At 38.2% G+C, this 125,764-nt stretch overlaps 11 protein-coding genes, 1 long non-coding RNA gene, 1 other non-coding gene and 1 pseudogene across 17 annotated transcripts; 6 read left to right on the forward strand and 8 right to left on the reverse strand.

Moving 5' to 3' along the window:
• The first annotated feature begins 635 nt into the window (after positions 1–635).
• On the forward strand, positions 636–3,584 carry LOC133706927 (haloacid dehalogenase-like hydrolase domain-containing protein Sgpp). Of its 2 annotated transcripts, none has more exons than XM_062132474.1 (6): positions 636–707; positions 790–859; positions 2,056–2,170; positions 2,463–2,614; positions 2,691–2,952; positions 3,037–3,584. In XM_062132474.1, the coding sequence occupies exons 2-6, from the start codon at positions 825–827 to the stop codon at positions 3,232–3,234; spliced, it is 762 nt and encodes a 253-aa protein (XP_061988458.1). In that variant the 5' UTR covers positions 636–707; positions 790–824; the 3' UTR covers positions 3,235–3,584. The 2 variants fall into 2 exon arrangements, with proteins under 2 accessions (XP_061988458.1, XP_061988460.1); XM_062132476.1 differs by having other exon boundaries at positions 643–707; positions 797–859.
• A 177-nt stretch (positions 3,585–3,761) lies between these two features.
• On the reverse strand, positions 3,762–9,463 carry LOC133744067 (phragmoplastin DRP1E-like). The gene is made up of 15 exons (XM_062172198.1): positions 9,021–9,463; positions 8,844–8,907; positions 8,406–8,513; positions 7,753–7,854; positions 7,518–7,568; positions 7,354–7,415; positions 6,771–6,861; positions 6,593–6,657; positions 6,111–6,305; positions 5,888–6,007; positions 5,702–5,772; positions 5,026–5,251; positions 4,827–4,877; positions 4,371–4,742; positions 3,762–4,288 (listed from the first exon to the last, which is right to left on the reverse strand). Exons 1-15 carry the CDS (start codon positions 9,165–9,167, stop codon positions 4,160–4,162), a joined length of 1,854 nt encoding a protein of 617 aa, XP_062028182.1. The 5' UTR covers positions 9,168–9,463; the 3' UTR covers positions 3,762–4,159.
• Positions 9,464–21,601: 12,138 nt separating this feature from the next.
• On the reverse strand, positions 21,602–23,033 carry LOC133744768 (probable purine permease 11; annotated as a pseudogene).
• Positions 23,034–25,902: 2,869 nt separating this feature from the next.
• LOC133744769 (protein GLUTAMINE DUMPER 5-like) lies at positions 25,903–26,462 on the forward strand. The gene is made up of 3 exons (XM_062172816.1): positions 25,903–26,196; positions 26,311–26,364; positions 26,457–26,462. Exons 1-3 carry the CDS (start codon positions 25,903–25,905, stop codon positions 26,460–26,462), a joined length of 354 nt encoding a protein of 117 aa, XP_062028800.1.
• A 2,016-nt stretch (positions 26,463–28,478) lies between these two features.
• On the reverse strand, positions 28,479–28,550 carry TRNAE-UUC (transfer RNA glutamic acid (anticodon UUC)). The gene has a single exon. It is a non-coding gene; the product is annotated as a tRNA-Glu (tRNA).
• Positions 28,551–29,227: 677 nt separating this feature from the next.
• Positions 29,228–34,611, reverse strand: LOC133707307 (ras-related protein RABH1b-like). Its single transcript, XM_062132866.1, has 6 exons — positions 34,392–34,611; positions 33,487–33,557; positions 32,580–32,668; positions 31,786–31,897; positions 29,998–30,088; positions 29,228–29,625 (listed from the first exon to the last, which is right to left on the reverse strand). The coding sequence occupies exons 1-6, from the start codon at positions 34,506–34,508 to the stop codon at positions 29,482–29,484; spliced, it is 624 nt and encodes a 207-aa protein (XP_061988850.1). The 5' UTR covers positions 34,509–34,611; the 3' UTR covers positions 29,228–29,481.
• A 21,259-nt stretch (positions 34,612–55,870) lies between these two features.
• Positions 55,871–56,970, forward strand: LOC133741744 (probable protein phosphatase 2C 78). Its single transcript, XM_062169475.1, has 2 exons — positions 55,871–56,215; positions 56,281–56,970. The coding sequence occupies exons 1-2, from the start codon at positions 55,886–55,888 to the stop codon at positions 56,317–56,319; spliced, it is 369 nt and encodes a 122-aa protein (XP_062025459.1). The 5' UTR covers positions 55,871–55,885; the 3' UTR covers positions 56,320–56,970.
• A 5,861-nt stretch (positions 56,971–62,831) lies between these two features.
• Positions 62,832–65,533, forward strand: LOC133745801 (nuclear intron maturase 2, mitochondrial). The gene has a single exon (XM_062173936.1). The coding sequence runs from the start codon at positions 63,128–63,130 to the stop codon at positions 65,315–65,317; it is 2,190 nt and encodes a 729-aa protein (XP_062029920.1). The 5' UTR covers positions 62,832–63,127; the 3' UTR covers positions 65,318–65,533.
• A 165-nt stretch (positions 65,534–65,698) lies between these two features.
• LOC133745802 (putative invertase inhibitor) lies at positions 65,699–68,574 on the reverse strand. The gene has a single exon (XM_062173937.1). It carries the CDS (start codon positions 68,489–68,491, stop codon positions 67,817–67,819), a length of 675 nt encoding a protein of 224 aa, XP_062029921.1. The 5' UTR covers positions 68,492–68,574; the 3' UTR covers positions 65,699–67,816.
• A 9,499-nt stretch (positions 68,575–78,073) lies between these two features.
• LOC133745321 (putative invertase inhibitor) lies at positions 78,074–79,070 on the reverse strand. The gene has a single exon (XM_062173380.1). The coding sequence runs from the start codon at positions 78,772–78,774 to the stop codon at positions 78,244–78,246; it is 531 nt and encodes a 176-aa protein (XP_062029364.1). The 5' UTR covers positions 78,775–79,070; the 3' UTR covers positions 78,074–78,243.
• Positions 79,071–90,545: 11,475 nt separating this feature from the next.
• On the reverse strand, positions 90,546–95,768 carry LOC133744770 (uncharacterized). The gene is made up of 7 exons (XM_062172817.1): positions 95,648–95,768; positions 95,191–95,195; positions 94,975–95,064; positions 92,430–92,507; positions 91,418–91,657; positions 91,128–91,205; positions 90,546–90,946 (listed from the first exon to the last, which is right to left on the reverse strand). The coding sequence occupies exons 1-7, from the start codon at positions 95,766–95,768 to the stop codon at positions 90,698–90,700; spliced, it is 861 nt and encodes a 286-aa protein (XP_062028801.1). The 3' UTR covers positions 90,546–90,697.
• A 1,687-nt stretch (positions 95,769–97,455) lies between these two features.
• Positions 97,456–97,923, reverse strand: LOC133744771 (putative invertase inhibitor). Its single transcript, XM_062172818.1, has one exon. It carries the CDS (start codon positions 97,921–97,923, stop codon positions 97,456–97,458), a length of 468 nt encoding a protein of 155 aa, XP_062028802.1.
• A 9,948-nt stretch (positions 97,924–107,871) lies between these two features.
• LOC133744772 (putative cytochrome c oxidase subunit 6b-like) lies at positions 107,872–109,168 on the forward strand. The gene is made up of 3 exons (XM_062172819.1): positions 107,872–108,116; positions 108,884–108,965; positions 109,118–109,168. Exons 1-3 carry the CDS (start codon positions 107,872–107,874, stop codon positions 109,166–109,168), a joined length of 378 nt encoding a protein of 125 aa, XP_062028803.1.
• A 1,545-nt stretch (positions 109,169–110,713) lies between these two features.
• LOC133707059 (uncharacterized) lies at positions 110,714–115,061 on the forward strand. 4 transcript variants are annotated; one of them, XR_009844893.1, is made up of 10 exons: positions 110,714–111,111; positions 111,248–111,367; positions 112,145–112,255; positions 112,446–112,736; positions 112,991–113,047; positions 113,427–113,511; positions 113,617–113,710; positions 113,841–113,910; positions 114,202–114,284; positions 114,538–115,061. It is a non-coding gene; the product is annotated as an uncharacterized LOC133707059 (long non-coding RNA). The 4 variants fall into 4 exon arrangements; XR_009844894.1 differs by lacking the exon at positions 114,538–115,061 and having other exon boundaries at positions 112,446–112,472; positions 112,621–112,736; positions 114,202–114,515; XR_009844891.1 differs by lacking the exon at positions 114,538–115,061 and having other exon boundaries at positions 114,202–114,515.
• The last annotated feature ends 10,703 nt before the right edge of the window (positions 115,062–125,764 follow it).

Below are 125,764 nucleotides of genomic sequence, written 5' to 3' on the forward strand. Positions count from 1 at the left end.
TATGCGACAATTCCCTTATGCATTGGATGTCGCAAATCCTTCATACATCACCACAAAGTTCTTTTTGCTCCCCTTAATTTTGAAACACTCTGTAATAACTTCAGTAGGGACCTTATCTCCTATTCTCCTTTTCCACGATTCCTCTTCTCCAACTTAGACACAACAATCTCCTGTTGTTTATTAATCAAAGCCAACTTTGGAATAGGCGACGACAATGCTACTGTTCCAACATCACCTTGTCTCAACCCTCTAGTCCATACAGGAAGAAGCCACACGACAGACATATTTCATAGCACTTTTCGTACTTAAACGATATCTAAAGACACCTCCGATGAAAAATTGAAATTATGTTAGAGGTGGGTCTAATGATGTGTATTAGACCAGTTCCATCAGGGCGGTTCCTCTGCTTCAACGATCCTTGATCAAATTGGAAAATGCATCTTAGCGTACCTCTGATCAGCTCGAGAGCCCTCTCATTCCTCTTTGCACTCAAACTTTTGGGGTAGAGAAAAAAAAGAAAAGAAAAGTGGGGAGTTTGGTAATATTGGAAAACCTTTGGGTAGGCTCTCCAACTCTTTCACAAATTGTTTGTCAAAACATTAATTCCACATGTTATGATTAATAATAAATAAAAACTCATAACCAAAAAGAAGAGAATAAATATTGTTGGGAACAACTCGCATCTTTCTTCCTCTATTGATTCGAAGGTAGTTTCCTTCTCTCATTTCCCTTCATATATTCATACTTCACCTTCTTTCTTTCATTCTCAATCTGCTACCCATTTCCAAGTTCGCAGAGAAATATCGTCCAGAACCCATCAAACTATGACAGCCTCTTCTGGTGAAAGCTTTGTGGACAGGTACTCTCCTTCCTGGTTTTTCTTTCTTCCTTTCGTTTTCTTACAACATTCACATTGATTTTCATCTGGGTTCTTCTGATGTATCAAAATTGCAATGGCATTAGCACAAAATTGTATTACTCTGATCTTTTTAACGTTTTGAAATTTCCATTGATCTGTATTTCATAACATGGTTTCTTTGTTCAAATCTAAATAATTCTCGATGGTTCCCCATATGAAATCTGATCGTTTGCTGGACTATAATGTCTCTGTGATTGTAGAGATTTTATATGCATATGCACATCTAAGCTTGTTTAATAGCATTGGATTTTGTTGCACATGATCGGTTCCGTTTAGTACCACAATGGTCGTTTTTTAGTGTTGGTTTTTTAGAATTCAACTGTATCGAGCATGATATGTTCCCTGTTTAGTTACTTGATGTGGAGTATACTTGCATGGTTAAACTTCCATATTCATCCTTTGCCAAAAAAAAAAAAAAAAAAAAAACTTCCATATTTATCAAACTCTTTATGGTTTCTCTGACATGAAGCTCCCTAGGCATCAAATTAAGGAACATAGATTATTAGAAGTGACTACAGGGCAGAACCAGTAATGGGCTTGCCCAAATGGCTAAATTTATAAGAGCATACAAGAACTATGCATTACATGTAGTAATTCATGTCTAGGGTCAAAGTATAAAGAGTACATGGAAAATGTTGTCATTAGGAGTAATTCAAAATAGAAGTAGGGAGATTGCATTCATGTTGACATATCCTACAGTTACCTATTATGTTCTCCTTAATACTGAATAGTTCGAAAAAAAAAAAAAAAAAAAAGAGTTTGAAAGAGATACCTCTCAAAAGTGAGGCTTATCTTTTGTTATGTTATTGTTTTGTTTGTTTTGTTATTAGATATAGGTGGACATTACTGTTGGGAATATGGGACATGGGACTAATCTAATTCTATAAGGCAGCATTACACCCAAGGAATAGTTCTGCTCGACCATTTTCTCTCTGTATAAATCTGAGATTTTTTTTTTTTTTTTGTTTCTTTTTGTTGTTTTTGTCTGTGATTTATGTTTCATTGATTCTTCTTTACATGAAGAGTGAATTATTTCTTGCATTTGTATATATAAGTTTGTTTGTATTTTTCCTTTGGCTCTTATATCTTATTGCTTTCTTCTTTTTCCCACTTTTGGTGGGTGTGTGTACTACCAGCAAAAATGCACTCTCTGGCCTTGCTCCACTAGAAGCAGTACTCTTTGATATTGATGGAACTGTATGTGATTCAGATCCAATTCACTATGCTGCCTTCCGTGAAATGCTTCAAGAGGTAGAGTTTTATGTTTCTTAAGAAAAGATGCCTTCTGTTATGAAGAAATGATTTATTGTTTTTAGTTGCATTCCTAACAAACCATGGAAACTACAAATGATGCTTCTGCCGTTTAGTCGAAGTTTCTTGTAGTGTTGTATAAACTATATAACTGTGAACAATAGTCATATATACGTGCAAAGGTTCATGAAGGATCATTAACTATTGATTTAACAAAGTATGCAATTTGTATGTATTTTAAAGATCTTGAACTGTAGAGATAGTTGATTGACTGAAGTCTCGCATTTAACAGATAGGTTTCAATGGAGGGGTTCCAATTACTGAGGATTACTATATTGAGAATATTGCTGGTAAGCACAATGATGATGCTGCCAGGCTACTTTTTCCTGATGATTTTGAACGAGGCATAAAGTTCACAGATGAGAAGGAAGCTTTGTTTCGTAGGTAAAAAAGCCTGACCTTCTCTAGACTTGAAATATCTTCCGACTCCCAGCTTATAGTTTTGTTCATGTAAATACAGATTGGTTGGAGACAAATTGAAGCCAGTGAGTGGTCTCGATAAAGTGAGGAAATGGGTTGAAGATCGTGGATTGAAACGGGCTGCAGTTACTAATGCTCCCAAGCCAAATGCTGAACTAATGATCTCTATCCTTGGCCTCTCGGATTTTTTCCAAGCTGTTATTCTTGGGAGTGAGTGTGAGCATGCCAAACCTCACCCAGAGCCGTACTTGAAGGGCCTTGAAGCGATCAAGGCATCAAAAGAGCACACTTTCATCTTCGAGGTCTGCCTCTTCTTCATTTCATGTTCTTAAGAAAATAAATTTAAAGGTTGAAATTCATGAGATGTTCTTTTTTCACTTTGCCAGGATTCTGTTTCGGGGATCAAAGCTGGAGTTGCAGCTGGTATGCCAGTTATTGGTTTAACCACCGGAAATCCAGAACACATATTATTGGAAGCAAAACCCACCCTTATTATCAAGAACTATGATGATCCAAAATTGTGGGCGGCATTAGAAGAGCTTGATAAGAAGAGTGGTACTAGCAGTGCGACAAGTGGTGCTTAAAGGAATGAATAGCAGATTCTTAGTATGCTCAAAGGCAGGCTTAAATAATTTTGTTGCTTCATATATATTCCACCTGTAGCTGCTATTTCTGGGATGCTGTATTATTCTTCACTGTTCATTCAATCATAAAGACGTAGCTTTTTGTGGCTACATAAGAATGCATAGTTGCATACAAATTTTAGTTGAATTGGAAACAGATTTGTTCTGTTCACTCTACAAAAGTGAAGAACAGAGACTTGAATCTGAGTGAAAGAGACTGGTACATTAATAAGTGCAACTGTTTTTGTATACTTTTAATTTAAGTACAACTGCGTGTGCTGGCAATGGCACTTCAGTTCTGCGGTTCTACCTTCCTATATCTCAAATGTGGGTAATACTCTGCACAGAATGGTGTTACAAGCTATAGTTTCAATATCACTTTCACAACCATTAAATGATGTATTTATTGTGCATTTGAACAAAATTCAACAATCTTCTTTTCCATTCTATTACCATCTTCACTTCAGAGGCATTTTTACTCCAAAAGATTAGATTCAACCTTGACACAATCACCAAATAAGATGGAACAATACAAAAGAGCCAATTGGGCATTTCAAATATCAACATGAAATCATTATGGTATCACCAAGCCAATGATCTACTAATGCAACGACATGAACCTTCTAAAAATGGTCAGAATCTTTAAGGGAAAAGAGCCAAAAGAAGAAAAACCTCATGGTGATAACAAATGCCATATAAACAAGGATGATATCCCCCGACATCATCCCACAAACATATCCCTAAACCTTCAGAAAACTTCAATATTGCTTCTGTTTGGTTTCTATCTAAACTACCGGAAACAATTCTAATCCAACTAAAGAGTGTTTCTATTTCGATTCATGCTTTACTTATCTAGAAGAAAAGATGTATGCATTGAGTACGAACTTCATCTGGACCATGAGACTGAGTCAATTTCATCCCTTGCAGCCTTGCATAGTTGAAGCCTCTTGGCACATTGTTGTCTCCTCTCCATCAGTTCAGGATTTTCATCGAGCATTTGTGCAAGTTGCCTTCCCTGGAGGAGATAACAAAACTCAATCAGAGAACTATTAATAACTTTTAAGATTAAAACAGAGACATGCTGATTGTTGGAATACCTCCTTTCTGCCCAGTTGAGTGTAGAAGTGATCGAGCAAAGACCGCTTAGCCTCCCTCACTTGACAATGAACAACAGCCTTTGGTATAGAATTTCTCAGTGTCTCTGACACCATCCCAACATAGGACGAAACATTTGATCCAATCCTGCGGAAGTGCCCTTCAGAATATCGATCTTCAGAGGCGACTGATGAAATTGCTTCTCCCCTCTCCACTTCTTGAGGGAGTCTCCGGAAGAAATCCACTGTCAGATATGAGGATTCCATGTCCACCAATCGCACAATTGTTTTCTTGCTGTCTTCACGAAACCTCTCCAGGGCATCATAAGCAGCTGCTGCCAGTTCTGCTTGCAGAGTTGGGAAGCGCCTCAACTCCTGTTCATCCAAAACAAAACCTATAACTTCCCCCATTACTAAACCAGTACTTGGAAATAAAGTGTATTATACAAAGCAAGGAACCTTAGTTTCTGCGATTGACCTTCTCACAATTTCCTTCAAAAGAAAGTGAACCTGCAGTATTGGATCAATGATTTGAGAAAACAATATATTGCAAGTTCATGGATGGCTAATAAGCTCAACCACTAAGATTCGACTTGAATCCCGCTTTTGATAGCTGCAGAAACAAGAATATATGGTATATTAAATGGTGAACACGTACTTCATCTACTGAAGATTGGGCTGGGCCTCTAAAAAAGTTAAGTGAACTCTCAATGAGGCGCCGATAACCTTGCTCAGGTGCAATTAGATGAGGCTGGTAACCATCTGCCTGCGAGACCACTTTCCTTACATTTTGGAGTGAAAGATGACGGTCAAAAGGGAGCCTTCTCAAATCAACAGGAAGCTTGTAATCAAATACTGCATATATCCGATCGCCACCAGGTCGTCTGCAATTTAGCAAAACAGGAAGAAACAGAAATTTTTTCAGGGTATAATTTAAGATCAATAATCAGAGCCAAGGATGGAAATTCATTAAAGCAAGCAAATATAATGCAAAAACACAGGCTATGTCATATTAGAACTTAACTGCTTTCAATTTTTTTTATTTCAAAAGAATTTTCACTTGGAAAAGAAGATATGACATTGAAAGAGCAAACATATCCTTTCTAAACAGAAAATTGAATTCATAAATAAAATGGAGAGGTCAAACAAATTCTTTGATATGCTAAATGGAACATTGAATTCCACATCCGAAAATTGAATGTTTTGAGAAAGGATATTAGCCTCCATTTCTAAACAGCTATACATGTATATAGCAAATAAACGGATTGATTAATGGAAATGATTTTACTTCATATACTTTTAAATAAAAAAATACAGGGGTTGGATTACCCTACCCTCCATCCAAGTGTTCCTTGAATATCTGGTCAAATGCCCTGCACAGCTCTAAGATAGTATATAATTGGGCCTGATACATAATATATACAAACAAAATATTATCAGATGATAAACCAAAATATGATCCCAGTATGAAAAAAAAAAAGACAAGAAAAAAGAGGAGATAATATGCATAAGTTCCTCACCCCTGCATCAATAGCAACAGGTTTACCAAAATGATCCAATTCAGATTCAAGTTCGTCAATACTTTTATTGATCATAGAGGCAATTGCTGGAATTCGAGCTTTAATTACAGACTCTAAATGCTGAAATCATACCAAAACAAAAATTTAACCAGATCATGCTATATAAAATTAGAAAATTGGGTGAAAAGTATACAATATCATAAATTAATAGGACAGGCAAAACCTTTGAGAGAAGTTTTGCAAGATATTCTGAACCCATTTTGCTGGCCAAATGTCCATAATCCATACTAGCAGAAAAGTAGTCACCCTCTCTCCTTCTTGCAGCAACCATATCCATATTTGTATTAATGTCAGCTTGTGAACGGTTCACAATTCCAACCCAAGGGTGTTTAAGCCTATAAGATCTTCCTTCAAGAACCTAAATAAAGAAAACATTATTGAGAAAGATTAATTCTCTGCATCAATACATACTTTCTCAATGGTCAATTTATTTTATCCTACAGTTGGTAACAGAGCAATTCAAGGGTAGTGCATAATACATGTTTTGAATTAAAATGTTAAACTCTGTTAGTTATGCACCGTCTCTGAAAACTTTAACAATCCTTAAGTAGCTTCCAGCTAAACAGAGATTCTCAATAAACAAAGCTTAACAAAAAAGAATGAAACATAGTACCCAAAAAAAAGGAAAAAGACTAGAAGTCTTACATCCAAAGCATTAGTTCCCCTATCCATTAAATCAAGCTTTGTCAACACACCAAATGTCCTGTCACCTATGAAATAAACATAAGGCTCAATTCAAAATGAACAGGAGAATATACGCATGAAGCCCATATGAGATCATATACTTGGATAATAAAGCAGGAACATTGTACAAAAAGGATACCTGTAGGATCAACTTCTCTTGCTATCTTGATAGCATCAGATGTTGCTACGTCTTGATTTGCAGGAGTTATTGCTAGAATTATGCAGTTAGGCTGCAAGGTAGAAAAAACATACATTCATCAAGAATACATGATGAAATTTGTTCAATTGCACTGAACTTCAAGGCCAAAATCTACTCCTTAGTTCAAGTAACTGGCAACCCACAAATGTAATGAATATGCTTCATATGACTTTGCAGCATAAATCTAGCCCACATGATGAGCACCTCTAAATATTTAATCACATAAAAATAAGGGACACCATCCACAAAGTGAGAGATACATTAACTTTAGCAGAGATCTGTTGTAAAATTAGAGCATGCATAGGGAATAAACAACATTACAACTAGTACTTTAAGATAACTGAATTCTCTACTCAAACATGGAAGACGGGTAACCCAATTAAGTAAAACATAATTTGACTGAATCAAAGCTAGAGCATAAGACTTTCCCAAATACTTGAACATCCAAGGGGTATAAATAGTGAATATTAACAATTAGGAAGAGCTTTATCTAAAAGTTGAGGGAAAAGGACTTTTGTATTACCTTTGCTATATAAGAACGAACCATGTTTTCTATGTCTTGAACAATACTCTCTGGCTGCCCCTCTGTCAGTAACAAACATCTATAAGCAGAGTATTGAACAAATAAGAAATGAATGTAATTTTCACTTTATAATGTTAAAAAGGGAAACAGAAAATGAAGTTTACCTACAGCAACCTTAGTTAGGCCAGGCAAATCTATCAATGTTAAATTGACAACTGCCAAAAGACAAACCATCATTGTCAGATAACAGAATGGACTCCGGAGCAATTAAAAATCACTTAATCTAGCAAGTAAAAAGTAAGCTTTTCAAACTTTATCCAACAGAGCATGGAACCCAATGATTAGATACACCAGACACACACACACACACACACAGAAATACAGATATCATAGTGTTACCATTTGGGGAGTATATGCTGAGATGAATAGGAACATTAGAAATACGGTTTGATTTCCCTGTCATCCTGTCTGTTTCAACCTGAATTTCCTTCCGAACTGCAGCTGTTTATTAAAAAAAAAAAAAAAAGGTATTTTTGTTTCAGAATTAATAAAAGGGAAAACAGTTGGATACTTGTGCTAAATGTTATTGCTATACCAATCTTTAAGCATTCATTTTTAGAAACCTGAATATAGGCTATTTTGAAATTACAAGTAATATAGCAAAGACTTCTTTTTGTTTTTGAGAAGGAAACCTAGTAATAAGAACATCTTGATTGGCATGGAAAAAATATTTAGAGCTTTAGAGATCTAATGGTAGTAAAAAGAAATCAGAATTAGCACCCGACACATCTGAAGATCAATTTCTTGTTTCATCATTCATCATTTATTACCAATCACCTATAGCAACCTTTCCAGTTTTCCATAAGACAGTATACTATCTCACAAACACTACACATTGATGGCACTATGGAAAGAAAAGTCTGGATATCTAATGAAACTACAAGCCAAAAACCATTCAAGAAGAACATATTAACATTATCAATTCATCTGAAAAAAAAAAAAAAAAATCAGGAGTTCTATCTATAGCAATATCTGTACAACGAGTAACATACCAAAATCAGTGAATCTTTTCTTGTCCAAGTGGAGGAACTCAGCATAGTCCTGCATCCCCTGTTCTAACTTGTGCAGCTGCAACACCAAAGGCCTCCTTGTCACAATCCCTGAAAACCCAACCAACATCAAAGAGCTTCATCATTACCTACTTGTAACAGAAAACAGGGGCACTGATATAAATTAAAACTAATTCTAACCCCTTTACTCTGTGCCTTTATACACCTTCATCATTATTCTAATCACAAAGTAAAGCCTAACCATCTAACAACAAAATTAAAATTGCTCAGTGCCTTAGTTTGACTCAGTTGACTTCTAGTTTGATATACAATTGACCATTCCCTATATTATTCCACTTTCTTTCTCAACAGCCAAACAGCGCAAAATCGCAGAATTCAGTACGGCGAATATGAAATACCGGTCGGCATATAAACCCTAACCTGATCCTCTAGGAAGAAAATCGCGGCCGACAATGCTCTCCAACACCGACGACTTGCCGGAACTCTGCAAATTCAAAACCAGGCACAAAGCTCAAACACTCGCTTCGCCGGAAAAAAAGCATAACAAACTGAGAGTGTGAGTATGTGCAAAGAGAGAGAGAGGAGAAAACTACAGACCTGACCTCCGACGACGGCGACAGAGGGAAGCTCCTCCCAGAGAGTAGGCAAAGAAGAACCGGCGTCGCCACCGCCGTGGTCGCCGAGGACCGTGCATGCTCTCTGAATCCTATTGACGAGGCCGATCAAGCTCTCCATGGCCGCCATTGCGGAAGCGGCGGAGGCGGCGGGGGTGGTTGAATTAGCGAGCGACGAGCCGACGACGCAGGCTGCGAGAGTGAGGGAGAGGAGGAAGAAGTAGTAGCAGAAGATGAGTAGGAAACCTATTTTGCCTAATCTGAAAGTCGGTTATTATTGGATTTAAACGGCGGTTCCGTTTTTGTAGAGAGAGAGAGAGAAAAAAAAATATTGGTTTTGATTTGTGAGTAACCGCCGCGGTGGTGGAGGGAGGAGGAGGAGGAGGAGGCGTCGTTTGGTGTTTGGGTGCTCTCAGGAGTCTCGGCATTCACGTGACCGCCTTTTTATACGCTTTGTCGTTGTGGTCGAAGCAGGTTTCTTTTCTTTGACTCATTTTGAATTTGGTCAATGCAATTATTTATTCCTTTCTTTCCCCCCTGGCCTTTTTGTAATTTATTTCATGTTTGGGGTCACTTTCGATATGACCTTTGCTAAATTCTGCTGACTTGATCTTGGTTGGTGATGTATTTTAGGACGCAAGCCTCAACTCTTAAGTGATGCATGATATAAACCGATGAATTATAAGAACAAATATATACACAATGGTTTCGGTCCAAGTTATCTGCCTTTGTCTCGTACATTACATCAATTTGCTAATACATCAAGAAAACTTATTTGATTCACGAATAAATTGACTCAAGTATAGTTGTTTGGTACTTTATTTCTATATCAAACTAGTTTACCTTTATCAACAAAAAGAAAATAGCTGGTTCACTTTTGTATTAAATAAAACTATTTAATGTATCAGTGTATTGATGTACCATAAAAAATTTCTGTTCCCCATTTGAGATGCACATACATTTCGCTACTTTGTGATAAAGGAACTCTGTTGCAGGAATTCTCTGACCTCTTTGTGTAGTTCTATTTTCCGACATCGATACTCAGAATAGTCTTGCTCCCCTTGATGTAAGACATGCATGTAAAATTTATGTTATAGACAAGGATGTGCAAACACTATTAGGTAACAACTTGGTCACCATGAACCTGTGGGCGGTTTGCCGTATTTGAACCTACAATACCGGCCTCCTTTTTCCTCCAATCCCACCAGTGCTTAAACCTTAACATCTGAGTATCTGACTATACAATCATAGCACACAGTTAGGGGTCATCATGGGCCGGGCTAAGGCCGGCCCTACCCTAAATTTTAGGGCTTAGGGTCGGGCCGGGTCGGGCCTAGTCAAAGTCAACAAAATTTAGGGCCGGATAGGGTCGGGCCAGGGCTTAAATATGCTAACCCTTACCCGCCCGAAAAGCCCGATCCGTTAGGGCCGAAAGGGCCGGGTCGGGCCGGCCCTCAAATAGGACCAAATAGGGCCAAAAAAGGGCCTTATTTTGTTTAACAAAAAAAAAAACATTATTTTTTTCTTCTCAAAATATGGCTTAATGGTATATATTGGTAATAAAAGACTCATTGTTTTTTATTGAACATATTTAATACACACACCGAGGGTGGAAGTCACTGAAATTTTTACCACTACCATATATTCATATACGGACGACATCCAACGGTGCATTTTAAAAAATTCCATTTCGTCCCCCATTTTGCTCATGGAGGATAACAAGCCTAATAAACGAGTTATACTACATTACTAGGCATATAAGGATTATGTGCGATCCAAAAATTTTGAAATGGAAATCGACCAATCTGAAAATTCTCATATGTTTATACAACATTGATAGGTATTGTGTAAAAAAATTAGGCCGATCTGCCATGAAGAAGGCGCCCAACGTAGCGGTCAACGCTTTGCACAAGCAAACTTCCCTAAGGGGAGCGGCACCATGCGCGGACAAACGTTGCGGAATTTTGACATCCGTAAGTAGACCCTCTACTCATGAGAGTGTGGGAGCTGAAAGATCGAAAAAAGTGAATTGCCAAGGACCGGTTAAGAGCATATTTGTTTTATGTTCTATTTAGGGTATTGAGTTGACCGGGTAGATCGAGGTCCAACCGAATGCAGAAATTGTTGAAATTTCTACCACTAACATATATTCATATGCAAACAACATCCAGCGGTTCATTTAAAAAAATTCCATTTCGTCCCCCATTTTGCTCATGGAGGGTAACAAGCCTAATAAACTAGTTATACTACATTACAAGACATATAAGGATTATGTGCAATCCAAAAATTTTGAAATGAAAATCAATCAATCGGAAAATTCTCATATGTTTATACAATAGTGATAGGTATTGTGTAAAGAAATTAGGCCGATCCGCCGTGAATAAGGCACCTAACGGAGCGGTCAACGCTTTGCACAAGCAAACTTCCCTAAGGGGAGCGGCACCATGCGCGGACAAACGTTGCGGAATTTTGACATCCATAAGTAGACCCCCTACCCATGAGAGTGTGGGATCTGAAAGATCGAAAAAAGTGAATTGCCAAGGACCGGTTAAGAGCATATTTGTTTTATGTTCTATTTAGGGTATTGAGTTGACCGGGTAGATCGAGGTCCAACCGAATGTGGAAATTGTTGAAATTTCTACCACTAACATATATTCATATGAAAACAACATCCAGCGGTTCATTTTAAAAAATTCCATTTCGTCCCCCATTTTGCTCATGGAGGGTAACAAGCCTAATAAACTAGTTATACTACATTAATAGGCATATAAGGATTATGTGCGATCCAAAAATTTTAAAATGAAAATCGATCAATCGGAAAATTCTTATATGTTTATACAATAGTGATAGGTATTGTGTAAAGAAATTAGGCCGATCCGCCGTGAATAAGGCACCTAACGGAGCGGTCAACGCTTTGCACAAGCAAACTTCCCTAAGGGGAGCGGCACCATGCGCGGACAAACGTTGCGGAATTTTGACATCCATAAGTAGACCCCCTACCCATGAGAGTGTGGGAACTGAAAGATCGAAAAAAGTGAATTGTCAAGGACCGGTTAAGAGCATATTTGTTTTATGTTCTATTTAGGGTATTGAGCTGACCGGGTAGATCGAGATCCAAACGAAGGCGGAAATTGCTGAAATTTCTACCACTAACATATATTCATATGCAAATAACATCCAGCGGTGTATTTTAAAAAATTCAATTTCGTCCCCCATTTTGCTCATTAAGAAGTTAACATTACATTGGTAAAATGGTTTCAACTCGACCAATTGATTATTTTTAGTTATGTTGATTACTTGATTTATTTCAAAATTGGTATTACATGAATATATTGTCCAATTTGAAATAATAGCTTTGTAATTATTACAGTTAATTAGTTAACAGTAATTATTGGTAAATATTAAAATACCCATAAGATTATATTAAAACGGCGGCGTTTTTGCCGAATTAAAGGTTAATTCTTTAAAAAAATATATTTTTTTCTTCTCAAAATATGGCTCAATTTAAAAGACTCATTTCCTAATATGCAGATTGAAATAATTTTCTACACTTCCATAGTTTTATACATATAACACATGTAATAAAAAATAACAAAAATAAAATATAAATTTTAGGGCCGGGCCGTAGGGTAGGGCCGGGCTTTATTTGTGTGACTCATACCCTACCCTAAATAAAAAAGGGTCGGGCCGGGCGGGCTTAGGGCCCAAGGGCCATATGATGAGGCCTACACACAGTGTCCATATGTATTATGAAATATTGCATTTTCTTGGCCATGGTAAGAAGCGTCCTTTTTTTAATGTCATGTCACAAAATCTTATAACGTGGAACTATGATAATCAAGGTCACTTTTAATTCCTAGTTATGTTTTTGCAAATGCATTTGGTCGTTTACTATACATTAATTATATGCAGTCATGCATGATCCATCTTATAGTTTTTTGATCGAATCATAAGTAGTCGAAATTTAACAGGAAGTGGAATTTCGATCATCTTCAGATCTCATTTGCATATCCTCTATCCCTTAATTCTCTTATTGCTAAAACAACTGGCCAAACAGCTTCCGGGATGAGATCATTGGTGCCATTACTCGTCAACCTAAGGATGTTCTACACAAATAAATATTTTGTACGCACACGTCCATAAACATTTCCTTGCATGTTATGCATAGACAACCAAACGCAATTTGGATGTCGTTTGTTCGACAACCTCACAAAATGTTGCTGTAGATGACCAGAACTAGTGTTACTTGAAAAAAAAAACAAAAAACAAAAAAATCAGAACTCACAGCAAGGAAGGGAAACGTAGTTTTCACTCCAAGCTAGGCTCGGATCTGTATCTGGTTTTTATCCTGAGACAAAATGGTTTGAACTGCTCCAGTTGGGCGTTGGCATTGCAGGAGTATAACAAATTTAAATGCGACCAATACAAATGGTAGGTGGTAAAGTACTAAATAGTACTATAAAGGAAAAAAGAGCAATCTCACATGCTTGTTTTGTTTTCTTTTAAAATAGAATCCATTGTACATTTGAACAAAATCCAAGTCTTTAAATATAACAATCTAATTGTACTATAGAATCCAAGACCTGAAGTAATAACCGTACCATTTTTAACAATATCATTCATTGAATTTGTTGCTTCTTCTTTCAAACAGATAAAAATCCATGGAATTCAAGTCCTGGTTGAATAAGAAGAACAGTTTTGTTACCTTAATTACCATCCCCAAGAAAAAGGTAAAAATTAATATGTATGTAGCTGGTATATATGTAAACATAATGGAGGATGTTTTTGTTTTTTTTTTTTTTTGGTCAAAGTGATAATATTCATTAATAAGCTCAAAGGGATAAAACCCTAAGAAGGAGCCCAAAGCTCCGAATTACAAGCTAACAGAAGTAGGAAAATTACACATCAAACCTAATTCCACATGAATCTGGTCATATGATGGTAACCCTAAGAAATTAAAAAGAAAATATCCTAACTTGATATCACTGCAGCCGCCACCCCAGCCATATTGCACGCCGACGAACTGCCGTACAATCATCGACCAAGATGTCACCATAAGAGCCCAAATGAAGGGATATAATCGGAGAACCTGATGCCAATCAAAGCCCAGAAAGCAAATCCAAACATACCCAAACTACAAGATGATACGGATGAGGAGCCAATAACGCACACTGCCCATCACCTCTCTACCCGAACCCAACAATCCGGAAGAGAACCACTGCCACCAAAGGGGGACCAAAGTCAGCAACAAAGAAAAAATACAATGGATAATGGGGGGTGAAACACCCACGCGTGAGCACCCATACTCCGCTTGGTAAGTGATTTTCACTTTATAGAGGCAGCCATGGGAAACTCCAAGAAAGTCAGTGATAGAGGGATGAGAGTTGGTGTGAGATATTGGGTGGGAGGAATTGTGGGAGCTGTTGTCAGATTTGAAAAATTTCCGATCTAATTAACAAGAATATGAAATAACATAGTAAGAGGAGGAGCAAAGCCCTCTAGATCTAGACACAACCAGTATAAACACCACAAGAGGGCTAGATCTGGACACAACCAGCATAATCACCACAAGAGGGTGTATAATCTGGACAAAGCCAGCAAAAACTCCACCAAAGGATGCCAAGGACAGTCGCCGGAAAGAGCCTCGCAGCTCCACAACTGCCAGTGCCGACCGACGGGAAGAGCCTTGCAGCTCCACTACCGCCAGATCCGACCGCCGGAAAGAGCCCCGCTTCTCCACAACCGCCGTACCCGAACGTCGGAAAGAGCCTCGCAGCTCCACTATCGTCGTCGTCCTCGATCCGAGAGGGACAGATCGAGATATGTCAGCCGAACCGGAGATGAGATACCTATCCATCATCCGTGGATCGTGCCACCGCCCTGAAGGCCCGCCGCTACGCAGCTTCAGCATCCTCTCCCGGGCCGGAACGCAGCGGCAAGACGCCGGCAACGTTCAGCCGGGAGAGAAGAAGAACGTCTGGAGGTTTCTCTTTTTCGTCGCGTGTGGGGCGCGTTCTGCACAAACTTTAAAATAAGAGAAAACTAATGTTGCATAATGTAGGATGTTGCAAAGCAAAAAAAGAACTGAAGGTAGAGATCCTCTCAAGAAAAACCATAAGGGCATCCAACTCTTCATCACTTCAAATACTTCAAGCTCTCTCTTTTGCACCAAAGATGTCCTCCCAGTTTATATGTAAAGATGATTTTCTTCTAGCCAATAACAACCATAATGATGATTAGCGTCCCTTATTTCTGAAAGATCAAATCATCTACAGAAGTCGCTGTCGAAAAGCTTGGTCAGTTTCTATCAACTCGCTGGGCAGCTCAAAGATGCCGTCTCCATTGATTGCTATGATGAAGCCCAAATCCATTGCGGGAGAGGATCCTCTCCTGAGCAAATTAAGTTTTCACCTGAGCTTCCTAACCTTTTAATCAGATGAAGACACGTGTTATTATTTAATCCAATGGTCTACAATTACTCTGCCACTCCTACCACTCCTCATGTGTCCTTTTCCTCCGCAACTTTCTTTTCCTTCCCTTTCTCTCTCCTGTTCTTCTTTTCCTTCTGTTCTTTGTTCTCACAAACCAAAATTGCATGGAAGAAATTCGATCCCACTATTTGTAACATCGAATTGCAAAAGGTTTATTATGACTTGACTTGACAAATAAAGGGGATAGGAAGAAAATTTGAGATCATTCAATTTTCTTTGTTTCGAGGAAAATAATCTAGGATTCCTTTTTCAGTAAAGCTTTAATCATCTGTGGTTTAGATGTTTTTAGTTCCTAATTTGAGATTTCAACTTCACCCAAAAAAAAAAAAAATCGAAGAGTTCGTTGGGAAAAAGAATTTTAGCGATTACTCTACAGAGACATTTTATATATCTCAATCTGAAGATGCATCAGCCAATTCCTAACGACTGGACTCACTGGAGTAGGTATCGAGCTTTCTTCTCAGGATTTGGTGATGGTCGTTGTGTCTTGCTCTGCGATGATTTTGACCCAGTTTTATTTGCTTGAAGATCTTCTTTGAAGCTTCTCTCACCAGGTAAGATTTTCGGGAAATTCTAGTGTACTTGTGGGTATCTCATACCCATATTTACAAAAGTGACAACAAATTTGTTGTCAGAGTGGTAATGTTGAGTCCTATTTTGTGTAATCTTAGTTCTAATAATAGTAATTACACCTCTTACGACATTGTTACAAGTTTTTGAACAAATTCATTGTCAATGTTGTAATTTTTGTTTAACTATATGTAAATAGTGTAAATGAATATGGTAACTTTTGTTCTCAATGTTGTAATTTTTGTTTAACTATATGTAAATAGTGTAAATGAATATGGTAACTTTTGTTCTCAATGTTGTAATTTTGGTTCAAATAATTGTAATTTTTTGTTCAAATAGTTGTAAATGAGTGTATGAGATACCCACAAGTACCATAGCTTGTCTCAAGATTTTCAGTCTAAGATTCAAGATCCTTCAATTTGTTTGATTATTTTTGGTTGATTTTATCCTGTTTTTCTGGGCTTGTTCTTCATCCCTCGAATTTGGGGTCAGCATTTTGGATTGATTCAGTGCTTGTCTGGGTCAATCGCTGATGGCTTTCAATGAAGAGGAATTGGAAGAGGGTGCCATTCAAGGGAGTGCATCCCTTACCCGTGTAGATGGTGGTGAGAGCAAAGAACAGGAGAGAGGAAGGGAAGGAAAAGAAAGTTGCGGAGGAAAAGGACACGTGAGGAGTGGTAGGAGTGGCAGAGTAATTGTAGACCATTGGATTAAACAATAACACGTGTCTTCATTTGATTAAAAGGGTAGGAAGCTCAGGTGAAAACTTTGCTTAGGAGAGGATCCTCTCCCATCGAATGCCCACAGCTCACTCATAGATTTTCTCTCCCAACCTGACCCCAACTTACTTGATCAACATTATCTTCCCTTCAGTAGTGCCACTAGTAGGCCAAGGTCTTCGCTAGTGTCACAAGTGGTGGACTTGCGCAAAATAAAGGTGGCTTGGGTACCAGGCAATGCGATAGGGAATCTCTTTTTTGCATTCAAAGAGTTGATTGAAAAAACCGATATAGAATTACATGAAATGGTTGCCAAGATGAGGGAAGGGTTCCGAGACCTTTGTAGTCGATCACAAGGCAAATAGGTTGAAACTTGAAAGGGGAAGATGTTTTCTTATTTGTTTCTGAATCTCTTAAAGAGGAAAGTGAACTAATTGAGCAAGTTCACTCGTTGGGTCACTGGGTCAGTTACTATTCATTACTTTTTATGTTTATTTCCACCCTCTGGGTCACTGACACAGTTTTCAAACTGACCTAGGTCACTTTCTGGGTCAGTCCTGGGTCAGTTTCGTGACCTACAAACTAACCTGGGACCCAGGTTAGTTTGTAGGTCACTAAACTGACACAAAAAGTGGAAATAAACATAAAAAAAAAATAGTGAATAGTATTTGACCCGGTGACCCAACGGGTGAACTTGCTAGTAAGGTAAGAGTCAAGATATTTAGCTTTTCAAGTATGTGCGGATTGCCAATTTATGATATGGATTTCAGGAAGCCATTGTCATACCACTTCACCAAAGTGACCAAACACACGTACTCTAATTTCATTTCATTTGGTTTTGTGAAGAAGATAACTTCGATATTTATTAGGAAATACAGCCCTTATCAACTCCACTGGATGGAGACTGATCACTACGTTAACTCCCATGTCTAATATCGGTAACAGGTAACTCCTTAGGGATGAGAGTCATGAGTCAAAGAGGTTCAACCTGTAATCATGTACGTCACTCACCCATGTTCCCAAGTTTGATATTCAATAGAAGGCAATGAAATTTTTTTGCACGACTGTCAACCAACTCCCCATTGAGAAAGTAAATAGATTCTAGTAGTAATTATACGGGTTTTTATTATAGGTAGGGTCTAAACTTTTTCGGACCGGACAAAATGGTAACTGAACTTTCAAAGTGATCAAATAGGCACCTGGACTTCCAAAACCATATCACTAAGGTGCTTCCGCCTATATTCCGTTATTCCTCCATTAAGTGCAGGGGCAAATCATACATTTTACTCAAATTGACCACTAAAATTAGAATTGCAATTAATTTTTCTCGTTATGCTTCGTTTTTCCAGAATACTTTGTTGTATAATTACTTCTTTTTGGTTTCTTAATTTTACTTTGTAAAAATAAATAGCAATTCTGGGCTAATTTTTTAAGAACAATAAAAAGTATTTAAGAAAACATGATGTTGGAATGTTGGATATTGTTATTATTCATCGAGAGACAATAATTGGAGGTAACATTTGATGGAAAGTTTCACATGAATAATGTTTGGGGGAAGGGAGGGGAAGGGTTTGGAGGGACAGTAAGATAGAAAGGAAGGAAATGTGTTTGTCTATATCAGATAAAGTTCAGGTACATATTTTGTACCATTCTGTTCGGTCCAAAAAAGTTCAGATCCCACCTATAATAAAAATCCTAATTATAATGATCTTGATTCTCATTTCTCAAAAGTGGATCAAATCATGAAATTAATTATTATCTGATTTTTTGAGATATTATCACCAATCATGTATGATATATTTGAATGCAATCCGGTAACAATCATTCATGATATCCAATAAAATAATTATAAGATTTCATGGTAACAATTATCAACAATATTCGATAAGCACGATTTTTGTCCTTTATCTAGCTGCCAACACTTCATTGGCTAAACAAACAAGACCTTAAATATCTAAAATCCTAAACCCTAGAGTGAAACTAAACCTTGCTAAAACTCTATATATGCGCGCTTTTTCATCATGTGGAACCCTAACCCTAGCTGTCGCTCCTTCCAGCTCCTGGCATAGGCGATCTGCCATCAAGTTCATCATCTCTTCTCTTTTCTGTGGGTGCAGATTTTGCAATGGATTTAATCACATAACCATAAAGTAGCCCACCGTCGTTTAGGGTAGAGTTATACCTAGGGGCGGATCCAGGATCCGAACATGGGTAGGGCTACATATTTGGGTTTTTTTTAGGCGAAGGCCAAAATATTTTTTTTTGGTACAACTCTAAGCCCTGAAGAGCCGAATAAGTGTAATTGAAAGAGGTTGAAAATCTTATTATAGTGAAAGTAGTACAATAATGACTCACTCATAAGTGTCCTTAGAAAGAGTTATGTTAGGATTGCGGCTCAATATCTAATTCCTTGTCTGTTTTGGATTCTTTACTTCTGAAGGCTTTGGGTAAGCAATTCTAGTGTATCTAGGATTTATGGAGTTTTTCCTTAGAAGTAAAGGTTTAGGATTGAAGATCCTATTGGGAGTCGGACTAATCGTGAGCCTATAAATAGTCATTCAGGGTTATTGGTTTGGCGTGTGCTTTCGGAGATTGGAAGACACCATTTAGAGAAAATGTGAGGGTTTGGAGATTCTGATATTGTGGGTTGAAAGAGACTCATTCTGGAGGGTGCCATTGAGACATCGTTTAGAGAGATCCGTGTGTGGATCAATTGAGTGTTCTGATAATTTGAGAGATTTTAGAGAGTTGCAAGCTTTGAGAGATCTGGTGTATTTGGGAATTCTCTATTGAGAATTTAGGTTGTGAGGAGAGAGGTTATTTGAGTGGAAGAACCAAAACGTTCTTCAAAAGTTTGTAATCTTCTCGTTTAGTGGATCCACCATCATCATCACCCGGGGACGTAGGTCAACTGTTTGACTGAACCTCGTCAACAATCTTTTGTTTGCTTGCATAGTTTGTGATTACTGTCTTGATTCGGTTTCGGTCTTGGGCTAGGGAATTCGGATGGTGACCCGAATTTCCTAACAAGTTATTATATAGAGTATATTACAAGAACACACATCTAGCACACTCACTTTTTAGGATTACATCCAAAATAAAGAAAACTAAGAACTTCGAATGAAAACAAAATGTAAAACAAAATCCATGTATCTTTGCAACTTACTCACTAAAAAAAAAAAATGACCTAACATTCTTTTTGTATTAGAATGCAAGCCCAAAGATAAAATACAAATACAAATACAAATCTAAAGAGTAAAGACCAAACAAATCCAAAGCCACACAAAGAAGGCCCAAAGTCCAACTTAAATCCCACTATGGATTTAAAAGACAAGATGAAGTAAAAGAAAAAAAAAGGTATGAAAATACAACAACAATTGGATTCCAACTTGGGTGGGCTTTCTAAAAGCCATAGCACTTAACCAATAGGGGCCGTGACCACTTACCCAATTTTAGCCTAAAAATTGCCCACTTACTCCACTAAGAGTTTTTTAACCCCATTTACCCAATCTAACAGTGTTTTACAATATTGCCCTCATACTCTCTCTCTCTCTCTCTCTCACTGCTTCGTACTCATATCCCAAACTACAAACCCTAAATTGCCCAACCTCTCTCTACAATTCCTCCATTTCTGGTGGCCTCCAAGACCCCCAACGAGTCTTGCATCTCCAAGATCGAGGTGACTACTGCAACTACTGCGTTCGGATCTGCGACTATTGCGTTCGGTTTTAGATCGCAGTGCAGAAGACGTAGAACTGCGGAGGTTAGTATACGCACAGGGCATTTCATCGGAGCCGATCTGGACAGAGGCGACGCCAGTTTTGTTTGTCAGAGGTCCGGGAAGCTCCGAAGCTCCACGCTCCAAGTTCGGGTTTGGGCTTCGCCGGTTTTGTTCGTCAGAGGTCCGGGAAGCTCCGAAGCTCCACGCTCCAAGTTCGGGTCTGGGCTTGGCTGGCAGGGCTCGGACGAAGTCACTCTGTTGGACGGCGTCGTTCTGTTTTTTTTTTTTTTGGTAAATTTGGCAAAAGGCTTATAAGGAAAGAAGAAAGAAGAATGAAAAAAAAAGTTTTATTGAGTAGTTATACATGTCTATTGCGGGGCAATAATATGAGTATTGGGGGCAATAATATGATTATTGGGGGGCAATAATATGATTACAGGGTATTCTTAGGGGGCAATAAAATCAGAAGCTGGAATCCGGTAGCCGGATTCGGGATTCCGGTGACCGGTCTCCGGATTCCGGTCGCCGGAGTCCGATCACCGGAGTCCGCGGCCGGCCACTGGTCACCGGAGTCCGGCAAGGTCTCCGATGACTTCTCTCTCTAAGTAACAAAGAAGGAGAGGGCAAAAATGTCCCAAAAATAAATAAAAAAGAATAAAAAAAATACTTAATTGGGTATTAGGGAAATGATGAAAGAGTTAACCTATGCTAGAGTTAAAAAAAAAAAAACTAAAACTAAAACTAAACAGATGGGCCCAAAACAAAGCAAGCGGAGGCCCAACACTGAGACCCAGCACCCACCCTCTGACCACGACCCCTGCCAGACCGGCCTGGACACCCGCCGTCGTCAACCACCGGCACCGGCACCCACCTCGTTCGATGCAGACCAAAAGGATGAGTAGTGGCCCTCTGTTCGCTAGCCAAGACGAAATCAGTGACCGAACAAGTATAAAATGTATCTCTTCGTCGAACCAGAACCCACTAGTCCTTAAAGCCATAAAACAACTTAGTATGCTATAAGTTAATTTCAAATATCATCTTGGAAATTAATTTCTGAATTCTCTCAGGCAATCCTAGAAATTTGATTGCCATTTCTATTTTCCTTGGATTTTAAGTCATCTAGGTAATGTTGATATATGTAGGAAAGAAAGCCCCAAATCACCAAAAGCATTGCTGTCACCTTCATTGCATCCATTTTTATCATGGAAAGTGATAACAGCAAGAATGGGAACTAGTGGCAAACCCAAGGTACTGATGACATTGGAGAAGAGAGAAGACACTTCAAAAATCAACCCCTTACAAACCCACTTAACAAATTTGCCATGACACAGCAGTCCAGAGCAGGGTTATTATATAAAAGACTCTTCCTTCTTTGTATTCCTTCATCTCACTTTCCAAACCTTTCCATTCCCCACTTGCAAAAAGCCCTACCATACAACCACATGTCGCAACAAACGATGGGTATAATTGCATTATTTGCATATCCAAGACAGTAGAAAATGTCTCTCCTTTTATCACCTTCAGCTGGAATGAAAGTTGCACAAGGGAAAGGTACAATGAGTAAGTCGTGGAGGCGCCGAAGGTACACAAGAAACCGATCACATACTTACCTTTAGAGATGTGATTGGTAGTGTTTTCGGAGTCAGAATTGATGGCGAGAACGGAGGCAGACATAGTGACAAGGACAAGAGAGTTGAGTATAAAAGGAGTAAATTTTTGAGAGTTCAGAAAGAAAGAGAACAACGCATTGAAGGCGAATTGGGTAGCACATAGTAAAGAGTAAGTAGAGATGGGAAGAAAGAGAAGCCCGTAAGAGTACATCATGTTGTCTGCCGTCAAAAGCAAGCCAAGGGCAACGTAGAGGAATACCATTGTTATGAGTTTTGGTAGTTTGGAAGCATATGATGAAGTAGTACTACCAACAGAGTTTGTAGTCAATGTGGTTGTTGATGAAAAGAAACAGAGGAGAGGAAGAAGAACTGGGAAGCCGACGGACTGAACAAAAGTTGCCATCCATTTGCTATTGCCACCTTTATCATAATACAATCTTCCCAAGAGTGTCGCTGTAGATTGGCCGGAGAGAAGAAAGACGGTATATATATAGATGGTCACAAGAAGCCACCACTTGTAATTAGTTGATTCCAATCGGTTACCAGAAGAGTTTAGGCCGGTGTTTGTTGGTGAATCTGGTCTCCAGTCTCCAACTGGCCGGTACCGGCACACATGTACATAAAAGTTAATGTTCAGAAACTATTTTCAAATAATTTTATTGGATTCTCCAAATTTTACCCACCAAATTTGTGTTTGGTGTTATGACATATTATTCAGTAAACAAATTAATGCGTGAACCGAGCGATTGCCAAAAAAAAATTAGTGAACCGAGCATTTTCCTTGATTATTTACTTGGTACTCAATAAGCCAGGCTCGACATGATGCATGCTATTGATACAAAGGGACTAACCTCTGGGTTGTAGTTCAACCTCTTGGCTATTCATCTTCCTTGAAGGGAGTGATAAACAATGAAAGCTGAATTAGTATTGAAGATGCATACGGTCTTTTCTGATCATGAACATTTGCATGAAACATTTAATAGCAGGAGGATCATGAAATAAGCGCGCATTACACCACCCTATGAAGCACGACACAATGCACTTTAATTAGTCAATATTACTAAATTCTGCTGTCAACACACGAAGTCTAACGCATTCATATATTAGTGTTTTTCTGGTCATCATGTTATCCTTAGTCTGATATAGTCTAAATTGGCTAGCCACGTCTTAAAGGGATTCATATTGTAGACGTCAAGTCCAACTGGTGCGAGACCCGTGTAAGTTACTTCTTCTTCTTCCATTGATGTGGACGAAGTTCTTGCACATAATGTGAATAAAGTTTTATGCAGTGTGCAATGAAAAGCTATGTGTTCAGGATAAAGACGTACAACCAGATAAAGACCACTAATTGATTGGTCTTGATCGTACATTGGAATTTGTTGGTGTTGCACCGCCGGCTCGATCAGTTGTACACATTCATCTTTTCACACAAGTCTCAAGTTTGAATCTTCCATCTCCGAATATTATTAAAACACAGATATTTACCAAAAAATTTACCCGTATGTGCAAAAAAATCTTTGTAATGTATACTATATGAATTGGCATAAGGTGTTTTCTATGCTTTGCTCATGGTGAATCACTTGATCACATTAATTATCTCTTTCCGGAGTCACTTTGGCAGCTGATTGCATGGATGTTTGATTTAGGCTAGGTGGGTTTCATGGTTATTTTTTGGATAGGCTGCATCATGGTTTATCAGTTGGCCGTACTACTCCGTAGTGCATAATTGCATTAGCTTTGGTGTATTGCTTTTATTGGGGTGCTTTGGTGTCTCTGGAGGTTTAGGAAGAAAGGAAAATATGATGGTGCTTGTGTTTATTTGGCCAGTGCTTTTCAATTGGTTAGCGGGCAGATTATTCCTTCTAGCATGCTTGCTTCAGGTACCATGCGTAACAACGTCCAAGAGTGTTGCACTTTAAAGTGGCTTCGGATCCCTTAATTGTCTGCTTAGACGTACCTCATATAGTGTTAAAGTTAATTAGTTTCCTTGTTCACCAATTGGGGCACCGGGTAAGTTACTATTCACTATTTTTTTAGTGTTTATTTCCACCATCTGAGTCACAGGTACAGTTTCCAAACTGACCTGGGTCACCGGGTCAGTTTGCAGGTCACTTTAAGTGACTTTGTGACCCAACGAGTGGAATTGCTCTAATGGTATTGGCTAAAATTTATATGGATGGTGCTTGGAGAAATACCTTTGGTCAAATGGGTTATGTGGAGTATTTCGAGATTTTCATGGTCATGTGATTGGAGCATTTTTCTCTAATTAATTTGGATATTCTTATCTCCATTGTTACTGAAGTCATGGCAGTGATCAAAACCATTGAGCTGATTTAGGTTAGATGCCTCTATGTATTAAGAAATAAATAGTCATATTTTCCTTATATTATTCTATATTTATGTATAATTAGTTAAATAAGCGCAATAAATAATTTCTATACTTGCCCCCTCCCCCCCCCCCATTTAATATAAGAATAAAGTTAGAAACCATCTGATTTAAATTTTTCTTAAATAAATTACAATTAAATAGGGTGAGAAACATAATTTAGAATATCGGAATCAAGGGCATTAAATGTTTTTAAACAAATAGCTTTACTCCCATTTTTTAGTTAATTTCCTTTTTGCGCTCTAAAAGTTATGATCGATTAGTCAATTTATTAACTAATACAAAACATCACATGTAGAAAATTTTGTAATTGTATATTTGTTTGGCCCCTCCAAATCTCCAATGACAACTTCGTAGTTCGGCCACTTTGGAGAAACTACTGATATTTAAATAGTTTTTGTTGAATGTTCAACTCAAAATTTTATACTTGATCAATAGGGTGTTTGTTGGATGAGAACTCAAATAATACAAAACCTATTTCTAGGCATCTATTTGAAGGAAACGATAACAAACTTTTATGGATTTCCCAATAACTAAACCAAGTAATCAATATGGTCATTTACAAAACGTCAATATATATACTAATATATACTAATCATATTAAATAGTAGTCTTAATATAGTCAAATAATAGGATATTTCATGATTTTTGAGATTAAGAATATTTTAGGTACTTTGGGTTGTGTACCTAGTAAAACATTAGAATGAAAAATTAAATGGATGGTGTATTGAGTAAGGAGTGTGTATTAAGTAGTTAGGGGTGTGTATTTAAAATTTCTCTTTATTCTTGCATTTACACAATAAAAATAATAACAATGAACAAGATTAATTGTGACAAATCGGGTAAGTCCAGAAGGTCAGTTCAACCCACACCATATGGTAACTCCAACCCAGCCCATTTTCAAATCTTGGTTCGTTTGTTGGCACAGCTCGGGTCCAACTCATAGTCAGGGTCAGTTGGCATTATACCACCATTAATGAGACCAGATTCTAGATTAAGCTTTTGCCATCTCCCACCTTCACAAGGCAAAGGAGATATTCGCCAATTTGTATAGAATTATTGCTCATCGCCTTGGTGACGTTAGGCTTAAATACCTTGATCATACATTTTTTTTCAGTTTCTCATACACGTTTTTTTTTTTTTCCTGGTATAAATACCATGGTTGTCTTTTCCCCCAAGCTCACATTCCTCACCTGCTTCCCCCCTAAACAAAACCTAGATCCCCACTATCTTCAAAAAATGAGAACCACCGTAACAGCTACTATTTCACCAACAAAACTACCTTCGACGGAAACACCACCGAACATGGCTCCGCTGGTTTCACCTTGGCACTCTCCGATCCCATACCTCTTAGGTGGTCTAGTGACGATGGCTATTCTTGTTGTTTGTGCTCTCTTGATCTTGGCTTGCTCGTTTTGGAAGCGACACGGAGGAGGCAGCAGTGCCAACAGAGATTTGGAGCCAGGTGGGGATTCTGTGAAGGTGTTTAAAGACAAGGTTTTGGTTATAATGGCCGGAAATGAGAACCCTACTTACTTGGCCACCCCGATTCCGGTTTGCCATACTAAAAGTACTAGTTTTGAAGAGGAATCAGAGAAGATAGAAGGAGATGATAAGGAAGAGAACTGTGAGAAATCAAAAGAGGCAGCATCATCAACACCAGTGAGCTAGTTGCTCTGTTTCAGATTTGGCTTATTGTTGGCCTTCAAAAAATTTTGTCCTTTCAATTCTTTCAATTCTTTTGTCCTTGTTTTTCTAATTCTTTGTTTTCTGTAGTCTAATTCGGGAAATGTGAATAACTTGATGAGAGATGTTTCTTGCTTTCTAGTTGTAACTTTTTTTACCAATTTCCAACGAGAAATTTTAAATACATATCCCTAATTGCTCAATACACATCTCTATTATCTTATATTTAAAATCAGATTTGATAGGTAGGTTAAATGACCAAAACAGACATCTATGTATTAAAAAATAAATAGTCATATTTTCCTTGTATTATTCTACAATTATGTATAATTAGTTAAATAAGCATAATAAATAATTTCTATACTTGCCCCCCCCCCCCCCCCCCATTTAATATAAGAATAAAGTTAGAAACCATCTGATTTAAATTTTTCTTAAATAAATTGAAATTAAATAGGGTGAGAAACATAATTTAGAATATCGGAATCAAGGGCATTAAGTGTTTTTAAACAAATCGCTTTACTCCTATTTTTTAGTTAATTTCCTTTTTGCGCTCTAAAAGTTATGATCGATTAGTCAATTTATTATCTAATACAAAACATCACATGTAGAAAATTTTGTAACTATATATTTGTTTGGCCCCTCCAATGACAACTTCGTAGTTCGGCCACTGTGGAGATATTTAAATAGTTTTTGTTGAATGTTCAACTCAAAATTTTGTTGAATGTTCAACTCAAAATTTTGTTGAATGTTCAACTCAAAATTTTATACTTGATCAATAGGGTGTTTATTGGATGAGAACTCAAATACAAAACCTATTTCTAGGCATCTATTTGAAGGAAACTATAACAAATCTATATGGATTTCCCAATAAGTAACCCAAGTAATCAATATGGTCATTTTCAAAACGTCAATATATATACTAATATATACTAATCATATTAAATAGTAGCTTAAATATAGTCAATAAATAATAGGATATTTTATGATTTTTGAGATTAAGAATATTTTAGATACTTTGGGTTGTGTATTTAGTAAAACATTAGAATGAGAAATTAAATGGATGGTGCATGTATTAAACAAGGAGTGTGTATTAAGTAGTTAGGGGTGTATATTTAAAATTTCCACATTGCTAATGCATCAACTTTACATCAAAATTATATTTAAGATCAACATGTAACAACAAATTAGGAGGACCTCAATTTGGATTAGAAGTTAATCAGTTGCCATATATTGCAATATCTGATTCACCGACCAAAGTTTTCAAAAATTTGATCATTTTATCAAAGTTATTACAGATGGTAGAAATTCAATCTCTTGATTTGGGTGTGAAGTGTTACTTCAGTGGTAAAAATCCCGAATTTCCTTAGAATCGCTGATTAGTTGATCCTGTTGTTGATGTAGCATGAAGTCCCTGACATTTTTCTGTTGGGGAACCACAAGGAGCATAAATGGAGTCAAAAGAATTTTCTCGTCCATTGATACACCCAAAAGGACCACTCATCTCCCACATGGTGTTCCGACCATTTGACTTCTACAATAGCATGACATACATGAAAAATTCACAAAATCAGACCAAATACCTAAAGTAAAATCATACAAACATAAACACAAACAAAATGGGGATAGTACATTAGTATATACTTACAAGCATACATGCATTATTTTGTAAAATGCAAAGAGAGAACAATACTTACGTGAGGAAGGAAATGACGACCATGAGATTTTCTGGTAAATCGTTGATCTGATAAGAGATAGTAAAAGCTTTTGGTCTCCAAATTGTGCCTTTGATTTTCTCTCTTTTGCCCCATTATTTCCTTGTGCCCCTCGTATTTGATGATAAGAGATAAGGAGAGAGCGCGAGGATATAATGTGAAGGATGATGACAATAAGAAGAGAAATCTTGAGTTTTCAGAAGGATGATAAGAACTATAACCATAGGTGCCTATTTATGTTGTGTTCCACTGTCCATGTTCATGCACTTGCCAGTAAGATTTACCTGCCAATAATTTCCACACAAAAACCATAATAAATGGCAGATTTACCTACATATCGGTGCAATGAACCTTTTGATTTCGTGGCCCGGGAAAAAAAAGTGCATGAATATTTGAATATTTCATTATTAAGGCTTATTTGGAGGAGTAATTAAGTAGTTACTATAACTATTAGATTTTTTTTTTATTTTGAGAGAATATTCAGTGCACCAATGTGCACAGTAAGAAAAGACCATATATGCAGTCAAAAATACGATTACCAAAAAATTCCATTGCCGGGAATCGAACCCGGGTCTCCTGGGTGAAAGCCAGATATCCTAACCGCTGGACGACAATGGATTTTTTATGACTGTTCCTTCAAAGTTTATATACAAAGAGATCCAAGCGCATGGATGGATAGCATCCATTAACATCATTTATTAACTTTAGAACCAAGCGCTGCTCAAATTTTTTCATTGGAGGTTTGAGAAATATATATCTCTCTCTCACCCTTCTCTATAGGACTCTAGTCACTAAGCAACCTCTACTTCATGAATGTTCTCTTGCATTTTTCTTTCCTACACCCCAGGAGAAGGGAAGCAAACTTTGCTTTCGGAATGTAGTCTCTTCCCTGCAAAATTTGAGAAGTGGGGTCTTTTGACAGTTGCAAAGCTTCACGTGGTGAATAGACCTATAGTTTCATATCCTCGAACAATAATGACTAGGAGCTTTCTTTATAAACACTTGCATAGATCACTTGGTAAATAAGGTTCAGATTTCAACAGTCCTGAGGCCTCACTTTTGTTTCACGGTACAATCAAAACAGATGACAACAGAGCACAAGCACAGAACAAACCCGAAGTACTGAAATTAGACGGTTGATTTTTATCACATAGAATACCTACCTGCCTAGTTGCCATTTAATAAAGTGTAGTCCAGAGATTCAAACTAAAAGTTGTTCTGTATGGTTCTTTATTTCACATTGATAACTCATCAAAAGGTTTGTAAACATAAGAGCTCATAATTGCCCAAAGAAATTCATTAAACCGAATCTACACACGTCGCATTTTATTATCTAACTAAAACATCAAAATCACCAATCTTAGTTTTCCTACAGCCCTAGCTCTTTCAGCTATTTGTGAACCTATTAGAGTTTTATCGAGAGAAACACTGAATTATATCTATGACAAAAACTTTCAAAACAACAAAATTCGAAGTGAAAACCTTTACAGATTAGGCTGCAAAACCAAAGAGCAACGGGCATGTAAAATGATAATGACAAAAAGCTATATCAACAAGCGCATCCAGACTCAGCCTGCGACTGAGATGCACCGCCACCAGTAGACCTCAGGTTCACATCAACCATGTCTTCTTGCTTTGTTGATGAGAGTGTTTCCATTCCTGGCAAAGCTGCAGCAATTTTCCTAAACAGTGCCTGAACAAAGATTCAAGAAGAAACTAAGCATTAAAAATACTGAAATTAAACAAAACACAAACAGATTGAAAGCACCGTGGCAATTGATGTGCTACTTGCTGACTAACAACAATCAGTTAACAAACTCCGACTAAGGACAAAGTTTAAACATACTAGGTGAAGACCCCCAACCAAATGATCAACACTTAGCATCTGATCTTTATCCTGCTTATGGACTAATTGCCAAATCTCATCCAATACAAGGAAAAGGGTTCATCCAAGAATCCCCATCATTCGCATTCTACCATTGTTTTGTTCACTTTCTTTTCTTGTTCAATTTTAGGTTTTTTAGATGGATTGATATAGATATTGAACACTAAAATGCAAGTATACCTTGATATTAAAACCAGCTTTTGCACTGGTTTCGATGAACATGACACTAAGGTCGCGAGCCTTGGCTTCTGCTTCCTCTACAGAAACTTGCCTGTTGAACCAGACATGAAAATATAAGTGTAAGAAAAGGAAATGAAAAAGCAATTCGAAATGAACACCAACCTAGACCAAAGAAAAAAAAAAACATCCAAATTATTAAGACCCTGGCGTTTCTATGATCAGATACTTAGATTTGTTGAAAGCGACTTCAACTTTATTCAATTCTATTTTCTATTTGAGATGCTAGAATTAAAAACAATTGATACACTTTAGGGCCCTACTAAACCCTATAGGTCTTTAAGCACTTATCTTGCCTGGTACTTCATATCCGAGTTATACATAATTATTCCTGAGTTGTGAACACTAAGGGGTATTAAATGATATATAATAGTCCGAGTTGTACATAATATACCTAAACATGAATGCAAGCACTGTGGTATTTGCCAACTAAAGTCCTTTATAACCTAGCCTTTTAAGGTATTTTAAATTCTGAAATCTGAACTATAGTGCATATACATTTTGCAGTATATGCAGTACACTGAACACATGTTAGCTCCAAGCCTCCAATCCTCCTTAATTTTGATAATATCACACTGTCGCCCTAAAACTTCTTGTTAAACTGAGGTTGGGCATCATAATGAACCTCTGTCATCGAATGGAATATCAATGGATTCTTTGAGTGTCTCAATTGCTTGATCAATTGGGGAAGAAAATGAGTAGATCAAGGGATAAGATTTGGGAGAAGGCGTTTGTGGTGAGAAAAAGAAAAACTAAGAGGAAGGAGTTGGACAAAGAGTTGATGCCTTTTGGGTTCTGGAAGATGAGAAAGTTGGGGAAGAACAAGGGCCTATGTAGTGTGTTAGAATGCTGCCATTAATTATTTATGGATGCACAAGTAGTAATATTTTAATACCCATATAAATTATCAGAGAGAAACAGAATCCTTGAATTCCGCAGCCATTGATGCCCATAATGAAGATGAAAACCTGACCTATTTGCATAGCTCAACAGCACCCCTATTCAATTTCCATGCAAAATAACCATAATTCCTAGAAACACCCTGCAACACTTCACTTTCTTTCTTCCTTCAAACACTGCAATCCTTTCAAAATAGCATCACTTAGGTTCATCCAGCTCATCCAAACTTGCTAAATAAATCCCACTGCTATTTCTAAATCCCCTTCTAAAGGAACCCTCCATAATTATTTCTCCAAGATAGCCTTATTCTTTACCACCAAATTACCAACATGTACCCTCCCCACTTTCCTTACTTTGACCCACCAATTATTATAAGTGCTCTTTTCTGCCCCTCCGCTACTCCACAAAAAGTATCTCGCCAAATTTTCAAATTATCTTGCCACACAACCAGCATGTTTAAGAAAGATAAATCATAAGTTGGCAAGCAGCACAACACCAATTACTAGGTGTCTAGAATATTTCGAACCAGAAGTTTGAAAATTTTGAAAATTCCCAGATTATTTCAATTCAGATAGGATTTTTTCTGGGAATTTGGAAATCAGGATTTCCAATCCAACTTGCTTCACCAAACGCATCAGAGGAAAATGTCGAAATTTGAATGCCTTATGCATTCAAAATTGTTGAAATCTCAATGCTGGAATTTCAGGCTTTGGATTTAACTTTTAGTATTAGCCAATACACACACCAAAAAAAACGCCCTTGAAGAGAATAAACTAAAAAAATAAACGGTGAACCATCCCACATAACCATATATTTCATATCAAATCTTACCTCTTGTCTGCGAGATCAGTTTTGTTTCCGACAAGGACAACAATGACATCACTTCCCCTCTCAGTGCGAACCTCATCAATCCACTTTGAAGTGTTTAGGAAAGATTGTCTGCCTACACGATATATTACCAGAATGGTCAAAAGACATACACCAGGTTTGTAGCATGATACTAGATGGATGGAGCCAAAACAAGATTAATTCAATAAATCGGCAAAAAAGCGAACAAGAAAAAAGCTCAGATTGCAATGAATAGATCACATAGAAAACACATAATTTGTTTGGAAAATTTGGACTGTCGGAGTAAATATTTGTTGCACTGAGGTGAACATCTTGTCCAATTGATTGCAGTATATTGTGGTCTTCAGTAGAATTTCAAGTTTCTATTAAATTAATAATAATAATGGAGTTTAAAAAACTTCAATGGAAGAGCATGAATGGATGATAAGGACTACATAGGACAAGAACAATTCATGCTGGATTGTATACGTAAACTGTAGGTTCAGATAAAAATAAGTATAAAAAAAATTAAAAAAATTAAAAAAAAAACAGAGAAAAGAAATATGTGAATGTGTAGGTGACTAATCAACTGGAGTATGAATAAGAAAATTGCATATTTGCAACATCATAATGGATAATAAGGACTACATAGGACAAGAACAGTTCATGCTGCATTGTATACATGTAACTGTAGGTTCAGATAAAAATAAGTAACAAAAAAAAAAGTAAAAAAAAAAAGAAGACAAACAGAGAAAAAAAAATGTGTGAATGTGTAGGTGAATAAGAAAATTGCATACTTGCAACATCATAAACAATTACTGCAACAGAAGAATCCCTGATGTAGCTTGGAATGAGACTTCTGAATCTTTCCTGTCCAGCTGTATCCCTGCCACCATATAAAAGAAGAAAGGGTGAACCTTCCAAAGAGAACTCATTTTTTGTATAGCGCTAGAAGTTATTTATATGAAACCAATTCTTCTTCGATAATAGGATCTTGGTCATCAATGTCCTATGACAAAGATGTACAAAATAAGTCCTATTTAAACAGTGCTAAATGTATATTCCTAGCAAGAAGCATTAGGCGGATAACTCAACTATAAATTCCATGTCATATAGATACCAAAGGGTACTTTTACTCCAGTTAAATGTTCAATCAACTACCTACTCTCAGGAAATTTTTATAATCAAGTAGTGTCTTCCAATGAAAGATGCTTTAGCCCTTTATTGCGATTGCCATTAGATCAACTGGGAATCCCATTCTTCAACTGCACTTACGTGCACACATGACCCAACGGAAACTAAAAATTAACAGTTCAGACCTCAATGGAAGGTTTGCACAGTATTATAGGTTTTCAATTTAGCGTAATCCATTGGTACATATGCATCCTGCAGTTATTAATGCTTCTGAACAAGTTTACATCAATTAACACATAGATTAAGGATGTAAATGTACATGTAAGTAATTTGGAAAAGGTCTCCAAACAAAGAATAAAACGGCATTAATATTAGCACAGACTAGACAGAAATCACCCATACATTTACATTGGTAACATCTACAAGCATATTCCACCTCTTTGGGTGAACATGTAGCCAACTTTATGTACATGAGTGAGACAGAGAGAGATAATTAGAAAACTAGAGCCAGTATGAAGCTTAACAGTGACCCAGGTTCAGTCCAATAGAACTAAACGTGCCAAATCTTACCATAACTGCAGCCGAACAGTTCGATCTTCAAGATACATAGTTTTTGACAGAAAATCAATACCAATGGTAGCCTGCTCATTGAAAAAAGAACAAATTATTTTTTACTAAAGCACAAATTTGCACCTATAAACACAGCAAGGTATAGCTATAGTTCAAGAGACAAAACACAAAACAGGGAGGGGTTACAACAGGAAAATAATATATTAAAAGTTTTTTAAAGAAAACACGTTACGCAGATCTAGCTTTAGAACTGAAATGAAAGAACGGGCCACACTAAAGTACTACCAAATCATGATTCATGGCAAATAGCATTACCATTCATGGCTAATATCATCAATACGGCAAACCTTAATTGCAAAACAAAGGCAAGTAATTTTTCGAGAACATTAAACTTCATTTGAGCATTTCTTAAAAGGCTTGTCATATGTAATGCAATAAAAGGCCTTCAAATTCTTCGATCTTTGAAACATATGCACTATTTCATACACCCTCCAAATTTCCAACGCGATAATCGCTTTGTTAGTGAAGTAGATGAAGATTTAGGCACCACAAATTAGGGGTTCATGAATTGCTAGGCTACAATTCCTCTCAATTCTAGATGTCAACTAACTTCATTGCCATTGCCATTGCCTTAGTCATTTCAATTGCTTTCGTCTGATCCGAAAACAGATAATGTAGACACACATTTTACCACCATCCAATCAATCAACTAAATCTTCGTAACGAAATGCACTAAATCTCTTCCTTTTCTTCAGAATTCAAGCCCGCCCAGTTGAATCTAAGCTAAGGATTTCGAAAACAACACCCGAAAACGAAATACCCAAAGTAGATCACCAATGATCACTGAGAGAAATGATCTGAGATACGAATAGTAGAATGGAGGAGAATGAGTTGGGATTGGGTACCTGATAGGTGTTGTCGAATTTATCGTACATGAAGCGAGTGATGATACTGGTTTTGCCGACGGACTGATCGCCCAGGAAGACCAGCTTGTACTTGGCCAAAGCTGACACCGGCGCCATTTTTGTCCCAGATCGATCGATCGATCACACAAAGAATGAAAGAAGGAAAGAGAAATCCCGAAAATCAACGTTCAAATAGGAAATTTTATTTTTGTTTTATTTTATTTTACTATTTGGACCTCCTTCTTATAATTGTGTACCGCCAAATTTTCTCTTTTGCCCCTTCTTATTTTCCGGCCACCTTTTAAGACTTCCTTATGCAGTGGTGTCTGTATCGACATTTTGTGAGAATGTGAACTGTTGTCCGACAATGATACATTGTAATGGAGTTTATAAGGATGTGCGTCTCTCCGATCATTGCTTATTGATTTTAGATATGATGCTTTAGGCCTCATCATTTGGCCCGCGCATGTTCTTCCCAAAAATTAAATACTACAAGCTACACTTCAAGAACCCTGGCGATTTTGGTGAAGAGGGAAGCATGCTGGTGGGTCCTGGGGCTTCTTGGGCTGCTAGTTCTGCAATCTAGTTTTGGGCAAGGATCTCTTGGATCCGGCATGAGCATTGGGTCTTTGTACCCATTCTTTAATTAGTGTTGTTTTTTTTAACTAGCCTATTATTATGCAAGATTTGTTCATAGTTATAGGCTCACTTTAAATAAGTGAGCGATAAGTTCGAATATAGTAGGTCTATCCTATGTACCACTGTGGCTCCTCCACGAATTCTTGTCTGGCCATTGTTATGTGTCAGCGGATGGGTATGTAATGGCCTTCTTGGCATGAGTTATTATTATCAATGGATTTCCATTATTCAAAAAAAAAAAAAAAAAAAAAAAAAGAACCCTAATTAACTTAGTTAAAAATTTAAATGTGTTGAAGGAAAATCAAGTTTAGTGTGCCTTATCAAACTAGGAATAGGAATAGGAGAGAAGGTTCTAGATTTCCCAATCCTACACGGATTGGTATTCCTTGTATCATTAGAACTAGTACTTTGTAATCCCTATATATAGGGCTCCTATTCTCAATAATATGACACACAATTCTCTCTACAATTCTCTCTCGAATCTATTTTACTTAAACACGTTATTAGCACGAGTTCTAACCACAAAGCAAAAACCAAAAACCCAAAAACTCCAAAATCTGCCACAGCACCTAGCCCTTGCTAGCCAAGCCTTGCAGCCCTCTCGGCCCTGCCTTCTCCTACATCACCGCTGCCCCTGCAGCCCCCTCGGACCACCGCACGCCACCGCTGCCCCTGCAGCCTTTCCGATCATCCAACCGGCCACCGAAACCGGACTTGCAGCTGCCATATTTTCGGCCCAGTTTTCTGCAACTTTCAGCAGAAACTACAACCTCCTACTGCCATCATCACCGAGTCCTCCATCAATCAACAACAATTCAAGCTTCCATAAGTTCAAGATTTCAAGAATCAAGGTTTCAAGCTTCAATTAACCAATATGTTTCCCGGAGAGCTAGAATGCCTCGTGGATAGTGCAACTACACATACCATCCTTCGAAATAGGCAACTATTTCTATGGATGACGCCATCTCGATCTTCCGTGACTACGATGGCTGGATCATCTCAATTAATTCATGGTAGAGGTCCAGCCCAATTTATGTTGCCAAATGGCACAATTTTAAATGTCACCGAAGCTCTTTACGCTCCTAGGGCAGGAAGAACCCTATTGAGTTTTAAAGATATAAGAGCCAATGGTTTTCATGCGGAAACGCATTGTGAGAATGGACAAGAGTTCCTTTGCATTACCTCTAATGACTACGGATATAAAAGAGTCTTAGAGAAACTTATGTGTCGATCTAGTGGGTTGTATGCAACCACTATTCGAGTAATTGAATCCAATCATGTTATGAGAGATGATTTATGGGATTCTGACACATATAGGCTTTGGCATGACCGTTTGGGCCACCCAGGTCGTGATATGATGATCCGTATATTAAAGACTTCACACGGACATCCATTTTTCAGAACGAAAAGAAGTAAAACTCGGTTTTTTGACACCGAAGGAGCCCCTGCGCCTCACGGCGCCATTCACCCAGAAATCCGGCCATCCCCCTGCGGCCTCAGGGTGGCATTGACGCCACCAAGGCTCCTTTGTCTCCAAAATTTACTTCTAAAGTCCATTGTGACTTCATGGCTCAACCAAAATCCTCATTGGTTGTTTCTACAGCCCATCATTCGTTCTGCAAAGCCTGCTCTTTAGCAAAATTAGGATCGAGACCATCCTATGCCAAGGACACTAAAGAAAATATACCATTCTTGCAAAGAATCCAAGGTGATATTTGTGAACCTATTCAACCACCATGCGGACCATTTAGATATTTTATGGTGTTGGTTGATGCATCGACACGCTGGTCACATGTCATGCTATTGTCCACTAGGAACGCTGCATTTGCTAAACTCCTCGCACAAATTATTAAGTTAAGGGCTCACCACCCTGATCATCCTATTAAGTCTATAAGGTTAGACAATGCTGGGGAGTTTACATCAAAAACTTTTGATGATTATTGCATGTCCATTGGGATTGACGTTGAACATCCAGTTCCTCATATTCACACCCAAAATGGTCTCGCAGAAGCCGCCATTAAACGACTACAAATGGTCGCTAGGACATTGGTCATGCGCACCAATCTTCCTATTTCTGCTTGGGGCTATGCAATATTGCATGCAGCCGTGCTTATTCGTCTGAGGCCTACTGCCACTCAACCCTTTTCTGCGTCCCAGATGGTGACTGGGTATGAGCCTGATGTCTCACACTTACGCATATTTGGGTGTGCAGTTTATGTGCCAATTGCGCCGCCACAGCGCACCAAAATGGGTCCCCAACGACGATTAGGTGTTTACGTTGGATATGATTCTCCAACCATTGTCCGCTACTTAGAACCCTTGACAGGCGATCTCTTTACCGCAAGATTTGCGGATTGTCACTTCGATGAGACAGTCTTCCCGTCGTTAGGGGGAGATAAGAACATAAATGTTCAACAGGAACGACAGGAATTGTCGTAGTCTGTCCCCACTCTGTCTCATCTTGATCCCCGAACCGCACAGTTCGAAATTGAAGTGCGGAGAATTCTCGATCTTCAGAACGTAGCAGAATCGATGCCTGATGCGTTTTCTGATATCGCTAAAGTGACGAGATCACACATACCTGCTGCAAACGTGCCTGCAAGGATTGATGTCCCTAAAATTAGAGGACATGATGCCATCTCAAGGTTACCAGAGCATGGCGCCAACGTCCCCACTCACAGTGATGGTGACGTTGTGGCTAGGCCCATGGCTCCTGCCAGAAAGCGCGGGAGGCCTATAGGTTCGATGGATTCTCGCCCAAGAAAGAAAGCGAGTTTGGCACAAAATAATCCATTAATCATCGATGTGAATAATCCATCTCATGAGAATATTCCGGATTATGGTTATGTCCAAGAGACATCATTGGGGGACGCTCCAATGTCAGAACCAACTCCAGAGAATAGAGAGATCTCCATGAATTACACTAGTGTACATGAGATGATGGATAGAAATTCTATGGCAATTGATGATGCATTTGCATATCATGTTGCAAAAGGAATCATAGAATATGATGATATCGAACCTCGCTCTGTCGAAGAATGTCAACGAAGAGCGGATTGGCCTAAATGGAAAGATGCGATCCAGGTTGAATTAGATTCACTAGCAAAGAGACAGGTATTTGGGCCCATAACGCAGACACCCCCAGATGTAAAACCTGTTGGCCACAAATGGGTCTTTGTTAGAAAGCGTAATGAGAAAAACGAGGTGGTTAGATATAAAGCCCGTCTCGTGGCGCAAGGTTTCTCACAACGCCCTGGAATCGACTACGAGGAGACATATTCTCCCGTAATGGACGTTATAACGTTCCGCTACCTTGTCAGTTTGGTAGTTTCCGAAAAACTTGACATGCAGCTTATGGATGTGGTTCCTGCATATCTCTATGAGGATCTAGATTCAGAGATATACATGAAGGTTCCAGATGGACTTCAATTACCCAAATCAAGTGGCTCTAAACCACGGAGCGCGTTTTCAATAAGATTAAAACGCTCACTATATGGATTAAAACAATCCGGACGGATGTGGTATAACCGTCTAAGTGACTACTTGATTGGGAAGGGATATATTAATAACGAAATATGCCCATGCGTGTTCATTAAAAAAATAAGTTCAGGATTTGCAATCGTAGCAGTTTATGTCGATGACATGAATCTAATTGGAACTCTAGATGAGTTAAAGGAGACTGCTACATATTTGAAATCCGAATTTGAGATGAAAGATCTTGGGAAAACACGGTTTTGCCTCGGTTTAGAACTCGAGCACCGTAGTGATGGGATTTTGATCCATCAGTCTGCATATACTCAGAAAATCGTAAGGCACTTTAATGAAGATAAAGCAAAGCCTGTGAGTACTCCCATGATCGGTCGTAGTCTTGAGCCCGGAAAAGATCTGTTTCGCCCAAAGGATGAGGACGAAGAACCATTAGAGGCCAAAGTGCCCTATTTAAGTGCAATAGGCGCATTATTGTACTTAGCTCAATGCACAAGACCAGATATCTCATTCGCAGTGAACTTGTTAGCTCGACATAGCTCTGCGCCAACACGCCGCCATTGGATTGGTGTAAAGACAATCTTTCGATACCTAAGAGGTACGATTGATATGGGCCTATTTTATCCCTACAGAGAGAAGAGGAATGACGGAAGAATGGGATCGGACCCCATTAGGCATGGAGCCACCGTCCACCATGACAAAGTGGCCGGCCATGTTGCCGCCAACGCCGCCACCACCACCAACTGTGGCCGGCCTCACCCTATCCCCCTCCATCAAAACGACAGTGATGTTTTGATGGGTTTTGCTGATGCATGGTACCTCTCTGACCCTCACAAAGGTCACTCCCAAACGGGTTATGTCTTTACCATGGGAAGCACTGCGATATCTTGGAGGTCTACAAAACAGACCCTTGTTGCTACTTTCTCAAATCATGCAGAGATTATTGCTCTACATGAAGCCGTACGTGAATGTATATGGCTAAGGTCTATAATTAGACATATACATGGAAGTTGTGGTTTGAAGTCTACCACGGATGAACCTACATGCATTTATGAGGATAATGCAGCTTATATTGAGCAAATGAAGTTAGGTTTCATCAAGGGCGACAACACCAAGCATATATCGCCTAAGTTCTTTTATAATCAGCAACAACAATCACTTCTAAAGATTGAAGTGAATCAAATCCGATCAGAGGATAATGTAGCGGACTTATTCACTAAGTCGTTACCTAAATCCACCTTCGAGAAACATGTGAAGAGCATCGGATTGAGAAAGTTATCCGAACTCCCACGATTGTAGCAATCAGGGGGAGATATCGACATCAGGGGGAGTCATGATGCCTACATGTTCGATTTCGAAGAGTAGAGGACGTGTTGTACTCTTTTTCTCCTCCTCGAGCGTGTTTTTGTCCCACATGGTTTTTCACTCGAGCAAGGTTTTTAACGAGGCAACGGATGAAGCGTCACCACCAAGTTTGAGCGGCACAAGGGGGAGTGTTGAAGGAAAATCAAGTTTAGTGTGCCTTATCAAACTAGGAATAGGAATAGGAGAGAAGGTTCTAGATTTCCCAATCCTACACGGATTGGTATTCCTTGTATCATTAGAACTAGTACTTTGTAATCCCTATATATAGGGCTCCTATTCTCAATAATATGACACACAATTCTCTCTCGAATCTATTTTACTTAAACAAAATGTAGATTAAATTATTTGGAACTAAAGAACATAAGCCCGGCCCGGCTAAGATAAACAACGTCTACCCGATGCAGCCCAAAAAAGCTTGCAAGCCCTGGACGGGTTTGGATCTTGAAATTTATAATGAAGCCTAACCTGGCCCAGTCCAAGCCCGCTACGGATGGACTGGGCACCCGTTGACGACCCCTATAATGCTTATATCAAATGGTTTGTCCCCTTTTGGATGACAGTTCAGAACAACTCAAGTATGTTTCTCGTTATTTTACAATATATTATTTGAAGCCAAATTCAGGGGCTAAACCAAAAATTATTAAACAGGGGTGCGAAACATAAAGTGCGAAAAAAAACCTATTTGAACGAAATTGAAAAAAATATATATTTAATTTTGTGTAGAGAGAATATATATGAACTTATAGTGGATCATCTAATGCACGGAATTTGTGCATTCCTTTTTTAAAATGAATCTTACAAGGTGAAGTATAAATTTGTCTCATGTTATTTTAAATTTCTTACTAAAAAATTTATAGTGTTAAATTATAAATATTTTTTTTTGCTGTTTTTTTTTTTTTCAAACAGTACATGAGTTAAATGTCACTGATAATTAAGGTTCCTCACTTTATACTAATTACACTTCGGTACCTGAACTGACAAACCCGACACATTTTTGGTGCACGCCGTCAATAACTCCGTTAGTTGGCATGTCTCCTGGCATATCTTTAAAAGTAAAGTTGTCACTTGACTATCCACCTTTAGAAAGTCTTTTTTTTTTAATAAAAAGAAAAAGAAAATTGGTGGTGCGATCTTGACCGTAGATCCACCCTTGGAAAGTCTTGTTTTCTTTTAAATAAAAAAGTAAAAAAAATTTCTTGGGGTTGGTTTTCTGGGTCGGCAAACCATGGATCGAAGATGAGAAGGTGAAGAAATCGAAATTGGAATAGTAACAGAAAGGACTTGTGGAGGGTGGTGAGGGTAAAATGAACGTGACTGGCACAGACATAGCGTGCGGCGAACTCAAGGAACATGGACTCGTCGAGGCAGCTCCTGATGTTCTCGAGGGTGTCGACCAGGCATTTGACCTGGCAGGCGATTCCGTAGATGCGGATGGAGGAGTCGGAGGAAGAAAGAGAAAGGGAGTGGATGATGGCGTGGTGGACAAAGAAGAGATTGTGGGAGATGGAGTGGGTGAAAAATATAGCAAACCCACATTTTGTATTTCTGGGTTCTTTGATCAGCTCAAGTTCTTTGGCTTGGTTGAACATGAAGAATATAGGAGCATTTGATTTCTGGTATTTTCAAGAGATTTATTTTTCCAGTTGCTGGTTGCAACGAGAGAGAGAGACTGAAAATACCAAACTACTCTTAGAAAAATGAAAAATGGCATACGGTTAACGGTGTTACTAACGACAGGTACAATAATTGGGTCGGATTTGTTAGTCCAGGTACTAAAGTGTAATTAGTTTTTTTTTTTGAGTCAAAACTTCAAGAACTTTATTGATCAATTAGATCGAATACAATCAGAAGCTAGAGCATCCAGAATATTTACTGGAGCAAGGTCTATCCATACATTAGTAGTATTGGATTCATAAGCAAAAGCTGCTAATCTATGTGCCACAAAATTGGCAGTCCTAGGGGAAAAGGAGAATTTCAAATTATGCACAAACTTACTGCACTGTTGGATGTCGAGCAGCAGGTTTGCATTTTCAATCAAGTCACAATCCCCCGTATTAATGTCTTGGATCGCTCCTTGACAGTCATTTTCAAGGCATACGTCATGAAGGCCTCTCTGCTTGAGAAAGTCCAGGCCTTCTCTAATTGCTAATAGTTCCACTTGCTTTGGAGATGAAACGTGCTGCACAAGTTTGGAGAATGCAGCTACAAAAGAGCCATCACATCGTCTGATTACTCCACCAATACCTCCAAAGTCCTTTGAAGGCAAGAAAGCTCCATCAACATTGATTTTGAGCTGATTGCTAGATGGTGGAGACCAATGTTTACTCGGTTTAGCAGCTGGTTCATGCACAGAAGGCTTCTGTGCTTGTAGAAACTGTTCATACGAAGAGAACGTAGTAACTACAATTGCATGAGCATTGATGCACTTATTGTGCCACAGCTTACTGTTTCTATTCTTCCAGAGAGCCCAAAGGAGCATAAGTAGCTTCTCCCATTGCTCATGATGAAGGTGATGGCTCTGGTGCAAAAGCCATTCTTTGAGACTACTTGGCAGACAGCTAACAATTGGAATATTTGCTGCTGCAATGGCCTCTTGTGCAACTTGGCAGTGACAGAACACATGAGTACTTGTTTCCAAGGCCTCATTACAAAGTAAGCAATTGAAGGGCCCAGTATATCCCTTGTATCTTAAACTTTCACGAGTAGGCAAGATATTGTTGACAGCCCTCCATACGCAGATTTTCACCTTGCCAGGGATTTTTGTGTTCCATATTTTCTTCCAAAGAACCTCATAGGGATTTCCCGATGAAGTAGAAGTGAGAAACTCACCCATAACCTGTTGTCGAGCAATCCAATATGCTGACTTGACAGTGTACTTGCCATTCTTCTCCGGCTTCCATCTATACCGATCTGCACTAGCACTCCTACTTAATGGAATGCTCAGAATTTTGCGAGCTACCTTAGGTAGGAAAGTAGCATGCACAGCAGCCTGATTCCAACTTCGAGTTGCCCCATCAATTAGCTCTGCGACTTTACTGATGGTAGTATGAAGTGGTTTTTGAATGAGATACCTAGGATAATCCGGAATCCAGTTATCCTTCCAGACATCGACCTGCTCTCCCCTCCCCACTTTCCATTGGATACCCGCTGCCAAGACAGGACGACTCTCTAGTATACTTCTCCATGAGAAAGAGGGAGCATCTCCAAGTTCTGCATCCCAAAAAGAGTTGTTTGGAAAATATCTAGCCTTGTAAACTTGTGCAATCAGTGACTGAGGATTTAAGATTAATCGCCATGCCTGTTTAGCTAACATAGCTAGATTATATGCATAGAGATTTTTAAAACCGAGGCCTCCTTCTTGTTTTGTCATGCAAAGCTTATGCCAACTTCTCCAATGAATCTTCCTCGTTTGATCAGTATCCCCCCAAAAAAATTGTGCACACATTTGATGAATATCATTACACAAAGTTTTAGGAAGGAGATAACAGTTCATAGCATAAGATGGCATCATTTTTGCTATAGCTTTAATTAAAATTTCCTTACCTGCAGAACTGAGGATCTTTGATTTCCATCTCAAGAGCTTCTTTGTCAACCTCTCCTTGATGTACGAAAAAATGGCAGTCTTTGATTTGCCAACTCGTAGTGGTAATCCCAAGTATCGATCATGCTAGTCCAATCTTTGAACTTCCAACAAGCCAGCTAGTTTATCTTGTAGCTCTGGATGCACATTTCGACTGAACACAACACTACTTTTTTGGTAATTCACCTTTTGTCCGGATGCTAGTTCATATGTTGTGAGAATGTGTCTCAAGACATGACACTCTGATTCAGTTGCAGCTCCAAAAATCAAGCTGTCATCCGCAAAAAATAAATGGTGTAAAGTAGGAGCTTCAGGACACATCTTAAGCCCTTTTAGATGAGATCTCTCCACTGCCTTCGAGATGAGTGCAGATAATCCCTCTGCACACAAAATAAATAGGTAAGGTGATAGAGGATCACCTTGCCTAATACCTCTGGTAGGAACAATTGCTTCAGAAGGCTGTCCATATTCACCAAAATCGAATACTGAACAAATGCTATACACTTCATTATGATGTTGATCCACTGCTCTTGAAACCCTAGCTTCGTTAACATGGCTCGCAAGAAATCCCATTCAAGTCTCTCATAAGCTTTGCTTATGTCTAGCTTGAGTGATAGGAAACCCTCCTCCTGTCTGCGTAATTTATGCATGAAATGAGCTACCTCGGTGGCTACCAAGGTATTATCTGAAATCAACCTTCCCGGTACATACACGCTTTGTAATGGAGAGATGATGGACGACAATATTTGTTTCAACCTATTGGCTATAACTTTGGAACTGATCCGGTATAGTACATTACACAATGCAATAGGTCGAAACTGATTAGCTTCTGTTGCTTCAGAAATCTTTGGGATGAGACATAGATGAGTGAAGTTTGCTGCATACTCCAATTCTCCTGTCTCTAAAAAGGTCTTCACTCCCAGACAAACATCAGTAGATAGAATGCTCCAATACTTCTGAAAGAAAAATGGGGACATGCCATCCGGTCCAGGGCTTTTGGAAGGATGCATCTGGAATAGAGCCTCTTTAATTTCCTTCTCAACATAGGGTTTAGTGAGTTCCAAATTCCTCTCCGCAGTAACCTTAAGATCAACTGCTTCAAGAACTTGAAATATAGCATTAAGATTGGTGCCAGAAGAGGTATAGATATTGTTGAAGTACTGCACAAGAATGTTGTGTACCTCTTGAGGTTCAGTTTGCCACACACCTGCATCGTTGTTTAATCCTCTGATTCTGTTCTTGTTTCTTCTATTTGATGCCTTCCTATGGAAAAAAGCAGTGTTTTTATCTCCATCCTTCATCCAAAACATCTTGGCTCTCTGTCTCCAATATGTTTCTTCCTGAGCAAGCAACGCACTATAACGCACATGCAACTGCTTATGTTCATCATACTGTTGAGGAGTGTGTGGATGGGACATAATATCCTTCATCTTCTCTTGTAGTATGCGCATCTCCACTTTAGTTTGCGAAACATCTTTCTTGTGCCACTCAAGCAACTGAGTACTCGTTGTAGAGATCTTAGTTCCCAACTGTTTCATTGCATTCCCTGTCAGAGGTTGTGCCCAACACTTCTTAATGATGTCAGTACATTGGGGATATTGATGCCAAAACTCTTCAAAACGAAATCTTGAGGGGGCTTTCCAAGAAGTTTGACGTTCTGCACAAACTTCTATTAGCAGAGGACAATGATCCGACTCAGAAGGAGGGAGGGTTAAAACTCTCGAAAAAGGAAAACATTCTCTCCAATGCATAGAATGAAAGGCTCTGTCCAACCTTTCTTTTGTGTAGCGATTGGACCATGTATACTTACTGCCAATGAATCCCATATCAGATAAGCCACATCCATTCATTGTCCGTCGAAAATCTTCCATCGGTCTGGCAGCTCTAGGTGGTCCCCCAGATTTATCAAGGTTGCTCCAAATTTCATTAAAGTCGCCTGCCATAAGCCAAGGCAGGTTACATGGCTCTGCTGCCAGAGTTCTAATCAGATTCCACGTTTGATGTCGTTGAGACCGGGATGCAAAACCGTAAAGGCCTGTAAATCTCCAAAGATCATGGGATCCCCTCTTACCTACCTCAACATCAATGTGATGAGGAGAGTAGGTTCGAAGATAGACCGAAGTTTCTTTCTTCCAGAGTAGGGAAACTCCTTGTAAGCCCTCCTTTTCCTCATAAAATATACTTCCATCAAAACCAAGTCGATTTTTGAGAGAAGTGATGTGATCTGGTTGTGCTAGGGTTTCTGCAAGGAAGATGAGACTTGGCTTTTTCGCTTGCACCATGTTGACTAAGGCTCGTTGTGTTTCTTGATTGACAATTCCCCGACAATTCCACGTAAGTATCTTGCATTGCAGCATAGTAGAGATGATGGCAGCGCACAGCGGCGATAGACGCGCTTAGGGTTTTTTGCTAAAATAGTATAAGAGTCAAATCAAGATTACTAAAGTGTAATTAGTGTAAAGTGAGAAACCTTAATTATCAGTGACTTTTAGTTCATTGACTGTTTTTAAAAATTTCCTTCTTTTTTTTTTTGTTTGGGGAGAGAGGGGTAGTGTGTGTCTATTTACTACTTCACTGAGTCACTGTCATTATATTACATGAACCAGAGCAAAAACTCTCGAAGCAGAAACCTGCTTTTGCCTATCCGGTCTAACCGGAAAACAAATCCCTAGAAATAATATCCATTCTAGAATTACTTACACATTTAACATAATGACTACCGGCCTAAATTACTACTAATCGTAGAGAACATCAAAATTATCAATGGGTACCATGGCACTTGTCAACTTCATAGTGGCTCCGCCACTGGCCAAATTGGTTGCTTGTTGTCTTACTAGTTCTATAGTACACAATTACACCAAGTCCATGAACAATCATATGTTGATAGTCATTTTTTTTTCTTTTCAAATTATGTAACCACTCATTAATCATTGAAATGGTTACTACCATCTAAATCAATCCTAACCGATTTGATAAGTCACCCCGGGCCGATTTCAATACAATACATTGTTTCATTTCATAAACATGAACTTGGCTAGATTAATAAATCATGAGCAACCTTGTTATATTCACATGTTTGGAAAAACGATTTTGTTGGCACCGCTGGCAAGAATGAGTGATTTCACACACTCCACTGGACCTCATATTGCATAACCTAATTTAACTTAACATAAAATCATATGACCTCATTTATCAATGCCCCGCAAAATGAAACTCGTGTGAAAAAATATACATAATAACAAAGACTAAACACCAAAACAACACATGTCTAGGGCGCAAACCAATTAATGTGAGAGAGAGAGAGAGAGAGTTTCTTTAGTAACAGAACAATTTCTTTACGGTATGTTTGGAAGAAGGAAAAAAATGTGGAATTTAAATGAAAATGAGAAATTTATAATTCCTAAACATGAATTACATTATTTGGCATTCTAAATAAATTATGAATTTCTATGTGGAAAGAAATGAAGGAAGTGATTCCCAAATTCCTCACTTCAATTTCCATCAAAATAGGTGTAATTTTGAATGGAACCGTTTCAGGTATGTTTTAAGACTGCAGTACACAATTACACCAAGTCCATGAATGATGAATAGTCATATTGATAGTCTTTTTTTTTTTTATCAAATTTATGTTACCATTCATTAATCATTGAAAGGGTTACCACCATCTAGAGAGAGAGAGATAGAGGGAATTTCTTTAGCAGCGAAACAATTTCTTTACGGTGTGTTTGAAAGAAGGAGAGAGAGAGAGAGAGAGAGAGAGAGAGAGAGAGAATTTCTTTAGCAGTGAAACACGGTGTGTTTGAAAGAAGGAAAAAAAGATGGAATTTAGAAGAAAATGAGGAATTCATAATTTCTAAACATGAATTATCTCATTTGGCATTCTAAACTAGAAAATTTATGAATCTGTGTGGAAAAAAAAATGAAGGTATTGATTGCCCAAATTACTCACTTCAGCCCAGTACCATTTGGTCTAGTGACATAGTCTCCCCTTCGTAAGTGGGAGGTTGTGAGTACGAAATACTAGCATTTGAATTGTTTATCTGATAACAAAAAAAATTACTCACTTCAATTTCCATCAAATTTCGAATTTTATTATTTTATTAATTTCCAAAACAAGGTCTTTTTTGTTTTTAATATTTAATTTATTTTAATTTTCTTAATTTATTACGCATTTCAAATTGTACGTAGACAGATACAAGATACAACCAAACAATGAAACTTGCAATTAATGATGTTTTAATTGATAGAGTTGTAGGTTCCATAATTTCAAAATCTCCTCATTATGGATTCATTGTATCAATCAAGCATTATATAATACAATGAACCCTTTCAAAAAAAATGTAATACAATCATTTGTTAGAGATTTTAATTTTTCTTACCCAAAAGAAATGCCATATTTAGATTTCATTAAATGAGGAAATGGGAGATGTATCTTTCTTATAAGGGAAGAAAACCCCCACATCTTACCATAAAATGTGTTTTATGTGTGTATATATATACGTACCCTTTGTGTTATGTTTCACACAGCTCTTCTCGCTAACTCTATTATTCATTAATCTCTACTTCTCACAATGAGGTCTCTCTTCCTTGTCACTTTTCTCGTACTGCTCTTTCATAGCCAAGGTTCTAAAAAACGCTAGGCACTAGTCGGGCGGTGACCCAGGGACTAGCGCCTAGGGGCCTAGGCGGGGATTAGGCGGTTTTTTTTTTTTTTAATTTTAAATTATTTTTATGACATATAATAATATAAATAACAATATTTAAAGTCTAAAAATTAATTATAAATATAAAAATAGTCAAAATATAGAATAAATTAGGGTTTACGACCGCCTAGGCCCCGCCTAGAACCGCCTAGTCCCCGCCTAGCCCGCCTAGTATCCCAGCGCCTAAGGGAAACGCCTAGGCCAAAATCGGAGCGGTTCCTTGCCGCCTAGCGCCTAGGCCGTTTTTTAGAACATTGTTCACAGCACAGTAGGTCATGATCTCGTCAAAAAAAGTTGCAAGATACCCTCATGGGATAAACGTTTGACCTACAAATTTTGTGTCTCAGCCCTCAAAGCTAGCCCGAAAAGCAAGTGTGCAAATCTTACAGGACTTGTCGATATCGCACTTGATCTAAACAGAGCCAAGGCAAGGAGCATTAAATCTACCATTTCAAAGCTTTTGAACCAAACAAAATTTGACAAGCCTGCGCTACAAAGCTGCAAAAAAGTCTACTCAGATGTTATTACTTACCTGCAAGAAGGTACCAATGCCTTTAACTCCGGCAATTATCCTGCGGCTCTTTCTTACCTTAGTTCTGTCGCGGATGCACCTGATACTTGTGAAACTGGGTTTCGAGAGAGGAAAACGTTATCTCCCTTGAGAAAGGATGATGGTGACTTCACTGAGTTGAGCGTCATAGCTCTAGCTTTTATCCTCCAGTTGGATAGAGCATAGTTAACATTTCTTGTTTGCAATCCAAGTTCGAATTTTCATCTTCTTTTCCTTACCTTGTTATCATAAATGTGTATCATAAATGTGTTAAACAACATATGCTGAATTAAGCGATTGAGCTCCTTGATTAATAACTTTTCATACTCTTAATTAAGTTTTGTGGCATTTGTTATGCAATCTTCTAACTTTCTAAGCCAAGATAAATATTTCATGATAAAGTACGGAGCCTAAACGTTTGTTGTAGTAGGGGTGTGCAGGTTTTGGTTTGGAACCTTGAGAGCTAGCACATAACGGCTTTCTGTAGAAGGGATCGCTTCTCCAAGCAAAGCTAGCTTGTTGGATTTCATTCTCTCAGGAGTATATGGACACTCTTTGTTGACGGCTATCTTTTAGAAATAGTTCTTTGAAGACCCCTTTAAAATAAAATTGTTTCTCTTAAGCCCCTGACCTGTTTTTTTCTATTTCTTTTTAAACTTTTTATATCTTATATAAAATTTTACTTATCTAACTACACTTCTTCCTCATTAAAAATATCTACTTAATTATGACAAAGGCCCGCCACGCCAACTGTATTAAAGATGTATCAACAAGACACATTTCCACTCAATTTTGCACAAATGACACTTGGGGCCCAGGCCGCCATGTCAAGGTATATCAAGCTGTATCAAATATATATCAACAAATAAAACACATTTTCACTCAATTTTGTCTCAAATCGCCCGCTGGCCCGCAATGTTAAACAGTATCAAATGTGTATCAACAAAACACATATATTTTCGGGAAAATTTCGCAAACAGTACACCAAGTAAAGGCCACTAATAATTCTTATACATAAAGTTCCAAACCAAACATTTCGGTACATGAAATCTGAAACTCGACCCACTATCAGTACACGACGTCAATTTTTGACACCAAAATGTCCATTATGCCCTCAGTTCTTTTTTTTTTAATAAATTTTTTTTTCTGTTATTTTTTTTTCCTTCTTTTTTTCTGTTATTTTTTTTTTCTTCCTTCGTTTTTTTTTTCCTTCGTTTTTATCTCTTTCTTTCTTTTCACATGACTAAATATAGGCTGAGTTACAAATATAAGCTGTAGGACCATAAATCTCACCAATTGGAGGGCAAGGGCGGCGTTGGAAGCGAGGGAGTGAGCCCGGAAGAAGGAAGAAGAAAGAGATAAAAATGAAGGAAAAAAAAAATAACAGAAAAAACGAAGGAAAAAAAAATAACAGAAAAAAAAATTATTAAAAAAAAAAAACTGAGGGCATAATGGACATTTTGGTGTCAAAAATTGACGTCGTGTACTGATAGTGGGTCGAGTTTCAGATTTCCTGTACCAAAATGTTTGGTTTGAAACTTTATGTATAAGAATTATTAGTGGCCTTTACTTGGTGTACTGTTTGCGAAATTTTCCCTATATTTTCACTCAAGTTGTATGAAGTTGTATCAAGCTATATCACAACACAGATGTATCACATATGTTCACTCCAAAACTTACATATATCTATATCACAACTGTATCAAGTTGTATCACACGTTGTATTAAGCTATAACACAAAGTGTATCACAATATATATCACAAGATGTATCAAGTTGTATCAAAGTTGTACCAAGTTGTACTACAGTTGTATCAAAGTTGTACCAAGCTGTATCACAAGATGTATTAAGCTTTATCACAAGTTGTATCATAGCACAAATGTATTACAGATATCGATCACTCCAGAAACTAATATATATCTTTATCATAGGCTGTATCATCACAAATGTATCAAGCCGCATCACAACCGTAACAAGCTGTATCACAGCACAGATGTATCACACATGTCACTCTAGGTTAAAATAGTAAACTTGTATGAAACATTAAAAAAGGGCTTAAAAAGAAATTAAAAAAAAAAAAGGGCTTATTGGATATGAACTCTAAAATGAGGGTTTTAGAGCATTTGCTCTATTTTTTATATGGACTTCTCCCTTTGATTTTAGAGTTATCTATTTTATTGAGAGTAGGACATTTAATTACTTACATTACCCCAATATAACCTCCGAGGATGATGAAACTATGTGGAGATTGGGTTGGGCCTGAGTCTTTTTGGACATCATTTAGTACCCCATGTGGGATGTTGTATTCTTCTGTTTAAAGTTGGCCTCTAATGGGCTGACGTCTTGAAATGACTCAACCCAGTAAAAATTTCTTGAACAATTGTTGGAACTCTCTAAGGCACTTTAAACTTATGAAGTATCATTTGAATGAAAAGATGTGTGTATCACCCTTAACCTGGAGACGATGCAAATTGGTTCTTGTCCAAACCAAGCCAATCTTCAAACTTATTGGTTCTGCATGTAAATGTTTAAATAAAATCAATAAAATATAACTCATAGCCCCATTTTTCTCTGATACGATAGGAACAAATTTCATTATTGTTTTTTTTTTTTTTGAAATAGAGCCAGTAGGCGAAAATATATTCATCAGAAGCCAGAATAGGCCGTTACATACCCTTCCGCTACCACCTAGACAAACAAGAAGACAGTGGTAGTACCCACAATGGTACATAGAAAATAGACCTACTCATTGTATAATCAAATACGTAGACAAAGCGGGATCCCCTTTTAGTACTACGCCGGAGGCGCTAGAAGGCCCGGTCCTCCCAACCTAATGTTGAGTCACAAATTACTTATGCAATTGTGCCCCATAATTATAAAAATTGATTTGTCTTCCATGCTATTTTACCCTTTTTAATCCATTTCCTTTTATTTGTAGGAAACCTTGCATTGATAATAAAATGACTATTTGAGGCTTGAAATGTGGAGATTTGAAGCTAGGGGAAGAAGACACGGAGATTGGAAGAAAATTGCAAATCGACTTTTCCGGCGAGCCGCCACTCATGGAGGGTCCTTTCTCCAGCAAAGGAGGATCATGGTTGTGAGAATATCCCATCACTTGAAATTCAAATATCTCCCTACACTTTGTCATTTTGGCACCTTGCCAATTTGGGACCATTTGGGGGACAATGGTGTAAGAGCATCTCTTACACACCTTGGGACCAAAGAGGACATACATAGCTGATCAAAGAGAGGCCAAAGACCAATTCTTCAGCATTCTTGACTCCCTTCAATCATCTTCATCCTATCCAAGATCCATTTTTCTCTCTAGAGAAGAGACCACCATTTCCACCACTACAACCTCCATTTACTCCACTACAACCTCCATTTCCTCCACCACTCAACACCACAACTCATCTTAGAGATTCCAAATTTCACTATTCTTACCAATATCAAGAGCTTGGAGCAAGGAGAAGGAGGTGACTACCACCACATCATGTTCTTGGAGACCCATCTCCACCACCTCTTCCGGCATCATCAATAGTCACCCTTTACTCCCTATCTCTTTATGTATATATTTGATGTTTAATAGAATGTTGAAGCTTGTGTATCTAGCTATGTGTGAGTAGTGAACTAGTTGGGGCTAGGGTTGAAAGCCCTAGCCAAACTTTCTTGGATTGATGCTTTTGTTTATAAATTGATGCAAATTCACGTTGTGATTCTCACACGGTAAGTCAATAGTTGAATGCATTACTTAGACCTAATCAATTTTAGTTATGTGTTTGCCATGACATGAAGTTTTTCCTAGAGATTGATTACCTTTAGGCAAAAAGTGAGCATGAAAGCACACCATGTGTGCATGTGAGGGTAGTGAGCTAAAATCACCTAGAGATAGGATTGGTTTGCTTGCATGGTTACCTAAACTCTAAGATTTATGCATTTAGGGGCAAAGGATTGAGACCTATCCGGTAATTGAATTTGTCTCTAGGTAGTTAGCTCTAGACTTATCCAGTTAGAGTTAATAAAATGAAAGGGGTTTAAGCCTTAGTAGTCCTATCTGGATGCTAAGAGGGTAGTTGGACAATTAGCTTTGCATCATTCATATTCAATTGCTTTAATGCTTGAAAGGGAGGCAAAAGGTGAAACCCGATGCCCTAACTCCCATCCATTTGATAACAACTTGTTTAGTTTACCTTAGTTTATATTACTTGCTTTCATTGTTTCAATTTGAATAGAAACCAATCTCAAAATCAAAATCAAATCTCTACACACCATCTTGCACATACTCACCATGAAGTTTGGTTCACTTGTGAGCCTTTGTTTGTGATTGTACATTTGCATATTCTTCTAGTTTTTCCTTAGATTTTCCCTAGCTAGGAAAAGATTTACCAATCCTCATGGGTTCGACATCCTTACTTAATCCCCTATTCTATAACTTGTACCTCTTGCACTTGAGGGTGGCTTCAATGCTAACACTTAACTCATAAAACAGTAACTCTAGTCGCCTAGAGACCTCAATTGGTGTACAACTAAAGATACTGAGAATTAAATCGACAAAGACCAAACCAAATGCTAAAAACTAGGTGGGAAAAAAACCACTAGATGCCTAAAAAAAGGCCTAAATGACTAGAAAATAATAAAAGCTAACTAACGGCCCATTTGGCCCAAAGAAGAGCATAACCCTAAGCCCAACTAGCTGACCCAGCCCTGTTGAGCTTCCGCCTTTCTGTGTTGAGGACGCCGCACACCACAAGCCAGCCGCTGCCATGCTTGCACCATGTCGTCGCCGCCCACTTCAAGTACCACCCTCCACACCACACCGCTACCACCGCGAGGGCAACAAAACCCGAACGACACCAGACCCGATCCAAAAAGAAAGGATCCTTGTGCCCCTTGAGCACCGACTGCATCCCGGCGATACCGCTGTACTGCCGCCGTTGCCTGAAGTCAAACACCAACTTGCGCCGTCCCTTGAAGCAGATCCACAACTCCCCCAGCCACAGAGTGATTTCGACCCAAGCAAGACCATATCAGACACAAACCTCAAGCCACTGCAGATCTATGAACCATGCAACCCTAGACCATCAACACCCGTCCGGCAGCCTCCCAGCGATGACGAGACAAGCCCCACCGACCCAGAGTGCCGCCGGACGAGAGGATCTCTGCTAAAGACTCAACCAAGGTTGGTGCACGTGCGGCACCTTCAGAGAGAGAAGTTTACTCTTTCCTTCAATAAGGATGCATATTGAGATTGTGGATCTTTTGTTTATTAGTAATTTTTTTGTCCTGGTTTTGTGTTGCAGACTTAACAAATTTCATTATTGTTGTTTTCATATTTTGGTCAAAAAAATAGGAAATAAGCCATAAAAGCTTACTTAGTTATTTGACACTAGAAAACTGGTCTATGGTCTCCTTTCAAACTCAACAACTATTGATATTATAAACCACTATTAAGAGTGGTTACTGAGCAATAATCACTAATTTAACTACAGTTTCATAGGTGATTGAAAGATTCATCTCTATTGTTAATTTGCCACTAAATATCATAAGAAAATCTATCTCTAAGCCAAATTGGCTCACGATTGATGAGCTTTCTAGACATCATCATACGTTTCTCTCGCTATCTCTCTCTCTAATTTTGACATAAACAATTTACAATGTCTAATTTATTATATTCTATCATATCTTATTAGCCATCATTTTGTATTAGTGTCAATTGATAGATTTCTGCATATACTATTTTTTCTGGGCCATGATTCTTTTAGTACATATCAATTTTCTCTCCAGTTATGTGGTTAAAGCTTTGACTTTCATACAAATTAGAGGAATTCAAAAAATAATATTGCATTCGTGGTGAAGCAGCGGTTGCAATGATATTTGCTGTCAAACCTCAAACCCCCCAAAAAGAAGTGCATGGGTGCACCTTTGAGAACAAGTTGAAGTTCAAAGGGCCAAAATGGAAATAACTAAACTAGCTTCTAATATTTTTTGTTTATTTTTTGACTGTTTGCCCTCTCCCCCTTTTGTCATTGAGAGAGAGAGAGAGAGTGTGTGTGTGTGTGTGTGTATGTGTGTGTGTGTGTGTGTGTGGTGGTGTGTGTGTGAGAGTGGCAGATTCATAATTTATTAATTGCATATATTACAAAATGGTAATGTTGTTCAGTTCTTAGGATTAGGGTCCTTGATCCCTAAATCTAATTCTAGAAAAATCTTTCCCCATCACTCCATTAAAAAAAAAAAAAACAGGTTAACATTAAATGCATTTAACCCAAAAACAAAACGAAAATACAATATTTCTAATATACTTTAATTAATACATCACAAGACTGCACACCTCTCTCTCTCTCTCTCTGCAAAAGAGGACAGGATGAGGATGCTCCAGGCTCCGGTGACTACCGCTGACTCCTCTCTCCCTCTCTCGTCGTTGAATGAGGACGGGATGAGAATGCTCCGAAAACAGTGGAGGATCTGAGCTCCGATGACTACTGACGACTCATTTCTCTCTCTCGCTGTGATCGAGGACACGATGAGGACGCTCCGGCTACTTCTATCTCTCTCTCTCTCGTCGTCGTCGCTGTGGTTACTACTATTCTTTCTGCCTATGCTCAACTTAGAGCTTGTGTCGTGGGAAATGAGTTCATGGTTTGATTAAGAGTAAAAATCTTGGGGGAGTGAAATCCGCACTCCTCATTTCACAATCTATACTCTATGTTTCATTTTTTAGTATACTAACATCACATTTTATTGCCACATTATAAAAAGACAAAATTTAAAATACTAAAAAATAGGGCTAATTACTGTTTAGTACCCTGTGGTTTGAGTCCCAAATCAATTCAGTCCCTACACTTTCAATTTCATCAAAAACACCCCTGCGTTATCAAATCTCGTCCAATAGGTCATTCCGTCACTCTTCCGTTAAATGGTGCCGTTAAACTGCTGACTATGCCTGCCAACTCAGCTCAGGCGGGGCCCACATGAAAAGTAAAATTCCAAAATTGCCCCTGCCTCTATTTTACCTCCAGACCCAGCGCCGTCCTCACACACACACAAACATTCCCACCCAAATCATCCGACTTGTTCCGTTGACTCACTCCAGATCTAGCTCGTCGAGCCCTGCTACTACTGCCGGTTGCCGTCGGCGGTTCGAGAAACCTCCATATCAAAAGCAGCAGATGCAAAGAAAGAGAGGACCTTTTTCTGCTTGTGCTTCTGGGCATGATGATGTTGGTGCGTACGGGATTCAGAGCAGCTTTGGTGGCAGAGATGGTGTCATTTTGGATTTGCATAAGCGACTTGGGTTGAGACTTGGGTCCGGCGGCGGTGATGGGTTGCTTTGGCATACTGACTTGAAGCCTCACGCCTCCGGTGACTACTCGATCGCTGTGGTTCAGGCCAATTCGAGCCTTGAGGATCAGGGACAGGTGTTTACCTCTCCCTCTGCCACGTACGTCGGCGTGTATGACGGTCACGGCGGACCGGAAGCTTCTAGATTCGTCAACAAGGTGGGTTTTGTTTTGATTGATTTTATAGTTAAAAATTCCTGAGTGTTTAGGTTGAATTTGTGTAGAATTTGCCATGGAACAAGGTGGGTTATCTGTGGATGTGATAAAGAAGGCGTTCAGTGCCACTGAGGAGGAGTTTCTGCGTTTGGTGAAGCGATCGTGGCCGATGAAGCCGTCAATTGCTTCTGTCGGGTCATGTTGTTTGGTCGGGGCTATAACAAATGACGTTCTGTATGTTGCGAATCTGGGGGATTCGAGAGCAGTCCTTGCAAATGAGTTCTCTCGAAGAATCCTCATCTCCAGCATCACCACCGAGTCCTTGCACGGATTCGCCAGATCGAAGTCATCTGGTGTGACTCGTCGAAGTCCACTACTCCCTTGTTCCTTCCCATTTTCTCAGATTCACTCTCCTTTGTTTTCTTATGTTCTGGATCTATTAATTTTTTTTTTTTTGCAGAACAACAAATGCGTGATTAAGAATTGATCAAAGTATATGGTTTCTTGTTTAAAGATGAGAAATCAAATCCATCAGGTTCTATGTTTTTGACAGAAGAATGATGGATTGAGAAGTATTTGACAAATTGAAGAAGAAAAAGCAAAAAAACTTTGAGAATTAAAATAATTAGTAGCAGCCACAAAAAGAATGGGTTTTGTAATATGATTCATGATGGGTGTAGGCTTTTGCTAAGAGAACTGGAGGTAGTAAAATTGCTGAGGGGAAGAACAAGGACGGAGCTGGGTCTGGAGGTAAAATAGAGGCAGGGGCAATTTTGGAATTTTACTTTTCATGTGGGCCCCGCCTGAGCTGAGTTGGCAGGCATAGTCAGCAGTTTAACGGCACCATTTAACGGAAGAGTGACGGAATGACCTATTGGACGAGATTTGATAACGCAGGGGTGTTTTTGATGAAATTGAAAGTGCAGGGACTGAATTGATTTGGGACTCAAACCACAGGGTACTAAACAGTAATTAGCCCTAAAAAATAAAACATGGAGTGTGGATTGTAAAATAGGGGGCATGAATTTCACTCCCTAAATCTTGAGTCTAATATCTATACGTATTGACTACTTTAGTTGACATGTATGCAAAGTGTGGGAGCAATAATGGTATTCAGATAATCCTTTTCCACTTCTACTTGAACTAATATTTTGTGTATAATGGTTTACATTTTCCGTTATTTCTAGATGTTTTGCTACACTTATTATTCATTTTGTTACTAACCAAGTTCAAAGGAGAGTAGATGGTTTTCTGTTAGACGCTATTTATTGAGGAAAGTAGATGGTTTTCTGTTAGAAGAAACCAAATTTAGAGATGATTTTTGGGCTTTGGTTATTGACCCTTAATAAAACTGTCTACAACTCTTGCACTCATTATTAACTATCAATAAAGAGCAAACCTAGCGACCTGCTAGGGTAGAGAGCAGTCGCCAACACGGTGGTCCGTCTATGAATTCTTCCTCCATGAGAATGGAGGCTTTGGGAGGCTAGCGAGGCGAGGGGATGATGGGTGGATCGAGCGTGTTTGCTTTCTTGTGTCGGGGTCTCTCTGCAGGTGGAATAGTTTTTACAGCGGTGCAGTGTGATCTGATCCGATCAGCCGTGCTCAACAACTTGCGATCCCGGTCCTTGGTCGTCGTCGCGTGGGGCAGCAGTAGGATTTGGGGAAAGCTTCAAGGCCGATCTAGAATTGGGCGGCGGTGCTACGATGTGTTTGTTGGCTAGGCTCGGTTCCCAGCCGCTGCTAGGAGCGACAACGGTGGATAGCGACGATGGACTGGGACGACGATCGTTTAGAGTAAGGCTCGGGTTTGGCCGGCAACACCGTGCGACGGCGTGGTGAAAACGGGTCTTGGGATCCGACTCCAATCTAGATTCAGGTCCTGGTCTGGGATCCAAGTCGGATATGGATTTGGGCCTGGAATTGCTAGCTTCTGGGCTGGATCTTAGTTAGAATGCCTAGTTTTGCATTGTTTTGGTTTTGTTTTTTTAGTTACTTAGGTAGGAGATTGCTCTTTTTTTTCTATACATATTTCTTAATGTGGAAAATGCAAGTTCGGTCATAATACCACCGATTACCTTGACGAAAGGTTACCCGCTACTCAACGTATATATCTGTGTCACGCCCTAAATTTTTAACACAATTAAAAATCAATATATAATCTCATAATTATACATACGTAATGGTTCAGCCATCAATACAAATACCTGAAAAACCTTTTCCTTTTTAAACCAAGTATATACTGATGCCCTGAACCCACAATGTCAATATATACTCGCTCAATCAGAGTCATATATTACACAAATTTACAAATTAAATTGCCACAACAAAATAATAATTAAATACTCCTTAGAGCTTACTACAAGCGGAAGTCTTAATAACTGTAAAGTCACAAAATTGGCTTCCTACCGTAAAGCTGCAACTATCAGAACCAACTTCAGCCACGATTACCCTGACCTACAGGATAAACCCCTACACCATGGAATAGTGCACCGGGTTGTCACACAACAAACCTGGTAAGCTTATGAAAGCTCGTATGAGTAACTCAAAACAAAACTCCACACAATTCACACCAAAACGAGAAAAACTTTCAACTCGAGAAAAAGAAACACATACCATGCTTCCCAACACAATATTCTTTTCCTAAAAGAAAACAACAAAAGCCACCCCGTGACAAAATCATAATAATTGAAACTCTGACAATTAAATATGATACACAAGTCCACTCTGGACGTTTAAAAGAAAGAATCCCCGAAACTCCCTTTTAAAACACGTACTAAAAACAACGAAAGTCACCCGGCGACAAAATCATATTAATTGAAACTCTGACAATTAAATATGTTTTTCCCCAAAGAACACAACAAAAGTCACCCCGTGACAAAATCATATTAATTGAAACTCTGACAATTCAATATGACCACAAGTCCCACTTGGACATTTAAAAGAAAGAATCCCCGAACTCCCTTTTAAAACACGTACTCATGAGCATCAAGTAGCTCCCTGCTACTCCCCATGATGTACAATGGCTACAGACTAGAGCTGTAACTGATCGTATCTACTCACCAGGCCAAAGGAGTGAAGTCCCGATATATATGCCTGAGGTCACTCCCAGCGACCCTGAATCCTCAGGTCCTCGACCTTCATATCAAAACATTTAAAAGCGGTCACTCATGACCAAATATTACTCAACTCTCAAAAGGAGATGTCATCCCGTGACCTCCGATCATCAGACCTCCCCGATCGCCAGATCAAAATATTAAGCAAGTTGCTCTGGACCCAAAATGTTAAACCAAATCAAAAAGAGATGTCACCCCGTGACCTCCGAAACTCCAGACCCCGGGTCATCAGATTCAAAACATTAAGCAAGTCACACTGGACCCAAAATATTAAATCAAATCAAAAGGAGAAATCACCACCTTTGACTCTCAGATCTTTAGACCCCCGGTCGTTAGATCAAAACGTTCAAATCACATTAAAACAACTCACACCAAATCTTGACACTTTTCAAAGAATAGAAATTCCCAATTCCTAAAACATTGTCACCCGAAAAGTCAAGCCTCAAAACAATAGAATGAAACCCATCAATCCTTATTGCTTAAATCACCCATCAACCCATAAGAATATACATATTTCACGTAAATATATATATACACGAAGTCATTCACTCAGGAATGCTACTAATACCAACTATAGTTTGCAGTTAACTAAATAAATCTCAAAACAATAAAGGTAACTCCGTTCGTAAATGAACATTGTGAGATTACTCACCTCTTAATCCTGCTGCGTCTTCTATATAGAACAGAGTAGCACAACCACAAAATATCCGCTCAAGAGTACTTCGTCAAGTACCTAATCACATACAGTCTCAACTTAGTACACAAATCACAAGTGATTAAAATCCGAAACCACCCAAAGTCTCCGGAATACTTCTATGATCGATATGTCAAAACCAGAAGTCGATCGAACACTCGAATCCTCACGAATCGAATAATCGAACGGTTCGAAACCGTAAAAATCATAACATATTCATACGATCTCCAAAAATTACGTATTATATATTAAAATGCTCGTATCGACGAGTAAATGATATATAAAACCAGAAACTGTCCCTTACATGGCCGGAATCACCGTCAGGTGCCGCCGGCAGTGGCGGCACACCGCCACTGGATCAACTTAAAAATCTCCACAATCAAACCATCCAACATGTTCGCAATGAAGAGAGAAACAACTTTCATACCTGGAGCTAAGTCCGATTCAGCCTGGATCGGCCTATATCACGTTTTAAATTCCGGGAATCCTCCACCGTTGAACTTCAAACCTTGATCTTTTGCTCCACACTTTGAATCGTCCTTCAAGGCTAGTATGGGTGCGATCTAGAGGAGGAGACGATCCCAGAATTTCTCCTATTTATTGAAATTTTCCAAATTTTCAAACGCACATAACTTTCTCATACGAACTAGTATCGACGCACTCTACGACTTTTATGAATGAAGTTTTTGGAGAAAACCAACGTATAAAAAGACAACCTCCGTAGCCCCCCTAAAACCATACTTTTTAAATAAAAATTCGTCCGAAACTCTTCCGCTCAATCCACGAACCACGAAATCGTCCAATAACCACTAATTAAATTTCAAAAAATCCTCGAAAAATAATAACGAATTTCCGGGGTATTACAATTTGCGTGGAGGGATGGTGCACTATATCGTTGGTATCGTTTCACATAGCTCGGGTTTTGTCTCGTGCTTCATCAAATGCTTAATTGCATCCCTTAGTATGCTTACTATGTTATCTTTTCGTGCTTTTAGTATTGCTTCTGTTATTTCTTATTCAGATGTAGTTTCTCCATCTATCACTTGTAACCTTTCTATTTAATAAAGTCTTGTCAGTTTGTTTCAAAAAAAATATATATATCAATAAAGTTGCCTACAACTCACAAAAGCAAGAAAATGGTTATGTTGCACTCATTATTTACCCTCAATAACCTGACCACAACTCAAAACTTTTTATTGAGGAAGAAACTAGAAAAAAAACCAAATTAAAGGTGATTTTGGTACTTTGGCTATTGATCCTGATCAATAGAAAATTTTTTATATGACCCTCAATAAAAAAAAAATTATCGAGGGTCAATAATTTTTTTATTGAGAATCAATAATTTTTTTTATTGAGGGTCAATAAATGTTTCAATAACATCTCCGGCGAGTCGGCGAGGTCTCCAGTAACATCATGCAACTTCCGGCAAACTCTCTCTCCCTCCCCCTCCCCCTCCCCATCTCTCTCTCTCTCTCTTTCTCTCTCCCCTGTGACAACGGGGAAGAAGACAAAACAATCAAAAAAATAAACAAAAAAACATTGAAAATGGAAAAAGGTATATTTGGGGAAAAACATAGAGATCTATAAGAAATTTAGAAGTTTAGTAGATTGAAACTCCAACCGATTCCCCATATTTTGAATTTTCTCTATTTTAAGGAAAAATGAGCCTTTTTTGCTCCAACATATATCCTATAACTATCTCCATTTTATGGATAGTGAGGAAAGAAAAAACAAAATTTATTAAATTTACAGCAATCTTTAAAATTTTAAGGAATGATTATGAAGATTTTAGAGATTGCTATAAAATATGGATACTGTTGGAATTTGAAAAGAAAAATTGCTTAAAGTTTTGACTTTTGTTTTCCTATAATCCTATTATACAAAAATTATAGAGAAGTTATTGGAGTTGCTCTAAGAACATGTTTGGTTCACGGATTTGAGGAATCAAGAAAGGAAAGTCATTATTTTCCTCTTATTGGTAGGCACAAAGTTTGGAAGTATTTTCTTGACAAAAAGGAAATAGGGGGAATATCATTTCTTTTTAACCCCATGAGATTGATTTTCCCTTCTCCTTTTCCAGCATTTATTATGAAAATTTTGGACTACAATATCCCTGCTCAAATGTGTTATTGCCAAATTTGGTGTACTTTTGAATTTTCATGATATTATTTTTATGGGCTAAATACTGGTTACTACCCTGTAGTTTCGGTCCAAAATCAATTGATTCAATTCAGTCCCTGAACTTCTATTTTTATCAAAAACACTCGTGTACTTTCAATTTTAATCTAATAGGTCCAATTAGTTAATTTTCTGTTGTGGGTTCCAGTTATTTGTTTAAAAACTTTTTATTTGATAGATTTCTAATAGTGAGACTCACTCCTAAACTGACTATGCATACCACCTCAACACCACATCATAAAGCATAGGCCTCATATAAGCCACGTCAGCAAGTTAACGGACTCAATTAATGGAAAACAAACAGATTGTAGTTATTAGATCAAAATTGAAAGTGAATGGGTGTTTTTGATGAATTTAGAAGTTCAAGGACTGAATTGATTTTGGACCCAATATTTTTATTTTAAAATCTAAGGGTATTATTGAAACATTGATATATTTTTACTGTATTTTTCCTCCACCAACCAAACAATTGAAAGAAAATCAAATGTTCTTTGCTGAACTTATTGAACATTTCCGTTTAGAATTAATGGGCTAGATGAGAACTTTTTTCTTTATCGGGTGATTAGGGAAAATTTTCGCTATAATTAGACTTCTATGTCAAAGTTTTTTTTTTTTTTTTTGGTCTGGGGCTTCCAAACTCGAACTTTACGCTCTTCGAGTTACAGCCAAACAAAAGCTCTACACTGAGAGACGCAGGGTTTAAGCCCCAAGGTTTTTGCTTCTTCTCTTCTTCAACCTCTGTTCACCTCACACACAAAACGCCGCCGTTTCAGCTGTTGGAGTTTCACTGCAACCATCCAAGTAAGCTCTCGAATATCCCCTTCTCTATCTATTCTAGGGTTTTATTCAATCACTGCTGATGTTCTCTAGTTGATGAAGCTTAAACCCAGAAAAATGACCTAAACCCAGTGACCTCCCAATCCCAAAATGCATCGCCGCCTCTCCATTTTCACCCACAAGATTCTCACAAATCCCAATTGTATCCCCACCACCACCACCACCAAAGTCAGCTCCTTTAGTCCTAGAACCAACAGGTTAGGTTTACTGCGATTGCTTTCGTATACTCCATTGAATCGTCGCCCTGCTGATCCTGAAGACCCGTCCAATTTGATAAAGGAGGATGGGGTTTCGATTTTGTCCCAAATGTGGATTGAGAATTTTCGAGAACCTGATAGGATTGTGACCAATTTGACCTCTTACATTCGGAGATTCGAGCTGTGGGTGTTGGCTTATCAGAAGGTCTGTGCCGACGATATGGGGGCTTACATGCCCCGAAGTTCGATACAGAGATCGGCACTTGAGGACTTATTAGGACTTAGAAATGCTGTTCTTGATGGTAGGTTTAGGTGGGGAGCTAGGCTAGAGTTTTATATTAAGTCACCCAAGGATAAGACCGATTACGAGTCTTTGTCGAAGAGGAAAATAAAGGCCATTTTGACCACCACGCAGCCGTCCCCGTTTCAAGATAAGTTGGTTCAGGAGGTGTTGTTGATGGTGTTGGAGCCGATATATGAGTCTCGGTTCTCGCAGAAGTCGTTTGCATTTAGACCGGGGAGAAATGCACATACTGCGTTGAGGGTGATTAGGAGGAGTTTTGCAGGGTATTTGTGGTATATAAAGGGGGATTTGAGTACAGTGTTGGATGGGATGAAGGTGGGGTTGGTGATTAATGCTCTAATCAGGGATGTGAGGGATAAGAAGGTAGTTGATTTGATTAAAACGGCATTGGTTACACCGGTGATTACTAGTAATGATGATGGTGTAGTGAAGAAAAAAAAGTCGAGGAAGTATCAGAAGAAGAGGGTGCTGGCAGAGGATGAACCGAAGCCAGACCCTTATTGGTTGGAGACGTTTTTTGGGTTTGCTCCTGAGGAGGCAGAGAAGCTTCCTTCTTGGGGGCATTGTGGGATACTCAGTCCCCTTTTGGCTAATATTTGTCTAGATGAATTGGACCGCTGGATGGAGGGAAAGATTAAGGAGTTTTATCATCCGTCAAAGAGTGATGTCATATGGAATAGCCCGGAAGGAGAATCAGAACAGGGAAATACGTCTTGGCCTGAATTTGTGCCAACAAGTGGGCCAGATAAGACCAGGAAGATGGATTATATAAGATATGGGGGTCATATTTTGATTGGTGTTCGAGGACCTCGAGCAGATGCAGCCACATTGAGAAAACAGTTGATTGAGTTCTGTGATCAAAAGTATATGCTCAAGCTAGACAATGAGAGTCTCCCTATAGAACACATAACTAAGGGTATATTGTTTCTTGATCATGTGTTGTGTCGCAGAGTTGTCTACCCAACGCTTCGTTACACTGCTACTGGTGGGAAAATTATTAGTGAGAAGGGTGTAGGCACTCTTTTATCAGTTACGGCAAGCTTAAAACAGTGCATCAAGCAATTTAGGAAACTGAGCTTTCTGAAGGGGGATAGGGATCCTGACCCACAGCCTTGTTTCAGAATGTTTCATGCCACTCAAGCTCATACTAATGCACAAATGAACAAATTTCTGTCAACAATGGTGGAGTGGTATAGGTATGCAGATAATCGCAAAAAAGTTGTAAACTTTTGTGCTTACATTCTACGGGGTTCACTAGCAAAGCTTTATGCCGCAAAATACAAGCTCCGTTCACGTGCAAAGGTGTACAAGATTGGTGATAGGAATCTGAGCCGTCCTTTGAAGGAGAAGAAGGGGCAGTCACCTGAGTACCATAATTTGTTGAGGATGGGTCTTGTTGAGTCAATTGATGGGCTTCAGTATACCAGGATGTCTCTTGTACCTGAGACTGATTACACCCCTTTCCCGAGTAACTGGAGACCTGAACACGAGAAGGCATTGCTTGAATATATAAGGCTTGATGATCCAAAAACTTTAGAGGAGCAACGCAGGTGTATCATGGATCAAGGTCTTGTTTCTCCGCAGGATTACATCTCAATGCTTGTTTGGAACTACAAGAGAAGTGCTATTCCGTTGGATCAGTTTACGTTTGTCAAAAGTGGCAGCAGTGACATTGAAAGAGATAAGCAATTCCTGCTTGGCTCAAATCAGGATAACCTTGAGAACAGAACTACAAAAGAGGAGGAAAAGGGTGAAGGGTTTTGTGTATCACAATTGTAAAAAATTTACTGGCATATTAACAAGCTGAAGTTATTCAGGGCACGTGTTCATGTTAGCCTTTTACTGGCAAGTTATAGAAATGTTAGTTGAAATTTTAGAGTTACCACAGATTGCACATATTCTGTTTTTGTGGAGTAGTTTTATTTTGAGCAAATTTGTTGTTATCTTTTGTTTCAATATTCAATGATCTTGATATGAGAAGTAGATTTGATATTATTCATGGTGTTCCCGGTGTTGGAGGTCTTTTGTCTACGAAATGAACATTTAATTTTCACCTTTGTTATTTTACAATCCCTTGTTCAGGCTTCAAGTCTTTCCCTGCTCCACAATCTCATATCAATATATTTAGGAATAACCATGAAGTTTAAAAAGATGTAGATTTCACTTCTCTTTTGTTAGTCCTCTTTTTCAGAACATATCCTCTCTATATTCACTGTCTCAATAGAACTAAACAAAAAAAATAAATAAAGCAATTATATTGTTGCAACTAGCAGTGAATTAACATATTGGTGATACTGTCAATGACTAAACTAGTTTTGGGTAGATCTCACAAATATGACAAATCAGGTTATCTTTTCAAATAAGTTTTTAAGATATTTTACAAATTACCTTCTGATTCCAAGGGAAAGGGCAGATGTTGAGGGACTTGTTCCTATTTGTTACAGTTACCTTCTTTGGGTCTCATCTGTTGTTTGGTGACAAATAACAAAGGTGCAGAAATAATATCTTGATGTTTTTCTTGTGCTTCATTCCATATTTTCTACACACACACACACACTGGTCATGTTGCAGCCTTCAGGTTGTTACATTCAAGTGACCGTTTCAGGTGTGTGAATGTGAGGTAAGAGCTATGCATTTTGTGGATAGATAGTCAGAGTGGTTTAAGCTTCTTTGTTTTCCTGGTCATTTTTGAGATTGCAGTACTTGAAAGGCTTCTTTCCATTTTTAGGGCAGAGAAGTATCTGAGCTACATCATCTTCTTACTATTTAGCTAAATCTTCTACGGATAAAATATTATTTCTTGATTTCTTTCTGTTGAGCATGTGATTTCTGGGTAATGGGAATACTTTCAGGAGGAAATTTCATACTTTTGTATACGGGCAAACATTCACACTCATACGTTAATGCCAACTAATAATTCTAGAAACGCATACTGGTCCCTCCATTTGGAGTTTAGGTTTCCTTGTACTCTCGTCTTCAAACTCCTTGATGTACCAATTTTTCAAAGAGAATAAATATAGTATACAGTCCAGTTTATGGTTAAAAGATTCCTTACTAGTGTGCTTTGGAGTTTGTACTTTGCTTATGTTTTGGATTTATTATAGGTTGTGCACGTTTGAAAAATTGAAAATGTTAAACACAGTAGTGTTGCAATTATGCGTAATGAGTATATCATCCTCTCCTCTATAGGTTATGCATTCTTACTCAATAAAAACAGATTGCTTACCACAGATTTGCTATGAGCAAATAGGATTGCAACTTCACCTATGTCATTTGTTGGAGTTTTGGACTTCACCTGTCATTTGCTGTCACTATGCTAATTGCAACTTCATGTTTAGACATAGCTGCATCACCAATTGATTTGGAGGCTTTTATATGCATCACTCATCAGTACTCAATTTATTTTCCCAATGTTTCCACATTTAGGGAGTTTCGAGAAATAATTTGGGAGCTAGATTGTATTGATTGATTGTTAGGTTCTTTACGAGGTCCCTTTGAGTTTTAATCCTTCCCAGCTGAGGATACGTGCTTGAATGATGTGGAATTTACAGCTTCATTCTGGGTTTTCCTCAGTCCGGCAGAGTCCGGCAGATTGATTGTATTTCCTTTCAGTTCTCTGGCCAACTACGAAATGGCCTGTATATTATGATGCAGTATACAGCTTCATGGAGAAGGGAAAGAGATGAAAATATAACAAAGGCATATACTACAGTACTGCCTGTATAGTATTGATATAGGAAGCTGCAGTGAAGTTTCGCAGCTAGGCCCAACTAGTAGTGGTGAATGTGTTACCACATATCTAGTCGGAGATTAGATTTGTCAGTTTGTCCCATCCAAGCAGCTATATGTACAACCCCAAATTGTGAGGAAAAACAATTATAGTACCTTGGTATATGAAGCATTTGATTCCTTTTTTGCTATTATTTTGCTGCACTAACTGCATAAAAAACTGCAAGGCAACCACTGGTCATGGAATTTTAGACAAGTCTGTTGTCATAAAAGTTGTCACATGGCTGTGTGGGGCTGGTCAGGAAGTGTTGAATGATAATTGTTGTGGTAGACTTTAGATTCACAACTGCACAGTTGATTTTACAGAAAGAAAATATACATGATCGATTTGTTTGAAAGATAATTGTTGGAATTGATGGCATAGAGGATTTTTAGGATCACAATACAGGTTTACTAATATGTTCTTCAGCTGCAAGTACTCATGGGCAAAATCACACAATTGCAGAGCAGAGCTATTATTCCACAGAAGACATGACTAGTATACAAAGATTAAGTTGCAGAGGACCTCATCAAGAAGGTAGAACCCAAGGTAAGCAAGTGGCCTATGCACAGTGCAATATCACATAATTGAAAAAGATTGTAATTCTCATTTGTCAATGGAGACGGTAATACTTCACCTTCCTTCTCCTTAAAGCCTTCCTCACATGTACTCGATGCTTCCGTAACTGCACTAAGACAAATATTGGCGTTGTCATAATGCTCACCCAGAAATGCTCCTTCAGCATCCTCCAGTGTTGTGATCCCGTCTGAATAGAGCTGCAAGCAGTCCTTCAAGCAAACCACAACAAAAGGATCTAGACTTTCGTTGCTCATCAACAAATAATTTTTTATGATCTGAAGCGTGTTGCTTGCATTGTTTAGTGCTAGCTCCATTGCTATCAATGCTAGTCCTTGGAGATTAGCCACATGGCTGACCGGAACTGCTTGGAGAGAGGTTGTGCATAGGTCATAGCTAAAGACGTGGGATTCATCGGCACATCTTCTGCAGGTTTGGTTGATTATATCAACAGATATTGCAGTAATTGGTGAGAAATTTTCATGAGGAATTATAAGGAAAAATAAGCAGCAGCATAAAGAGATTGAAAAGAAAGAAATATGGTGCATTGTTTCCTCTGGTTTCTTGCTCATGTAGAGGAATATATGTAGTTCTAATATGAAATTCATATGCAGTAAGAGGAAGCTTCCTGAGGTGTTAGTACTACTTGTTCTTTTGAAGCAACAAGGCCAGAACAGAACAGAACAGAGTCTATTCTGCAAAGACACGACAATTGTTTGGAGGGGTTCTGTACTCAGTAGCCTTGTCATACAGAAAAAAAGAATGGAGCTAGAGAAAAATAAAGAATGTCGTCACTACTAAATTAAATGTTTAGTATGTTGCCATAGAATGATAGAAGATTCCATAACAACCAATTAAGAACCTCGCTTAAGAGTTAGAAAAAAAAAATATTAACCAGATCTTAATCGTTCGATTTATTATGTGTTGTTGTACAACACATTACATTTTTTTTTTGTAACACGCCTTTAACTCGTCAACAAACGTACGAGATACGATGACCAATTGTTGGAACATAGTTCTCCTTCTTCAAAGGAGACAGAGTTTTCCTCTCTTTAAACTCAGTTTCACAAATATATATCAGGTGCATCCACCTGACCGAGATATGTATAACCTAAATCACAATGCTTGGGTGGTGGGCTAAGGACCATGCTAGCTCCGTTAATGGAATCCCTGGCATCCTCGTAGACTTGTGCACAGATTTGTAATGAAGGTTAGTCGACTGTCGGATCCTTCGCCAACTTTTGGATGAGGTCATTGATGTAGGTCACCTTGTCTATGGCTAGGCGAAGTACGATGCACATGAGTCCAAGGTCTGCACCATGGCTTTTAGGGCTGGCCTAGCCTTAAGAGTTGAGACACAGAAGGTGTAGTTCAAAGATGGTTTACGACCAGCAGCTATCCTGCAAGATTGTTCGATGAAATCATCACTCATGGCGCTGTGAAAGAGTACGTACGAGAAAGGTGACAAGGAAGACACGCACCTCATTTTCAGAAGCAAAGATGAAGATGCAATCTCAGAGTTGGATTTAGAGGGGAGCTAGACTTGAGCTGGATATGGATATAGAGACAAATATATATAGTTATACCGTATAACTTATACGAACACAATGGTATTTATGGCGAGTTATACATACAAGGAAGAAAATCCTCTCCTTTTTTTCTTTTTCACTTTACCAAATATCTAACTTTTTAATAATAATAAAAATGTTGTAAATGATAATGACTATTCATGCAATAGGTATTGCTTAATGTATGCAATTGACATACTCGTAATGTGTGTGATTGACATACTTGTAATGTGCGATTGACAGACTCGTAATGTATGCGATTGACATACTTGTAATGTGCGATTGATTAGTATAGCTATTATGTATTGCCTTTTGTATACATGATGTAACCCTATATAAACCTCATGGTGAGATGAATACAATACAATACAATTTTTCCAATTCTCTACAACACGTTATCAGCATGAGCCCTAACCACAAGAAAAAAACCAAACCAGAAAATTCTTCAAAACCTGCCACTGCCACCTTTAAGCCTCACTGCCGCAGCTCCTAGCCCACGCTAGCCTCACCTGCGGACCTACCCCTGCAGCACCTACGCGCCCCTGCGCACACATCCCTGCTGCCCTTGCAGCACCAACGCACACCGACTGCATCCTTCTCCTTTCATGTGCACGTCCGTCTGCTTGCAGGCTCCGAAACATCTAGTTCAGAACCTCATATCAAAATCCTTTCTTCATCAGAGTTGTTCGTCTCTGTCTCTTCCATCTGACCTCCGAATTTCAGCCTTATCGGAGTTATTTTGAGACCGGTACAACAATCAAAGTGAAATCTGTTCAGAAGAGAATCTGCTCCGAATTTCAACACGTAAGTTTTGTAATTAAGGTTGCTGCTTTCTTGTATTTTAAATTCCTTTTATTTTTTGCACAATTTTGGAATATATGAACAGGATTTTGAGTATTTAATAAAGCGGAATTATGGGGCTTCACGCTTAACGAACTAAGAGTGTTCGTATGAACTAAGAGTGTTCGTAATGCTCGGACTAAGAGCGTACGTAAGCATCAAATTGTGACCATATTAAAACATTATTGTTTGGTCTAATCCAAAAGAGATTCTTGGAAATTATTTTCTTGGTAGCATAGCTCGGAAATCTTATTATTTTAGTTTTGGTGGAAGTTTAGCTCCGAAACTAATATATCTTCTCTTATTTTCAGGATGTCAAATGAACCTAGACTCAACTTTCCCATGCTTGACTCAACAGGCTCGGATTACCACAGTTGGGTAACCGATGTTGAGAACCACCTCACTTCAAAGGGAATATTACCCATAATCCAGGCACCTAACCCGGATCGTGTGTTCGTGCGAACACCTACAAAGCATGCTCAAGCAGTTATCTTGATGCGACGCCATATGGACAAGGCACTCAGATTGGAGTATATGTCGATCAAGGATGCAAGAGAGCTATGGGTAGCGCTAGAAGAGCGTTTTGGCAATGTCCAAGATTCCCTCCTCCCTGACTTGAAGGTTCAATGGAACAATCTGCGCTTTGCTGATTTCAAGTCTGTTACTGAATATAATTCAGAAGCTCTTCGCCTACATTCCATGTTGAGGTTTTGTGGACAACCGTACCTGTCACAGAGCAAGAGCTAATTGAGAAAACTCTCTCCACCTTCCCCGTTTCAGCCATTGTGGTATCAAAGCAATACCGCACTGAAGTCAATGCTGGACGAATCACGAGGTTTCATCAGCTTATCAATCTCATATCTGTAGCTGAGAAACATGATAACATACTCGTGATGAATTATAATTCAAGGCCCATTGGAACTAAGAGCGTTCATGAGGCGAATTATAATGCACCCAAAAGAGGGCGCAATGAGCGAAACCCTAAGAATAAGGGATATGAGGGACGTATGGGTCCATATAACCGCCCTAACCAGAAAGGAAACCGCAATTTTGGTGCGGATACACGTGGTGGCAATGCCACACGTGGGAGAGGGGGTCGTGGCAACCCTGGCCGTGGTGGTGGCGCCATGGTTCGTGGTGGTGGCACCAACCCTCCTAGGGAACGCCTACAACGTGCACAACGTGCACCTCAATTAAAGGGAGGCAACCACAATAATGTGTGTCATCGATGTGGATCAAGTGAGCATTGGTTCAAGCAATGCAAGGCAAGCGAGCAACTAGCTACAAGATACATGGCATACAGGGACCTGAGGGAGCAAGAAGTGTACCTTGTAGAAGAAGAAGAAAATGGTGGAGACGTCCATCTCACCATAGAGGACTTCAAACCTGACGATGAAGTGCACAAGGATGCCGCAGACTTTGATTAGATTAGTCCCCTTATTTTCCAAGAATTTTTGTAATGGAAATATGCCTTAGTCAATAAATGACAATTGTATTAAACTCTTTCTTATGTGGTGCACCCAATGAAATATGATGTCTAGGAAAGTCATTGAGATTAATGGTACTTAAGAGAGCCTCGCTCCACCAACATCTCTCTCTACTTTCCTGGTCATATTTGATTGGAGTTACCAAACGGATAGAGTGACTACAATGTGTCTTAGTTTGATTTTATTTTGGATTAGATTTTTTTGGGACCTTTGACGAAATCATTGGCTATCTTTATTAATAAAGTATCGTATTATTATTCGATGTCATGGACATGTTTTAATTTCAAACTTTATTATTTTTCAGTATGTTTCCTGGAGAGTTGGAATGCCTTGTTGATAGTGGCACCACACATACTATATTGCGACATAGGCAACTATTTCTATGGATAATGCATAGTCGATCTTCTGTGACTATGATGGCTGGACCATCACAATTGATTCATGGTCGAGGACCAGCTCAATTTATGTTGCCAAATGGCACAAGTATTAATGTCACCGAAGCTCTATATGCTCCTAGGGCTGGAAGGACCCTATTGAGTTTTAAAGATATAAGAGCCAATGGTTTTCATGTGGAAACACATTGTGAGAATGGACAAGAGTTCCTTTGCATCACCTCTAATGACTACGGACATAAACGAGTATTAGAGAAACTTATGTGTCGCTCTAGTGGGTTGTATGCAGCCACTATTCGAATTATTGAATCCAACCATATCATGAGAGATGACTTATGAGATTCTTACACATATAGGCTTTGGCATGACCGTTTGGGATACCCAGGTTGTGATATGATGATCCGTATATTAAAGACTTCACACGGACATCCATTTTTCAAAACGAAAAGAAGTCAGAACCAAAATTCGATCCCAGGTAGGGCTGGCGCCGCCTACCCCCTGCGGCCCAAAAGTGGTATTGACGCCACCAATACCTCCTTGGTTCCTTTTTCTACTTCTAAAGTCAATTGTGACTTCGTGGCTCAACCGGATACTTCCCTAGTTGCTTCTAAAGCCCCTCTTTCGTTTTGCAAAGCCTTCTCTTTAGCAAAATTAGGATCGAGACCATTCTATGCAAAGGACACTAAGGAAAATATTCCATTCTTACAAAGAATCCAAGGTGATATTTGTGGGCCTATTCAACCAACTTGCGGACCATTTAGATATTTTATGGTGTTGGTGGATGCATCGACACGATGGTCACATGTCATGCTATTGTCCACAAGAAATGCTGCATTTGCTAAACTCGTAGCACAAATCATTAAATTAAGGGCTCACCACCCTGATCATCCCATTAAGTCCATTCGTCTTGACAATGCTGGAGAGTTTGCATCAAAAACGTTTGATGACTATTGCATGTCCATTGAGATTGAGGTTGAACACCATGTTCCACATGTTCACACCCAAAATGGTCTCGCAGAAACTGCCATTAAACGACTTCAAATGGTCACTAGAGCATTGGTTATGCGCACCAATCTCCCTGTTTCTGCTTGAGGCTATGCAATATTGCACGCAGCTATGTGCTCATTCGTCTGAGGCCTACTGTCACTCAACCCTTTTCTGCGTCCCAGATGGTTACTGGATATGAGCCTGATGTCTCACACTTACGCATATTTAGGTGTACAGTTTATGTGCCGATTGTGCCGCCACAGCGCACCAAAATGGGTCCTCAAAGACGATTAGGCATTTATGTTGGATATGACTCTCCAACCATTATCCGCTACTTAGAACCCTTGACAGGCGATCTATTTACCGCTTGATTTGCGGATTGTCACTTTGATGAGATAGTCTTCCCGTCGTTAGGGGGAGATAGGAACAATAATGTTCAACAGGAACGACAGGAATTGTCGTGGTCTGTCCCCATTTTGTCTCATCTTAATCCCCGAACCGCACGGTTCGAAATTGAAGTGCGGAGAATTCTCGATATTCAGAATGTAGCAGACTCTATGCCTGATGCGTTTTCTGATATCGCTAAAGTGACAAGATCACATATACCTGCTGCAAACGTGCCTGCAAGGATTGATGTCCCTAAAAATCATGGACATGGCGCCACCCCTAGGGGTATTGGGCATGGCGCCGCCACCACTAATAGTGATGGTAATGTGGCTCAGGCCGGGCTCCCAGCAAGGAAACGTGGGAGGCCCAAAGGTTCGATGGATTCTCGCCCAAGAAAGAAAGCGAGTTTGGCACAGACAGATCCATTAATCATCGACATAAATAGCCCGTCTCATGAAGATATTTCGGATTATGGTTATGTCCAAGAGACATCATTGGGGGACACTCCAATGTTAGAACCAATTCCAGGGAATAGGGAGATCTCCATGAATTACACTAGTGTACATGAGACGTTGAATCGAGATTCTATTATCCTTGATGATATGTTCGCATATTCTATTGCTCAAGGAATTATAGAACACGATGATATTGAACCTCGCTCCGTTGAAGAATGTCAACGAAGAGCAGACTGGCCTAAATGGAAAGATGCGATCCAGGTTGAATTGGATTCACTAACAAAGAGACAAGTATTTGGGCCTATAACGCTGACACCCCCAAGTATAAAGCCTGTTGGCCATAAATGGGTCTTTGTTAGAAAGCGTAATGAGAAAAATTAGGTTGTTAGGTACAAAGCCCGCCTTGTGGCGCAAGGTTTCTCACAACGCCCTGGAATCGACTACGAGGAGACATATTGTCATATTCTCCCGTAATGGACGTTATAACGTTCCGCTACCTTGTCAATTTGGTAGTTTCCGAAAAACTTGACATGCAGCTTATGGATGTGGTTACAGCATATCTCTATGGGGATCTAGATTCAGAGATATATATGAAGGTTCCAGATGGACTTCAATTACCCAAGTCAAGTGGCTCTAAACCACGGAGCGCGTTTTCAATAAGATTGAGACGCTCAATATATGGATTGAAACAATCTGGACGGATGTGGTACAACCGTCTAAGTGACTACTTGATTGGGAAGGGATATGAGAACAATGAAATATGCCCATGCGTGTTTATAAAAAGGAAAAGTTCCGGATTTGCAATTGTAGCAGTTTATGTCGATGACATGAACCTAATTGGAACTCTAGATGAGTTAAAGGAAACTGCTAAGTACTTGAAATCCGAATTTGAGATGAAAGATCTTGGGAAAACATGGTTTTGTCTCGGACTAGAACTCGAGCACAGTAGCGATGGGATTATGATCCATCAGTCAGCATATACTCAAAAATTACTAAGGCGCTTTAATGAAGATAAAGCAAAGCCTGTGAGTACTCCCATGATCGGTCGTAGTCTTGAGCCTGAAAAAGATCTGTTTCGTCCAAGGGATGAGGACGAAGACTTATTAGAGGCTGAAGTGCCCTATCTAAGTGCAATAGGCGCATTATTGTACTTAGCTCAATGCACAAGACCGGACATCTCATTTGCAGTAAACTTGTTAGCTCGACACAGTTCTGTGCCTACACGTCGCCATTGGATTGGCATAAAGACAATCTTTCGATACTTGAGAGGTACGATTGATATGAGCTTGTTCTATCCCTACAGAGAGAAAAGAAATAACGGAAGTGTGGGATCGGACTCCACAAGGCAAAACGCCACCTTCCGTGCTCCTCCTCCCCTCCATCAAAATGACAACGATGTCTTGATGGGTTTTGCTGATGCAGGGTATCTCTCTGACCCTCACAAAGGTCGCTCCCAAACGGGTTATGTCTTTACCATGGAAAGCACTGCGATATCTTGGAGGTCTACAAAGCAGACCCTTGTTGCTACTTCCTCAAATCATGCAGAGATTATCGCTCTACATGAAGCCGTGCGAGAAAGCATATGGCTAAGGTCTGTAGTTAGACACATTCGAGGAACTTGTGGTTTGAAGTCTACCACAGATGGACCTACATGCATTTATGAAGATAATGCAGCTTGTATTGAGCAAATGAAGTTAGGTTTCATCGAGGGCGACAACACCAAGCATATATCGCCTAAGTTCTTTTACAATCAGCAACAACAAACACTTCTAAATATTGAAGCGAATCAAATCCGTTCAGAGGATAATGTAGTGGACTTGTTTACCAAGTCGTTACCTAAATCCACCTTCGAGAAACATGTGAAGAGCATCGGATTAAGAAAGTTATCCGAACTCCCATAATTGTAGAAATCAGGGGGAGACCTTGACATCAGGGGGAGGTATGATGTCTACATGTTTGATCTCGAAGAGTGAAGGACATGTTGTGCTCTTTTTGCCCTTCGACCAGAGTTATTTTTGTCCCATAGGGTTTTTGTTACCTGGCAAGGTTTTTAGTGAGGCAACAATCAAAGCGTCATCACCGAGTTTGAGCGGCACAAGGGGGAGTGTTGAAGGATGTCGACTACTCCACATTCATGCGCGTTGTGCTCTTTTTCTCCTTCGACCAAGGTTGTTTTTTCCCACAGGGTTTTTATTACTTGGCAAGGTTTTTGACGAGGCAACTTAGAAGCGCATAGCAGAGGCAACACTATTGACATGGAATATCCAAGGGGGAGTGTTGTAAATGATAATGACTATTCATGCAATAGGTATTGCTTAATGTATGTGATTAACATACTCGTAATGTGTGCGATTGACATACTTGTAATGTGCGATTGACAAACTCGTAATGTATGCGATTGACATACTTGTAATGTGCGATTGATTAGTATAGCTATTATGTATTGCCTTTTGTATACATGATGTAACCCTATATAAACCTCATGGTGAGATGAATACAATACAATACAATTTTTCCAATTCTCTACAACAAAAAAGAATCTCATAGTTCCTTCTTTTTTCCTAATAACAATATTAGATTGTTCGGGATTTTAAGATGTTGAGGGGATGAATTCAACCCTTAACTAGGGTGAATCTTACGAATGCTTAACTTCCTAAACCTCGCGGTCTAAAAGGTGTATATTACGAATGATTAACTTCTTAAACCTCGTTCCTAGCCATAAGCTCGATTATCGATTGGACAATCGACTATTAGCAAAAGGTCGTTTGTATCACATTTCAAACTAAGCTTGCAGAGACATGAAATGGATGCACGGGTGCTCGTCTGTAATAGGGAAAGATTGTGAAATTTTCATTGAATATTGACTTTTTTCTTTTTTATTGTTCTATGAAGGGAAAAGTTTAGAAGCTCATCAATAGTATATATTGTACCAATTAAGAGATCGAGCAGTTTTGAAACCGTTCTTTAGTTGTTCATGCATCAGTTAGTTAGATTAAAAAAAAATTATATCCTTTTGTTACATAAAAAGTATCGGGTTTATATTTAATATAAGATCATGAGTTCGACTCAATGACGACCAACTTTTATAAACTTTTCATCACCATTTAGGTTAATCTTAAGAGATTTCGTGAGATGATGTGACTTAGACTCAATGATGACCAATTTTTGTAAACCTTACCATTTAGGGAAATTCTACGGTACATGTATTATGTGATACACTCATTTACAGATTTAACAACAATTTTGTTGTCATTGTGGTAAATAGAGTTATTTTTTTAGTAATTTTAGTTCTATTAGAGGTAATTAATCCATCTATGATATTTTTACAAGTTTATGAATAAATTGTTGTCGATGTGGTAACTTTGTTCAATTATATGTAAATGTGTAAAACAAATGTGATAACTTTGTTGTTAATGTTGTAAATTTGGTTCAACTAAACTGTAATTTTGGTTCAATTAGATGTAAATGAGTATACGGTAAACATCCAAGTACTGTAGAAAACCCCTACCATTTAGGTTAATCTCAAGAGTTTTGGTGAGATGATATCCGTTGTTGTGCTATGAAGATAAGGTCTGGATGGAGGAAGAGTACTCCGTCCTATGGCTTCTTTCTATCTTCCAAGCTGAGCTCAACATGAGATGTCTTTTTCTATCAAAGAAAACAAGTATATTATACATGAGCTGTCTGTCACATCCATCCACTGGTAACACCCTTATTCAGTTATTCAGTTAGATTGTGACGATTGATCGATCTCAATAGCTTTAGTCTCATAAAACGAAAAGAGAGGATTGGGTTATTTTGAGTGTATGTCTGAACTGGTCATCTTCATTAATTATAGCATTTTTGTTTCAAAGACATAAAAAGTTTCAACGGAACTCCAAGTACTGCTTTCTGCATATTCATTAATTTGGCAGCTCTCGCCATAAGCGCTTTATGCATGTGCTCTAGCAAGAAGCACTATAAGTGCTTCTCTAATAAAGAGCTTTTATCATGTTGTCAAATAAGCACTTCTAAAACATACCCAGAAAGGAGAAATATAGAATACAACCAGAAATAAATAAAGATACATATATATATTGCTAATTGAGATTATTATTATGTGGATCAATATTTGTTATATACGTACAAGTACAAACAACGTCTGTATATGTTGCATATATTACTTAGAAGACTGATATATAACTAATTAAAAGAAGAAGAAGAATAAATTATACCATTAACGAGCTTAGCTTATTTATCCAGAGCTAATGACCTAATGTGTTGATAAAAGCAAGAGAGATGACGTTCAATTGGCTGAAGTTATCATTCTCCCTTTTTAATGGATAAACTTCACCTTTCTTGTCCATGAACCCGTCTTCACAAGTGCTAGATGCATCCATGGCAGCACTGATTTCTATGTTAGCTTTACCATAATCCTTGGCCTTAAAGGCACCAACAGCTTCTTGTAGGGTAGGAACAGCATCCGAATACAGCTCTAAGCAGTCTTGCAAGCACTCCTTTGCATACTCGTCGAATTTTTTATCGAGCAAAAGCTTCGAAATGGTGGAATTGATGCTGGTTGCGTTGGATATGGTGAAGTTAAGTGTAAGGGCCACAAGTTGCTCAAGGTCTGCTCCATGGCTTTTGGGGATGGCCTCAAGGCTTGAAACACAGAAGTTGTAGCTCAAATTGGGATCACTAGCTGCAGCTTTCTTGCAGGAGAGATGGATGAGATCGTTGCAACCCATTGTGTTGTGATGGAGCACGAGAAAAGTGATAAAGAAGAGGCACCTCATTCTTCCCACTCTCTTGATCGAATGACCTTTTGAAAAATAGAGAGATGAAAGTGAGATTTAAGTATTATATATACGCACTTGCTCACACAAATATGTATCTCCTTTTGTAAAGTAGGGACAAAAATGGATTTTCGCCACAAGATCTCCTTTTCTCTACATTAAGGATTCTCTTTTTTAATATTTTATATCGCGTAAAGAAATGAATGGATGTTTAAATTCCATGATTTCCATCTAATCTTATCAAGAAATTAATTGAGAAACATATCACTAAACTAATAGTTAGTTGCATGAACTACAGTTTTTTTCCAATTGATTGGATTTTATAGGTTTTTTTTTATTAATAAAATCACCTAGTTAAAATCCAATTGATTGGATTTTATAGGTTAATATCACCTAGTTATATATATATATATATATATATATATATATATATATATATATATATATATATATATGGGAAGGTTCTAAAGAGGACGTCCGCAACCCAGAAAAAGTGCGGACGTCCCTCCTCCGGCGTCAAGAAGGTGGCGACGGCTGTGCTGCAGTTGCCAGACGACCCCCTGGACATCCCGGACGGCGTCACCATCCAGGCAAAGGCTCAGCTGATTGGATTCTCAGCGATGCGCGGCGAGCTCGCCGGAAACCATGGAAGCTCATTGAGCTCCACTTCGAACCCTTCGTCGACGAGTCCAGCCGCTTCTGAACTGCTCCACATCATGGCCTGGTTCCGTCCGACAACAGAAACGCCGCCATCGAAGCTTGATCGAGCCCGGAGGAGGGACGTCCGCACTTTTTCTGGGTTGCGGACGTCCTCTTCAGAACCTCTCCCTCTCTCTCTCTCTCTCTCTCTCTCTCTCTCTCTCTCTCTCTCTCTCTCTCTCTCTCTCTCTCTCTCTCTCTCTCTCTCTCTCTCTCTCTCTCTCTCTCTCTCTCTCTCTCTCTCTCTCTATATATATATATATATATATATATATATATATATATATACACACACACACACACACACGTTAACGTGAGATACGTCAAAACTCAAATCCTAGATTAATTTTGAAAGAAACATGATAAAATAAGCCTTGTGGCCAGCTTAAGTGGTCAAGTGAAGTGAGGAATTAGCTAGGTTAAGATTAGGCTAGATTAAGAGTTTAATTCCCTCCCTTGTAACCAAAAAAAGAAAAGAAAATGATGACAAAATTGTCGTGGTATGTTTTACCTCTTAGTCAATTTCGTATGTGTTTTACATCGATCTTTGGCCAAGTACATCAATCTACTACTTTACTTCGGCATTTGCGATTTAATATCAAATTTATGAAAATACTACAAGGTTAAACGGGTTGAACACGAAGACAAGATTAGCATATATTGAAATTGGGCACAAAATCAACCAACGAGCTAACTCAATATCAAGTTCGCTATGAAAAAGGAGAAAGTGAACAAGCTTAAGTTTGTACTCTTACATATTATGCTTGTACAGCTCGTGATAGTTCATATATTGTTATGAAACTTGATTTAATTTTCTATCTTTAATCAAGGATATTGGTTGGAATATGTTCGAGCTAGCTAGGCTTATTCGTTAAAGCTTGACTTATAGAAGTTAATCCTTATGTTAGGCATTTAGTTAAGATAAACTTAAGCTTAAACCAAGGTGCCCTAGTTCATTCCACAATCATGTTCGATCCAGCCGATCGAACACGAGCTTTATAAAAGTCATTTGAGTGAAATGAGCTTCAATCTGAAAAATATAACTCAAGCATGAACCAAATTAATATATCAGCGGAGTAAAAGATATCAACTCTGTTATTCTTTTTTGTAAAAAAATAAATTTAATGTGAAAATGGAGGCTACTAAAGCATCATCGCTCTTTTTCTTTCACATCCTATTTTCTCCTTTCTATTGGTAACTTTCATCTCGCAACACATTCATCGCATGTGTATGATATCAATTCCTAGTATAATTAAAAAAAAAAAAATCCTAGTATAATTTTATTGAAAGCTGCCGTGGAATCTTTATAGGATCGCGTGAGTCTTTATAGAAAGTGATCATTATTATCAATTGGGCAAATCAGACATCTTGTTTCTTTGTCTATCTGTTATGATATGATTTTTGGTTATGAAGATACGTGACTGCTAGCTATATCATATGTAGGGCTACACGCAAAGCATGGGGGCCGGCATGTGAGTTTATGGAAAAGAACGAAAGAAATTAAAGAAGAAGATGACCATAATGTCCTTTTGATCATGTTAGAAAGAGGAAGTGGCCGGCCGGTGGTTGTGATAATTCCATAGAATTTTCAATATTCATAACAGGCTGGCCGTAGCCTCATCGATGGCTCCACTAAAATCTTGATTAATTGAATGCACGAAATTAAAACGTTTCAAATTGAGATATGGAGAAAAGAAGTATCTTATGAAAATATGGGAACATGCATGCATGCACTACTTTGATCATGCAATGAAATAGTTTTGCGATTGTTGAGTGGAATATCTACTGGAACTCCATGTAGAAGTTAATGCGTACAATACAAAATAATTTGATGAGTAAAGATGAAAATAATATGTATTAACTAGACTCAACCCGCGCGCAAGCAATAACATATGGTGATCAATTGAGGTTATTTTTCATAATATAATTCATTCCTGACTAGGAAATGCTATCAACATCATCTACACCTTTGTTGTGAACGAGATTCTATCTCAAAACTTTAGCACAGAGTGGTATTGCATGTGTTGAAAGGGAATGGACAGTTTCACGGGAATGGAAAATGCATGCAGAAACAAAGGGCTAGCTGTTTCTGAGAAAAGGATCTGTCAAAGTAACGTGTGAGCCAAACAAACCTAATCTTAGTTCGGTGAAACTGGTGGCTAGCTCTTTTCCGGCACTGAATGTGCAACTGTCCGACACGGTAGGGCTGGCCTCTTTTTGGTCTTTCTTCCATGGGTGAAAAAGGTGGTACCACCCAAGACCGCCATAATGATCGAGTTCGATCTGCTAGCGTTATTCCATCTGTAGTAAACACAATTACCCACCTTACATTATTCCATCTGTAGTAAACACAATTACCCACCTTACATTTGCCTCACAATAGCTATAGTTGATCCTAATTAATTTAGAGGAGTGAAATTCACACTCCAAATTTTAAAAGTTCACAACAAAGGTGGGATTCAATTAAAATAGCAATATTGGAACCAACTTCAATGGTGATTCGGTTGAAATAGCAATATTGCGACCAGCTTCAATGGTGAATTTAAGACATATAAGTTCAATTTAAGTCCTTTAAAAAAAAAAAAAAAAAAAAAAATTCAATTGAAGTTTTTTTTTTTTTTTTTTTTTTTTTTTGTAGGAGTAATTATATATACACATCCCTCTTTTATTAATACACACCCCATAAAAAAAATTTTGCCAATTTTTTCCCATGTTTCCTTTCCTACCCTTCCTTTTTCTCCCTCATCTCTCCCCAATAATTTTTGCTTCTTTTTGTTTTTTGATTTATTGTGGACTTAATTGTTAGTTAATTTTGACACATTAAAGTAGTGATTACTAATCATCATACTTCTTTCTCACATCAACGAGGTTGGTATATAGTTAATTAGAAGATTGAATAATTTAACTTTATTACCTTTATTGTTCTTCTAATTGAAAAACTTGATGCCTCTAAGATTTTAGGTAAAATAGTCAAATTACCCCCTAACTTTTCTCATGACTGCCGATTTACCCCCTGACATTTCAATTTTGATTATTTACATCCTCACTTTTCTAAATGTTGCCAATTTACACCCTATAGTTAAATTTTAGACTTTCCATCCAATTTCTCCGTTGATTTGGTTAGCATATGAGGGGCCTTTTTGTCTCTGCAATTGTCACCCAAAAAAAAAAACAAGAAAAGAATACAAAATAACTTTGTTAAAAAATAAAAAATAAAATACTGCTATTCATCTCCCACAACTGTTTTTTTTTTCTTTCCCTCAGCCTCTCATCTTCTTCTCTATCTATCTCGCAATTATCTTCTTCTCAGCATGACCTCTTCCTCTATGTTCCTTTTATCAAGATCAATATAACACAATCCCAACTTGAATCAATCAAGATGACCTTCACATGCTTGCTACAATTTTAATTTTCATATTCCATACATATAAATATTTTAGTTTATTCGATGGCTTCTCAATCTTATACACAATACAAACCCCTCCAACTGGAAACATGGAAGATCAAATTCTCATATGAATGTTTGAAATATTAATGACCAGTTCGGCCTTCAAAGAAAAAGAAAACTAGAAACCTAAATGATGAGACTAGTTAATTAAGCGATCAGTTGCAAGCTAACGACCAATCTTGAAATAAAGGGAGTGAAGAAGAAGAAGAGATGGACAAGGAAGAAGTGACAAAGGGCAAGTTTTTTTTTTTTCTTTTTTTAACGAAGAACAGTTTTGTTTTTTTTTTTAATTTCTTTGACGATGTGTTGGTATGTTTAATTTTTTTTTTGGATGATAGTTGAAAAGACGAAAAAGCCCCTCACATGCTAACCAAATTAACAGAAAATTGGATGGATAGTCTAAAAAATAACGATAGGGTGTAAATCGGCAACAATTAGAAATGTGAGGGTGTAGATAATCAAAATTGAAATGTCAGGGGGTAGTTTGGCTATTTTGCCAAGATTTTAAAAGATTCAATGTCAATATCTTCATGATCCATATAATCATGGTCAATATTAAAATCGGTAAAGAATGAGCCAGGGTGGTTGTTTTGCAAACCAAGTTGATGATGATGTATTATATTGATGGTTTTATAATCTCTTTCAATATGTTTCAACCAATTTAGTTACCTGCTAATTCTTCATGTGGATTACAATTATTTTATCTGCTATTGACGTCCTTCACTTATGATCTTGAAGTGAGATCGTCTATATCATATAAACGAGGAGAAAATTTAACCCTATAAGAATATCTTTAAATTTTGATATAGAAAGCATTTAATTCTTATTTTATTTTTGTGAATTGTTATTTGTTTTAATTTTTATTTATTTATTAATGAGGAGGGGCATAGATGGAAGTTTGATGATAAAAAATGTTGAGGGTGTGCATTAAGTAATTAGGGATGTGTATTTAAAATTTCTCTTTTTGTGGTGTGAATTTTTTGAGATATATACTAAAAAAAGAAAACCTAGCTAGCTGATCAATCTAGTTCCAACCAGATATGGAGATTGGTGGATTCGATTGAATAGCAATATTGCGACCAGCTTCAAAGGTGGCAGTGTTATACAATGGCGGAGATTCCAAGCGTATCTTTCTAGGAAGATTGAAGCTTTTGGACCTAATCCCTCAATTGGGCCTTGGCTTGAGCCCGGGTATTTGCTTAGATTTGGGCTTACCAAAGCCACTGGGAGTTAGGATTGGGCCTGGCATAGGCCTGATCTTTCTTTTGGGCTGCGAGATTTTACGGAGGGCCTCCTTAATCATTTAATATTTGGTAGTTTTGAAACCTACAGTCTATGAAGTGTTCTTCACTTTGTTAAAGAGGCTCTCCAAGCATCACAATTGTGTGCATTGGCAAATAAATTCTCATTCAAATTTATTTTAGGGGAAATTACTGGTCCCCCCCTATACTTTGGGTGCGTCTACAGTTCAGTCCATCGTTTTTTAAATTAAAGAGTTTAGTCCTTATTCTCTTTAATTTTCACACAATAGGTCTAAAATGACTATTTTACCCCTCACTTTCTTTTAAAATTTTTTTTTTAATAATTATGTTCTCTCTCTCTCTCTCTCTCTATATATATATATATATATATATATATATATATATATATATATATTATCTTCCCCTACCAACAAATAAAAATGTTTCCCTCTCTTTGTTTTTAGGAGGAGTCCTTTTTTTATAATTTTTTTATAATTATTTTGTTTTTAGGAGGAGTCCTTTTTTTATAATTATGTTTTGTGCCTCTCTCTCTCTCTCTATATATATAGAGAGAGAGAGGCACAAAACATAATTATAAAAAAAGGACTCCTCCTAAAAACAAAGAGAGGGAAACATTTTTATTTGTTGGTAGGGGAAGATATATATATATATATATATATATATATATATATAGAGAGAGAGAGAGAGAGAGAGAGAGAGAGGCACAAAACATAATTATAAAAAAAAAATTAAAAAAAATAAGGGAAAATTTCGCAAACAGTACACCAAGTAAAGGCCACTAATAATTCTTATACATAAAGTTCTAAACCAAACATTTCGGTACACGAAATCTGAAACTCGACCCACTATCAGTACACGACGTCAATTTTTGACACCAAAATGTCCATTATGCCCTCAGTTCTTTTTTTTTTTAATAAATTTTTTTTTCTGTTATTTTTTTTTCCTTCGTTTTTTCTGTTATTTTTTTCTATTATTTTTTTTCCTTTGTTTTTTCTGTTATTTTTTTTCCTTCATTTTTTATGTTATTTTTTTCTATTATTTTTTTTCCTTCTTTTTTTCTGTTATTTTTTTTTCCTTCGTTTTTTCTGTTATTTTTTTCTATTATTTTTTTTTTCCTTCATTTTTTCTGTTATTTTTTTCTATTATTTTTTTTCCTTCATTTTTTCTGTTATTTTTTTTTCTTCCATCGTTTTTTTTTCCTTCGTTTTTATCTCTTTCTTTCTTTTCACATGACTAAATATTGGCTGAGTTACAAATATAAGCTGTAGGACCATAAATCTCACCAATTGGAGGGCAAGGGCGGCGTTGGAAGCGAGGGAGTGAGCGTGGAGGTGAGGAAGGTGGCGTTGGAAGCGAGGGAGTGAGCCCGGAAGAAGGAAGAAGAAAGAGATAAAAATGAAGGAAAAAAAAAATAATAGAAAAAAAAAGGAAAAAAATAACAAAAAAAAAAAACAGAAAAAAAAGAAGGAAAAAAAATAATAGAAAAAAATAACAGAAAAAACCAAGGAAAAAAAAATAACAGAAAAAAAGAAGGAAAAAAAATAATAGAAAAAAATAACAGAAAAAAAAATTATTAAAAAAAAAAACTGAGGGCATAATGGACATTTTGGTGTCAAAAATTGACGTCATGTACTGATAGTGGGTCGAGTTTCAGATTTCATGTACCGAAATGTTTGGTTTGGAACTTTATGTATAAGAATTATTAGTGGCATTTACTTGGTGTACTGTTTGCGAAATTTTCCCAAAAAATAAAGTGAGGGGTAAAATAGTCATTTTGGACCTATTGTGTGAAAATTAAACTATTAAATAGAATAAGGACTAAACTGTTTAATTTAAAAAACGAGAGACTGAACTGTCGACGCACCCAAAATATAGGGGGAGACCAGTAATTTTCCCTTTATTTTATGTAAAAAGACTAGTCATAGTTTAGCAGGCTCACTGAATAAGTGAGCGTCAATGTTCTAGCGAATGATACTGGTTGTTTCTAAATCATATAGTCATCACTGATGTAGGGTGCAAGTATATGAAATTATTGTATATGTTGTTCTCCCTTGTTTTTTTCCTGCCAAAGAAATATTTTAATGATCAAGAGTGTACATGTAAGTAAAAAGAAGACAATATATAACTAACCATATTATTACTAATCTTTTCTAGATAAATTCTAGAGAGAGAACGTCCATCTTCTCTCTGGAATGTTCTCTTCCTCTGAGTGTGCCAAGGTTGAGAGTTGGCGGCGAATCTCAGAGCTTGGCGATTCTGTCCGCCCCTCTGATGGCTCCGTCCATCTTGTTGTCGGCGCCGCTAACCTTTCCGGGGATGTTATCTGTCTTTCTTTCTCTTTTTAGTTTTTTCTTTGCTTTTTGCTCCGATCTGGTTTACATCTCCATCCTTGATGCTCTGAAATCTTTCATCACATCCTTCGTTGGGTTTTCTCTTCTCCAACATCCTTCCTCAGGTTTTCTCTTCTCCAACATCATATCGGCATGCTCAGGATTCTCAAGTTGGATTATGGTTGCTGCACCGTTATGCATTCCGATGCTTTTAATCATATGAATATGTTCCAAGCAAATTCTCCAATACATGCACCGACACCCTCATCAAATTCCATGGTGGTTCTCGACAACTTCCTTTTTCGTCGTCTGTTCTTTTGCGGCGGTGGTAATCCTTGTTAATCTGTTCATTAGGAGGTTTGAGATTGTGATTCAATTTTGCTTGTTTTGGATTATTTTAGGGGATTTTGGTGTAGATCTACTAGTTTGGGTCGGATTTTTGGCCAACGGCGTGAGTTTTGCTGATTGGTTCAGCAATAGGTTCCACGGCGGTAGCAGTGACGTTGACGGCCTCTTCTTCCATTTGGTTACTTTGTAGAATTTCTACTCTAATTTGGGCCTCTTTTTGGGTCTTGTTTTATTTGGGCTTGTATTTTGTTGGTCTTGTATTTGTCCTCCACTTTTGTGGGTTTAATGACATTTCATTATTGTCTAAAAAAAGATAAAGAATAACTATAAAGTTGTTAAAAATTAAAAATAAAAAACTCACTAAATTTAAAAGCCAAAATCACACAATTCAAAACCCCAATTGACAACCTTTTCAAAAAAACCACAATTGACAATGCACAAGTGTTACTAGCAGATAGACGACCTCTTTAGTTCTCTCTCACCTAAACCCTAAGGCCTTCCGGTTGCAAATCTCTTCTCGTCCGGCGGCGCCAGGACGTCGGGCCTCCAGTTGTCATGGGGTTTGCTGCCGGACAGGAGAACTACTGCGGGACACCATCGGGGATTCTCTCTGGTGTTTTGTCAGTTTGGTTTAGCTGGGATGGTGGAGACGGTAGTGGTCGTGCTGTCCGGACCAGTATTCGTTCCCGCTGATGGTTTTCTTGGATCGCCGAAGTCATGGAACTAGATCGATGGCGGTGTGGTTTTTGCAAGGCTGGGATCGGGGATGGTTTTGGTCCGTTGTGATACAGGTCGCGGCGGCGTGGCTTGGGCAACGGATGATGCGAGGTCGTGGCGGTTTGGATCTTGGGCCGACGGCACCGCCATGGTTTCGATCGAGGGCGTTGGGCCGAGGAGTCAGGGAACCCAGATCGGGGATGTTTTGTTCAGTTTGATGCAGGTCGGCGGCGTCTTGTCGACGTGGGTCGGCGGAATGGATCGGACGGAACTCTGCCGGAAGGGTCTTTACGACGGGGTGATGGAGAAGACGGGGGACTAGGCCCGAATCAGGCTGCTGGGCCTGTAGATCTCCTTGGTATGCCCTATTGGGCTTAATTGTTGGGCTGAGGTTCTACCTTAGTCCATCAGCTTCTATTTGGGCTAGAGTTTAGGCTCTTAGCCCAAACCTATGTTTTTAGCTTTTTGTCTAATTACAATAAATTTCCTTGTATTAGGAACCAAACAAGTGTAGTTTTGGCTCGTCTATTTGCTATGTTTTTTCATAGCTTATAGGCTCGCTTTTATAGTGAGCGATAAGTTCAAATATAGTTGGTCTATCCTATGTACTATTGTGGCTCCTCCACGAAGCCTTGTTATGTGTCAGCGGGTGAGTATGTAATGGCCTTCTTGGCATGCGCTATTATCAATGGAATTACCATTATTAAAAAAAAAAAATTGTTACTAGCAGATTATGGAATAGGTCCCTATTAATGGCGCTTTATAAACAAGCTCAAGTCACGTGCGATAACTTAGCAACAATTATGTAAAAGTTTTTTTTTTTTTTTTTTGCAGTACAGAATCATATGAAGGTTTTTAGATGAATCCCACACTTCGGATAAAAATATATTTTAATAAAGGGTTGGTGCGGCTGATATTAAAATATTTATAATCATATGGTTTTTGTTATTTTATCATTTTTTATTTTAAAAGAATAGTCAACTTATATTGAAGTCTCATAACAGCTGTCAAAAAGAGTCATTACCTAAGTAATTCAACTTTTTTGGTCTAACATACTGAAGCTCATCCAGCAATACATCATACACTCCCTAAGAAGGAATAATATAGTAGAGATATTGTAGGGGACCCTGATGGCATTCTTCAACTCTGGGAGCCAGCCAATTTCTTCCTAAAAAGGGAAGGATTTCTAACAAAATATATGTAAACAAAAACATAAAAACCTAAAATTGCAGGCCAATCCCACACCAGTGAACCCAAGACCACAAATATGAAGCTTTGGCCCATGAGTGTGGAAGGAACCCTAACCCTAGCCCAAAGAGTATCCACTTTCTTCTGCTTGTAGCACCGCCACCATCTCGACCAACGACCTTGGAGAAGCCGCCACCTTTGACACCTTCATTGGCCTCTGTCGCAACACCAAAACTCCAGCGCTGCACTTCACTGCTGGGAAGACACCCACCTGCGTCGGTGGTTTTCCCCCGATCTAGACTTATCATATTTGTCATCCTTCCATGAATTCCAGCCGCTACCGATAGCCGCCTGACAACCTTAGAACCCGACGCTCCAATCCTCGAATCCTAGTAACCCGCCACCTAGTCACACATCAAACCAAACGCCAACCAATCACATTCAATGCCTGCAATCTATCCACGGCCATGGACGTCCACCGCCTCCACTCGCTGAAGTCTAGAGGCAAACTCCTGATCTAAAACATTCCTACCATAGTCACCACCATTCACAAGGAAACCCACCCTATCTTAAGCACCACCAACACTGTTACTCCATTCACGATCAAGAGAGAGAGAGCATCCTCCACCCCAACCGCACTTGCAAGTCTAATCGACAATGAGGACCGAGAAGCCTCCCACCACCGCCGTGTTGAGAATCGGTCAATATGTGAAGTCGAAAACACAAATAAGCACAGCATACCAAGAGAAACAACTACAAAGATACGAACACAAGAACACATATTTAAGGTGGTTCAGCAAAAATTTTGCCTACGTCCACCGGGCAGAAAAATAGTGTTCCACTAAACTTATAATGGGTACAACCAGAAAGAATAAGAAAACAAGGATCTCTCTTCTCTTCGTATCTCTCTCTTCTTTGCCCTCTCTCACTCTCTAACTCCGAGAATAGAATACACTTTGCTCTCTGTCTCTGTGATGCAAAACCAAGAGCAAAACCCCTCCTTATATAGCCATAAGGATTAGGAAACCTATTCCTATTAGTGGTAGGCAATTATGCCTTCTCCTTCTCTATAATTAACAAGGATTTACAGGTAATCCTACATCAATAAGGATTTCCCTTCCTTATTGGAACTCTATTCATTAGTAGGAATCCAAAACCTACTGGGTAAACAATTCTCATACTCTAAGACAATTGTCTTAAAAAAAGACTCATGAGCTGGAAACCCAACACGCCGACCCAAACCTCTCAAACGAGAGTAGAAGAAGAAGAAGAAGAAGAAGAAGAAGAAGAAGGGGGGAGGGAGAGAGAGAGAGATTCATTAAAATTTAATTTAGGGTCCTTGACCAAAAGCACCAAAATTGATCAAAATTCTCCCACTCACCCCAGCAACAGATTTTTGTTCCCACTAACCCAATTAAGAAACTGTTGTGTGATAGCTCGACAGATGGCTCGGCAGATGTCAAGCGCAGCTGCGCAGCAGTTGAGGCGCTGTCTTCAGACAACAGTGCCAGTTTTAAGCTGTTGTATGTTAAGCATATCAGACAACATTTTTTTATTTTGTCTGTTATCTGATTGATCTTCAAACTTCAGTTCTTGGACTATATCTGTTGTGTGATTAACTTTAAAACAACAAAGTTCAATTGGTTATGTTGTGTGATTAACTTTTACGACAACAGAGTTCAATTAATTATGTTGTCTGAGTATAAATCAGAAAACACTGATTCGTTAAAAACTGATGTGTGATATGATTAATTACAATGTATTTTTGTCCCATTTTTGGCCATTCAGACAATATCTAATCTGTTGTGTGATCATTTGAACATCTCATTCCTGAATTAGATTGTACATTCATTTGGTCCATTTACCAAATGAACAGTACTCTATCAAATACAAACATTGCAAACCATCAAATGATTCATATAACCAATACTTTAAACTTCAAAAGCAAAATGGGTGCATTTCCCAATCATTGAAACCAACATTTTACACAAGAAAAGCATTCTAGTGCATGCCCATCTACTTGGGACATCACCAATTCGGCTTGTTCTCAGCTTCTTTCTCTTGGGTTCCACAGGTGGTTGGCTCTGAGTAGCGCAATCTGGCTCATCATCTTCTACAGGTTCTGCTTTTGGTCCTGTATATTGCCATTGAGTACCACAACTTGGACAAACTCTTTCACCCTGAAATTCATCAAGCAGATTGATTAAGCACTAGGCTCTTTTGTTCTTTTGTTCTTTACTACCATATAAGTAAATCAATAGGGGAGTCAATAAGCTAATCAATATCAGTGAAGAGTTTGGCAATGTTAAGATCTATTTAAATGTGGAGTGCAAAATCTACTGCCCTATCAATATAATATACCTTTTTCTTAGCAAACAGTTTTCCTAGGCAGTACTGATGAATTCGAACCAAACAACCCTCTTTCTGGCATAACCCTGCCTGTCAGACATAATACACCAGCAAATTGTCATATACGACAGCATCAGCAAACTATTGGCAAGTTGCACTAGTAATAATTATCCTGGAATTAAAATGGTTAGGAAGGAAGAAAGAAGCATAAGAGCAAGGCTGTAACTTGAATTATTTAATTTAGAGCAGTCAAAAATCACAAATTATGAATTGAACAATTGTGAGACAAAGCAAGAGACAACCTTCACGCCAGCTTCGTTGCACACTTCGCATGAAGGAACATCATTATTGCGAAACCAACTTCGCAGATCAAGGAAGGATCTGACACCAAGTCCAACATGACCCTCAGCAGTGAAGGAAAGCCATTTATCCCATACAAATTCATCAAGAGTTTTTTCCTTCTGGGACATTGAAAAGTTCTTCAATGCAGTAGGGATAGGAAGTGAACCTCCTTGTGATTGTGATGATGTACCACTGTTAACCTAAAGAAAGACCACCAGAGTTATCAAGCATGCATGTACAAGATTAATAACCTTTGCGTATTAAATAGTGCATCCCTTTGATTTTACTCTGATTCCTTAGTCTCAAATTCAGGTTTATTTTTGGCCTTTCTTTAGTTCTGCAGCCTCATTAATCTTAGAGAGTGGCACATTATATTAATCTTAGTTCGGATAAACAAGACCTTTTTACATTATATTTGGGTTACGAGTCTACTAGTCCTCAATCAAAGACACAGTTGTTGGGTTGTGTGCTGCCTTTTGTTTGGTCTCATACGTTATATACATGTCAGACACCATATTATATCTAATCACTCAGGCTAACTTGATCAGAGTAATTAGCTAAGGAGGCCAAATCAACCCTTTTTTCTTTCAGAATGAGGGAGACCACATCTGACACCCGTACAAGTTCGCAGTTGAGCAGAAGGTGGATATATACCTAGAGTTCTAGCGTTCAGTTTCTATCAAGAGCTTTTTATAAATATCTAAACCACCAATAATCCACTTTGAGAACTTCCTTATTGGATAAGTCCCTGCTCAACTAACTACAGTCATCTTAAATATACTTCTCCTATTTTGTGTTTGTAAAACTGGAAAACAGGCAGCCAGGTAGGCAAATAATTTCCTATCTATTTCGTCCTCACTTTTTTGAAAAAACAAGACCTACTTTATCAACTTAAGCTTTTACACAAAAGTTAATGCAATGCAAAGACAAAGCTTGCTGGAAATTAGAGTTAGTGAGCAAAAATTTTCACACCTGATTCTCTAATCGTATATTAAGAGCGTCACTGCTAGATATGGTTCCTTGAGCAGCTTCTTGCACTATTGCTTCTATCTGATAATATCAAAAGAATAGACCAGAAAATATAAATGAATAAACAAATATCAAAATAAAACACAACAAAAACATTAAGCCACATACAATTTCAAAAAAAGAAAAAAGAAATACTGATTAAGCCCTATAATTAAACGTGTACTGTTCTTTACATACACATCTGTAGACGAGGATTATGCTTATGCTCCAGCGTGCACACAATGCACAATTGCATATGATTACACACCCCACAAATACAAAGATAAAACTGAAGACACTATACTAAGATAACTTTGTGTTTGGAGGGAGTGATTATTGCAGAAACCCAATTCCAACCAACTGCAACAGTCTATGAGAGAAGTGCATGGACATTCTAATCACTGGTATCCTTTTCGTTTAACTTTTGGCTTCAAAACTTCTTTGTAAAGCATGAGCTGGAGGAATAGGTATATATCTTGCTTCAGACACACAGGTGAAGAATCTTTATAAATTCAACTAATTCACCATTTGTCCAAAGTATCTTACATGACCTTTTGGAGGATAAAGATTTCTCTATAGGTGACACACAAACTGACAAATAAAGTGGATTGGCTTGGGAAAATACTTATAATCAAACACACAAAATGGAAGGTATAAGAAAATCAAGAAGAAAGAATCAAAGGGGAGTCTATATGTAGGCATATCCCTTCCTATCAACGGATGACTCAATAATAACACAAACAAGCAGCAAGTGTATGGACACAAAAGAAAGCAGGACCCAAAAGAGCCTGAGTCCCACCAATATTGGGTCAGGTAAGGAAATAAATCATAGCAGGGATCAAAGATAAGTTTAGCATAAAATAATGGTCAACGACGCTCCTAAGATGATAATTGATAAGCCAAGAGAGCCTTTGTCCTAGCATCAGCTAATAGACACAAATTTTCATAATAAAGTCTAGTAGATTCATATGCTATTAATATCATGGTCAAATCAGAAACAGGTTATAAAACAAAAAAGTAAGATTTCAGGACTAATTTCTGCACCCTCAAATGCAACTTGCAGACTGAGATGAGTCAAATGCCAATAGAACCAAGTCACTAGAACTTAGGGGTCACATATCAATTTAGAAGTTGCATGGACTAGCAGAATCAAAATTTATAAAAATGACTAACATTTTGATTCTTTTCCTCATGTATCTTAATTAGTAGTCTATACATCAATTTTTGATTATGAAATCCCAATCACTCTAATTTTCAAACAGTCCATAATTGTCCAAGTACTCATCAAATTAGTCCTGTGTCACACAGCATTAGCAAATATATTCAAATAATATATAACCAAATCCAGCTACAGATTCTCATCACTGGACTTGTCCATCCAACTTATAGAGAAATAATGAGAGAGGGGGACTACAAAATTTTAAACAAGTTCTTGACAAAGCTAAATCTAACAATCACCCAAAAAATAGAAAATGTAAGGCAGAAGATAATAATCTTTTTCCTATTCAACTTTTCATAACACATCACCTGAGGAATAATGAACTCCCATTAAGATTATGAACTTCAGATTTTGGTCAACCTGCTGTAGAAAGGAGGTGACTTCAGACCAAACCAATACCTGAACCCAGGTTGGAGAAAGGAGCCACACCCCCTTCCTCAAACTCCATAAGAAAATAATTGAGGTTGAAGTTTTAGCCAATACATAACCCTCCAACTCTAAGAAGTCCTCTAGATTTCCAATAAATAATGCAACTGTTAACCTGGCTACTCCCCGTGGCTCTTGCTAGCTTGTCAATCAACTATTTCCTCTGATCAATCACAATGCTGCACTAAGCCAGTAGTGGCAAACAAAAGGAGGCGTTTCAAAACCTCAAGGAGGACCATACTTCCCATTTACAACGGAGAAACAACATCTCAGCATTATTCTCCTTGACTCAACATGTGCACATGATCACCACCACTAGCACAGCATCTATTCATTGTTCCACTTTAACAATTCTCCAAACAAGTGCTATCAGTCCCAAAATATTAAACACCTGAAGTAGTTTACTCTCAATACACCAACACATTTAACTATTTCCTAAGCTCAATCTCTTGTAGTATTGACAGTAATAAAATACCATCCACCTACTCCAAGACACTGCTATTCAGAGCCTTTCAAACTCAATGCACACTTCTATACCTAAATCTCTTGTCTCAACATCTGAACTTTTGATAACCACAGTATGCTGTCAATATACAAGATCACCTATGTTATTTTATCCAACCCCATCAATTTAATCACAAGCATCGATTATAATGTTGAGTCATTCCCTAATAGTTAAATACTGACAAGGAGCCCTAACTTTTCTGAAACAAGTACAGTATGAGAAATCCATGAATGCCACTCCTTTGCATTGCAATAAGTAGTAAAAATCTATCAAGGCAATCAACGAAAACACCGAACAACCAACAGCCATAACAGTAGGATCAAAACATCAAACTTGATTATCACAAGTCATGGGTTTACCTTTGCTAATTTCTGGTATTGTAACAGAAACTTCGTTTTCCAAAGCTTGCTGCCGAGACTGGGTTGGTGATGAGTTGATGATGCCTCGTGCTACAACCCAGAAATCTTCGAAGTTCAACTCCCACTCAAGGTCAGGCCTCGTCCAGGGAAGCAGTCGAACCAGAAACCAAGCCCAGACTCGTCGGAGAAGTCGCCGGCGTAGCAACCGCGTCGAACCCAAGCTAACCCAGAAACCAAGTCGACAAAACTCCATCAATTTTGAAAACCAATTAGCCTAACACGTAGAGAATGGCATGAAGATGAGTTTCCATACCAGATGAAGCTTAATCGGTCGCCGGAAATTGCAGAGGTTTCCGGTGAATGTTCGGGCTTCTCGTCCTCGGGTTTCCTTTTCCGTTCAGTGCATGACAATCCAAGGATAGGAGGCTGTTGGCGACGGCAAGACGAAGAAGATGGTGGTCGTCCGTCGTCTATTGGTGGCCGGACGTGGAAGTTCCGGTTGGTCGCTGGCCGGGTCGCGCTGTGTCCGGGTCAGAGAGCAAGCTCTCTCTCTCTCTCTCTCTTTCCCTGTTAGATAATCACCCAAGATAAATATTAGGTACAAAATCAAACGATCGCTCCAGTATGACATATAATGCTCGAAAACCCTAAAATCAAAATAGAAATTACATACCATGAGGAGGGGTATTGTCTTCAGGAGCCTTATTAATAAGCTCGTTTTTCGGCAACTCGCCCAAATCTTGCCATCGGAGGATGACGGGCGGCGCTGCTTGTTCTTCAAGTTCTTGGCCCATGGCTGTGTGGTGTAAATCCAGCTAATTGTGGAGACGAGAGTTAGGTCAATGAAATTTGGGTTTCAGATTGAGGGTTCGACCAATAGAGATTTGGTTGATTTCGAGGAATCTGAGATTAGGGGTTTCCCTATTTGGGATTTCAGAATGGAAGAGAGAGGAAGACTATGATTTCTAGGTAAAGAAGAGAGTTGGATGAAGAAGAGAACCAGAGAAGACTGAGAGTGAGACAGGGAGAGGAGCGATCTGAAGAGAGAGAGAGAGAGTAGAACGTGAGAGTTCAGCGACGAATAGGACAGAGATTTCGCGAGAGAGATGGGGAGCTGTGAGTGTTGGGCATCTTGAGAGAAGAGATCGAGAGGTTATGAAAAACAGCAAGGCACTAACTTTGTTTAAATGTGCCCCAGTTGTGCAAGGCATTAAGAAATAGCTTTGTTTTCTTATTTTTTTGGTAGTTACTCAGACAACGTACAAATACATTTACGTTGTCTGAATTGCTACATAGCTGATGAAACAAAAGATGAAAATTTCCCGCTTGTGTAATCGAAATGTCAGTTTTGGCGCTTAGGCTAGGCATTTCACATTCACACAACAGAAATAGTTCTTTATGTTGTAGGAAGTTGCAAGCATGACAAACCATTGAAGCCAAATTTGCTTGTTTTGGGGGGGAATGAATGTCATTTTGGAGACTTCTCCAAATTCTGCCACTTACTTGCACAACGGCATATTAAAAACCATTGTATGATGATTTGCAAGTATACTCCTACAACACAAATAACTAAACTGTTGTACAATTTAGTGGCATCTAGGGTACAATTTGGAGCCAAATTTGAGTCCATCTAGGAGGGAAATCTGCCGCAATTTTTTTTTTGATTCACACAACAGATTATTCTTGTAACCGTTGTGCAATAGCCTTCTAAACAAAAACTTTAGAATTTAAACCACCTTATACAACGTAGGTTTACTAAACATGTTGTCTGATTCACTTTTCTTCATCACACAACACTTTTTTTTTTTCGTTGTGCAAAAAGTGTAGTATGTTGAGGTTTTTGGTGTAGTGCAATTTCCTCCTCTACAATCTACATATATGTCGTACTGTATGTGTGTCACAGGTTTCAACTATTTTGATGTTAGGGCTACACATGGGGGATGATTTTAACAAACTGTTCCACACAATTAACATATTTATATATGTTCTTTTGGCTTAGCACATGAAAATTGCACCTCACAAACCTGGTAACGCCCCATGCATTTGTTATTCACAGGCTGCTTTTGCACAGCTTAATTGTGACCGTATAATAGGCTGGTAATTAATTTTGAAAGAAATTTTAATGTCAATCACAAACGTCTAACTTCGTTTTACATATATAAGGACATATCGGTAGAACTTGGCACCAATAAGTACTTAGCTACATATGGAAAGAGGGGGCGGGGAAATTTGGGGTAGTGCACTCAAAAAATAGACAACTCTAAGACGTAACGTATCAATAAACATGCATGGTCAAAAAAACGTCCACGTCTTGCCTCATAACGTTAAGAGGTTGCATAACAAAAGCCAAGAAACTTAATTAAGGGTAAGATATATTATTCAACGTACTTATGTTGTTTAAACGTTACATTTTCTTTTCTTTGTGATAACAAGGTAGGTCAAAGAAGATGAAATTTCAAACTTTGATAGTAAAAATAAACGTCAACCACGCAATTGGTTGATGAAGGCAAGAGAAATGATGTTCAACTGAGTGAAGTCACCGTCGTCCTTGCTCAAAGGAGACACTGCTTTCCTCTCTTGGAACCCGGTTTCACAAGTATCAGGTGCATTCAAGGTAGCACTGAGTTGTGTAAGGGCTGTACCATAATCACTGGACTTGAAAGCATTGGTGGCTACTTGCAGGTCATCAGTGGCACCTGAGTAGAGTTCTTCGCAGTCTTGTAGCGCAGGCTTGTCAACTTTTGGATCGTTCAAGAGCTTTGAAATGGTAGACTTGATGCTTGTCGCCTTCGCTGTGGTAAGGTCAAGTGCAATGCCAGCTAGTCCTGCGAGGTCTGCACCCTTGCTTTTCGGGCTGGCCTCAAGGGCTGAGACACAAAAGTTGTAGTTCAAGTTTTTATCAGCATCTGAGGCTTTCTTGCAAGTTTGTTGGACGAGATCATCGCCCATTGTGCTGTGACAGAGCACGAGAAAAGTAACGAGGAAGATCAGATACCTCATTGTGAGAAGTAGAGACTAGCTAAGATCAGTGATCCCAGAGTGATCAGTTATTTTAGAGGAGAGTTGTGTTAAACATAAACGCAAAGAGACGTATATATACATACATAAAGTGCATCTTTATGGTAAGAATTAATATTCGGGATCGTTTCCATATATATAAGGAAGAAAAATCTCCCCTTCCATCCTCTATTGATATTTAAATATTCTTGACTAATAAATACGGTGTTATTCTTTTTGGGTAAGAATAATCAAAATCTATAATGATTCATTGTTTTACATAACAAAGAAATTTTTATTAAATGTATAAACAGAGAATCTTCTTAGCTCAAATCCAAGATTAAAAATTTGGTTCTTATTTGGAACATTGGACCTCCAAATAGCAACTCCCATACTTAGTACACCTCTAATTTACTTTTTAGAATACTTGAAAAGCTAAGTAGACCTTCTTATTTTTACCAAAACACCCTTAAACATAAGATACGTACAACAATCTGTTACTCTACTTTTTATATGTATCTTCAACCACGAGAAGAAGAATGAATCAAAATCACATGATATTGCTCTCTTATAAGTAGGTCTCTCCTTCACCAAAATTAATCAGAGGGTTGGTTCTCTATCTTGATATGTTGCTGGAATCCCATTGAATTTGCTAAAAGAAGGATTTCAAGGGTTCTGGGTTGGAAGATCAAATAATAACTATATCATAATATTCACCGAATTTAGTTTAAGGAAATTTTAAATCAGATTGTTTTGAATTTACTTTTGTACTAAATGATGGGTCATCAATAGAAATTATTATTTTTACTTTAATTGTTTTAGGTAAATTATAAAACTATATAGGTAATATAAGGAAATTTTGGGGGGGGGGGGGGGGGGGGGGAAGCAATTTAATTGAATGTGTAAAAGTAAAATGGGAAATTAGTTTACTCATTTCATTAGATAGTCCCTTTATATAGGGTGAAGATTACAATGGTAATAGCAATTACAATAATAACAATAATGGATGATTGAGTTGTAACCGCTAAGTCCCTAATTCCCTCTTTGTCAGTTACTTTGACGAAGGTACATAACGTGTTTTTCCTTTAACACTCCCTATTGTGCCAAGTCAAAGACGAAATGGTGCATGAATTGTTGCCTCACTAAAAATCTTGCCAAGTAACAATAAAATAACAACAATAATATAGCATGCTCAAATTTCTACGAATAATAAAACATAAATAAAATAACAGGGCATGCTAAAGGGATCAATATTATCTAACCATACATGCTCAAAAGTTCTAATTGTAAATAATTAAATTTACCGGAGCATGAAATTAAATAAATAAAAGAGAACATACTTGGTTTTGAGAATACAAAACGATCCTAGCGCACGCACATGTTGATGCAGGCGTGCGTAGCGATGGTTTTTTTGGGCTTCTGCTGGGCCTGCTGATTTGGTGGGCTAAGAAAACTGTGCACGTGAGCCTACTTGACAAAGTTGGGCAGGAGGACAGACGTGGGCCAAGGCTGTCGTCAGGGGCGTAGGGACACTAGGGCGAAGGGTCAATTGACCCTTCTCACTAAGCTGTCATTGGTTGAAACATTTGATACTTATATACATACTTATATTTAATATATTAGTTTGACCCGTCTGACATATCCCATTCACCCATAACTCCACAGTTTGGACGTACTCCACCATCTTTTAATTTTTTTTATTATATTTTATTCATATGCTCTTCATTGATCAATTAATTAATGACAGTTTCGTTACATATATATTTAGGTTTATACACTTATTTTCTTCTCTCCTGCTCATTCTCTGTTCTGTCTTCTCTCGTCTTTCCACTTCTTCTCCTACGAAACGCAAGTCGAAGTCTGCTACTCTTTCTTTGATTTTTAGTAGATTTATGAATCAAGGCAACATTAATCAATATATAAGGTAATTCATCAAATCTTAATTGTAATTGTTTTATAAAAAAATTGTTATTTTTGAGTATTTTATGACTTATGATTTTTTTTTTCCCATCAAAAGAATGACATATAGACGAATATATGTAATTTTTTTTAACAATCAATATATACAATTTTATGTTATTTGATGAAGTTCATTTTTGTATAATCATTACTATTTAATTCGATCTGACCCTCCTAGCTAACATTTCTGGCTACGCCACTGGCTGTCGTTGGCTGACTGAAGCGAGAATTGCTTGGTGCGTGCAGGACAGACGCTCGGCTTGACATATTTGGATTTTTTCTGGTTTTGTTTTCTTCTAGTGTCGACTGGAAAAAGAAAAAGAAAATCTAGGGTTTTTGTCTTTTTTTTTCTTGGCTATTGGCTCTGAGCGTGCTGATAACGTGTAAAAGTTAGTCTACACATTTCATTAGATAGTCCCTTTATATAGGGTGAGGATTACAATGGTAATAGCAATTACAATAATGACAATAATGGATGATTGAGCTGTAACCGCTAATTCCCTAATTCCCTCTCGTCAGTTACTTTGACGAAGGCACATAACGTGTTTTTCCTTTAACAAAATGTTATATTTGGGGAGGTAAGAAGAGTAATTTTTTTCATTTTTTTCTCTTTGTCCTTATTTGTTTTTCCATATGACTTGACAAAGTCTATTAATAATTAAAAAAAAATGGAGGTTCAAATATTAAATTTGGAGGTCCAACTAGAACCACCATTTTTTAAATCACTCAAAATTTTTTTTTTAAAATTAAAGTTCATGAACGTAACAAACGTGTTTTGACCCTACCATACTGTTTGTTGTGTTAAAGCGTATGTGTGTTAATTAACCGTAATAGTGTAATACTCTGTTGTCAAATGAAGGCAATTAAAATCTTGATATTTGATGATAAATTATCGCAATTAAGTTAAATACTTATTGTAATTTTGGAGATATGCCCTTTCGCAATGAATGATCGCATAATTATTTGTGCCCTCAATGAGGCCTAAGATTTGTGGCCTCTGGGGGTTACAAGGGTAGAGAAGCACACAAAGTAAATGGGCTTACCACTTGAGTTAAGTTACTCAAAGGAAGAAGCGTTCAAGTATCTCTCGGAAAGGGTTAGGAAGAGCATGCAAGGCTAGAGTGACAAAACCCTAAGTGCCTCTGGTAAGGAAGTGTTAATTAAAGCAGTTGTGCAATCAATACCAACTTATGTGATGAGCTGTTTTGAGCTTCCCAAACACCTGTGCTCTGAAATGCATCGATTGATGGCGGGTTTCTGGTGGGGAGATAAGGGTGAGGAGAGAAAGATTCACTGGGCAACATGGGAAAAACTTTGCCTTCCTAAGTCTGAAGGTGGCCTAGGGTTCAGAGATATGAGAAGTTTCAACACTGCTCTTCTAGCGAAGCAGGGGTGGAGGATCCCAGATTCACTTGTTGATCGAGTTTTTAAGGCTCGCTATTTCCCAAATGCGGACTTCATGAAGGTGGAGAAGAAGAAAGGGGCCTCGTACACTTGGCAGAGCATACTGAAGGGTCGTGAGTTGTTAAGCAAAGGGCTCCGATATCAAATTGGGAGTGGTGAGGGTATCTCCATCTGAAGGGATCCCTGGATCCCAATGCCGTACAATTTTCGCCCTTTCTCACCACCTATGGAGGGTACGGAGGACCTAATAGTGGCAGACTTAATCGACCACGAAACAGGCGATTGGGAGATATGGCTGCTGCATGAACTTTTCATGGAAGATGAGGTTATTAGAATTGCACAAATTTCGTTGAGTTTAATGGAGGGGAGAACATGCTATGTTGGCATTTTGATAAAAAGGGTATCTACAACGTGAGACAGGGATATCACATTGAGCGAATTACTGAGAATACGGAATTTAGAGCTTCAACGTTGAGTAGTGCTACAGGTTTAGCTGGTGATGTTTTCTGGAAGAAACTGTGGAAGATGAACATTCCCCCAAAAGTGAGGATGCATGCATGGCGTTTAGTTCGCGGTTTGCTACCAACTCGAGCTGCCCTTAAGAGAAGGGTCCACCTCCCAGACCCACGGTGTCCATTTTGCTCGTATAAAAAGGAGGATGGCATTCATGTTTTTAAAGAGTGTAAGGCAGTAGGAGTTTTTTGGTGCTTAGGGCCGTTGTGCACCTAACCGGAGCTGCATCCTGCCAAGTCAGTCGAGGATTGGATCAGAAGCATGAGTGGGACACTTAATGGGGACAGTTTGAGAGGTTTTTGATGTCTCTCTGGGTGATTTGGCAGGAGCGGAACAACTTGTGTGGAAAAGTGGCGGCTTTGATCCCTCCCACATGGCTCGATTGGCCTATAATTTTATGGAAGAATATCAAAAGCAGCATGGCAAGTGTAATACAAGAGTAAGGAGGCCTATGGCTAAATGGAAGTGTCCCCCTAGTGGACGGCTGAAGGTGAATATAGATGGAAGTTTCTCAGTGAATAGTAGAGAAGGTGGGGTTGGTGCCATAGTCCGAGATGCAAATGGAGAGTTCGTGGTTGCCTTAGCTCGACATCTCCCCTTTGCCCAATTAGCGCTGCATTCAGAAGTGGAGTCACTTCGTGCCGGTCTGTTACTTGCTATACATGAGGGAAGGGATGAGATTGAGATTGAGTCAGATTGCGCCAGTGTTCTAAAACGCGGCCGCCCAACCCGCCTAGGCGCTGGGCGGCACCTCTCCGCCGTGAGTAATGTGTAATCGGAGCTTCTGGGCGCTGGGATTTTAGGCGGGCGCCCAGGCGGCCTAAGCGGCTGGGCGGGCGTTTCAGTCTTTTTTTTTTAAAGATTTCGCGATTAAGACCTAATGCCCCAAATTGATAGGGACACTTCGTCCCAAAGCCAAAACGACGCTACTCTCTAACTCAGTCTCTGCTCTGGAGCAGATCGGAACTCTGAAGCAGATCGGCTAGGAAACTTCTTCGTCGGTCTGGGTCTTTCTCTCTGCGGCTCTGCGCGCGGCTGAACTCTAAAACCAGATCGGATCGGAACTTCCCGTCGCTGGTCCTCCGTGCTCAGTCCTCTCTCTCTCTCGCTTAGCGGCTCAGTTGTTGTCGCTCTCTCTCTCTCTTATACATATCACTTTGTCTTAGCGGCTCAGAACCGGCGGCTTCAGCTTCTTCATCCTCCATGCTCAGTCTCTCCGCTCAGTCCTCTCTCTCTCTCGCTCAGCGGCTCAGTTGTTGTCGCTCTCTCTCTCTCTCTTATACATATCACTTTGTCTTAGCGGCTCAGAACCAGATCGGAACCAGCGGCTTCAGCTTCTTCATCGCTCAGTAGCTCTTGCTCTCTCTTTCTCTCTGCGCTCGCGGCTGCTCTGAAGACTAAAACCAGATCTTTCCAAACCAAAAGAAAACCCCCAAAGCCTTCTCTCTCAGCCTTTCTCACATCTAGCCCTAAATCGCTCTTCGCTGGTATGAAATTTCAACCCTTTCAAACTTTAATTGATACGTTTGATTTGCAATTCGCAGTTTTCAATTAGATAATCTCGAAAGTTTCATGCTTTAATTTAATTTCTGTGAGTTTTTGTGAAATTCAACCCTTTTTCTTGCTTCAATTGATTGGTTTCGATTTCGTAGCTCTCTCGGTTAATTAGAGAATTGGGTGAATTTCTGTGTTTGATATGTTGAAGTTTTATGGTTGTAGGCTTGTTGATTTGGTTTTATGGCCGAAATTGATAATCTTCTTTGTTTTGTACTTTTGTTGTAGGCTTGTTTGTACCCTTTGCCCTGCTGCTTGAATTTCTTTCTGTCTCTGCCTCTCTGGACATTGACTATTTGCTTCTGCATTTGTAAATTTCAAGGCACATATTTGCAAGATTATATTCTTTTGTTTGTAAAAATGTGATGTTCTAGAGTTGAAAGAGCTTCAACATTTCCACGGAACACTTCGCATTTCAGGGCTTTATAATATTGTTCATGTTGATGATGATTTGCTGGCCACTATGAGTGACAAGAAGTATCTGAATGAGCTAATTTTGCAATGGGGACCAAGTAGACCAAGTGTACCCAATGATTCACAAACTGACAGAGAAGTGCTTGAAAAGCTCCAACCTTGTAGAAATCTAAAAAAGCTCAGAATTTATTGTTATGGTCTTATGGAAGCACAAGATTTCCAGGTTGGTTAGGAGATTCTTCCTCTACTCTAGTATGTCTTGGTCTTTACAAATGTATAAATTATTAATTACATAAATAAAAGCTATAAAAATTAAATAAAAATTAAAAAATACAAAACGCTCCTCCCCAGCCCACCGCCCGACTAGCGCCTAGCGATTTTTAGAACATTGGATTGCGCTACTTTAGTTAATGCCCTGGCGGGGAATAAGAGGACCTATCTGATATGGGCCGGATTTTGGATGACTGCAAGAGGTATGCTAGTTCTTTTGTTTTCTTTCAGTTCCGTTTTGTATTTCGTGAAGCAAATGGTGTGGCCAATAGGCTAGCACACCTTGCTAATAGTAGTAGATTAGATAATCTCTAGATTGAGGAGGCGCTTGTTATTATTTCAGACGTTCTCTATGAGGATCAATGTAACTTATCTACTGTACCTCGGGGTTCAGGTTATATGTCCCCCCCCCCCTGCGGGAGCAAAATTATAATTCAATAAATGGAACCATGGGTGGGGCTGAGCCTCCCAGTTAAGCTGGGTTCCAAACCCCTTTTCAAAAAAAAAAAAAAAAAAATTGTGGCCTCAATCTTAGGTGTAATGTCATGTCATTCACAAGCATCATCTATTTGTCAAATCATGTTATGTAATTCTTGAGAAAAAGACTATCTTATATTTCCAAACTCTAATGGCTCTAAATGATTTTGGCTTTCTTCTAAAGAAAAAAAAATTTGGCTTTCTTTCATTTTTTTTTTCTTTTCATTACACTCATGCTTAGATTCAAACAACAATTTTTTTTTTCTTCAATCAAGAGTACAAAAAATTTCATGTAATTTAGTCAATAGATTTGTACGTACGTTCAATTAATAGATTTGCATAACACATGTATATGAATTCAACCTTTGTTGGGTTCCTGCAAATTTTGGAAATATAATATGAAAAATACATATTCATATGATTGTATATATTCTTTTGTTCATTGTTTTCTCTTTATGTAGCTAGGGTTTAAACGTTAGATATGAATTTATTATTTTTTTGTTTTTTTTTCTCTTATATCTAGATTGTAGATGTTAATTAATGGCTGCTAACGTGGGAATTTTTTCTTACCTCTTAATTTAGACATAAGTATTTCCTAAATTCAATTTATTAATGCTATTTTTTTTTTGGATGAAATTAATCCATATTTGGAAAGAAAAGTTAACGTCTATCTCTTGGCACATAATTCAATATATTAATACCATTTGGAAAGAAAAATTAAAGGAAAGAATTTAACTAAATGAAGAAAAATATTGGTGAAAGAATCTTAAATTAATACATAATTAATAGTTGATATTTTTTTTTCGTGACCTAATTAAATTCATTAATGTAATTGATTCACCCTCTAACATCTAAGGGCACATTTACTTGGAATTGGAGGGAATGATTACGGAGTAAAACTATTCATACGTTTACTAACATATAAAGGAATCAGAATGATTCCGGATAAAAGTATTCATGCGTTTACTAACACATGAAGGAATCGGAATGGGTGTAGGTCTCACCTCCTTATAAGGAATTGATTCCTGAATACTCAGGAATTTGATTACGAAGAGGGGAGATGGGTTTAGTGTTGTGAAATTTTAATTAAAACTCGCAAGCGCACGAATCATCGTTAGTATAGTGTGCAAGTACGAGGTCGTTCCAACTGAGGATTGATAATTAATTTTAACCCTAACTCAATTAATCCAAACACAAAATCACATAAACAATCAAACTAAAAAAAGATATGGTTTTAAGGTTTTCAACTAAACAAATAATGTGAAAATTAAAGAAAGAAAGAAATGAAGAAACAAATAATGATAAAACCTAGGGTTTTATAATCAACCACTAACAATCCTATTTATGTTTCAATGCAATTAATAGATTCTTTTGTTTCTTTTGATGACAATTCCCGTATCTAAGTCCAGGTACGGCACTTAGACCATAGTTTTCCTTAAGTGTATGATTCTCTCCAGGTACGGCAGATGTCGTATATCCTAACATGCAGTTTATCCAGGTATGGCATAAATTTAACACATAGAACTCATTACGTTCTAGAAAACAAGAGAATCATGCAAACCATTACTTCAGGTACGACAATAATGTAATTCACAATTCTTAATCACAAGAAGCTAATTTGAATTATATTGCAGGTACGCCTCAAATTCATATTCTAATTACTAGATGCAAAGCCCTAAGATGATCAATCAAAGAACTTAAACATAAAGCATCAATTCAAATAGTGACTAAGAATTCATCATAAAGAAACTATAAATCCATCAATAAATCATCAAAGTACATAAACAATCATGCTAAAGCATCAACCTAACCCTAGAAAAAGGTTTAGCAAAATATAACTAAATAGAACATAGGAAAAACATAAAAAGAATGGAAGGGAAAAAGAAGGGAAAGATGGATGAGTCGTCTCTGCTCCTTAGGCATCTACATTGTGCTCCCGAGACTCCCCTCTTATGTAAAATTCTTGCTCCCTTATATAGGGAAGATTTCTGCTCATCTTTGGCTTCATGTTTCCTTGTAAAACTTGGGTTTAGATTCCTTTATTCATTTGGAATGGGAAAACCTTGAAATATCTCTTGTAGAATTGGGAATACATGTGCTCTTTGAATCCTCATCTGAATTAACTTCCTTGAAACATTAAGATTGATGATCTTGTGCCACGGAACTTGAGTTCTCCACGAATGGTTGTAAATTCCCGAGCAGATTTCCTGTCCGACCTATCTTCACTCAAATAATCATAACTTTCTCCAGAAGTATCGAAATCGAGATCCGTAAACTTCTACAAAAAGTAGACATCCGTATCTTTCCACGAATATAAGCCTCATTGTCTGATTCTATCTAGGTAACTCCCAGTAATTCGGTGAAGTTGGATGTTCTGCACAGACAGATTATGGGACCTAGGCGTCTTTCAATCCTAGTTAGCTCATTTTAGCTTCTTTTCTTCTCTTTATGAGACAAACCTACAAAAACACTATAACAACATAAATGACTCGAAATAAGGAGGACTAAGCATAAATACTAAGATTAAGAGGCAAAGAAATATAGGAAAATATGAGCACATCATTTAGGAATCAACTCCTCCGGAATCAATACCGAATTCTTTCTTCTCCCATTGTAGTTAATTGTCTCCGATTCATGATTATTTTCCATTCCAAGTAAGTAAACGTGTCATAAAAGGAAATGTAAAAGGGTAAAGTTGGTGTTGCAATAGTATGATGTGGCAAGATATATTATGTGAAATTGAAAATAAAATTTGTATTTGCTTACATAGCATGACACCTAGAATTTGAGGCCACAAATCTTAAGTCTCATTAAGACCCCATATCATTGCCCTTATTGTAATGTCTCACTCTAGCACTTCTTGACTAGAGTACGTGAGTAATCAATTTTTACTGAAGTATATTAAAGTATTTTTTTTTAACCTCACTCCACTTCATCTCCTGATGAGCTCCAACACATGATATCTCAAATGAGAAACCATTACCATACTACGCACCCGGAGCACATTAAAGCATCTTTAATCGAGCAGCAGTGAAAATTTGAATCACGGCCCTTGTTTGAGCTCACAGCTAGCCTTGTCTGCCAGATGTCTCTTTCCTTGTCCTGACAAATTGTTTAGGATGACACAAGAGAATACGTGGTAGTACAGTATGATCTTACATGCAGATGCTTACATTTGTTACTCCACCGCTTAGGAAAGTAAGAAAAGAAAATAAGGCACGCATATTATGTTTGCACTTGCAAATTTCAGAGTATAGAACACACACCATAGAAAGAACAGATAGTGATCGAAATCGATCGAATTCAGCTATGTCGGCTGCGCAAGTGGAACCGCATGACAAGATGAGAAGCAGAGATGTGAATAAGGTGGCTCGGGGAGAGCAGGCTCCTCGGCCTGCTCATGAGTACGGCTCCATCAAATCAGCTCCTCCTAAACCGACACCGACTCCGCCGCCGCGGCCTTCTTCGCCACCACCGAGCTACAAGGAGGAGGTTGAAGACGAACATAACCCAGTTGCGCGGCACTGCTATGCTAGTTACTGGCAGTTCCACAAGTGAATATCACCCCCCCCAATCATTTTTTACTTAATTTCTAGCTAGATCGATCTTGCTCTATACGTATGTTATAAACTTAAAATACTCGGAAGCTAACTGCTAAGGAACTACCAACAGTTGCTTTGATCAGCTAGCTTTGTGTATATATGGTAGTTGTTATGATTCTTTTCATAAAAAATTATCAACCTGAAATGATTGATCTACGTCGATCGTTTGTTTAGGTTTTTATGACTATGGTAACATGACTCGAACATTAATTTTGTATTTAGATTATTTTGTCTTGCAAATATTAATGCCAACGATAGAGGGATTTCATATTATCAGTGGTTTGTGCCAAATTGCAATTCAAAAAAGAAAAAAAATATATTTGTAAGTCTCAACGTAGTGGTTGGTGATTTTAAATGTCTATTAGATATTATGGTTGCAGATTTTCTTCAATTATTGGAGACATCGATCTTACTTGAAATTTTCTGAAAAGGGTTTAGACTGATCGATCTTAATTATTGCGCATTTAAACAAGATAATTCGTGATTAATTACTTTGTGTGTGTGTGTGTGTGTGTGAGAATATATAGCAAGATATGATGATGATTAAGGTCACTCCATGGTGAAATTCCTCTTGGTTTTAAATCTACTACGTACCCTTTCAAAAAAAAAAAAAAATCTACTACATACATGCTCCAAGTTTCCGATTATTGATGTTTTGTCATTCATCTTTACACAGCCATATAGCTAATGTTTCATGTGTATATGCATGTTGATCTCAGGTGTATCAAGGACAAGGGCGATGGCGCACCTCAATGTGTGAGGTTTGAGAAAAATTATAAGATTTTGTGCCCTCTTGAGTGGGTAAATAATCAATAAATCTGACCCTAATGACCGAGTACTCATCAATATTGTGATTAAATCTTGTTTCCGATTTTCAAATGGAATTTTTTTTTGTCAGATTCCTATGGAAATTTATGTTGCATTAGTTCTTACAATTTCTTGATGAATTGCAGATTGAGAGGTGGGATGAAGATCAAAAGCGTGGAGTGTTAGTGATAGAGTAAAACAGGTCGCTGATAATGAAATAATTATATTGCATGTAACAAATTTTCCAGTTACTGGTTTAGTTTATGAGCGCATACTAATGTTGCATCCTAAGAACACAACGTTGTGATACCAATGTAACCCACATCTAGTTTGGTCTCCCTCATTGTTCGACTTTTGCCCGCTTTCAAAATAATTCTTTTAATGGAAAAAATATCCATGATATGTTAGCTAGATATCATGTTATCAAAGTAAGTAAAAATATTTTAACTTTTGTGAACTGAAATACAAGGATACATGTATAACAGGATATCAATTAGTTATTCTAAAATGTCATAGTTCAATACAGAATATCAATTAGTTATTCTAAAATGTCATGGTTCAATACGAACATGAATTACAAATCAAATTCAAACGCATGAATTTGCCGCACCTCCTCACTTCCGGCCTCATTAGCGAATGAGAGTTACCTTATCCTCCACAATGACATCACCAGCGCAAGCATTGAGGGAATGAGTCTTAACTCAAACAGCCGCTATAGCCAATCTAAATTTCTTTCTTCCATCAATCACCGCCTCCTCCCACTCTGGTGACGGCTCATTGGACTCCCGTTGAAGGAGCTCTCTTTAAACTTAACCGGTAGTAGAATTGAAATTTAGATACATTACGATAGTTAAATTAGATGATTTTTTTGTTGGTCGACAGGTACAACCCCTTTGCATTCTCAATGACAATCGCTGTGGGCCTTGGGGCTCTCTCTGACAGAACCCACCCTAAATTTCACCCTAAAATCCGAAGAGGGACCGCGGGGTTTTTCTTAAGGAAAATCCTACATAAACCTTGGCAGAATCTACACCTAAATTTGTGAAGATAATTGGTACACTTTCAATAGCTAACAATATCTCACACAAATAATTCACAAGAATTCTTAAACACAAATCTTGAAGCTCAACTAATCAATACAACTTAAATAAAGTACAAGTAAGTTAACATGTAACCTACAGTGAAGATAGAAGCGGTGTGGACACTATGTCTCGACTCTTACTCAAGCTCGACCTAAACTAATCTACAGACTAGACACGAAAAACTGAAAATATCATGGAAAAACATTTAAAAACTGTTAGAGTAAGTGGACGAAAATGAATGATTGCAAGGAAAAAATAAAATAAAATTTAATGTTTTCCAAATTTAACTCTCAATTGACCACCAAAGCATTCAGTAAGGTCTCGTGAAAATAATCTTAACCAGCCTTGGGTACTAAAATCTCAAAATTTACTGTAAACTAACTTACTTAAAATACGAGTATCTCATAAACATTTCAGAAATCTCATATTTAAAACCCTCACATGATAAAATAGGCGATGGCTAGAGGGTACTATCACTACTACAGAAACGGGATTTAAAGACACCTGGCTAGAAGAAACAATGACGTTTTTTTATTTCACTGTCCTTGTAAGCCATTAAGGTCGTCACTTGTTAAAATTCGGGCGAATAGTTAAAATCCTTGTGCGCTTTTTCGTCAAATAACAAAGAGAAAAACTCTCAGTTATTTTCTTCATTCCCGACCCCTTCTCTCCTCTCTCTTCTCTATCTTCTCTCGATTCCAATCTCAGATCTCTCCATCTAATGGAGGTGCACTGGTGCAGACTCTGGCAGCTCTCTCACCTTGGCATCCTAGTTAGCCCTAGATGTGGATCTGGCCCTCTCCTTTTCTCTCTCTCTCTCTCTCTCTCTCTCTCTCTCTCTCTCTCAAACCCAGGCCCAAAACACAGCGAACAGCCAAATCGGAAACCCACATCGCCCTTCTTACTTCTCCTGTCTCCCAGCTTCAATTTCTCTCCGACTCATCCTCAACATATGCCTAGTAACCCTAATCCCAAAACTCGCCGTATTCACTCTAGAAAATTGAGAATTCATTTCAATGCAGAAGGAGATAAATGGGTAAGTTGCTCTCCCAAAATGGGTAAGTCGCTCTCCGAATCGATATTTTGTTTTCTTCCTTGGAGATGGCCAGTTGGGTTATCTCTCCATTAATCTCTGAGCAAAAAATTGTGATAATTTCTTCTTTTTTATTCTTCTTCTTTTCTTTTGGGTTGCAGATTGGGAAGTGAAAAGTGAAATCAGAAAGAATGAGAGTAAGAACATAGGGAAGCTTGTGACCATGTAGATTTATGGTGGCCCACTTTCATCCGCTTCCAGCTATGGTCTCCATGGAACTGGTAATTTCTTTTCAATTTGTTCTGTTATCATGGTGATACTTTTGTAATTTATACACTTAGACATTAGTCATGAAATTCTTGTACCATTTTATTTGAGTGAGCATCTGAAAAGGAGTGAAGCATTGGAGAAGATTATGGTAACCTTGTTGATCAAATATTTCTTGTTTCATTAACTTTGTTATCATCCTAAGCTGATGTTTATATACTTCTTTTCAATATATCCCAACTTCCCATCTACAAAGGGCACTAAAATTTGTCCCTTTTCTAGCTGTTTAGATAAAAAGTCTGATGCAAAATCTGGAGAAAGTTATTGTTACCAAAAATGCTTTGGTACTTGGCTATATTGTGAAATGCTTGTTAAATTGACTATGATGTTGTGGTCTGAACTGGTTGGAAATGTGTTTCTTTTATTTCAAATTGCAAGTGTATGGACATAGTGGTGGCAGAGCTGTGTAGATTTGATGAATGGGGTCTTGGGTTTTGTGGGCTTTACACATTAAGAGGGTCTTTGGGGTCTATATCTTACACATGTCATTAGGCTAATGCTGTTAAAATTATCTTTGCCTAGAGAGGAGGATGTCTACCCATGATAGTAGCTTTGGGTTAAAAGCGTGAATAACTCACGAGAGTTAATATTGGTTACCCCCAATGAGTTATAAGGAATTCATGTTGTTTATTAGTTCATTATTCTTGGAATATATATATATATATATATATATATATATATATATATATATATATATATATATATTAAGGCTTCTCTGCTTTCATTTTCAGGTGGAAGAGGTTTGAAGGTGCTTTAAAGGTTAAGATAGAGTTTGACGACCTGAAGAATAAGGCACTTCATACCTGCAGTTGCTTCAATTCCCTTGTTAGTCAAATTGAGTGGTAAAACATCTGTTTTTCCTCCTTTTGTTAATTAATATGATGCAATGTGATAAAAAGCACCATGATATGTACTGTCTTGTGTTATATGATAGCTATGGCTTATTTGACTATGGTATCTAGATGTGAGCATTATTATATATCTAATAAGCATCTGATTCATTATGTATCTCTTTTATATCTCATTATGCAGGTCTTGTCACTGACAGCTTGTTCTTCAGTAAGCTAAGCGCTAAACTTAATGACTGACAATGCATGTTTTCTTTTTCATTTTTTTTCTCCAAGTAATAAACTACAAAATTTTAGGAGCTCATTGCATTGAATTGTTCTTGCAGTTTCAGTTTCTTAGGTTTTTGTTTGTGTTTTAGTGCTTAAGAGTCTTTTTCCCCCCTCAAATTTGGGCAGTAGATTGGGAAGCATTTTTACGATATCGGCCTATGTTGGCCACTTTCATCCACTTCCACCTGTGATCTCCATGGAACTGGTAATTCATTCTTTTCAATTTATTCTATTAGTCATGAATTTCTTGTACCATTTTATTAGAGTGACCATCTTATCTCAAAAGTGGGTTAGCCTGCTTACTGTAATTTGTCTGTATCTGCAATGTTTCAATTTTACTTGCATACTTTTAAGTTATTTGTTATACTTGTCTCCAACTGTGTGTGATTCAAGTTCATTTATAGAGCTCGATGACATATCATTTACTTGCATGCTTTTGATTTCGTCTACCCCTTACAGCTTGATGACATAAAGAAAATGCAGTAGTATGCGGTCCTTTCTTAGTCAAATTGAGAGGTAAAACATATCTTTCTCCGCTCCTAATTGATATGATGTAATATAGCAATATTAATTGTTGATTTTCTGCTATAGATCTTGTGATTGAAGACTGAATTTTCTGAAACTATTGTAATGTAGGTGCTTGTTCACATCAATTTTAGCTTCATGAGTATTAGAAAGACATGATATGTTCCTTTAGGCTTACCATAGAAACTGTTCCTTTTACCAATTCAGTTTCTTAGCCATCAGCTCTATAACTGTTGTCTGATTTTGTCAATCAACAATACTTAAGCAAAGTAACTTGCATTTGTTTCTTCTAGAGTTCCCTCTTTTACAGGAATTTGATGTTCACCACTTTGTACTAAAATGTGTCTACTTTGGTTTCTGTATCTTGCAGCTCCCTGCTATAATTTCTCTAGGCTTAACTTGAGTAATCCCTCCCCTTGTCTCTTACTCAAGATCAAATAATGCATTTGTTTCAGGTAATGTTTCTTTCCAGACTTATTTTCAATTTTTCATATACCTTGTCTTCTATTTAACAATAAACAATTATGTTCCTTCCTACTTTGCCTTCTCATATCTGCCAGGCAAACATTCCTGCTGCTTACCTAAATGCCAATATGGAGTAGAGTGAACAACAGGAGAAAACTCTGAATATGTCACCCCTGAAAAAGTTGCCAAGTGAGTGTTTGTTCTCTACAGTATTTGTATATTAGCAAACATAGTCATTTCTGTGCCCTTTGTTACGTCAACAGCAGCACTTAATTGGTAGTGTATTACTGTATAACAGATAATATGTTTCTTTTTTCAGATTTTAAACTATATAATTATGGATGGGAACTTGGTTTGCCCTGGAAAGATGGGAAGATCTGTAGCTGTAGGTAATCCAGAGCTCTTGTTTTTCTTAATAGGTCTATGCTTGTCTTATACTTGTTTTTGTGGATTGTGGATTCATGCTATGTTAGTTATATGTATATGGCCTATACGATGCGTTTATGAAAGTTGCATTTTGGGAATTTATTACTTATGTGACTTATCTTTGTTCAGTGGAAATAACTATTTGAATGCTTAGTGGCAACACATAGGAGCTTATAGGTGCCATGCAAAACTCATTATTACAATTTAGCCTTTTTACAAGATATATATGAAGAAACTTCTGCTTTTGCTTGCAGACATTTATAATCTAAGTGAGAAATCGTCTTTGGAGTTGAGACCATTCATTAAGGCTGTTTGAAAGTTGCAATGTTTTCACTAGGTATGTAACTATCTAAAGGCATGACTAATACTATTAGTTTTCTTGCTCGTTTGCTTTCTTATACTGAAGAAGTTAATCTGATTGCTTACTGCTTCTATCTTGTCCAGAAGTGCAATCTCCAGAAAACCTATTACAACTCATTTTTTATTTTACAGACTCTAAAACAACTTAAATTTACACTTGTTGGTACTTCAAAATGTGACATATTATCATCAACACTCATTTTTCTTTACTATTTTATTGATTTTTACAGTTCAAGAGTCGAGACGAATTCATGGACATCCACAATGAATACGCTGTGGGTTGAACTTGTATAGTTAGATTATTGTTAGTAGTTATTTATTGAATCGTTAGTTATTGCTTAATAACTTTGTGCTCATTGTATTGTATTTTAGTTATAATAGATACATTGGTCACTAGTCTCGTACTAAATTATGTATATTTTAATTTTTTTTTTGTGTCATGTAAAAGATACAAGGACGTCTTTTCTACGTCCTAATAGACATTAGATGACGTTTGTATGAGATACGAGGACGTTTTTCTTGTGTCCTTTTAGATATTAAATGACGTTTTTTTGAGTTATAATGACGTTTTTTTAGTGTCATTGTAGACATTAGAAGACGTTTGTAAATAGAAACAAGGACACTTTTTCAACGTCCTTGTAGACATTTAAGGACGTTTTTTGAACGTCCTAAAAGATGACTTACTATGACTCCTTGATAGATGACGTTTTTTTCGAGCGTCCTTAAAAGTTTTTAAGGACGTTTTTTGAATGTCCTTAAATCCATTTTTTGTAGTAGTGTATCGACTAACAATCTCATGTCATCCGGAGGGTTTAGCTGACTAGATGACATATCGGATGACACTGCCAACCGGTGTACTACGAGGCGATGGCTAGATGGTACTGCCGACTTATAATAACCCGAAACTTATTATTACTGTAGAGCACTCTAAGATACCTTAAACTTAGAAGTAATCCAAATATCATCTCTAAGCATTTTCCTTTTAGAAACCAATGACACCACATACCATACTTACAAGATAGGTAATTTTTTCAATATTAGAGTTCTAGTAAACTTACCACCGCCCAACACCAAACCAGTTGGTCACAAATGGGTATTCGTTAGAAAGCGTAATGAGAAAAACGAGATTGTAAGGTACAAAGCTCGCCTTGTGGCGCAAGGTTTCTCACAACGCCCTGGAATCGACTACGAGGAGACCTATTCTCCCGTAATGGACGTCATAACGTTCCGCTACCTTGTCAGTTTGGTAGTTTCCGAAAAACTGAACATGCAGCTTATGGATGTGGTTACTGCGTATTTATATGGGGATCTAGATACAGAGATATACATGAAGATTCCAGACGGAATTCAGTTACCCAAATCAAGTGGCTCTAAACCACGGAGCGCGTTTGCGATTAGATTGAAACGCTCACTATATGGATTGAAACAATCCGGACGGATGTGGTATAACCGTCTAAGTGACTACTTGATTGGAAAGGGATATGTCAATAATGAACTATGCCCATGTGTGTTCATAAAAAGGACAAGTTCCGGATTTGCAATAGTAGCGGTTTATGTCGATGACATGAACATAATTGGCACCCTTAAAGAGTTAAGGGAAACCGCTGAACACTTGAAATCCGAGTTTGAGATGAAAGATCTTGGGAAAACACGGTTTTGCCTCGGTTTAGAACTTGAGCACCGTATAGATGGTATCCTGATTCATCAATCAACTTATACCCAAAAGATGCTTAGGCGTTTCAACACTGACAAGATTAAGCCTTCAAGCACCCCAATGGTCGTCCGTAGTCTTGATCCAAGGAAGGATCAATTTCGTCCAAAAGATGACAATGAAGAAGTGCTAGAGGCAGAAGTGCCCTACCTAAGTGCAATAGGCGCATTATTGTACTTAGCACAATGCACAAGACCGAATATCTCATTCGCTGTGAACTTGCTAGCTAGATATAGCTCTGCGCCAACACGTCGCCATTGGACTGGTGTTAAAGATATCTTTCGATACCTAAGTGGTACGATCGATATGGGCTTGTTCTATCCCTACAGAGAGAAGATGGATTCGGACCCATCAAGTGCCAGGGACGCCACACATGGTGGATTGCGTTCCCTCTCCCCATCCCAAAACGATATAAGTGTTTTGGAAGGTTTTGCTGATGCTGGGTACCTCTCTGACCCACACAAAGGTCGCTCCCAAACTGGTTATGTTTTCACCATGGGGAAGACCGCGATATCTTGGAGGTCTACAAAGCAGACCTTAGTCGCTACCTATTCGAATCATGCAGAGATTATTGCTCTTCACGAAGCAGTTCGTGAATGTATATGGCTTCGGTCCATAGTTACGCATGTTCGAAGCAATTGTGGTTTGAAGTCTACCACAGATGAGCCAACAAGCATTTATGAGGATAATGCTGCTTGCATTGAACAAATGAAGCAAGGCTACATCAAAGGCGACAATACCAAGCACATATCGCCTAAATTCTTCTACAATCAGCAACAATAGAAGCTCCTCAAGATCAAAGTGAACCAGGTTCCATCTGAGGACAATGTGGCAGACTTGTTTACTAAGTCATTGCCCAAATCCACGTTCGAGAAACATGTGGCCATAATTGGCTTGCGGAAATTATCTGAACTCCCATGATCGTAGTCATCAGGGGGAGGCGCAGACATCAGGGGGAGATGTCTACATGTTCGTCTCGAAACGTGAAGGGTGTGTTATGCTCTTTTTCCCCTTCGACCGAAGTTATTTTTGTCCCACTGGGTTTTTGTTACTCGGCAAGGTTTTTAACGAGGCAACGAGAGAAGCACCGCGTTTGGGCAACACAAGGGGGAGTGTTCAAGTAAACCCTAATTTGTGTTTGGCCCAAACCCTAGGTTACTTGACCTAGTGGTAATAGGGTTAAATTAGAAGGATCTAGATTCCTATTCAATGTACGATTACTTTCCTTGTATGATTAAGATTCTATGCATTGTAATCCTCTATATAAAGAGGCCCCTATTATCAATGAGAATACACAACGAATTTCTCTCAATTTCAGTTTCTCTACAACAATTTTTTTATTTTTATTTAAAAAAAAAAACCCTTAGCCCCACCCCCACCTTTACATATGTCAGTGAGAATCGAACTCATGACCCTTACAAGGTTTGAATTATAACTTACCAACAGGTCACATCTCACCAACTATGTGTAGATTTCATTACATGAGCAATTGTGTTAGCAATTTTTTTTTCTTCAATGTAGTAACTTGTTTATAGTTTGACTCTCCTAGATGAAATCTCTAGCTACGCCACTGATAGCCGATAACATGATTGCTATTAAGGGGAAACAAAAAGTGTTACGTGTTGTTAAGTAACAATATCTCTCATTTTGTGCTCATACTGAAAAAATTCTTCATTGTTATACCATTCATGATACTATTTATGAATGGCAATGTAATACCCCGAAAATCCAAATTAAATTCCATGGATTTTTAGAAATGATTTCACGATAGTAGGAGCGAGTACGAAGCTTGGAGAAGTTGTGGAATTAGTTCAAACGATTTTATTTTCGAAAACGAACGTTATTTAGGGGCTCGTGGAAATTGACTTTTTATACGTTCAAAATTTGGAAGAACTTCCTTCATGAAAGTTGTAGAGCTCGTCGATACGATCTCGTACATATGTGGAACGCAATATTCGGAGTTCGTATGAATAAGATATGAATATTTGAAAATTGAGATTTTTCTATAAATAGCAGAAAAATCAGAATTTTTCATTAAGGACGAAAAAAAATCTCATTTTTGCTGAACAGTCCCCCAGCTCTCTCCGTTCTCTCTCTTCCTTCGACCCTCAGACCCGACGGGTCTTAGTCGACCAGACCCGGCCGAAAACGGCGCCTCCGGCCTCCTCCGTCCCCGGACCCGGGTTCCCCTGGGATCGCCGGCACACGACGAGCCTCCCTCTGGTGTCGCTTTGCTCCGCCGCTGCCCCGAAAGCTGGATCGAAGGAGCCACAGTTCCGATCGGTGACCCGACCGGAAAACCAATTTTCCGGCATCCCCTCGGCCGATCCTTCCCATTTTCGTGATCTCCTCCTCATGCTGATCATCCCCATGTAAGCCTTTCATCACGATTTTGTGTATAGAACGCTAGATCATGGTTTGACTTTTTCAACGTCCCAGATTCAATCTGATCAAATCAGACGCACGAGATTAATCCAACTTCCAAGCTTGATCTAGGACGATCTAGACCGAATCTCGCTTAGCTCCAGGTTATCGACGGATTGATTTGGCGGACAATTCGGGAAAATTGTTGTTTTAGCTGTTAAGAAGACGCAGCTGGATTAGAGGTGAGTAAATCTCACGTGGTTCATATTACGAACCGAATAAATTTAATTACTTTATTTTTGTCGCAATTGTGTGAAAATATTTGTGGAATAAATATTTGTTTTAAATCATATGGACTTGATCAACTACGGTCCATAGGTAAGTAAAATGATTTTATTATACAAATGAATTTCACGGTTTTTATGCTTGAACTATAGTTGGTATTAGTGGTCATCCCTGAGCGGATGATTACGTATATATATATTTACGTGGAATATATATATTGGTTGATGTGTGATTGGTGTGATGAAATGATTGAGACTGGATTGGATATTATTCAAGCTATTAATCTCCCATTTAATTGTTGAATAATGAAATGTTGATCATGTGATGTGAAAGCTATTTTATATGCCCAATTGTGAATATGTGGAAATTATTTTAAGAAATAAAGATTTGTCTTGAAATAATATGTCTCTATATGTGGTGTACATATACACATATACGATCTATAAATCATAAAGATTGTATTTTGTGAATTTGATTATGTCTGGAATTTGATTATGTCTGAGAATTACAATTGTGAAGCCGGGTGTTATCTACAACCCCGTGCTTAAGTGAATTACTGGTAAAATTGTTTTGTGATATGAGACGTTAAGCCTGGGCCCTAGTCCCTACAGATAGTGCACTATTATACTCTTAGGAAGGTTGCTTACTTTGAGTATACATACTTGGGTATAGTACGTTGGACCCTAGTATGCTGCGGCTTTCCCGTACTTTGGGTATAGTACGTTGGACCCTAGTACGTGGATTTGTGATTTGTTACCAGTCAACCTGGCTTACTCGTGCTTTGGGTATAGTACGTTGGACCCTAGCACTTGTATTTATGATTTGTTACCAGTTAATCCGAAAATTCACTAAAAAGAAAAGTGTACTTATATTATTTTGATCAAATATCTATTTGTGATATATTGTTAATATGTGAAGGTGTTAGTGAAAAGAGAATCAAGCATGCTTTGCTATAATGTTATTTCACATATTAATGTTGTAATATTTGTTGGTTGTGATCAGTCAAATGTTGAGTTTTAAAAGAAAGCATCGAGAATATACTTATATGTTTCTGTGATTTTTGGAGTTACCTTGTGAGTGTGTTGATTGTTTACTTGAGTTATAATAAATATAATTGAATAAATAAACAGTTCTTTCTTGTTTACTCATACGGGCTGTCAAAAGCTCACCGGGTTTTGTGTTGTTGCAACTCCCGGTACACTATTCAAATTGTGTAGCGGGTAGTCTTACAGGTCAGGAGAATCAGGGCAGTGATCGTGCGGTTTAGAGTATTAGTATTAGATTTACAGCAATTGTTTTGTGAGGAGAATTATACTCATTTGAGTTTTACTATTTGATTTGGTGAGAGTGTGGTGTAATAAGTAGCTTGAGGATTTGGTTTATGTAATATCAAGAGGTGTAATGTGCAGTTGATTTTGAGAAAGGAATTCTGAGATTATAAACAGGGTATTTGAGGTTCATGCTTCGAATATGAATTACTTAAATTCAGAATTCGGGGTGTGACAGATTGGTATCAGAGCGTGAGGTGCATACTTAATGATTTGTCAATACTTTCCGAGTGATGGCCCGTCTGCAGCGGATCCCCATCGTGTGCTCTTCAGTATTGATCAAGTCATTGGTATGTAAGAGTGTTAGGAGTCATCTAGGACGTTTGGTCGTATTAGGAGTTATGGAATACCCTCGGTGTGTTAGTATATTGGTTATTAGATACTTGTATTGACTTATGCTATGTTTGAGTGTTGTACAAGTTTTAACCACGTATTGCTATGCTTCCGAAGTAATGGACAAATTGGGAAGCATAATTAAGGATTGAGGTAGACCCTTAGGTAGAGGTCTAGTCTGATGTAGGAACAGGATCTTTCTATGGAGACAGTTGAGGATGAGGTGTAGGCATCAGAGGTTGAGCTGCCTGTTCCACTAGTGGTTGACGTGATGAATTCTATTTTTAGGTTGAAATGGTGAAAAATGTTGAGGATTTAGGAGTAGTTGGAAAGAGAATTGATCTCACAACTCAAGATGATAGGAGTGTGAGAGATTATGAGGCAGAATTCTCAAGACTATATTGGTTTAGGAGATAAATGGATTCAAAGAGCTTGGCCATGAAGTTTCAGCTGGGGCTGAATGCTTCCCTTTAGCATGACGTAACCAATTGATAGAACTTATTTTGGTTAGGGTGTTAGCCATTGAATAGGATTCTTGACTCATGTGGAGCTTATGGGTAGTGTTGCGGTTAGGGAAGAGATTGTTGTGGTTTTCGAGCTTAGTGATATAAATTGAGAAATACTTATGTTACCTCTAAGGAGGGTAGTGGAGTTTGTTATCGAGGTGATACCTATATTGATAGCACCTTATCGGATGACACCAACTGAACTTAAGGAGTTGAAGGTTCAAGGTGAGAGTTTACTTGAGTAGGGATTCATTAGGCCTAGTACTTCTCCTTGGATTGTACCGTATTGTTGAAGAAGAAGAAGATGATAGTTATGCTCATCCTTTACGGTGAGGGTGATGAAGGTGAGATTTTTGTGCTAAGGAACTAGGATTATAGTGACCATGTCTTGAGAGGACTTTGTAGAACCCTTTTGGGACGTGTGCTTATACTCTAGTGGTGGAGAAATTGGAGTTGATCTCATTACGTTAGTCTGGAGGGTTATGTATGACGGAGACTAGGAGCTTAGCTCACACAAATGTATCGATTTGTCTAGATGATAGCTGTTGAGGAGTTGGCTCATATGTTCTAGTAGGGACTGAATTACGAGATTAGGGAGAGATTGGTCCCTTTACAGCTGCCTGCCATGGCAATGAACCTTGCTAGTGCTTGGACAATGGAGCAAGAATTTAAGACTTCTTTTAGGGAGATGACAATAATGTGGGATTCCCGAGAAGTAAGGAAAATGTAGTTGTAGAGAGAGCAGTAGTACGTCAGGTACTCAGAGTGGGTCCTGGAAAAGGCAGATGATCATTAGCAGGCGTCAACTAAGGTAGCTGCTGAATTTAATTCGACTACACACGTTGGGCATGTAGCGTTTTCATGATGTTTTAAATGGGAGGTCTTAACTGTTATTCGTCCTTGACTTTAGTGAAGTATTGCATTTCTTCAGATTTGTTTTGTGTTTGGTTTGGCTCAGATGATTCTAGCTAGACCTCTGTGTGACTTGATTTATTAATGTGTTTTGAGAATGATTGTTGATGGTACATCTTTATGAAGGTGTGGCAGTGCTTGTTTAATTGTCTGGTAGTATTTTATGGCTGTCTGTGTGACAATGACTATGTGCGTAATGCCATGTAATGATTGTGTATGGGCTAGTTGAGGCTAGACCTTCTTCTTGATTGTGTTCTGAGATAGTAGGACACTTGTTGTGTAGTGATGCATGATTCATTGCTACTATGATAGGCTTTCTGTATGGCTTGACATACGGAAATAATGATATGACCTGTTGCAATTGTATCGAGAAGTGGAGATTCAGTGTTTAGTTTTACCGTATCTCTTAGAGTATGGTGACAATGAACGTATCGATGAGACTAAACTAAAGGAAAAGAAGGTTATGATGGATCCAGTGCAGGGAATTGAGGTTTTGTTGAAGTAAAAGTTGGTACAACCATCGTTGGATGTAGGTTTCCTTTTTAGACGAGATTACAATACAACATTGAGCGAAGGAGTTGACTAGTTTAAAAGTGATTGAATCAACTATTGATTTGAATGACGACGGACAATGTGAGTGGACAGTTGGAGCAGATGGTGGGTTGAGATTGAAGATCGAGATTGTGTGTTTCGAGTTTTGATAATCTCAAGAAGGAGATCCTGCGAGTAGCACATCGATCTCAATATATTACACAACCAGAAAGCACATTAATGTATATGGACCTACGATAACAGTTTTGGTGGATTAGGATGTTGAGAGATGTGTCAGAGTATATCCAAGATGAGTCCCACGTGGTCGATCATAGTACTATTAAAGTGAAGACGGGCGTGACCCTAGTCGTTGAAACTGTTCGTACCATGGTTAGGTCAACAAAATAGCTTCAAAGGAAAGAAGTTAACTTGGTGAAGGTGTTGTGGGGTCACCATAATGACGGTGATGCATCTTGGGAGTTAGGAATCAGATATGAGATCAAGGTATCCACTGTTGTTCGACGATAAGTGAACTTAAATTTCGGGACGAAATTTCTTTAAGGAGGGTAGACTGTAATACCCCGAAAATCCAAATTAAATTCCATGGATTTTTAGAAATGATTTCACGATAGTAGGAGCGAGTACGAAGCTTGGAGAAGTTGTGGAATTAGTTCAAACGATTTTATTTTCGAAAACGAACGTTATTTAGGGGCTCGTGGAAATTGACTTTTTATACGTTCAAAATTTGGAAGAACTTCCTTCATGAAAGTTGTAGAGCTCGTCGATACGATCTCGTACATATGTGGAACGCAATATTCGGAGTTCGTATGAATAAGATATGAATATTTGAAAATTGAGATTTTTCTATAAATAGCAGAAAAATCAGAATTTTTCATTAAGGACGAAAAAAAATCTCATTTTTGCTGAACAGTCCCCCAGCTCTCTCCGTTCTCTCTCTTCCTTCGACCCTCAGACCCGACGGGTCTTAGTCGACCAGACCCGGCCGAAAACGGCGCCTCCGGCCTCCTCCGTCCCCGGACCCGGGTTCCCCTGGGATCGCCGGCACACGACGAGCCTCCCTCTGGTGTCGCTTTGCTCCGCCGCTGCCCCGAAAGCTGGATCGAAGGAGCCACAGTTCCGATCGGTGACCCGACCGGAAAACCAATTTTCCGGCATCCCCTCGGCCGATCCTTCCCATTTTCGTGATCTCCTCCTCATGCTGATCATCCCCATGTAAGCCTTTCATCACGATTTTGTGTATAGAACGCTAGATCATGGTTTGACTTTTTCAACGTCCCAGATTCAATCTGATCAAATCAGACGCACGAGATTAATCCAACTTCCAAGCTTGATCTAGGACGATCTAGACCGAATCTCGCTTAGCTCCAGGTTATCGACGGATTGATTTGGCGGACAATTCGGGAAAATTGTTGTTTTAGCTGTTAAGAAGACGCAGCTGGATTAGAGGTGAGTAAATCTCACGTGGTTCATATTACGAACCGAATAAATTTAATTACTTTATTTTTGTCGCAATTGTGTGAAAATATTTGTGGAATAAATATTTGTTTTAAATCATATGGACTTGATCAACTACGGTCCATAGGTAAGTAAAATGATTTTATTATACAAATGAATTTCACGGTTTTTATGCTTGAACTATAGTTGGTATTAGTGGTCATCCCTGAGCGGATGATTACGTATATATATATTTACGTGGAATATATATATTGGTTGATGTGTGATTGGTGTGATGAAATGATTGAGACTGGATTGGATATTATTCAAGCTATTAATCTCCCATTTAATTGTTGAATAATGAAATGTTGATCATGTGATGTGAAAGCTATTTTATATGCCCAATTGTGAATATGTGGAAATTATTTTAAGAAATAAAGATTTGTCTTGAAATAATATGTCTCTATATGTGGTGTACATATACACATATACGATCTATAAATCATAAAGATTGTATTTTGTGAATTTGATTATGTCTGGAATTTGATTATGTCTGAGAATTACAATTGTGAAGCCGGGTGTTATCTACAACCCCGTGCTTAAGTGAATTACTGGTAAAATTGTTTTGTGATATGAGACGTTAAGCCTGGGCCCTAGTCCCTACAGATAGTGCACTATTATACTCTTAGGAAGGTTGCTTACTTTGAGTATACATACTTGGGTATAGTACGTTGGACCCTAGTATGCTGCGGCTTTCCCGTACTTTGGGTATAGTACGTTGGACCCTAGTACGTGGATTTGTGATTTGTTACCAGTCAACCTGGCTTACTCGTGCTTTGGGTATAGTACGTTGGACCCTAGCACTTGTATTTATGATTTGTTACCAGTTAATCCGAAAATTCACTAAAAAGAAAAGTGTACTTATATTATTTTGATCAAATATCTATTTGTGATATATTGTTAATATGTGAAGGTGTTAGTGAAAAGAGAATCAAGCATGCTTTGCTATAATGTTATTTCACATATTAATGTTGCAATATTTGTTGGTTGTGATCAGTCAAATGTTGAGTTTTAAAAGAAAGCATCGAGAATATACTTATATGTTTCTGTGATTTTTGGAGTTACCTTATGAGTGTGTTGATTGTTTACTTGAGTTATAATAAATATAATTGAATAAATAAACAGTTCTTTCTTGTTTACTCATACGGGCTGTCAAAAGCTCACCGGGTTTTGTGTTGTTGCAACTCCCGGTACACTATTCAAATTGTGTAGCGGGTAGTCTTACAGGTCAGGAGAATCAGGGCAGTGATCGTGCGGTTTAGAGTATTAGTATTAGATTTACAGCAATTGTTTTGTGAGGAGAATTATACTCATTTGAGTTTTACTATTTGATTTGGTGAGAGTGTGGTGTAATAAGTAGCTTGAGGATTTGGTTTATGTAATATCAAGAGGTGTAATGTGCAGTTGATTTTGAGAAAGGAATTCTGAGATTATAAACAGGGTATTTGAGGTTCATGCTTCGAATATGAATTACTTAAATTCAGAATTCGGGGTGTGACAGGCAATATGTGAAGCAAATTTTTTTTCTTAGTTTAGTTTTTGACATTCACGTACTCTACTAAAAAATGGGTGTTGATTCTGATACATTTCGAATATATTATATCGTACAATATTGACCCAATTATTGAGGTGCTTCCTCAGGATCCGAGATGAGTTTCTCTCTCCATATGCAGAGCATGTAGCATGTAAGCTATCGGAGAAACAAAATGTATTCCCTCTCAGCTGGTCACCCGGTAAGTTACCAATAATGGTCCAAAGCACCCTCATCGGGTAAAACATGTCATCCAACAACCTAAGAGCGCGCGCAACATGAAAATAAATTTAATCGAACAATGAACTCAACAATAAGCAACTTTGTTAACTTGCATGTACGCAAAATTGACATAAACACAATCAAAAGTCTCTAATATTGACGCATACAAGAACACATTATCACCGTCTTACTCAATAATCACAAATATAATAAACTCAA

The sequence above is a fragment of the Rosa rugosa genome, chromosome 4, assembly GCF_958449725.1.
Source record: "Rosa rugosa chromosome 4, drRosRugo1.1, whole genome shotgun sequence".
Lineage (NCBI taxonomy): Eukaryota > Viridiplantae > Streptophyta > Magnoliopsida > Rosales > Rosaceae > Rosa > Rosa rugosa.

Bases quoted from the DNA above. Each gene is read 5' to 3' on its own strand.
- LOC133706927 (XM_062132474.1), top strand. From the start codon at position 825: ATGACAGCCTCTTCTGGTGAAAGCTTTGTGGACAG. The intron at 860-2,055 runs GTACTCTCCTTC...GTGTACTACCAG, and splicing joins GGTGAAAGCTTTGTGGACAG to CAAAAATGCACTCTCTGGCC. The intron at 2,171-2,462 runs GTAGAGTTTTAT...CGCATTTAACAG, and splicing joins TCCGTGAAATGCTTCAAGAG to ATAGGTTTCAATGGAGGGGT.
- LOC133744067 (XM_062172198.1), bottom strand. From the start codon at position 9,167: ATGGCGGCCATGGAGAGCTTGATCGGCCTCGTCAATAGGATTCAGAGA. The intron at 6,862-7,353 runs GTAATACAAAAG...TCTACCTTGCAG, and splicing joins TTCGTTCTTATATAGCAAAG to CCTAACTGCATAATTCTAGC. The intron at 6,306-6,592 runs GTAAGACTTCTA...TTCTTTATTTAG, and splicing joins GGGGAACTAATGCTTTGGAT to GTTCTTGAAGGAAGATCTTA.
- LOC133744769 (XM_062172816.1), top strand. From the start codon at position 25,903: ATGGCTATTCTTGTTGTTTGTGCTCTCTTGATCTTGGCTTGCTCGTTT. The intron at 26,197-26,310 runs GTGAGCTAGTTG...TGTTTTCTGTAG, and splicing joins AGGCAGCATCATCAACACCA to TCTAATTCGGGAAATGTGAA.
- LOC133707307 (XM_062132866.1), bottom strand. From the start codon at position 34,508: ATGGCGCCGGTGTCAGCTTTGGCCAAGTACAAGCTGGTCTTCCTGGGC. The intron at 33,558-34,391 runs GTACCCAATCCC...TTCAATGAGCAG, and splicing joins AATTCGACAACACCTATCAG to GCTACCATTGGTATTGATTT. The intron at 32,669-33,486 runs GTAAGATTTGGC...ATATGGTGGCAG, and splicing joins ACTGTTCGGCTGCAGTTATG to GGATACAGCTGGACAGGAAA.
- LOC133741744 (XM_062169475.1), top strand. From the start codon at position 55,886: ATGCAAAGAAAGAGAGGACCTTTTTCTGCTTGTGCTTCTGGGCATGAT. The intron at 56,216-56,280 runs GTGGGTTTTGTT...GAATTTGTGTAG, and splicing joins CTTCTAGATTCGTCAACAAG to AATTTGCCATGGAACAAGGT.
- LOC133745801 (XM_062173936.1), top strand. From the start codon at position 63,128: ATGCATCGCCGCCTCTCCATTTTCACCCACAAGATTCTCACAAATCCC.
- LOC133745802 (XM_062173937.1), bottom strand. From the start codon at position 68,491: ATGAATTTCATATTAGAACTACATATATTCCTCTACATGAGCAAGAAA.
- LOC133745321 (XM_062173380.1), bottom strand. From the start codon at position 78,774: ATGAGGTGCCTCTTCTTTATCACTTTTCTCGTGCTCCATCACAACACA.
- LOC133744770 (XM_062172817.1), bottom strand. From the start codon at position 95,768: ATGGGCCAAGAACTTGAAGAACAAGCAGCGCCGCCCGTCATCCTCCGA. The intron at 92,508-94,974 runs GTAAACCCATGA...TGATATTATCAG, and splicing joins AATACCAGAAATTAGCAAAG to ATAGAAGCAATAGTGCAAGA. The intron at 91,658-92,429 runs GTGTGAAAATTT...GTCTTTCTTTAG, and splicing joins ATATACGATTAGAGAATCAG to GTTAACAGTGGTACATCATC.
- LOC133744771 (XM_062172818.1), bottom strand. From the start codon at position 97,923: ATGGGCGATGATCTCGTCCAACAAACTTGCAAGAAAGCCTCAGATGCT.
- LOC133744772 (XM_062172819.1), top strand. From the start codon at position 107,872: ATGTCGGCTGCGCAAGTGGAACCGCATGACAAGATGAGAAGCAGAGAT. The intron at 108,117-108,883 runs GTGAATATCACC...TGTTGATCTCAG, and splicing joins AGTTACTGGCAGTTCCACAA to GTGTATCAAGGACAAGGGCG. The intron at 108,966-109,117 runs GTAAATAATCAA...GATGAATTGCAG, and splicing joins TTTTGTGCCCTCTTGAGTGG to ATTGAGAGGTGGGATGAAGA.